Here is a 131,301-nt window from a genome sequence, read left to right as displayed (position 1 = left end):
AGTCGAGCTTGGTTATTACGAGGAAGATGGGACCGACTGAATTTGCTCGTTATATAATATTTTTCGCGCCACGTTCTATTTAAGCATAAAACATAAAAAATCTGAAAACCATCGTAAAAATCCCCGAAACAAGCATGGCATTCATAAACTACAAAAGAAGTTGTTTATTGTAATGAAGTGCTGAGGTAGGTACCTACTAACTTCACAAAGCTTGAATTTTTTAATGCAATTTCAACCATATGCGTGGATACTTTTTCAATGTTGTCGGCGAAAACACCAATTAGGTACTTAGATACTTAACTAGTGTCATAAATGTAATCCGATCCCATCGGCCTAATTAGCTTCCCGGTCGGATTTTATTGCTTAGGGTCGAAAATATTGTTTTTAAACGATCGACACATTAACAGTTTTGCTCGGTATACCCGAGAAGTAGCTCATTATAAAAGTGAACAAATGTATGGAGAAAATCATAAACTAAAATTTCAACGAATTTTTCCTCATTACATCCGATATCTCGCTAGTTCCGTGATCGTAATAACCAAGTTCAACTATATTAATATAAAACAAAATTTAAATTAACAACGCTTATAAAAACAATCACATCAAGAGCAGTGGCGGCCGGTGGTCTTCAGAATAGCATTTTCTGGTAGTGTGCAATGGTTTACCTTCTATACCCAGCATTGGAGCATAGGGCAAGCACAAGTTCGCGCCACTTCCCTCGGTCCAACGCCAACTCTTGCGCCTCCCGCCATGTCAGACCTGCAGCACGTAGGTCGCTTTTGTAGCACCGCTGCAGGGTGATGGAGGGCCGGCCATGGCAACGGAACCCTTGAGGCTGTGCCATAAGGGTACGAAGTGTCACACTCTTTGGCGGCATCAGGAACACTTGTCCTAGCCACGTAAAGGTCGTAAAGCGTCTCTTCATGATTACCTTAATCACCAAAGACTGCCGTGTCAATAAGATAATATCTTAGTGTACAATAATGTCTGTGACGTCGAACTTCTCAGAAGGTAAATTAAATATGTCTTTGTTTATTTATTCTATTTCTTAAAAAAGTTTTTAAACAATTAGAATGATTTAATATCAATAAAGAAAAATAAATGTCACGGTTTATCGCTTTACGCTCCGAACAATGGATGCGTCAGCCAAATATGAACCGTCGTAAAACGGATGACGTACGCTGGGTCACTTTGTTAATAGTGCACAGCAGTATGTTCAGTTTTTAAATCTCATATTATTATTGATTTAAGTGAACTTATAAAATAAACTAACATTGCGTGGGTAATATTTTTATTGTAAATCAGCGTTCCTTCGAACTATTTATTTCTGATGTATTTATGTCAGTAAAAGTATGTTTCTCTTATATTATCGTTCTTATTTATTATTCAGCTACGACCTACTACTCATGTAGTGCTGCTCTGTTTTTTTTTATTATATTGAATGTATTTGGGTGGTTTAGAAATAAATGCGTTAGTTTGTATTTTCGTAAAAGTTTGGTGATTCATTAAATCTTAAATGTGAAATTATTAAAAATTAACTCGCCAACATTGTTATAAAACAGAAACTGGCGTTTTTGTTTCTATAGTCCTAATTTCGTGCGCCGATCATAAAGTGTGTAAAAAATGCTACACAAAACGCTACTACAGGAACATTGGACTACCGTTTAAGAAGTATACAATGTTCTCTTTGTAATCCTGTGCAAACTGAAAATCCATTTGGATCGCAATCACTTTGCGCACATGAACAGAGTATTGTTCATAATACTGCTACATGTTCTACTTCGCGAAGTGAGTGATACACATATGAATAACAATGAAATGTTGAGTGAAGTCTTCAAAAATGCAGGCAGTGCGTAGCACTTGGATGGTATTAGAGGAGCCGCCGCTGATCAAGAGACATGCAAGTATTTTGGTGTATGTGGTCTTTTTGTTTCTATGTTGTATTTTGTACCCTGCCACCATACACGAAGAAGATTATTCACTGATAGCAATGTCTTTTAACTACAGAACGAGGTACCGTGCGTTTTCACATCTCAATCCGCACTGATGCAATCGGCTCTGACTCATACCAAAAGTTCACTAAAGATAGATATCACCTCTCAACCATTTTACACACTGTTAGGAAGTGATATCTGTTCTCTACCCAATGTTACGTAAACATAGCTCTTATAGTTTCCGTCCAGTAAGAATTTCAAATTTGCCACTTTTTGAATATCAGATAATACACGGATAATTGTAAATTCGCCGTAATTCGAAATTTTCGCCAAAAAAAGTCCCTTGAACAGTATTTTCGTATAAAACCATACCTTTACTTCGAATAATGATGTCAGAGTCCTGGCATACAAAAATATTCAATACATCGTAATAAAGTACACTATTTCATGAGCCAGTCTTTGAAAATTGTGAGATTTTTCTTAAAACATCATAAATTACTTATTTTAAGACGGTAATATAGATAATTCTGACATTTTATGACCCATTAACACACACGGAATCGGAAATTTCGAAGGCATCTATCATTGTAAACAAAATTAATGAAAATCAAAAAAAAAAAGATTTTCAAAATTTTAATATTTTTACCCCATACATTTCGTAATTCGAACTGTTTTTCGATTTTCGGTCCTGTGGAATTCGTATTAACGAGGTTTTACTGTAGTTCTTCATCAAAAGGGTAAAAAATTAAAGAAGTTTTAGGATTCACAGATGCCTAAATAATGATTAAGATTTATTGAGAAAACATTGAGCTCTTTATACAAACTTACAAAACTATGTTCTTAAAATGATTACATTTGATTAGGGAATGCCAATTATATTATACATATATATCTCAAATTTAATAACATTAAAATATGTTACATAGCAAATATTTATGTGTGCTTTGGTACCAAAGAGTAATAATTTGTGCTCCTCTGTGAAAAATTCTGTCTGTATCTGAATTTCCTGACAAAAAGGAGAGTATAGTACCTTTACACGAACCTACAAACTTATTTTTGAAAAAATCCGTAATATAAATTTTATTTTTAAAATGCGCATATGTGAATGAGACTAAATTATTTGAAATATTTTCTAAATATTGGGCACCTTACTGTGTGGTAAATAAGGACAAAATGAAGGTTGAAAGTATTGAAAATTAAATACTTACGACTTGACAACACACCATGTCATTATAAAATAAATTACTCTAATATAAGTCTTACATACATGACTTTATGTTATATCTAATGTCTTATTTTAAAATCTTCAGACGTTATTCTAATTAAAATATGTTTATAAAATCTCTCGCCAACTGCGTAGCATAAAATGAATGCATTTCATAGCTGTAAAATTATTTAATGCCGAGATTCATTATTTTGAATTAAAGTTGGTATTGTGTAACTAGAAAAAAATACGACGCCAAAGGCCTAATATTGTTCTACGATTTATACGCATCCTTCAAACATCAGCACCAAACCTATACATCTCCTCTAAAAATTATTATAATTAGTTACTTTGTTACCTAGACAAGCATGCAAACTTAAGTATCGAATCACTATAATTATAATGCCTATCATAACACTGATAGCGCTAATTAGTGAACTAATATTTTATTAAGGGCTAAGAAATATAGGTACATATTTCATGTCTCAAAAGCCCGAGAATTCTATAATAATAGTCTGTAGATACATGTATTACTATAAAATATATACTTTTCAAACTAGAGGCCAAAATCGTATCACTATGAACAAAAGTTTTGGTATTGTAAAATACGCACAATGGAATATTTTTACTGTCGTCAACAATATTTTGAATTTGACTTTTGACATTAAAATAAAATTATGGTGACTATAAATTGCACATCAAACATTAAGTTTTATCGAATATCTGTAAGCGATAAACAAAAAATCATTTCAGCTATTAAGCTAAAATTAAGGTGTAACATTAATTACACCAATATTTGTTTATGACTGCCAATATATTTGCAAATCCAAATGTCGATTTTTTTTTCAATGAGTGTTTGAACAAATTGCAAACAATCATTTCTCGAAAATTTTCTCAGAGGACGGCCAAGATCCACAATGGATTATAGAGCCAATGAAAAAAAATTATATACATACACACGTTTGCGAAGGTAAATTAGTTGTACTTGACAAAAATCAGAACAGTGAAGTAAATTTAAAAAATCCAAATTCAAGGACGATTCTGAATTTTATATTAAAAAATCAACTGAAAGTAGGTAGTATCTACAGCGTGTCTCACAATGCAGGTGGCGCTGGATGTGGCAATAGTCGGAGGAAAGTGGTGTGATCTTGCGCTTGCCATGTGCTCCATTACTGAGGCATTATAGGGTGAAATTAGTTGGTTAAGTCAGTACCAACATTGATTTTTCATGTGCTTATCAACCACGATATAGATGGAGGGAGCGCAGTGACTCTGAACATGCCTCATGACTATGTGCTAGTAGTTTATTTACTATGTATTAATAACTAAAAGCGCTCGTGTAAACTGATCAAGCTACTCGTGAAAAGCACGCTTTTTCACTCAATGTGTATCTGGATCTTAATGGGTATGTTTCAGAATGATATATGATCAAAATGAAAATTAGATAATCGAGATCCTACTGCATTCTATTAAAAAATTACTGATAAATATGTAACGGCTAAGAAAAACATGTTTGTTTTTGGAGTGGTTAAATATAAGTTTTCGTTGATATTACTTTATGTCACCCGGAACATGTTTGTACATAATTGAATAAAAAAATTTCTTTGTGAAACATTTTGTCCTATAATTAAACTGTTTTAACTCTCAACAAGATAACCAATTAAACGTGAAAGTGTTACTATAGTACTTAACATAATATTATGCATGTATATACACATGAGTAGAGGTCAAAACGGTGAACCAACCTTTCTTTTCTTAGCAAGGAAGTCAGTTTTCTGATTTCAGCAACAATCAAACTAATCTATATAACCTTATTAACTATCGTCAATCTCACGAAATGGCTAATGCCCCCAACATATTTGCCACATTTACTAGTTTATTTGGTGTGCTTACATATTATAATCATCAATCTATATACATATATAGAGATACTGAAAAACGCAAAAGAAAGAAAATAAAATAATCTAATGTCTGGTGTTAGTCTATTTAAAAGATTTTTTCAACACAAAATTACCTATGCATAAAATAATTCCATAGATGGCATACATTGGCTCAGTGCATTTTTATAATGATTTAGGACATTTTCAAATAAAAAAATTAACCAAGGTAAAGTGAAAGTAATAAATATCTTATAAATAGGTATTCCACATCATATTACATAGTATTATTCTAACAAACATTTTGACCTCATCTCATACAAGTGATCCTTTAGTGGGCAAGTTAAGAGGATTTCAAATAAATAGCGAAAAATAAAATCTCCCTACTCAATAATTACATTAAATCCGAAGATTTTATATTCAAAGCGCATAATATAATATAATAAATTTGATAATTTTTACTTATACTTGTGTTCTTCCTACATTTAGCAATTGTCATGATATTTGTTCCTCTTAACAAGTGTCCAATTTCCATAGAGATTATACTTAATTATATATCAGCTAGGATAATCAAACGGCAATTTCTTCTTCGGTTACATTAACGTGTCGCTCCCGACTTACTGTGTGCAATCAACCATTGCAGCGTTATATCAATATTATCTTTCTCCTTACAGGAAATAGAATAGCAGCATATTTCACGATCTTGGATAGCTGATAAATTCCTAGGGAGAAAAAGAAAAATGCATTATATATACGACTTTAATGGATAGGCATAAAACAAACATGTATATATTAAACCATAGGGTTTGTAATTAATAATGTTAAGGATATCTCGGCAACGTCAAATGAATATACCCCATTGCATTGCACTCCCGATACATGGGGTGCAAGTTGAAATATCACTCGGATCAAATACACATGTTATTGTTATCATGATGTGGATTTGAATCCTATGGTTCCACAAATAGATAACAGGATTTGCTTCATTTTGTTTACATTACTAAATATTTTTATTTAATGTATAAATGTTGTCACAATTTATGTTAATGATATAACAACTTACTGATAACAAGGGGAACTGAATAAACGTTTATGATAAACAATCATTTGTAATTTACAAATTAGAAAGTGATGGACTTTGCATATGATTTCTATGAAATAATAAAATTGTGTGATGATACCAACATAAGTGATATTAAGTGAACTGGTATTAACGTAGTAGAACTCCATTATAATGGTTACTTACATTCTTTCTATGAGTCCGGTTTCATCAAGTGCCTGGGGCAAGTCTCTTTTGTTGCCAAGAACCAGAACAGGAATGCCGGTTAGCTGTTGTTTATCTAATAAGCTATGCAGCTCATTTCTTGAGGCTTCAATTTTATCAGCATCAGCTGCATCAACCATGTACCTAATTAAATTCAATAAAATAAACAATTGATTATTTTTAAATATATACAAACACTGTTCAAAGTGAAATAAAACAAATATTGGATTAATGAGAAGTTCCTCTACCACTTTTATAGTCACAATATTACCAATTCCAATTGTAATGCTAGTTGTTACTTATATTTCGAATGATGGTAAACGTTTGCAGTAAATGAAAATGTTCCCCACAAGAAAGTAACACAGGAAGTATCAGTCTCCATGTAAAGCACCGTGTCGCAGTCACATCACGAGTATTTATGATGCACTCCTACCACTATACCTCTAAGATTCAATGAAGTTCTGGATTCTAACATTTATAAAATTTATCTATTATTAAAATTAAAATTCAAGACCCTTGATCTTTGGTCAGACACCACGTCTCACGGCCAGCAGAATTACCGGAAATCTGGCCTTCACTTCTTACATAAAGATTTTCATGTAGGTAAGAAATAATAAAAAAAAGATACTCGCTAACTAGGCTGGCATCAATCAACGCAAACCGGTTTGAAACTTAAAAACATACAAAAACCAAACACAACTTCCCATAACCTAAAGATATAAGTAATTACTTTAAAAGTCTATGTTAGGTTTCGCCTTTTTTTAAATTACATATTATGACGTTTACCCTATTAAAAATTCAATTTTCTGGCAGTTGGCAGGTCAATCATCCGTTATCTTGTTGTTATCACTAATTTTATGAATATTGAATATCATTATGGTATAATAATAATAACTAGTAATAAATATTACTAGAAATATTTTCAAAGGTTTGTGCGATACCAAACTGGTTTGCGTCGAGTTAAGAAGTATGTACCAAAAAAATCCTTAAACAAGAACGGCTGAGTCGCAACACCCTTATTCTGAATAGCTGCTTCCATGGTTACAGATAACGATGATGGCATTTAATCGTTAGAAGGTATCCACAGTAGATCGACCACCATCAAAAGAACATTCCCTTGTCGCCAAAAACTGAGGAATAGTGGATGCGGGCAATCACAAAACGAGTCTGTCGTATACGTCATTATAATAAAATGGCTGCCTACTATGAAGTAGTTGTTGGACTGTCTCTCTCTCTGTTGATTCTCTTGAGATGAAGGTGCGGGTACCAAAACTTTATTTACTTTATTTTTATTTTATTTATCAGTATACATATTATTTAATAACGGACATATAGACATGTTTCGTACATTCGCAAATATGTATAGAAGAGCGATTTTCTACCATGTTATATTTCCATTGATACTTGGCAGTAATTAAGACTTGCAAGCAGTGTTCTCTCTAAGCTGTGCGCGTGTGCGCGCGCACCCAACACGCAGAGCGCGCGAACATGCATTACAATAGAGCGCATACGTTACAAATACACAGGCGTTAGGATGTCAGGGTGTTAGGATGAATTCCTAGCACTGAGTGTTTACCCAACAGGCAACACCCAATGTAGAAACGGAAACGTTGAAGTCTCAAAGTAAAATGCGCGTTCAACTGTGTGAAATATTAAATTATGAAGATAACGGACCAGTTTGTTTGTACTGCTGAGATGCAAAAATTAGCGGAGAGTTTTGGGGTGGTGTGTGGAAACTTGATTTCTTGAAACCCCATCTTTCTAGTAGGCCTCAATGAAATGAATGAAATCAATGAAAGTGTTATAAAGCTTAGGAGTAAAAATCCAAATTTTAGGGGAGGATTAACATGTTTCTTCAGAGCCCCGTTGAAAAGGAGAAAAGGTAAACTATTAATGAACGGAAGCGTTCGAAGATCGCAGAGAAAACTGTGAGAACGAGAACTGGTATCGGTATGCTAATTCTGTTATTCTATATATGTATTACATTAAATAGAATTGACTATTTCAATGAATAAATTAATTGACATTATATAGTGTTGTTAATTATTGTCATTATTAAAAATTAGCCGTTTCGTTTAGTAGGTCTAAATACCGTTATGTGGCGCACAAAAATTTTAATTTCATTTTAAAGTTGCACAGCCAAAGTCTATTGCGCACATAACCTTGGGAAAATTAGAGGGAACATTGTTTGCAAGACCGGGAAATCGTTTGATTTGATGATTATGAAATCCACATATTTAAAATGCTAAAACCCCGGGAATTAGCTTTCTTATTAGGTATGTAGTAATCACACTTTTAACTATATTATAGTACATAGGATTTATTTACACAGTGAGAGGCCCAATAAGCATTAGGGAATGTTTTCAAGGGACATTTTTATATTCACCATTCAACTAACAGTAAAAATTACTATTATAATAAATAACTCTTGGAATCTGAATATTTCGCTTATCTCGAGTACATTAATTAAAATTGTTATTTATAACTTTGGACAGATCGTAAGTTTCATTATATTCTTGTTATTAATGACACTAATGTAATGTACTTTTTCTTTCTGTTAAAGTCAGCAGACAACCTTGACGACCGAAGACAAGGATTCATTGTCAACCAATCAAAATGATGCACAACATTATTATAATACTCATCCCCTCACCAATTACCTCGCAACATCCACGATTATCGTTATCACATATTTTTCATCAGTATGTCGATAATTGGACATTAGAGCGAAGATATAAGGCATAAGGTGTAATTATTATAGTATATGTATTATTATAGTACACTTGAAATAGTTTTCTTCAAAAATATTCCTGTTCCATTCTCTTAGTGGGGTTATATCAGGGCATTGCGTGTCATTGGTATACATCATGAGAAATGGTTCTCAGACAATCACTCAACCAATTAGGTTGATGCTTTGGATATCAAACACACAGAAGAAAATAATCAAATGAATTTGCGAGACACGAGATTCAAACCTGTGACCAAAAGCTTCAGAAGGGGACGTTCTGCCACTGATCCACCATGGTCACCTCGATCCATATTCAAGCAAAGAAAACTTCAATATTGAAATCATATTTTGTATATGTAACACGTTATTGTGCTATTTTTTTACTGTTGGCGATGATTCAACCATTTAAAACATGATTTCATGTAAAAACTTCCACTGAGCTCCACTGACCAAAGCACTGCACAATCAAAAGGAATCTGGGCACCTTCTTTGGCTAGCAGTCCAGTTATACTACCATAACCAAAATGTTATGAAATCATGCATTATTATTTGTGACTTTTACATTGCTTTTATGATTCTTCAAAGTATGTTACATTCAATCAAATTATTTTAAGTTTACTAAGACAACTTACACTATTGCATTTACGCCTCTGCAATATCGCTCCCACATTGATCTAAATCGGGGTTGGCCCCCAATGTCCCAAACCTAAAAAGGAAAAGAAAATTTAGTAAGAAATCCTTTAAAGATACATATGTACAAAATCCTGAATACCACACCACATTTTAAATATAAATTAGATAATTAATAAAGTAGGGGGTGAATGGTTCAATAAAATATTCTCAATTGCGGGCTGACATGACCTGTTCCAAATGGAGCCCCCAGCTGTAATAGCATAATCACAATAACATGTTTTCAGTATTTTCTTTATGAAAGGCCATCTTCGGTCGATTGCGTTATAAAATAATTGTCTGGCACTATAGCCACTTGTGTCCTGGCCTACTCCAGAATCCACTTTCAATCCTGTCTTGGGTAGTTTCAATCCAGTTTTCTATTCCCAGTGTCTTGAGGTCACGAAATAGATATTATAATATTATATCTGCATAGTCAAGTTTATAATGTGGATAGGATACGAGGGGTAATTTGATTTGACTAGCATTGTATTGCAGTGGCAACAATTAATAGTAGACAACTTATTATCCAAGACTATCAGACATTCATACCAAATTCAGTGTCTAATGGCCTGAACCATCACGTCACATGCTATCACGTTGAGATAGAGATAGAAACGTTAAGACGTTGAGGCATTTTTTACACAAATAAGCCTGGGATGTTAAGACACTGTTAAAAAGGTACTTTATACAACTAATAACTATAGGGTTTTGATGACAAATTAATTATTAATACCTCAAACTGTGCCATATTTTATGAAACAAAATACCTTGTGGACAATCCATTTGAAATAATGCATTGCTGTTTCACTGATACATTTGAATTCCCACAAGAAATGAAACCGAGCACAATAAATTATGAATACATGCACATACTAAACTAATACTTCAATGGTAGCAAAAATTTGTGTAGTACAAATATTTACAAACTAAGAAGTTTTAAATTAAGACATACCTTTATTGTTACATTGCCCTTGGTAATTTTTCGCATGTTGAATCCGACTGTTGGAATCATATCTTCATTAAATTGACCCGACTGTAAAAATAAAATAGTGTTACAATCTTCGACGTCACTTTTTTACTCTGACGAGTCAATATACCATGGCAATAATGTATTAATACAATATAAGCGCTATCGTCTGTAATATATCGGGGTGGTTTATTGTTTGCAAAATGTTAAATCATGATTCATAAAAGAATGTATAGGTAATATTGTGTTATCTTACAGCTATGACATTAACAAAAGTTGTTTTCCCCGAATACTGTAAGCCGACTAGGGTTAATTCCATTTCCTCCTTCCAAAAAAGGCTTTTAAACCAATCTAAAATTCGATTTATTAACGCCAACATATTGAATAATATGTCTAATAATCCCGGCAACCAAAGTTCTGTATTTATCAACGAAAATTGACACTATTGACAACATGTACTTCGCCACAGCCCGATTGTCAAATTATGTGTTGCTACTACTCCTACTACTCCAATACTCATTGTCAATCAATTATTTACTAGCCTCCACACTCACCGTTCGTGAAATTTGCGATATTATTATCTAGGTAGGTAGAAACCTATGTCGTTTGTCGTAATTATTATACTTCAATAAAAATGAGCAGTAAAATAAAAACAACATACTTACTGGAATTTTTAGCTGACTGTACATTTATATTTGCTTGAATTCTCAGTAAATATCGTCAAAATGTTTTTATCTATTGCACTTTCCATATTAAACTTTTGTATCTGGCAGCACTTTCCTGCGTATAGATTGTCGATTGGCGAATATTTATTTTGTCTATGGATTTATTCCCGATTGTTAAAATTTGAATATATTTAAATTTATAATGATCAATATAAGTTATATAAGGGTATCATAAAGGTTTATCAATAAATATCAATAAATATTGCTATATGTATTATTTTGGAACATTTTTCAAAAGCATTATTATATACATTTATTATACTTAGGTGAATTTTATTAAAATAGCATCCTGCAAAACGCCAAAATAATAAATGGCCCTACAGGCCAAGAGGTAAATTCGAGGATATTCATCTAGATCTAGAATAGCAATCCGACTTAATGAGAAAAAAATTCAATTTATTTAACAAAACGTAGTTTAATAATAATTGCTAATGCTTACCTGTATTGCTATATTGATAAGTGCTGCCAAATACAGATAGGTATAAATCCTCAAGTATATTATCTTAATTCACCATAGTCATCGCTTGGAAGACATAGAAATCAGTTAGATCTCTCTTGAAACTTGCCTTTTAGCATGTCATCATACTGCATAATATTAATCACTTCCAAGGTGTTTCTCGCAACTTCTTATCTCATCGGTCAGCCATTCCGATAGAGCGCATGGTACTTTCAAATGTTAAAAAACTCAAAAATGTAGTATCCATTTTTAGCTTCCGAGCCAGAAGAAGAGGTAGGTCACGGGGTGGTTTCGTTCACGGGCTGTAATTTAAAGAGGCTTGCTCTGGGGCAGACCATTCACAACAAGGGTCTTGGGAAATTCTTCCTGGGATGCTCCACTCGCAATAGGTGATAGTTGATAGCAGTGGCGGCCGGTGATTTTTTGGATTGTAATTTTTGAGGGTGCGGTGGAAACTTACCTTTTTGAAAAATGAAATCAATTCGGCATTGTTTTTGATTTGACAAAACGTTATTGACATTTGGGAAATTACCTGTATATTTTATATTTTTAAAATGATGCGAGTTACTTAAATCTTTATTGGATTAGTTTTAAGAAACGATTGTATCCCTTATAGTAGATAAATACCTCTTACTTTTAACGGAAGCCATCTTATTCTATATAAGTACATTAGGTATCTTTAGCAATTTGTATACTGTATGAATAATGGTTATTATGAAACTGCACTTTATGAAATAGTATTAAGATTTATTATCTTATCACTGGAATTCATGAATTAATAATTTTCTATATTATAAATAAACGACATCATTTCGCGTTTAGTCAACACACAGGATAATGAAATATTAATTTTCCAGAAATGCGGTAGGTAGCAAAATTATTTTTATCTTCACTGATTTAAATTGAAGTACACATAAATCAAAATATCTTACAGACATTGTATTTCTTACCGATTTTTAATTTAGAAAATAATGAATTCTTTTGTTTTTAGTTTTACAGGCATTTTAAATACGAGATTGCTAAATATGATACTAAACATAATTTGACCGTGAACAGTAAACTGCAGCGTCTATACCATGGGTGGCAAACTCGCGGCCCACTGGGTGTCAACTTGTGCCCGTGGAGCAGTGAGAAAATAAAAATAACAATAAATCAAATGCTACCGCTAGATGTGCTAATTTCGCAAATTGGGATCAAATATTGGCTCAAGATTTTAAAAAGCACCGTGTGCTTTTTGCTTCATTTGCAACGCCATTCTCCGTAGACATGAATTTATTACCGGGAAGTTTACAAATGGAACGTTGTGAAATATGTTGCGATGAACAGTTAAAGGAGAAATTCCATCAGGTTGGTTTGGAAGAGTTTTACAAAACATATTTGGACAAGGAGAAATATCCTGCATTTTACAAACATGCTATAATGATGACTTCGCTATTTGGAAATACCTACACGTGTGAAAAGCTTTTTAGTCAAATGTAGCATATCTAATCCCGAGTGAGAACACGAATCACTGATGTGCATTTGGAAAACTGCGCGTAGGAACAACCTCACTCGATATCGATATTGATGCACTTAGTTCTGCCACACAAAATCAAACTTCTCACTAAAATTTATTATTTTTATATTATTTTGTTTATTTTTTATTATTTAAAAAAAGTCTAATCTAATAAATATGTTTGATTCTCATTTATGTTTTATTTTATTAATATATATATTTCTTTTTTGTTTTGTATTATAAAAAAATCGGTTGTGCGGCCCGAAAGTAAGGGAGCGTTCAGACGGAAGACACCCGTATCGCACTTTTTTAAGCCACCTGCGTGGCTGAGATTCTGCATTTACACATAACTAAATGGGAGCGTTCAGACGGAAGACTGCCGTGTTTACGCGAATCGCACACTTTTCCTTTGCCCGCCACAATGTCAAGCCGCTTGAACTCATTATTATTTCCGCAGGGAGGTTTTAATTTGTCGTTGTCCATTGCTTATTCATTCCCTTGGCCGAAACTGCGGCGATCGTAATAATAATAATAATTAATACAAAGGCCGCTTTGATGCGACATGTATGCTATTTTTTATTTGTAAAATTGAATTTATCATTGACACATAATTAATATTAATAGGCATGTATTTTAGCTAAATATGAATTTCATCAGAATAAAATGCATAAATTAAAACAGTTTTTTACACTGATCAAGATTCTGAAAAAAAATTATATTACTTATTCTGTTTTCAATAAAAAAGACTACAATTTACAGATGGTGTTGGTGAGAAAATTTCTTACGATCGATTTGATGAAATTCATTATTGACAATAGTTTATAATCAAATAGATCAGATTGGCCGAGCATCTTCAAAATACCTACTTAAGTAGGTATGTAAAGAAATAAATACTAACAAGATTTTTCTCTCAATGTATTTGCCATACTTCGTCGTGTAATTATTTTTATTGCCGAAGCGAGGTCTAATTACCTATTGTCTATTCATTGAACTCATCGGCGCTACTGGAAGGAGTGCATAATTTATTTTTTAAATTTTAATTTATCATTGACGCATAATTAATATCTGTACCTCAGAGGCAGACGGATCAAGTACCAAATACCAAATCGAGAGCCAAAAAACAATTTTAATTTTAAACGAATATTCATAACTTCTAAGAAAATATACATATAATGATCATTATTTTTTTATTCTAATTCGATTAAAGTACTTCTGGAATATGTAAGAAAGGAATAAAAATATAATACAATTTTATATCTAAAAAAAATTAAATAAAAAATGTAGTGTGGATTTGCATCCTTCTGCCTCTAAAGATATTTTGTTAAATGTGGATTTGTATCTTATTTACCTAGCCAAAATAAAACAAATTATAAGTTAAAAAAATTTATAGGTATAAATATAACAAAGCAAAACATTTTTTTTTTAAATTTTATTATGTAGATATTTATCATCATCACCAGCCTGAATCTATTCACTGCTGGATGAAGGCCTCGCTAACCTCCAAGTTGATTCCACTACTCTCGTCCCTGTGAGTTGCGTTGCCAAGTTTTTCCGCAGAACTTTATCATTTCATCGATCCAGCGGCCTCTAGATCTACCGTGCGGATGTTTTGTACCTCTTGGATACCACTGGATGAATAAATTTGTCCAACGATTGTTCTTTCTTCGACCTATGTGTCCAGCCCATTTCCATTTGAGGTTTTTAGCAAACTCTATCACATCATTAATCCTTGTCTGTTCCCTTATCCACTCATTCTTCTTTTTGTCCGTTTGCGTTATGCCCAGCATGCACTTTTCCATTCCACGTTGTACTACTCTAAGTTTCTGGATCTCTCTTTTACTTAGGGTCCATGTTTCACACGCCTGTGATTACGGGAAGTACACACTGGTTGAACACTTTGCACTTTAGGCACAGTGGGAGGTCATTTTTGAAGAAATTATTCAGGCGGCCAAAAGCACTCCAGCCTAGCTTTACTCTGCGAACAATTTCATCAAATATACATCCATCTATAGACACTTGTTGTGCCAGATAGATGTAGTTTTTCACCTGTTCGAGCTGAATGCCATTGATGAGGATCTCTTTTTGGCCCGCAAAGCAGTTGAACATGACTTTCTTCTTTGACACATTTATTTTCAAGCCTACTTTGTTGCTTACTCCAGCGAGTTCCTGCATTCTGCTTTGGAGGTCTTCTGATTCTTGCAAACTACTATTTATTGTCATCGGGAAAGCGCAGATGACTCACGTATTCTCCATTTATGGGGGCTCGCGTCATTCCAGTCAAATTCTCTAAATAAGTTTTCAAGTGTAGCTGTAAATAGTTTAGGTGAGATTGTATCACCTTGTCGGACTCCTTTGCTGATAGGAAATGCGCGATGGTTTATGGAGATGTTGTTGCGCTACTGTATATATTATTGAAAATATTTATATAGCGCCCGGGGATTCCTTGATTTCTGAGTGCATCGAGTATTGAAAATTTCTTTATGGAATCGAACCCTTTCTCATAGACTATAAAACCCATGGATAGCGGCAGCTTGTATTCCTGTTACCGCTCTGATGTCTCTGATGACTTGGATATGGTCCATAGTGCTGTATCCTCCTCTAAAGCTCGTTCTCCTGGCTGGTTCTCGTCTAGTACATACATATTGCAGACGGTTTGAGAGAATTTTATCTTAGTGGATTATTGGATTTGCATCCTTCTGCCTCTAAGGTAGGTATGGCACTTGCATCTTTATTCTATGCATATCTTGGACTAGGACTTCCATCTCTCTGCCTCTAATAAATAAAGCCTTTAGCATGACGATTCTTTAAAAATATCATTTTCCCCAAAAATGGAGTTGCATCCGTCTGCCTCTGAAGTACAGATATTAATAGGCATGTTTTTCAGCTAAATATGAATTTCATCAAAATAAAATACATAAATGAAAAAAAAAAAAGTACTCATCAAGATTATGAAAAAAAAAAAAAATTTTAACACTCGGTTATTGTAAATGTGGATTATTGTTTATGGTCATTAAATAGTATTTAATATTATTCTGTTTTCATTGAAAAAACTACAATTTGCAGATGGTGTTACTTAGTTTTTTAAATTCGATGAAACCTGCGATAACCATAGCTAATAGTAAAAAAATACTCTAAAAATATCTAAAATTATGCGATTAAATTATAGGTACATAACTTTGGATATTTTATAGATAGGAATATAATTTTTATTATTTGGTTAGGATGGGAATAATGAAGTTTGTATTTATCAAGCGTTGATAACTACAATGAACTATACAACATTTGTCATTGATGGGAACCTTTTTTTTAAACATACGGTAGCTGAATTTTGAACATAGCAAATTTTTCTATGATAAAATTAAGCAATCTCATAATAATCTCTATATATATAAAAATCTCGTGTCACGATGTTTGTGGTCGAACTCCTCCGAAATGGCTCGACCGATTTTTATGATTTTTTTTATGTATATTTGTTAGGTATGAGAATAGGTCAACAAGTATATTTCATACCGCTAGGTGATTAGGGTATCTCTATCCAGAAAATTTTTCTTTTATTTTTTTGACAATTTTTTTTTGTATTGTATTTATTATTTGGCATAAAAAATACATATAACCCCAAATTTTCACCCTCCTACCCCCACTCTCCCATTTTTTAATCGCGATTTTATTATTTTTGTATGAACAAATTTAACCGTCGTTCGTATTTCAAACAGAACGAAATTATTTATGTTGTTGAATGACAGATGGCGCTACGTCCGAGAAGAATTCAAGAGAAGCGTCGCGTCATTTTGACATTTCATTCGGCATACCATAATGCAGTGCGTGCAAAATTGTGTACGATTTATTTTATTTATCTATTTTTATGTGCGTGTATTACAGTGCACAATGCCAGCAAGACGCAAGGGGGGCCATTTGGGCCGTCGAACGAATAAAGCAACAAACATGCGAAATAGTAGAGCAGAAAGAACAGACGAACAAATCCAACAAGATAACAAAAACGTGCGTGTAAGCATGTCACAATTGCGTGCATCTCAATCACAAGAGGCACGAGCTGAACAAAATCAACAACGACAATTAGAACGGAGCCAAGCGCGCCGGTTCGTAGTTAACACACGCAGAGCAAATGACCGACAACGCCAACAAGTACATCGAACATTTACATCCGCTTCGTTCCTTCGTCTCGCATTAGAGTACGAGCCAGATATTTAATATTCCGCTCATCCGAAAGTGCTGATTGGTGCTATGGACAAAGAATGTCCCCATTGTCATGCGCTCAAATTCAAACATGAGTCAGCCGGGATGTGTTGCGCATCAGGAAAAGTGCAACTACCAGAAATTGAGATACCACCAGAACCATTGAACGGCTTGCTCATCGGCACGGTTCCAGATTCAAACCTGTTCCTGAAGTCCATTCGCACATTCAATTCATGCTTCCAAATGACTTCGTCCGGAGCAACAGAAATAGTTCACAATACTGCGGCAAATGGTCAACAATTCCATTCTACGTTCAAAATCAAAGGCCAAGTATACCACAAAGTAGGCCCATTGCTGCCAATGCCAAACGAACCACATACATTTTTACAAATCTACTTCATGGGCGCGGCGATGAGGACATCAATCATGTGGATGCACGTTGCGGCTACAATAGCCTCAATTCGCCTAATGCCAGGCTCATCGTCGGCGAACTGGACGCCCTGTTGAATGAGCACAATGAATTATTGAAATTCTTCAAAACACACATGCACCAATTGCAAAGTGACAATCACGCTATTGTCATCAATCCTGATAAAACACCGGCTGGAGAGCACGTACGTCGATTCAATGCGACTGTTGTTGACGACATTGCTGGAATCATGGTTGGCACATCGACGCGAGAAATCGTGATTCGAAGAAGAAAAAATAATCTGGAGTTCATCGCTGACACACACCGTTCATAGGACGCTCTCCAATATCCGCTAATTTTCTGGAAGGGACAAGACGGATATTGTATAAACATTAAACAACGAGATCCTGTCACAGGTAATTCATTCATTATGAACATCATTACTCATTTTGAATTGAGAAAATGAATGGTTGATGTTTTTTTGTTTTTATCGGCGGTCATCGTCTACAGCGCTCTATTCCTCTTTCTGTCATAGATCCCATCCCCACACACTTACGATACATTCGTTATTTTTTATTTAACAACCAAAATATTCACTAGAAATAATTTATATGGCAGAACAACGTTTGCCGGGTCCGCTAGTTGATATATAATAAGTACAAATATCACCAACAAGTTAGTATTAATTCAAGTAAACAATCGAAACCTATGTTCTCTATAATTGTTTTTTATAATATGTATCTATATTTTTTACTGTTATCCAATTGAAAATTTACGCTAGGATAAAAGCGCTTGTATATCAAAATTATGAAATAAAATGTGGAAAAAGTAGAAAAAATATAAACCTTTAAAGTGTTTTTTTGAATGAAATATGTAGTTAGGTACCTGCCGTTGCATATCATGAATCATGTGTCTTTCCACTTTATATGTATTTAAATCAAATAATAATACCTCAGTAGTGAAGGGTGGAGGTAGGCTGTTAAGATCCGCTATATATAGTGCACCCTAAACTTTATCAGGTATTAGTATTTTTTCATTAAATAACACCACAGTTTACAGATGCTGTTGGTTCGTTTTTTAAATTCAATTAAACCCTGCGAAAACCAAGCCATAATAGATAATAGTCAAAAAATACTCGTATATCTATAAAATATCTAAAATTATGCAATTAAACCATACATAACTTTGAATATTTTATAGATAGAATAATATTTTTTTATCTTTTATAGTTTGGTTTAGACAGGGCTCAATGAATTTAAAAAAAACAACCAACAATATGTATAATGATATTTATTCTTAATCCAACGAAAACAAATAAGTATGAATGAAAAGGTGTGCACAATTTTGTCGTATCACCCAAAATATACCAAAATTATTATGGTTTGGTTTAGGCAGGGTTTAATTGATTTTAAAAAACTAACCAATAATATCTGTAAATTGTTCAATAAAAACAAATACGTATGACTAAAAAAGTTTAATATGCACTATTTATGGCGGATCTTAACAGCCTTCCTTCACCCTTCGCTCCTGTAATACCTAAATACATGATTGAATGGAACGGGCGTGTGTTCTTTTAAAAATGAACGTTAGCCTGCATTTTATCTACTTAAGGGCTTATAACTAATTTAATCACGGTAAGTGGTATAGTGTGGCATTTCGGATTAGTAGCTATAAAATATTTTAAATCTAAATAAATTAACGTTTAGTATATTTTAGTTAGTTATATTATTACTTAAGGTATCTATATATTAGTTGGTATTCTTATGTATCTATATTATTTATAGGTACCTGCAAAAAATCTATTAGATATAATATAATTATTAAACAACGTATTCTATACGCATTGTATAAAATAAATGGTTTGTTATTGCTGCATTGAGCAATGAACATTTTTATTGTCGCTCGTAATTTGTTTGAGATTCACCGCAAAATAATAAGAATATTATTGTATTCGTCGACCAACTTAATGTGTTTTTTAATTATAATATCGTTATGAAATTCGCACCATTGCAACTAAACCGCCATAACCGAAAAATGGTTTTACCTTTCACATTTGTGTACTGTGTTTTCAAAATATATTTAGAAATTGAACGAATTTTTTAACTTATTTTGATGACAGAGATATGAAATTTTCGCTACATGTAGGGGAAGGGTGTACAAAATGGCATACGACATAAATGTTTGTCAAAAAAGAAAAAATATATATTATCACATAAAAATTTCATATTTTGACGTTCAATTTCCACTGGAAAAGTAGTCATAAATCTTCCAAGATGTTTATCTCCGTTTTTATTGTTTTATTTCTATTTAAAAAATGCCTTCTTAAAGTTGTTTGCTTCTGTTCCATTTTCACAGCTAAAACTGCTTGATTCATTTTCGTTGTATCCCATGTCTCTTTCAGAGTTTTACGTAGGTAATTTCGGAACATAATCTTTCAGAAACAATAAAATCATAAATCACATAATATGCCGTTTTAGCCTACCATAATGTATGCCATTTTATCCCAATCAAATGAATTTGGCAAATTCGTTAAAAAAATGCAGTTTACACTAATAACGGCTACTTAAGGGGGGACATGCTCGTCGAAGGTCAAAATTGAGTTTTTATTGTATTTTCAAACCATGACTATGGACACTCCTTAAACGTTGTAGATAATCTATTTATATAATTTTTAAGCCTTATTATCCTTTATAGTTATTTTGAACATTTGATGACTGCATAAAGTATTTTTGTTACATAAAATAGTATTCTTTTAAACCTCTCGCTCTAATGTTTTAGAATATAGTCATATTTCGGTACATAACTGTGCAGCGGTGTTAAAATTTTTTACATTTATTAATTTTTAAACGCATTTATAAAACTATTAGTATAATTTATTACGAGATAATTTTTGTAAAATATTCACGATAAAAAATTATATTGATAATCTCTGTGATCCCAAATTTGACAAGAATTGGGCATTTTATTATTCAAAAAATCGGCAAGATTAACACATTTGAAGATAATTTTAAAGATACTTATTATAAGCTATGTCTTTGACCATTCAAGTGTGATAAACGTCTTATGAATAATGATTGCTTTATAATAATTATTGACCTAAGAATAAGGTAGTGTTTTTTTGAAATACACCATTTCTTTTGTCATTCCCCAGTGGTTAAGCTACAACATACGGCCGTAGCCATAAATTGACAAACTATAATTGAAGTAGGGAGTAAAATGATATTGACGCGCGTGTTTGAACATGTACCGTTTAAAAAAAAATTAAAAAAAATTCAGTTAGGTACATGTGCAAACACGCGCGTTAACATAATTTTACTCTTTACTTTAATTATAGTTTGTCAATTTATGGCTACGGCCGTATGTTGTAGCTTAACCACTAGGGAATGACAAAAGAAATGGCATATTTCAAAAAAACACTACCTTATTCTTAGGTCAATAATTATTATAAAGCAATCATTATTCATAAGATGTTTATCACACTTGAATGATCAAAAACATAGCTTATAATAAATATCTTTAAAATCATCTTCAAATGTGTTAATCTTGCCGATTTTTTGAATAATAAAATGCCTAATTCTTGTCAAATTTGGGATCACAGAGATTATCAATATAATTTTTTATCGTGAATATTTTACAAAAATTATCTGGTAATAAATTATACTAATGGTTTCATAAATGCGTTTAAAAATTAATAAATGTAAAAAATCTTAACACCGCTGCACAGATATGTACCGAAATATGACTATATTCTAAAACATTAGAGCGAGAGGTTTAAAAGAATACTATTTTATGTAACAAAAATACTTTATGCAGTCATCAAATGTTCAAAATAACTATAAAGGATAATAAGGCTTCAAAATTATGTAAATAGATTATCTACAACGTTTAAGAAGTGTCCAGAATCATGGTTTGAAAATACAATAAAAACTCAATTTTGACCTTCGACGAGCATGTCCCCCCTTAAGCTGGTTTATATATATATCAGGGCTTTTTTTTCCATTTAACGCGGTGGAACGGCGTTCCGGCACCTTTTTTCACGGTTTTATTTCAAAATCAATTAAACGAAAAAATATTTGCGCTTAAGTAATTACAATAATAATTCGTTAAAATGATAAAATAAGGTACAGGTGGAAGCCATTTTGAATGTTGGCGTGTTAGTGTTAGTGAAGTAACCGTATAGTTTAAATAGCAAACATGCGTATGTAACTAGCTTCATACGTATGCTGCGTATTATGATTTTGACAGTTTGACGTTTATCGCATGGCAGCATCTGCGTATATTGTTATTTACGTTTGTTTAGTCAGTTTGTGTTACGATTACGTGTTGTGCAACTATTTTATATATTATTTAGTGCAACCCCAAGTTTAAATATGAAAAAAATTTCCTGTTACTTCTCAACCACCGGCAGCGGCGCCGATTCCGCAAATAAAAAGCTCAAAACAGAAACGATGACAGAAGATATGGAAATATCGGTACATGTAGATGTTCCTGAATCATCTCTAGCTGATCTCGGGGATCAAGGTCGAACTCAAAACGATTGGCCAGACTGCTGGTCATTAGATCAAAAAAACGATTTTTGCTCAAAAAACGAATGGTTGAACGTACACAAAATGAAACTTGGCTGCACAATTTGCAGAAACGTTGGAACTCTTGGAACTGAAACGACAATGGGAATGAAAATATCCAAAGAATGGGCCAATAATGAAATCACGTATTCTGGGAAAGAGAGGAAGCTACAATTGGGGTCACTTCGAAAAAAAATTTTCGATCACAGAGGATCTATTGCACACAAAGCAGCGTTAAAAATCATTTCTGAAGCCAAAAAAAAGCAGATTGAAAATACTTTTTTAAAATCGTTATCTCGCGAAAAAGTAATAACAGCAAACATTTTTCGAACTGCATATAAAGTAGCTAAGGAAAATCAATCATTCAATATGTTTGAAAGTGAAATTAATCTCCAAGAACTAAATGGGATCGAAATGGGTCATATTCTCCATTCCACTAACGCATGTGTTAACATTGTAAATCATATATGTGATGAAATGAGAAAAAATGTTTTCAAAGAAATTGTTCAATCGAAAAATATAATTTCTTTGATAATTGATGAGTCTACCACCATAAGCCAAAAAACCACCCTCATTGTGTATGTTCGATGCTGTGTCGAAAGTGTTGGAATGAATTCACCAATTAATTTGTTTTTGGATTTGATTGAACTTAAAGACGTAACGGCAAAAGGAATATTTGAATCATTACTCCAATCTCTTGATTTATATGGGATGACAGAAGAATATTTAAAAAAATATTTAGTTTCGGTTGCATGCGACGGCGCTGCTGTGATGTTAGGTTCTAAAAATGGAGTGAAAAAATTGCTGACAGAAAAATTTCCTTCAATTATAGTTTGGCATTGTACTAATCACAGATTAGAATTATCAGTAAGTGATGTTGTAAAAAAAATTTCAGGGATCAATAGATTCAAATCATTTATTGATAAACTTTATGTTTTATACCACGCGTCGCCGAAAAATAATAGAGAGTTGCATTTATGTGCAGAATCACTAGGCGTTGAGGTACTGAAAATCGGAAGAGTTTTAAGTACCCGATGGGTGGCATCTAGTTTTCGTTCAGTTTCGGCTGTGTGGAATAATTATGAATCCCTTGTGCGTCATTTTGAAGAAGCGATGAATGACCCTACAAGAGATAAAAATGACAAGTGTACTTACAGTGGCTTAAAGAACAAAATAACATCAACAGCATTTTTATTGGATCTAGCATTGATGTGCGACGCTCTCCAAGAATTGTCGGAACTTAGTTTGGACCTACAAAATCGCAATGTGAACCTTTACATTGCAAATCGAAAAATAAATGAACTCGTTCAAGTTTTTGAAGAAAGAAAACAGAATTTTGGACCATATTATAAATGTGCTGCAGCTGCTATAAGCAATCTGCATTTTCGTGGAGTTTTACTTCACGAAAAAGTTTCTAAAAATGATCCTCCTATTGATCCGAAAATATTTTATTCCACGTTGAAAACGTCAATTGAAAAAAGGCTGCTAGATAATAAAGATGTTGAGTTTGCACTTTGGGCTCGCGTACTTGACCAAAAATATTGGCCTGAAGACATTGATAATCGGTTGACATTTGGAGAGATGGAAATTAGAAACATTTCGATCAGGCTACAACTAGATGAACGAGAAATGATTCGTGGATTTCGCGAATACATTCTCGAAAAGACATATTCTGAAAAACTCTTGCGTTTGGTATATGCTCTGAATTCTATTCCCATTTCTTCAAGTGAATGTGAACGGGGGTTTTCGCAAATGAATCTTATTATTACCCCAACAAGAGCTTCGTTAAACACTAAAACAGTTTCGGCACTCTTGTTCATCAAACTCGTGGGACCACCCTTGACACTTTTCGATCCTTTAAAATATGTTGATAGGTGGTTACTTAAAGGAAGACATTCGGCCTTAGACTCTAACACTAAGAAAAGGAATCGAGATGATGTATCAGACGAGAATTGGAAAAAACTTTGGAAATCACTCTAAACTTTTATTCAAGTTCATAAATAAATACATTACATATGTATTTACAATTATATTAATTTTAAAGTTAGTCTTATTTAGTCTTATTTGTACAATATATTTCAAATATAATGTATGTATTTTATTGTTTCTGTAGCTTTGTTTTGACTAAAATAAAAAATTATCGTAAAAATCAACCTTTTTTTGTTCGCTTCGTGGCATATGAGATCCCCGGGGTTCCAGCGGCTAGCTCAGGTGTCCATCGAACCCCGGATTCACAAAAAAAGAGTATATAAACGGTTGGAGTATAAATAAAACACGGTCTTTCGTGCTCGTAACGTGGTCTTCTTATATTTTACATTTTCTTTAAACGTTTACATATTTTGTTTTAACAATAAGTTTCGCAGGTCCTATCCTATCGGAAAGGGGACGCTTACTAACCTCCTTTTTTCTTTCTTTTTTAAATTCCTCGTACCGACGCCATCCAGCAAAAAAGGACTCTCGTGATTGGCCAAATTTTATCGCGTGATCTTTGATTCGGCGAATCACGAGCCTGACCCTGGCGCCGGCGCGCGAGGATTTCACGCACAATGCGCGGCAAAATTTATTATATTTAAATCCTTATATTTAGTCTTAAAATTATCTCTTTCATCCATCATCATTTTTACTTTTTAAATTAAAAAGAAATACTTACGTGGTTGAGCAAGGAATCAGATTAGATGTTTTATGAAGCCGTTTCTAGAGGTCAGGGTTACGTTTCGACTTAAGCTACTAAATGATTATTTTACACCGGGAGAAGCCCGCCTGTAACAGGGGTGTATCATTCGCCCCATCTGGATTAAAGTCGAAAGGTACGCCCTGATCTCATCGGCCACCCATCCAATTCCTTGTTCATCCGTTAAGTACATGGCATGATAAACAGTTTATAAAAGAATTCAACTACAATCTAACTATTCTAACATAAAACTCTATACTTTAGCTCTATTTTTATTATTTTCTATATTTATTTTGGATTATTATTTTCAGCTCAAAGCAATGCTTTCGCGATACTTTTGAATAGGTCAGAGTTTGATTTAATTTCAGTGTAGTACATTTATTTTGTGTTACTTTGTTTTAATTAGGTTTTCTTGTTATTTTATTCGTTTTTATTAGTCAGCGGAGGGGTCGCGAAGCTGCAGTCTTTGACTCTCGCGCTTTCCAACCTTTCTTTTGTATTCCTAGGGGCTACATTTGTAGACGTTTGGCCCTCGTTCGGAATTATTATTTCGTGTTATGTTTTTTTTCTTCTGGTGCAATAGGAGCGTACCTCGTTTGGCGTCGTCTGCCTTTGCAACCAGGGCGTGGTAGTGGCGTTACTATTGAGCCAGGCTCGTTCCGAGCAGCGGATATCTTCCTGTGGAAAGTTTTCCACTGATCTGCTGGTCTCTGGAGTATCACCTCATAGATGGACAGGTACTGTGTCTCCATCTGTTCCTATTACTGCGGGCAAGGCATCGTATAGCGGTACAACGGCCAGGCTCGTTGACGGCGGCACGGCTCTCCCACAGGTAATAGGGTAGATGTTTACAATAAGTATCCTTTTCCCTTTCTTTTTTTTTTATAGATGGTTACACTTCGGAAGTACCTCTTGTTGTTTCACGATATCTTTCAGGCGTCACGTCCCTAGTCTCTCTATGAACCTGCGCGAGAAAGGAGAGTGCGCACTCTCCACACCATCAAGCTTTGGTATCATGAATTTTCGGCTACGCTGCCTTTGGATGCGCTTACTTCGAGAGGTGGCTCCCTTTGTGCTTCCAAATTGTCTTCATCTGTATTTATTCTTTCTCTTTCTTTAGTAATTTATTCGTTCATTAGACTTCCTGTACTTTAAATTTATTCGAGTTTACTTTATTAATTACTCCTACCCCATACATTAAATAGCTACTAATTTTATATAAAATCTTCCCATTGTACTTATGGTACTTACTATCACTTTTAATATTTTACCCTAATACCCATAATTATTTTGCAACATTGTATTGACTGTATAAATCACATTGATATTAAAAATTGAAATATTCCACCCTCTCATTATATTTATTTCTGAATCAGTACACTTAAAACTGTGTAATTAACTTTATTTTTAGTGAAACCCATTTTATTAAAAAAAAAAAATTGTTGTTTCGTTTTACGCGCCCGACATCCTATTCCAAGGCGCGCCGCGCCGATTTGCGGTGCCTCTCACGTTTTGTTATTATTATTGAAACCCCGTTGAGAAATTTACGGCTTATTGACTCATCTTTTTTTTTTTTTATCACAGGCATACAATCTCTACTTTCATCCTCTTATACCTAATTTTAACTTATTAAAATTTAACATAACAACTTTCGTCGAGTGATGCCTTATTATTCCCGTTCCGTTTTCGCTGTGTTAAATTTACGATTGGTAATTTGTAAAGAAATAATAGTGACGGTCGTATACTATTTTCTTCGTTTCTCTTTGGATTCAAATTATTAACACGGCGTAACTTTGAAACAGGTTTCGCGCTACTGTAGAATATCCTCTTTCCCGTTTATAAAATTGTTTGCGATTTTCAATGTTAATGTTTTCGAATTCATTCATATTTACTTTATTTGAACGGAAAGAATTGGCGTCACTTTGCGAAGCGTTATTTTTAGAACTAGAATGTACATTTTTCTTACTAACGAACTTAAGATTATAGGGCTCAGAAAGTGGGTCCTTAATTAACTTTTTATCCGTAATTAGAAGAATTTCCGGATATTTACGATTATTATCTTCACTTTTAACTACACTGTTTACACTGAAACTTCCAACAGCAACTCGGCGTTCACCCTTGACTAGAGGGTTGGCGACTGGTCCTGCTTCATCTCCTCGTGGTCGAGCCTGCGCCCGTACAGCTTCTTCGATTCATCTCAGCTTGCGCGCCTTCTCAGCCCTCTTGTGAGGCTCCCTAGCCTCGCGTTTCCTTTTTCTCTCCTCACCGAACATCCCGTGGTCGACTAGGGTACACGACATGTTAGTGATACCCTAGGAAAATCGGCATTTTGCTCGCCGTTTTTCGTCGTGAGTGGGCCGTGGCCTCTACGAGCCCTCCTCGCTGGATACCGTCGATGATGCGTCTGGTCTCCATAGGTGGGATTTGTGCAGCCATTCGTCGTACTGGAGACGCGCCGGTGCTGCGGTCTCCAGCACGACGCTAGGCGCGGTCAGCTCCGTATGTGGACTGTCTTCGAACACCAGAGGGCTCTCCCGGTTTGATGTTGGAGACAGCACTTCTTCTTCGATAAGGGTTACGTCGGAGTCCACTTCTTAGTTAACCATTTCTTGGTTGTTCCGGCTCCTGGATCATAAACTTTTATTTAGCGTTCGCGGGCGTAAATTTTTTTTCGCGGGTTCGGAAGAATCCATGCGATTCTTCGAGCTTCACGTTGCCAAGGGCGCCATTGAGATCCCCGGGGTTCCAGCGGCTAGCTCAGGTGTCCATCGAACCCCGGATTCACAAAAAAAAGAGTATATAAACGGTTGGAGTATAAATAAAACACGGTCTTTCGTGCTCGTAACGTGGTCTTCTTATATTTTACATTTTCTTTAAACGTTTACATATTTTGTTTTAACAATAAGTTTCGCAGGTCCTATCCTATCGGAAAGGGGACGCTTACTAACCTCCTTTTTTCTTTCTTTTTTAAATTCCTCGTACCGACGCCATCCAGCAAAAAAGGACTCTCGTGATTGGCCAAATTTTATCGCGTGATCTTTGATTCGGCGAATCACGAGCCTGACCCTGGCGCCGGCGCGCGAGGATTTCACGCACAATGCGCGGCAAAATTTATTATATTTAAATCCTTATATTTAGTCTTAAAATTATCTCTTTCATCCATCATCATTTTTACTTTTTAAATTAAAAAGAAATACTTACGTGGTTGAGCAAGGAATCAGATTAGATGTTTTATGAAGCCGTTTCTAGAGGTCAGGGTTACGTTTCGACTTAAGCTACTAAATGATTATTTTACACCGGGAGAAGCCCGCCTGTAACAGGGGTGTATCACATAGCTCCTTTAAATTTCATTTAAGTGACATTTGAATATAATTTTATTTAGTAAAAAGCTTGACATGAAGTGAGTTCCGGCACCTTTTTTTTTAAAAAAAAAGCCCTGTATATATATATATATATATATATACACATCCCGCTATCATTACTGCGTCATCTAATAGGACACTTTCATTCAATCTTGCGTCCAACTGTAATTCGGCGTCCGGTATACGGACGCAGAATTGAATTCATGTAATTTTACGTTTTCTCATCTCCCAACCGCTCATAGAGTCTAAAACCGAAAATAGCCCAGACGCAGTTTTTTTACCTCATAGGAACAAAATATGTATTTGTAGTTTGCAGTTTTGTTGCTGACGGCGCTACTAGCGATGATTGTATTTGTGCCTGTATATCTTGTTTACAATGTGTCGCGTGTCGTACGTCCTACGGTTGGCAACGCTGTATTCCAGCTTTTTATGCCAGCACGTGTGATGCAATAACAATATTAATTATTATTTATTCATGACTCATTCCTATGGTGTGACCTTCGGGACAGACGCGATGTATAGTAAAATTAGTAAATTAGGTAGGTAAGTATTATTATTTTATCGCATTCCCGTTATTGTTTCGGATACTTACTGTTTTGAAATATTGGTAACCTACCTACTTAGTATTAGGTTTTTGTACAGTATTCTTTAATATCTTTATTTTTATTGTTGGTAGGGAAAGATGCTTTATTGAGTTTAGAAAATTTTTGCAAAAGTTTATCACCAGCTATTTTATTGGTACTCGTATGTTTTTATCAACCATCTTAACTTTATTTTGTTACTTATAGGTAATTCTTGTTTTTTCTTTTTGTTAACCTATTTTCCATTATATATAGGGTTTTTTTTCTTATACAATGTCATAATTGTGTTTCTACCAAAAACCTAACTTTATTTAGACATTGTTCTTGTTTTTTTTAATTATTAAATTGTGTAACTATTTTGAAGTACATATTGGGTGCCTATTATTTTTATCAGCTAATGTTTCTACTAACTACCAAATTTAGATATAGTTATTATTTAAAGTAGTAACTATAATACTATAACAGTTATTATAATATGAATTTATTAAAAATAATTTTGTTGCTTATGACTATTTTTCTTTCACCCAGCATCGGATAGATCCTGGACAATGACATTATATAAAATAAATAAATATCTAGTTTTTTTGTGTTTATTCAGATGTACTTATAAGAATGTTATGCTATCAATTTTATATTAAATACGCCCCTTTCTCTTTGCTTATAAAATTTTATGGATCCGCAAAGTATAGTTTTACTTATCACAGTAAAGGGAATCAGAGAATTATGAAACTTAATTACCACCTTCCAGCAGCGAAGTGTGGAGGTAGGCTGTTAAGACCTGCCATAATAATCCACATTAAATTTTGTTAGTCACACGTATTTGTTTTTATTGAACTAAGACTACAATTTACAGATGGTGTTGGTTAGTTTAAAAAATTAATTAAACCCTGCCTAAACGAAACCAAAATAGTTTTGGTATATTTTGGACGATACGACAAAATTGTGTACACTTTTTCATTCATACTTATTTGTTTTCGTTGGATTCAGAATGCATATGACACATACTCTTGGTTAATTGTTAAAATTAATGTTAGTTAAAATTAATGAAGCCCTTCCTAAACCAAATTATAATAGATAAAAAAATATTATTATATCTATAAAATGTCCAAAGTTATGTATGACTTAATTGCATAATTTTAGATATTTTATAGATATACTTACTAGTATTTATTGACTATTATTTATTATGGCTTGGTTTTCGCAGGGCTTAATTGAATTTTAAAAACAAACCAACCGATCTCTAGTCTTATTTCAATGAAAACAAATACGTATGACTGACAAAGTTTAGTGCACACAATTTATGTCGAATCTTACAGCCTACCTCCATCCTTCGATACTGCCACATACTATATAGAAAATATCAAGATCTACGAGACCTAAAAATAAGTATTCCTGCAAAGACGGAAGAAAATTAAGGCGGGAGAATGAACTGAAAAAGGTTGGAAAGTACCTACCCAACAATACATAATATATCTCATATCACTAACCATAATTAAGAGTACCATTCCAATTTTTCTATTCTAAATAATAGTCTCCGAAAACTCATAATAACGCGCCATGATCATAGCGCTCTTTCCAGAACGCTTTAACATTCAATAACAACCTATCTACATACCTATAAAATCTATTAAACAAAACCGTAGAGAAATAGTGGCAACATCGCAAGACGTCCGATTGTTGGGACAATCAAACCAAATATACAAGTGGGACGCACGACATGCTACCCACTATGAAAAAATATATGAAGGACCCCCCAATGTATTAATATGAAAGGAGTTCCGATAAGCGGGTCATTGAAAGGTAGTTTTTTATTTTTGTATATTTTTATATAAACGTTTTTCAAAAATTTAAATACCTCACGCTCGTCAGATGAATGACAAAAAGAATATACTTTGTTCAAATTTACGAAAAATCAAGTCTTTCAGATGGACGCTATACTGTGGGTTCTGTAAAAGGACACAACAATGATAGCTGGATTTATATATATATATATATACATTTAATAATATAAAATACATGTAATATTACCTTTTGTCGACAAGCTGCAAAAATATTCGTTTGGTTCACAAATCTTTCCACTGTATAATCATCTTGTACGGCTGTTTTGAGTGAACTCAATATGGCTGAATATTTAAAAGAAAGGTCATGCATCAGCGCTGACAGCACAGCTGTTGTATCCTCATTTGGTGACCATTAGATATAATTAGCATGTTATTTAAATGTGGTAATTAAATAGTAATTAAATGTTCCGCGCTGAAGCGGTTAAACGAATAATTAACTCAAATCACATAATTTTGCACTTGGCAGTTAAGTTGCGATGTTGCGATATGAATTCAGTGGCTGCCATAGCCACTGCAGTGTAGAGTGGCTGGATTCTTCGGTGGCTCGACACCGGAATCCCGTCTGTGAGAGCTCTAAATCTCTTTTTAGAATCTGGCCCGGCTGCTGAAAAGGTTGGCGACCCATGGTCTATACAAACCATAATTCAAATCAGTAATTGTTCTCTACTTAGACTAATATGATGTCATTTTACCCGGTCGACGACGCACGATATTCTGGACTTTAGCATGGTTTCAGTTGTTTTATAATGGCTTTAGTTCATACTAAGCTTTGGTTTAATTTTAAGTAAACTAAATATATAGGGCGCAAATGATTTCAGTGAGGATGACGTATACCGTGCATAGTGCCTGTATTATCGCCTATTGGCAGTGACGTCCCTAGATAAAATGCCGCCCCTAGGCCCCCTATTATTGAGTCCAATATCTAAGAAATGTGTTGTACATCACTAACAAAATATCAGACTTATTATTCGCTAATCTCCACGTGTCGTTTCTAGTCACCAAAGACGTCGAAGGGCAACAGAAGTAAACTAGATATCGCGAACCCGACAAAACCAGTGAGCTGATTTTTTTAATGGAAAGATATTTTCGTTATTACTAAGTTTAGGTAGCTATTTATATAAATATTCCAAATGATTCTCCTCGATTTGCCGCCCTTCGAGTAACTGCCGCCCCCAAGCGACGCTCAATCTGCCTACCCCCACGAGACGTCACTGCCTATTGGCAATATGGCCACATCGGTTTATGGTTAGCATTACAATAAGTGAGCGATAATAGTAAAAAACCTATGAAGAAAAAATATGATTTACGATGTTTCATAGCGATGCAAGCAGTGCAGTGCATTTGTATGATGTTAGACCAGCCGTCGCTGGTTGAAAGGCATATATTAATACGTCAGCCAAAAAAAATTAAGTAATTCTGTTTTTTCTACTGGCTACTTTTATTATGAAGTAGAATTAACAAAAATAACTTTGTTCCAAAACCATTATAATGAAAAATTGCTAACCGCGTAAACGCCAGTTCAATTAATAAATTAGGTTATCCTGAGATTTTACAAAATGTTTCAAGGGTTCTACCGAATGAAAAGGGTTGGGATTCATTTCTACATTTTTTTTAGACGATTTAACTATTTTATTTGTCATGCCATTATCAAGACGTTAAGAGCTTGCCCAGATGGCGGGTGTCTCGCCGAGTACCATATATGTATTTTGCCCAATTACCGCGTATATTAGACTTCAATTTGCAAAAAAAACAATGTCCATACCAGTGGCGGCCGGTGGTCTTCAGAATAGCATTTTCTGGTAGTGCGCAATGGTTTACCTTCTATAAAGAGAAAATCTTCTTCTTTCACCCTGTCACTACCCAGCATTGGAGCATAGGGCAAGCACAAGTTCGCGCCACTTGCCTTGGTCCATCGCCATGCCAGACCTGCATCACGTAGGTCGCTTTTGTGGCACCGCTGCAGGGTGAGTGAGGGCCGGCCATGGCGACGGAACCCTTGAGGCTGTGCCATAAGGGTACGACGATTGACACTTTTTGGCGGCATCCGGAACACGTATCCCAGCCACGTAAAGCGTCTCTTCGTGATAACGTGGTGACTATTTATAAAAAAAAAATATTTTGTGTAGGAGACTGTTGTAGTTCATGAATCATACAACTTTTAGATAATGTGAGCATATTTAGATATCGAAATAAAAATCTTTCTCCTTTATTATTTACCAAGCTACGTACTAAGAAAAAGAATGATTTATAAGTTTTAGTCATTTTAGACTACACGGGCTAAGTGGTTAACAACATTCTCGTAAAAAAAACTATTAATATAATCTCCACTGTGTGGAGAACATAAGTCTCAGCATTGTATGTATTATAAATTTTGATCGTGTATTTTCGGCCATCTTGAGTTTTTTTAGTTAGCCAATTTATAAAGAACTGTTTATACGGTGATTATTTTAAATGGACAGCATTTTTGTCATTGTAATAATTCAATCCACCACATTATGTCATTTTTCAAATACGACGATTGACACTTTTTGGCGGCATCCGGAGCACGTGTCCTAGCCACGTAAGGTCATAAAGTGTGATTACCTCAATCACCGAAGGCTACCGTGTTCTCTTACCGACTTCTCACAAGGTAAATTAAATATGTCTTTGTTTATTTATACTATTTCTCAAAAAAGATTTGAACAGCAAGAATGATTTAATATCAATAAAGAAATATAAATGTCACAGTTTATGGCTTACGCTCTGAGCGAACAATGCTTTAGCGCGTTAGCCAAATAAATAACCGCTGATGTGTTTTTTTATTATTTTGAATGAATTTGAGTGGTTCAGAAATAAACGCGGCAGGTTTGTATTTTCGTAAAATGTTGGCGATTCATTAAATATGTTAGCTGTAAAAATATTCAAAATTAACTCCCCAACATTGTTATAAAACAGAAACTGGCGTTTCTGTTTCTAGAATCCTTTGTTTCGTGCGCCGATCTTAAAGTGTGTAAAAAATTCTACACAAAACGCCATTACAGGAACATTCGGCCACCGTTTAAGCAATATACAATGACCTCATTGTAATCCTGTGCAAACTGAAAATCTATTTGGACGCAATCGCTTTGCGCTCATGAACGGAGAATTGTTAATAATGCCGGGTCCACACTGGCAACATGTCGCGCGACAACCTCATTAAATTTTACGATAAGTATGATAATTATCGTAAAATTTCTTAAGCCATTATGATAATTATCGTAAAATTTAACGAGGTTGTCGCGCGACATGTTGCCAGTGTGGACCCGGCATAATACTGCTACATGTTCTACTTCGCGAAGTCAGTGATACACGTATGAATAACAATGAAAAGTTGAGCGATGTATTCAAAAATGCAGGCAGTGCGTTGTACTTGCATGGTATTAGAGGAGCCGCCGCTGGTCCATACCCAATTGACCAACAAAACACACTCACGCACGCTGATAAACCGCATAGTTACTTGGTGCAAAAATTGCCACCACACTACCTTGACTCATTTTGCATGCTAGTGGACAGCTCAATAACGTCACCTGTACCTCGAAACTGTGCCATCTGACCAGGCTCTAATTCTAGTTTATATAATGGTATGGCAATCGAAATAGTTAAGAATTTAATAAAACTTATATTATGTATACCTACTGATTGTGAAATATAATTCTACCAAAGAGTTGCTTACTCCATTAGTTAATCTCATAATCATGATTAGATATTTAATATATTTGTAGAAAAGTTTGTACTAAAGTCCTTAGTACATACCTACCAACTCTGCACCATTCAATTGTTATTTACTATGGCATAATTTTTGTAGTATCCATCACAGTGAACGTTTGCAATTTCCTATAGTGTTCATAGACCAACTTTCGTTTATTGCTTGGCACAACTTTTCACAATAACCAAATTAAAAAGGCAATATTTTTTTGCACTCTGTGCATTCTTTTATTTTGTAACAACAAAATATAATATTATAGAAACATACTTTTAAATCGATCGAAATATAAATGTACAAGAGCATCACATTACGTTAACAGCATTACCCTGCAATGCTTTTATGTTGACTACAAAGTTTATTTTATATCTTTACAATTCACAAAACATAAATATTCGTCAAAATCATTTATTTATATACCTAGTAAAAATTAAATATTTTATAAACATAACATACAATATGTTTTTGTAATACATTTCGTAAATAACAATAAAGATTTATATTATCTATGACTTGATGAAGTTCCTTTCCTGTTGTAAATAAGTTGGTAAATTGACCTTCTTTTATTACAGAAATATTCAGTCTTTAACTGTTTGTTGAAAAGATTATAAATATCATCTAATAAACTGTAATTGGTACAACGGAGCAAATTATTTACTGAACTGTACATTGAAAAATATATTTTAAGAATACAAACCTACAATCATTGGCATGGACACGATAACAAATTAGGATTATAGCAGTATGATCGAAAAAAATCAGTACTTAAAGGTATAATTTAGTTACTCTTTAGTTTCACAAGTCACACACACACAAATGATTGCACATTTGACACATTCATTAAGCAATAGCTTCACCCCTGAGTATTATATTATTTCGATTATGAGTCAGTATAAAAATATTATGTTGAAATGACTTTGTGTGAAACACAAAAACTCAAAAATTAACTAAAAGGGAAACAACAGTCTTGAAGAGAAAAGTTAAATCAATTTGTAAATCTTGAAGACTATCGCAATCGTTGACTTCACAGCCACTCTTTCTTTCCTTTATACAATAACATATAGAAATTTACAAACCAAACTGTAGTATATTGAAAAAAGGCAGTTTTGATTACACTATGCAAATCGTCGACAGATTCAATTAAATTTTTTACAATTTATTTACAAAAATAGTCTCACTTTTAATAAAATTATGTATAATAATCTATAAATTGTGGTGACTAGTAAAACACTTACTACAGTATAGCAGTGCCTTGACACTAATCACTTTTAACTTGGTACGTCATAATATACACAACTGTCTTCTGGGCTCTTTGTTTTTATATTACCAACCAAATTATATCTACCTCTACCAAATACCATTTTGTTTAATGGCTTAGTTTAGTGATCTTTGGTTTCAATCATCTCAGAACTATGATTTTCCCATACTACCGTCTGGTTCCAGAACAGTGATATTATAATAATTTATACTAAACAGTATTTTTTTCATATCCTACGGCCTATAATATTATGTACATCAGTCATACAAAACGCTATATTTTGCCAGTTGAATTTCTTTAAACCATTTGTTGTTTATATGTTCATTATGTATTTGTTACAATAAAACTTTGTAAAATAGTAAATGCCATATTTTATACGCATAATATATCCATATTTTAATTACCAACCAAATATTCACATTGTATTGCACTCATGGAAAATAAAAAGAAATTCATGATTTACAGATTAGCATTTCAAAAAAAAGTAGACCGTGTTTTTTAGGAATGGCTGTTAGTCATTCGGTCAACCCATTAGGTGGTCTTTGCTCGGTATCAAGCATGTGTATTTGAGCCATCGGCGGGATTTGACCTCATGATTCCCGGCTTTATATAGATGCTCTCTGCCACTCCCCTAGGTTAGTGAGCGCTGTTTGGATAAACTCATAATAAAATAGCTATAATGTTGTACGAGGTTTTCTCAAAATTAAGTAATGTGTGCCACAACTAGATATTATGTTTTAACCGTTTTTATGAGAAAAGGCATTTCTTAAGGCATTGGAGTTAAATTTGTGGTATTTTATTATTATACTATATATATTATTTTGTTAGACATTTAACATAATTATCGTCTTTTAAGAAACAACACCGCGTAAGGCGGTTTGAGTTTTGAATAACATTCGGTAGGTAAAAAAATCCTACACCGTGTTCCTTCTATGGAAAAATTCTTTTTGAATGAAAAAATGATTTTTTTTAACTAAACACAAAAAAAAATAAGTTAAAAGGTATCAATTTTCAATTTTTTGAGACGTTTTTTGTTTCCCCTGAAAATTTTAATTAATTGACTTCCGCGGTGTTGTTTCTTAAGCGACGATATCCCTACTTCACTTTGCTTTGTACAATAATATATATATGTAGGAAATAATGTAGTCACTAGGCTCAGAAAAGGTTGTATATTGGTGATTTATATGTTGCAGAACGTTTTGAAATCTGCCTTGATATGTTATGCAATGAAATGTTATGTAAAAATTGTATTAAATAATAAATATATCTGTACTTGAGAACCAGCGTATCTTGTCAACAATAAAACACTTTTAAGAGAATGCAATTTAAGATGTTTCAGGCTTATCGTCCTACGGCTTAGTTGGTTTAAGAATGTTAAGTTACAGTTATGAATATAAAAATGATATAAGGTAAAATTGGCTTAGAAAGGTATGATACTTTAGATACAAAATCTGTACCTGCTCTATTTTTTTTTGACAAAATCAGACGTAAGGCACAACATCAGATCTTTCTTTTTCTTCTTTTGACCATGTCCGATCCTAATAAGATCATATGGGCCTCCACAGTGGAGGTTTGTATTAACAGATTTTGTTTTTACGAGAAATGGATGCCAGCCACTTGCTCAACCTATTAGGTCCATACTCTGAGTCATACATAAATTGAAAAACAATATGTGTACTTTACCAGACCCAGGATTAAAACCTGAGATCCACGACGCTATAGGCCGATGCTTAAGCCCGCGGCCATCGTGGGACTGTATCACCACATCAACACCGGCTCTAGGATACAGATATTTACAAAGCGTAAATTTAAATTTCATTACTACAAAGTTATCAGGAAATTTTTAATATAGCTAAATAATACTTCCAATACTATTTCATCATTTCCAATTGTGGAATGCCAAAATAATTATATGCTTATTTTAAAAAAATAGCTCAGCAAAGAAACAGAGATAATAAAATTCATTAATAGTTCAATCCCTGTAAAATATATATATTTTAGGTTTCAATATTTGTGTTTGAACAATACATACAACAATTACATAATATTACAATATAATATGCTATATGAGACTACTGCCAGTCTTTTCGTTCAGATTTTGTCCGAACGATCTGCAGTTGAGGTTTATTATCGAAAAACATTGGTTGAAAGTTGACACTTATGGTGACAGGATGCAACGAGATGCTGGGCTGCAAAGAACTCGCGTCCAGCAAATCGTATGGTCCCAAAAATGGAAGTAAGCTATCATAATCGACATTCATCGGCACATAAAATGATCCTTTGGCGTGAAGCGCAAATATGGGAACTCCGACGCCTGACATTTTTGATGAATAATTCTCACCAAATGTTCCGGGTCTGTCGCACGATTTGACAGCCTTTTTTGTATTTGTCATCGATTGCACAATTTTTATATCGTTTCCCGCACTATTGTTTTTCATATCTGTTTGTAGCAATTTACCCGACCGATAGGCGCAGTTTTGTGAAACACTACTAATATTTTCGCTGGAATTAGTTTCAGAAGAAGACATTTGATCTTTGTATTGATTGTGAGCGTATCCGTTGTTCGTTTTCCGCCGTTTATGGGACGACTTGCCGATGTGATGGAAGTGGTCTCGTCTCGCCGGGACGTGATCCGCTGAACTGAAGCAGGCGTTATTTTGTGCACCGTCGCTGGGACTGGAAGAACGATAGTCGGTAGATTGAGACTGGGACTGCGAAAATCGTTGCTTTATTGTATTCTTAAATTTGTACGAATGAATATTATCAGTGTCCGTTGTGGCGCTGGTCACGCTCAATCCACTATCACCCGGTAACAAAGAATCACACTTTCTTATACAGCGGAGATCGGCATCGGGATGTAATCGGTGTAATGCTTGAAGATATGATGAAGATAACTGAGAATACGTATTGGAAATTAACTGACGATCGTTTTCCGCCTTTTCATTAATGTCGAGCAGAGTCTTGCGTGCAAATGCTGTTCCTCCCCCTTCATCCACGTTACTTTCTGGTAATTTTAGGCCAGTGAAACTCTGGGTGCTGTTCTGTTGTGAGTATACACTTTGTGTCTCGTTTCCGGTACCTCCGGGTGATTCCCCGAGACGACTGCGGTCCATATCCACAATGACGTCAAACGTTTTGTCGCCACCATTAGAGTATATGTTGGAATGTTGATGGAGTCGCTTCTTGGTGTCGGATATATTTCCGGTGCAACTTTGGCCATTGTGAGTCGACTGGTTGGTCATCAGATACGTGCTGGAACTACCGCTAGAGCTGCTACTCTCTGGGTTAGAGCGAGGCTTATTTAAAATATCTCCTGTAACAAAAAAAATAATATTTATAAGATCTGTCATACAAAAGATGCACTAATCAGGTCCTTAAGCAATAATTGGGTATTAGATGCTCTTAATATCAATAGTATAGAAATTTGCTGTAAAGTAACTGCATCATTACTGAAAAGAGAATGATTTTTTTTAACCTAACATCATCAGCAGATTCATATATCTAATTATATAATTAATATGAATCGTAATACATTACAAAATATCAATCTTTATTTTAGGCCCCTATGCACAATAATACTTATTTAAATAAGTTGGCCAATGTATTGGTCAGCTGATTTTTCAAATAAATAAGAAATAAAAACTAACTTATAATGATAAACAGGCAGTGCCCAGTGATAAAATAAAACTTTTGTATGTTATTTATTTATTTCCAACAGATCAAAATATTTACATCAACTGACTAGTGTTCAGTGGTTAAGTGAATAAATCCACTGCGCGTGCATTTATTCACTTAACGACTGATAAAGCAACCATTAAATTATTTAAAGTTTATAAAAACTATTAATTTATATTCAATGCGATCAATTCATATTGTCCAGGTTTTATTCTGTTAATGTTAATCCTGCATCTGGCAAAATTCGCATGTTTTTCAAAGTGTCCAGAGCAAGGATCCAATGGGCTATGCGAAAACGATTCCTTGTAAAAAAAACTGCCAATTTAGCCTCTACCTTGTAGTGGCCCATATTATTTCACTTGGGAGTGAAAATAAGTTAAATTTCAACTATTTTCTATTTCTCTACTAATCAGGGTTTCCCAAAGTAGGTTCCGCCGAACCTGAATAGTATATAACCTGAATTTGGAAATTTTATACACTGCAACACAATTAAAGATCTTCTACTAAGTAGAAGTAAAATAAGTAAAGAATCTACTTCATATAGAAAGGCGAGTGATGATCAATCTCCACTGATGTTTATGACGTCAAGTATCTAGGTATAGGTCCTCCCATCTTTTTTCATTACATTAAATTTTCAAGTAGATGAAGAAGTTTCCAAAGTATTTTTAGAACACATACATAACTTGAAAACAAATCTTTTGCAATATTTTCCGAAAATTAGTAAGTATGATTCATGGGTTCGGAATCCATTTGACGTGACAGCTAAACCCGTAGGCTTAAGCGCAAGTGACTAATCTAATTGATTTAATTAGTCACTCTGATTTGAAACAAAAATACACAGATCAGCCTTTAAATGATTTCTGGGTGAGTTTGTCAGAAGAGTAGGTACCACAGTTTTTCAAAACAAGCTATTATTGTTTTACTTCCGTTTTCTACAACTTTATGCGAAGCGGGATTTTCTTTTTATGCTGCAACAAAGTCAAAGTGTAGGAACAGGCTCGACACCATACCAGATATTACAATGCAACTTACCAATATTGTGCCTGATATCAAGAAGATATGCAATTCAAAGACTCAAAATCATCAAAGTCATTAAGTGCTTTATTTATTCACATTTTTATGTTTATATTATATTATAGTTTTATATTTAAAAATAATTAGGTAGGTACCTACTAAATAAATAATGTGTTTTAATAAAAAATAATTAAATTCTTACTAATAGGAATTACCCAACCTAAAAAATAAGCTAAGTGTTCCGTTAAAATTTCCAGGTTTGTAAAGTGTTCCATTGCAGAAAAAGTTTGGGAAACCCTGCAGTACTTCATTATTAATTGGAAACAATGTGAATTTTTTTTTGAAGAATTGAAACTGAGCAAAAATAGATGTCATTAAAGAAAAATAAGTGTGTAGGTACCTCTCATGACTTTGTCACAGTGTCTCTGCAGGTGATTGATGATGTGCACGCAGATATTTTCCGATGGGAAGTGCCCCTGGCCCTCCACCAGATATCTCATCACTTCCGAAAGGCACTCCTGATATCCCAACTGGAAGTTGTTTGGTGAAATCGGATTGTTCTCTCGCTGGTCCATACCTATCAATATACAAACAAGATATTTTAATTAACTTAATAATGATCTCAACATTTTCTGTAATCGTAGGTTAACTGAATAAAGATATGACCATGTAAAACTAGTAAATTCCATTTTGGTCAAAAATGTTTTTTATTGAATATGCACGCTAGTATTATCAAATATCTACCTTTGTGTAAGACTCTCGCTTTCATAAAAAATATGTATAATCATTTTAAAAAATCCAGACCATATAATGGAAAATTTTTACAAATCATCAATACCCGGAATCATCGTCATATTTTAATATAGTTTGCTCTTTTTAAAAAATTTGAATCTTGATATTCCATTTAGAATAAAGATTAGACAGATTTTGCAGTATACTAAAGAAAATAAAGACCGACAACTATAACTCGAGGTACGGTGGTTTAGAGAACTAATAGGCAAAACTCTAGTAGTAAAACTAGTGTGGGTAGATATTATATTATCATGGGTATACATTGGTATCTCGTTAGATGAACGGGCATTATCCACGCCTCGGCATATAAAATAATATTAAAATGACTTACAGTTAACCCTTTCCTGTAAATACTTCAGATGTCTAATGGCCATTTCGATGATCTCTGTTTTCTCGATCCGCCCTCTTCCCTTCTTGAGGTAATCTGGTGGTATGAGTCGCGACAGATCAGCAAGGCAGTTATTCATTCTGTCCCGCCGACGCTTCTCTATGATCCGATGAGACATTGGATCCTGCTGCAAATAGATAAAAAAAAAACATGGTTGTAATTAAAATTGATGGCATAGACAACAAATAAAAACATACCAATTATATAACATAATCTCTGTGAACATTAAATTTACACACTATGAAATTTATATGAAGATACAATGTTAAAAATATCAAACCTTAACATTACATTTGGGGGTTGTAAGACTAAGTAAGTGACAGTCCTGTGATTAGGAAAAGATAGTGGCTCTCTTACAATTGGTGAATCATATAAGAAATATAAGAAAAGTTATTAAGTAGGTATGTAATCATAACCAATATAGTACATAGTAGTTATTTTGTATGCCAAGTCGAGAAAGGAAGAAGTCCTAGAAATGTCCAAGATGCATGAATGTCCAAGCTACGTAAATTGTGCTTCGAATTGGTTTCTCATCCACCATATTCTCCGGACTTTTTTAGCAAACTTTTCAAAGTACCCTCGTAAGGTTGAATATAATATACATAATAATTCTTGTCTTTGAAGGATTTTAACGTTTTTGCCAACACATACAACAAAACACAAATAAATAATAACATGTATGAAAAAAGGAACTATATGAGTTTTACCTTGAGACTAACTGATATCCAGAATGAAGGAAGCTTTAGTAAAGCTAAACACCTACCGTTTATTTAACTTTACATAATATTTTGGTAAACATTGTATATTTTTTTTGTTAGAATTGGCAACACTGCGTCATATTTTTGCATGAAGGCCTCACCAAACAACGCCTCTAATTTATCTGTCTAATTCTAATCGCTAATTCTATTTCCGGAGGAAGCAGACACATTGGACTGATTTTTAGTTACATCCGATTCGCAGTACGTTTTCGCTTGTATTGGCGCCCTGTCAACAATGTAGTCTTCAAAATAAATCAATAATTGAGGACTACAAACGATCTTCATATAACTATTTAAATTACCAACATGGACTTATAAAGACGGAAGTATGTATGTACGCGTGTATCCAACAAATATTATAGATAATATCTCTAAGCTGAACTTGTATACCACGAATCAAGCAAGAGAAAGATTCGAAGTTAAAATTTCTATACAGAATAACATTTTTTAAGTTCGCTTTTCAAAATACCAGATGAATGAACAATTATTATATCCATCAAAGAATTAGAATTTTGTTTTGTCATCGTAAACGACGTAAACCATAATTTGAAAAGGTACCAATGATGTTATATTTTCTAGTATTTATAATAGTTGGTAATCACCGGTTGTTTCTTGTCAGTAATTTATTAATTAGGCAATTAAAGCCAACACAATCTAATTCCAACAGAAACGAATCGCATCGAAGAACTGATTATCTATACGCACAAACAACGCTATGTGAACCACGTGGGTGAGTTTATGTATTGTTTATGGTGGAAATTTTTACATATTTTTACGTAGTTTTATAACAACATACCTACATATCTCACTGGCAAGTATATTTTTGACGAAACATAAACATGTTGCTCCAGTTAATATTTAAAAGCCTAGTATCACGTGCAATGGAAAATATCAGTGCTAGTACACATTTCCCGTTAATCAATTCTAATAATATTGTCACTAGGTACCTACATATCGTAATAATGTATTTTGTTACTTCACATTCTCCCCGTTTTCTTGTGAATGAAGAATGAATAGATATTACAAAATGATAATATATGTATCGGAGGGTAAGTAATTCTACATAATATCGTGTTTATTAGTCGATAGCTATTTAGCTTGTCACTTCCTTACCAAGTCGACAATAAGGGTTAATATGTATTATATTGAACAATGAATAGACAGGTACAGTATAAAGTAGGTATAGTAAATGTGTCAACGATTTATTAGTTGGTCTACGTTTTATTGTTCATTTGCAGTATAAATAATTTGTGTATGAAATGGTTTTTTTATCGCGAATAATTCTATTTTAAACCTGTGCATCTATAATTAGAAAAAAAATCAGAGAGTCACCAATAAAGAAAAAATATTACATAAAACGCGACTTAAATCAAGAATAAATCCGTTGTTAATTTCAAAATAACACGGCTATAGAATCTGAAGAAACGTTGTGCAACGTTATATAAAAATAAACAATTTCTCGGCATCGCTTTGTGTTCATTTTAATAAAGAACCTCGCCAATTTTAAATTAAACTTTTATAAGGTGGTTATGTTAATTAGTGCTAAAAATAACGATGAAGCCTTAAATAAGAACCCACTCAATCGAGTTTTGGCCGCTCAATGAGACTACTTTTATTTTTGGAATAGATATTATTATATTTTTTTCCAGACACGAGCAAACACGTTTGTTTGGTTTACAAAACAAGCATAATATAATTTATGTAATGGTGAAAATTTGAATAAACACTCCCGACTCACGTGAGAAATAATACAGAATTAGATAGATGCTGTAGTGCTGTACGTTGTACGTCTTATCTCATAAGAAAACATACGAGGTACATAATACGGTTACGAATGTCCATGCCAACGTATTATTAATATTATACTGTGTCATTTGCATAAAATGTAAACTGCTTTGCTATAATATAATGCATTAGACGAGTTTAGGGATGTTACGTTATATTGAAAAAGAAGTGTCGATACTTTGATATCGGTATTGAAACACAATTATTTTTGATAGATAAGCAAAAAATATATAAATAGGTATTAGAAGCACTGAATCGCAATTACTATTAGTGCATAACCACCAGTATAAAATACCGAGCGTAGAGGGCGTTCTGTTATTTCATAATATGTATCAGAACTTAGCTTCATAGTACCTATACATACACATCATGCGTGCCTACTGATAGCATTATATAATATAATCTAAATTCAGACATATTATATTCCTATGTATGATATATGTTCACAAAATATTCAAAAACTAACATAGCTAACATGTATAAACATGACACTTAAAAATACAGAAATAATAAATTACATTAAGAGTATGTACCTATCTACACCGTTTACATAAAAAAGCGTGCATAAAGTAATAAAAAAACTGCGGAAAATATAATGCCCACTTGTTGGTCACTTATTATATTGAGGGGTGCTGACAGAGCTAGGTTTACCACGTGGCTAAAAGAGATATGGTCCATGTCCCCCAAATCGGTAGGTGCCTTCGGGCCTAATTTAAAGAACCCTTCCCAAAGTTCAAATCGGTTTGAGAATCTTTCAATATGGATGCAACCGATTATTGCAAGGCGAAATGTGTCATCTTCCAAATTGCCACGAAGTATACAATATTTACGCTACAACCATTAATGGAAATCGATTAAAATAAATATAGTATCTATTAACTTGTAATACAAACTAAACGAAAGTAAGCTAATAAATGGTGGCGTGGTTCTGTTTTGCCACGTGACGGAATAATATGTAAATAACTAATTGAAGATACTGCTACGGCCTGTCATGCCGCGTCCGCGAGGAAAAGAAAGCGCCGCGGCGACCGAGACGCAGAACGACGCTTGTGGCAAGACACGTGACTGTGGCGATAGGCGTCGGTAAGTTCGACATTGGATGCACACGCAACGCAACAAATTTGTTATTTTAATTTTAATTAAATCCTAGTAATGCTAAGTAAACTGGATTAAATCATTCAAATATAATCACATTCAACTTACACGAAAACATTAAATCTATATCATAGTATATATTTTTATTGTAAAATAAAATTTCTCAATTTCAATTAGTTATTATTATAGGTTGGCAATAAACTTATAAGTTTAACTTATATTAAATATATAAAAGATAATATTCTCCTTTGATTGGCTCTACAATCCGATATGAATCTTGGCCGCTTCACAAACAGGTAAATACGAGAAATGGGTGTCAGCCACTTGCTCATCCTATTAAGTCCATGCTTTGGGCTGTAGTCTACTGTAAAACTGTAGTCTTTGGAAAATGTATAATACATAATATGAACATATGAAGTGTAAGATACAGTTTTACTATTTTTTTAAATTGTCCATAATATAGATTTTCTTGGTCTAGCTAGACTAGGTTTCACGTAGACCGGTTATGATCTATGAATTTACCTAAGAATTAAAAATACCTTTGTAAATAGTGTGTAAATATAATTTACAATATTAGGCGTACTATGTAAAACTTTTAAAAGTGTACTGATTATTTTTCCAGTGTGCTATTGTTAATTTCGGAAGCCATATTAATATGTAAGAAAAAATATATAATTTCAGAATTCATTTTACACTCCAAAATTGGGTTTAAAAAATTGTTCAATGCAGACAATATGATAAATTGTATGTATTACAATAATATGGTTGATTGTAAATCCAGATTGATAGAGTGTTCCATTTTGATACTCACGTTTAGGGATTCCAATCCCGGGATCCTGAGCTATTTTCGATACCTATGAATCCCGGGATTGATTTTTTTATTATTTTTTATGGAAAATAAAATAAAAACGAAAATATAACAGAAAAAATACTTTTAATAACAAATAACTACATTAAAAATAAACTGAGTTTGAATGAAGTTTGATTTATATCCATGTGTAAGTTGTCAATTCATTTTATTTTTTCACATAAATTAGTAAAAATGAGAAAGATTGGATAAAACAATGCTTCGCACTATTAACAAGTAATTCCACCACGATCTCATACGTTTTACGGCAGTTTCATATTTAGCTGAAAAATTAGATTTATGAAGCGGAAAGGCCATAAGTACACCATGATTTGCTTTACTATTTTAAATCTCGCTAACCCATTCATTAAGTCTTTACTATCAGAAACAACAATCTGATATTAAATTCATATTATTATTTTTATTACAATATCATTTACTCCATTAAATTTATGTATTTCCAAGATTGAACGTATACAATATTAACAATAAATGTCTTAAATAGTATAAATTATATTAGATTTATTTTTGACCGATTTTATCAATGTTATTTGTGAATATAAAAAAAATATATTAACAATGGAAAAAAATGACAAATGAAAAAAAATGGGAAAATCCCGGGATCAGAATTTTGGCTCGGGATTGGATTCCCTACTCACGTTCAAAGATTGATTACAAAGATAGAAATTAATACGGCAACGTTGTGAAAATAAGTCAAAGCTGTAACTAGTCCAAACGCGCGGGCAAACATGTGTCTGTGGGCTTATGCCGACAATCACGTTACCTGTCTGCCGGGCAACCTATCCCACACCCACGTGCCTGAATACCTAATTTTAATTCAGCCAGGTGAGCCAGGCGCACGTTGTCTTCCGGCAGAGAGTGTCACGTTGCGCCTACTTAGAGATGGGCCTGAGAAAAACTAGCAGTTGAATACACGAACACAATAAATTAGCGACACTGTAAACTTCGCAATAGAAATAGTAAAACAATGTTGCGTCTCGACTCTCGATTGAGGAAACGTGACTGATTAGTAATAAATGCATCGTGCACTTGTTTGTTTCCAGGGGCGGATCTAACCAGTCGTTGGCCCTACCTGTAAAGACAATTGGGGCACCCATAAAACTATAGGTAGATATTATATATATTCAACTTAAAACTCAACTATACCGTAACCCGCACATTTTAAATACTAATTAATGTATTAGGTGAATAATAAAAACGTCGAAAATTGGTGTAACGTAATGATGGCATTTCCCGGCCTTATTTGACATTTTTGTTTTATTTCTTTGTTAACACCACAACAGGCCGTGAAGCTCAATTACAGTGGCAAAACTCCCAGGCTTGAGGAATTCACATTTTAGGTTTTGTAAATACATTTTGACCTCACCGGGATCGAAACCGGAGCTCCCGGATGTAAGGCCAGCGCTTTACGCACTCCACCACGATAGTCACAAACATCGTTCTACCGGTTTAAAAAAAATATTACTTGGGAACGTATAAGGGCAATAAACATATTTACCTACTAAGCAAAGCATAATCTGCCTACACGCGTGGAACATTATTACCAGTAGGGTTAGTAAATGATCAAATAATATTTCGCAATATTATGAATGCGCTTTCTAGGTTATGAGTTTTACGACATCCACAATGTGAATGACAATGAACCGGCAAACAGAGTAGATTAATCCGCAAGAGGGCGAATAAACAGGCCAAAAATTCGCTTGATCAAACTGAAAAACGGTCACAATGGATAAATAGAGGTGTAGAGAGCTGTTGGAGGAAGCCAGGACACATGCCGGATTATTGCGCTACTGATGTAAATGATAAAATATATTCTACGATTTGGATACACGATGTATCCTAACATGTTTTTAATTTGTACAATTGTATCAATCATTATTTTCGCGGAACACTCGACATTTCTCGGAAAATCCTGATTAGGTATCACTGCCCTAGAGATAGTATAGTAAATGTTTACATAGAGAGGCGCCGTACGACCTTGAGACGGCCCTGTTTGAATTTTTAGTGCAGCGAGTGCAGTCAGTGGCAGTTCGGACTGCTCAACATCAATCGCTGAATCATGGTAATATGATTATTAATAGAGACCGACACACGGAAGAATTACAGTCAGTCAAACACAATGAACTCAATGAAATCACAAAATTCATCATAATCTTTAACACTACACATTTCATCTTATTTTCATAATATTGTAATTATCTTAATATAATTGAATGTATCTGAGCCGTCATCGGAATCGTTACGTATAAATTTCTGTATATACAGTCGAACTTGGTTATTACAATCACGGAAATAGCGAGATCTCCGATGTAATGAGGAAACATTCGTTGACATTTTAGTTAGTACCTAATTGGTATTTTCGCCGACAACATTGAAAAAGTATCCACGCATATGGTTAAAATTGCATGTAAAAAATCCAAGCTTTGTGAAGTCAGTAGGTACCTACCAGCGCCGGCGGCTCAGCGCTTCATTACAATAAACTACTTATTTTGTAGTTTATGAATGCCATGCTTGTTTCGGAGATTTTTACGATGGTTTTCAGATTTTTTATGTTGTATGCTTAAATAGAACGTGGCGCGAAAATTTTTATATAACGATATAACGAGTAATGCTTATATCGAGCAAATTCAGTCGGTCCCATCATCCTCGTAATAAACAAGTTCGACTGTAATTGAATGTATCTGATTTAGACTGAGTTGACGAACCGTCACCGGAATCATTACGTATAAATGTCTGTATATACTTTTATATTGTTTATGATTGTAACAGACCATTGAATGTCAAAGGCCTCTAGCTCTGAGAAGTCCAGGCACTGTACTGATAATGAACGAATACGATTACTGGGCAAACATTAAACATAATAAACAGACTGCCTACTGATAAGAATTACAATATTTTTCGTATAATTATTAATACCAATAACACAAATGATTATTTATGATTATGTAATGCTGGAGCGACCAAACAATTTTTCATCTCAATTTTGTGTTATAGTATGTAGCTTTCTTTAACAGTCGGGACTTGTGAGCCCTCCGTCCAACGCTTTTTAGGAGGGTGGTAGAAATGACAATGTCATATACACCGGATATACACATAATTACATGGATTACAAAATATACAAATTGATGAACCATCAAAGTGTGTTGTTGAATCTAGTATAAATCGAACATATGATTTTCCGTTGGCTGGTCGATAGTCAAACAAACATCTGATAGATCATTATAATACATCCTATAATGTACACTGTAATCGTTAATATATTCCAGAAAATACAGTGATAACGCGTAATAAAATTATTTTACATCTGTAATCACCGACTGCTTAAAATAAAGCAAAAGAAAATAGATATTATATAAAACAAACTTAAACTTAAAAATTACTTCAGTACGTAGTGTTTTTATAAACAAATCAACTTACTATTACCGAAATGAAAACTAACTAATCTATTAAAAACAGAAATAGTCGGTTTTTTATATCTATAATTCGTTAATGTTTTGTATTCGCAAGATAATAATTATTAACATAACGTTTTACGATTTACCAACACACGGGTATTCTGTATAAAAAATCTATATTTGACAATAATTTTAATTATTAAAACAGGTTACGATTGAATAAAATTTATTTTACGACTTACTCGTATGTAGAGGTTTACAATTTTTAGATTAAAATTCTTTAAAAAATATCATCCAAGTATATTTAAAAATAAATTAATTTAGTTTATAAAGCAAATACGTGTATATGTAGGTACGTAGACTTACAGTAATGGAAAGTCATGACTCATGTTATGTTGATCTACGCTTCTACGGCGCGGCGTAGCAGCTAACTTTAAAAATCAAATAATTGTGTACTAGCTACGAATCACGGCGTAGACTATAATATATATTACAATATAAAGTATAAACGGTACTTAGTTTCAACGATTCGTTAATTAAACCGAGATTCAGCTAACACTATCGGTAACACAAAACAGTAATTCTCAGCATCTATTTCATGTTAATTTTCATTGACCATCAGCATTCATGCCGTCTTTCATGATCTACCATCAAACACTCCAATTAATCCACAAATAATACATATAATAGTCACTTAATAACGAACAAGCATTAAAAAAATAAAAGGACAGAGTATCACCTTTTAGCGCCAAATATTAAGTTTACGTGAGAATGTTTCCATGAATTTAAAGTTCTCGTATCCACCGGCATTCTATAAACCCACAATACAATTTTTAGCGTGTGATATATAATTAACAATATTTACATAATTTATTTAGTAAACATTATTTATAGACATAATGATTTTAGTTTGTAAAACAGGGTAGGTAGTTACTTACTGAAAATACAACTGTGATGTACCCAGTGCTTCTTTCTGAGAATACGCCTTATCGCCAGCTCTCTTAATATATATTTTTTTAAATTATTTGACGTTTTAAACGTGCTATTTCAATTAGATATTTAGTTTGTTGCACCAATCTTTGTTGCATATATGAAAAAAGGTTTTTCCTGCAAAGAAATGAGATATAATGGCAACACTTTCCTGTGAGGTGCTTCGTGCATGATCGGAAGATTTTCGTACGTGCAAACCGTTGGTATTCACCACGATTAATGCACACAAATTATTTAGAGATTTTGATACTAAAAACCGGCGTTTGAATTTAAAATACACGTGAATTTGTCAAAAATATTCAGTATACACACATTTTCTTCATGCAATCGATAATTTATGCAACGTATAAAGCTCAGCATATTACATATTATTGGAACTATATATTACATATTATATTTTAAACATATTAAGAATTTTTGTAACTAACTTCTTTTGTTGTGTGAAAACTTTGTCGTTTTTTGGGGAAATCCATGATGCCGTTTTGGCCGCAACTATTACGATTTAGCACTGTTACCATGTCGTTCGTAAAACTGTTGACTTTTAATTAATTATTAAAAAGAGCCAAAGAGAATCAATTGACGGGCTCGAAAGATGTGTAGTTTTAAAAATATTATTACATTTATCTTACCGCATTCAATTAAAAAGTATGTCAAGATTTAAGCAAAGAACAACATGTGCACTAAAATATTATTATCGGTCACTGTCACTGTCACTGGGGTATATTCGTTGTTCGCAAAATATCCGGAGGGAAGTTCTTTCTTCCTAACACAATTGTTAAATTAAACTGAATAGAAAATCACTGTCTATGATCACAGTCGACACGTGATTTATAAATATATATAATATTATAATTACAGAGCCACTAAAAACTTGTTATCAGTACACACGCATCACTATTTACCTCGATAATCAAACAAATTGAAAGTACATGTTGCATTAACGATCAATTATTTAAATTGTAATATTTATCAATCAACAATTATAAATATTCAATGTTTATACGAAGCTTTTTTAAAAAGTTAACTTGGTATATTATATTAACAACAATCGTCGAATTGTGTTGTTAAATGTTTTATAATTTTGTAGATATTCCTGGGAACTTTTTTCCCGAAGCCTACGACACACGAAGAGATGCCAAAAACTTTCAGGTTGATATTCTTCGATCTGTCAGTGAATTAATTTATTATTTTGAATATATCGCGCCAACGTACCGGGCGAGTTTGAGCTGAGCGGGTCGGCGAAGTCGCTTTTAAGCGAATCGGACACGCGGCTTCGCACGAGATCCTCCAAATCCGTCTGCAGATTCTCTCGATCGTCGCACGCACATCCCTCGACTATTAATAAACACAAATGGTCACCCCTACCGTTTACGTAAACATTAATTAAAACGGCGCAATCGCGAGTTGCCTAACTGGACAAATGAAAATACAAAGTTTAAATGTAGAACAATATACTTTTTTTTAGATTGGCATACGATATTTTTAAATGTCAACGTGACGTTATAAATATCATAACTAATTGCAAAAGTACAGCATAAATATACAAACAATAATTAATAATAAATTGTTCCAAAACCAGTTTAAATTGGAGTAAATAAAATGACGAATACCATTATATTCCTACTTACGGTAGGTTCTACATAAACGTTTTACGGAACTATGCAACACAAGTAAATACAAAATACAACATTGACCTAACAAATAGATAAATTATAGATTATAATTTTGAACATAAAAAGTCTTTATACAAATAAGGACTTGTAAATGTATTAATTAATAAGGAATGGCCTTAGTTTTATTCCCTCACCGCTGATGATCGTGACTTATATTGAGATGAGATGCCCGTAGCATCCTTAAAATTTGTTGAAACATTGTTTAGTTTTAGTATGTTAACTCCCTCATTCGCTTGACCAAAGAACTGCAGCACTCGCCAGAGATATATTTTGGAGAAACGGCCCTTTACTTTTGTTTCTTCCAAAAGAAACTTTTGTTGTCCATGGGATCATTAGCATGCACCTCCAATACCGCATATCAAAGTCAGCAATCTAACGTTTTTATTTTGCCTTTATTGCACATGTCGGAACACTACAATAGAAAAAAATCAGTAATCATGCTTCTGCAGTCCATTGACAGTAACTGCATTGCCATTTTCGTTTTCAAAAAATACGGTTCAATTATACCTCCAGACCATAAACCACACCAAACTTAATTTTTGTGGATGTAAAGGTGTTTCAAGAATAAGATGTGGGTACACTTTGATTCACTACATCAATATTTTCAGCAGGACATTTACGTTTTGATAGGTAGGATTCTTAACATCAAAAACATTAAATTTGACGCGAATTTTCCAATTAAATCAGTAGGTCGATTATTTTCACCATAAATTTCACGTAATGCCCGAAAAGTAGCTCGAATAGATCCATTATTGTAATAATAAATTTTAACAATTTGTATACGCTGTACAAATATGTATCTTTCTATGATGATTTGCCAAACAATACTGAACACAATGTCAATTTTGATGAGAATCAGATAAAATGGCTGGTATAACGTTTTAAAAATCTATAATACTAATTTATTATTTTTATTATATATACTATAAATATTATAAATATTATTATAATTGATTATTATACAAATGACAGAAAAATCGGAGGAAATGAGAGACTGCATGGACGTAGGTATATGGAAGTTATCTTGATTATGAAACCTCAAATTTGGAAAACGATCGTCGTTTTGGAGGATCAATGCGACTGGTACAGAACAGGAAGAAAGATATACCTACATATTGTAATTAAGATGGCAGAATTTGATAGGAAACGCCAACGTAACAATGATAAGAAAATAAACAAGTTAAGTATTTCTGATTGGTAAAGCGCATCGGCAGGAATCCGATGGATGCGGGTTCAAAGTGCCCGCGCGGCACCTAGGTATACTTTTGCAAGATATTTTATATTCGGGTTTCCGGATTATGTAAATTCAATAAAGAATATTACATTCTTGAATCTTATGAATAAATTATTCGTTAAAAAAACGGAGCAAATGTTTTTAATAATACTTACTAAATGTGTGGAACACGTGCAGTTTCAAACATGTTAGGTGTATACTGTATACCAGTGGTCTGCAAACTCATTAGTCAAGAGTACAACGATTGCGATTTCTTTGAAGAGCCAAATTTAAGTCTTAGGTAGGTACACTGAAAAAAACTTGATGTCTTACTTAATAATGATATTATTTATTGATAAAAATTAAATTGTAAGTAAGGTATCCAAAAAATTAAATCAATAAAGTATATAAAAGTCTATAGAGATATAAATTACATCAATTATTATCTTTAAATTAACAATTGCCTTCCATCTCCTTGAAAAGTTTGGGTTGGTTGGAAGTTGGGGGGCCAGGATTGTATGATGTTGTTTTTAATTTTAGGCACGATTCCAAGTTTTCATCAATAAGACGACTTCTCAATTTACTCTTACTTGATAAGGTTCATGCTTGCAAAAGATTGTTCGCATGAATATGTAGAACCGGAAAGGGAAAGAACAGCAAACGCTAGTTTTTTCAATTGATCATATTATGAGTCAGGAATACTATTCCAGGTGTTAAAAATCATCATGTCTTCCTTCTCTAGGTCTTTCAAAGTAGACTATTTGTGCTATGAACCATATTCATATTGGTTTTTCTCCAATATGTCCATATCAGTACAGAGACCTTGAAATTTAGAGCTCCATAATTCTTCATCTTTTAAATCCAGCAATTGCATTTCAAAATTTCAAAGTTGCCAATGTCAACATTAAAGGGAGAAAAAATTAATTCTGTTACCGTAGCATTAAGAGGTTTTTTTTAACAAAGACTAACGTCGCTTTGCTGTTTCTGAATTCCTGAAACCTGTTGAGAAGAGCTTCCCTCATATTTAAAATTGTTGTTTTGAAATAGCAAATGTCAATATCAGAATTATTTTCGTACCGACGTTTCAGCAGGCTTTGAAAGTGAATCGAAGATTCTCTTTCGAAATCTTATGCAAAAAGGGATAATTTGTTTTCGAATGAAATAACTTCTTTTAACATCGAGAAAAATGTGTTTCCTTCCCCATGCAGTTTACAATTAAACTGATTTAGATGAGACGTAACGTCTCCCATGAAATTTTTTTTTGGATTAACTGATTGTCCGTTACCTATTTCTGGATAGTGAACACCATTCTAAAGGAGAAATACCTCAATTTCTGTTAATAAGGAAGCAAAACGTTTTAAAATGTTTCCTCTTGATAACCAACGTACCCTGTTATGAAGCAGAAGATCTGCATACTAAACTAACTAAAAAAAATGGCGATGATTAAGAGCTAACTTTGCAAATTTCTTTTGGAAATGTCTGCGCACAAAGCGCTTTTTGACGAATGATGCAATGCGCTTATTTTTTTCTTTCAAAATAGTAACAAACCCTTTCCCTACACCGGTCATACTTTTCGCCCTATCTGTTGAAATTGGCACAATTTTGTCGAGTGGAATATGATGTTTTTCCATGCACTCAATTACAGCATTTGCAATTTCCTCTCCACGTGTTTGACCTTTGAGTGGCAATAATCCTAAAAGTTCTTCCATATTACCTGTAGATGAAATAAATTGTACAAATTTGTCCTGTATCATTTATGTCACAAAACTCGTCAACTACTATTAATAAAGCTGAAACCAATTTAAGATCTTCGATTTGCAAGTTGGTTATATTCGAAGACATTTTGACTGATTTATCTTTCATTGTTTTAGTCCGTACGTGGTCATTTGTGGAAGAGCCACACTCAAGGGGCCAAAGAGCCACGTGTGGCTCGCGAGCCGTGGTTTGCCGACCACTGCTGTATACAAACCGATTGATAAAATTATAAAAATTATTATGAATTCCCATAGAATAAACGCTGAAAATATTGTGAGTATAGTAGGTATGTTTTACACAGTCAAAATAAAATACTCAGCTACTATATAATTTGACTAAATTATAAAAATTAAACCCATATTTTGGTATGTAAAATCAACCGTTTTTTTAGAACATATAAATAATATGTCGTATGCATTCTATAACAGTGGGCATGATTTATTTTTATTTTATTTTTCTGTATAAAATTTTACTTAACTGTGTTCTCTCATGTTGTGTACGTCTTGGATTTAGATTTGTCATGTCCACAATGTTTTGTTTTCTTAAATAAATAAATAAATGATGAACTGCTATATTATTGCTACGGCGATAACATTCGAAACGGCTACGCCAATGGAGGACCTTTCCATTAGGTGCTACGCTTCTACGCCACATGTGGCAGTGAACAGATTAAATCCCAATTTTATCGGTCACTCAAATAATACGTAGCTCTTTGTCGCTAGTTATTTACATGAAACTGTCATCTTTTCTCTTTCCAATAATGCTCTAAAAGTAAGTTCCATTAGCAAAGCATCTGCTTCGAAAGATATATCAAGGAAACACCAAATGAAAACAAATAGTTTGTAAATTGTACATATACAGTTATAAATAAAAATAATAAAATAAAGCTTTTGTAGCTTGTTGTAGCGTAAAGATAACACGTCTTGCAACGATAAAAGGGTCGAAGATTCGAATCCTGTTGACTGAGTGAAATCAACGTTGTGTTTTAATCGATATGAGAGTTTTTTTTATATATAATCAGAGAATTATCCCCTTCTTCCTGCTGTTTCACACCTCTTGAATATGTGCTGATCAGTAATCCCCGTAAAAAAAGTATATTTATATTCATCGTCTCAAACGGAAGTGGTGAAATGATAAATAATGTTAAATAATATAGTAGGTATATTAATATTTTAGTAGGTACTAACGAATATTTTTATCGAGATTTTATTTTTAAGCCCACCGTTATTTTCAAAGACTCGCCATTAAACTGCATTCCCTGCCATATTTGGACAAAATGCATTTTAATAGGATGAAAAAACACGTAATAAAAATTTACATAAGAATTAATAATCAATCTTTTCATTTCACTATTACCGTAATATTATGTTTATTTACTGTGGAACATTACGCATTCTGTAGTCTCGTGAAAACTATTTTTTCATATTTTCCACCTGTGACTGTTTTTTGTGGATATATTATTCCATTTCATATTATTATAACTATATTAAACTGAAATTCTTTGATTTTCAGTAACGAGGTTAATTGAATGTAAATTTCATTTGTGTCACGTAAATATATTACATAAGTACATACATTGTACACATAATGTGCCTATATTATATGAAATTCTACACATATTCGACGGTTTAGAACACCGAGATAAAGATTAAAAATGAATTTTGATATTAAAACTTGCATCATTCACCATCAATGACATTATTAATGGACAACGCACTCAGTGCAGTAGCTAGTAAGTAAATTCGCGCATAGCGACATTCGCACATGCATAGGTAGATGTCACGCAATTTCCATTATGCGATATCACGCATCGGGAATTTATAGCAATATCACCTTTATTGTAATCGCGTTAGAACAGTGTTTCTAGTGTCAATGTTAATTTGAGCGAACCCGTTCGAACCGATCCATTCGGCAAACCCGACAAAAAGCATCGGAAATTTATAGCAATATCACCTTTATTGTAATGGCGTTAGAACAGATTATGCCGTTCGGCAGACCCGACAAAAAAGTGAGTGTCATTTTTTTCCGGATGCTTCGTCCATATTAATGTCATTGTTCACCATAGTCAATTGTCATATCGTAGGGTTACTGCCAAAATTGTAGAAAATTTAGTTAGGTATTTAGAATTAACAACGGATTATATTGTGTCTATATAATGATCTATGTATGTACCTATGTCTATGTATGCTAGAAAAAAATCAAAGTCATCCTATATACAGAACATGAAAATGAAACACAAAGAAATTAGCATTATGCTTGATTTAAGAGGGTACCTATGTCAAACTTAAAATTGAAATTACTCCATAACACGATTTAGAGACTTTTGACAATAACCTCGACGAATTATTTGTATATAATTATTATTTTTACTAACTTTGATTTCTTTCTGTAATTGTGTTATTTTCTTATAATACTTGTATTACTACAAACGAATTGCCTAAACTAAACCGATTTCCAGTTCATATTAGTTTAAGGAGGAGGGGGCAGTTCTATGGATCTTCATAATTATAGAGGTTTAACTTTCAACTATGTTGGAAAAACCCATACTTAACTTGCTTCAGAGCACTAACAAATCTCATTTTTTACAAATAGCAATTAACGCAGAGTTATTTCGTAAAAATATTCAGGTCCTTCGCCCATTACAACTACCTCTGAATCCTCCACGTCTCAGTCGACTGAATCCAGAAATTTTCACCTAAACTGCTACTTCATGCGATGTCTGGTTGCATCTAACCGTCGCAAAAAAAGTTCCACGATTAACATTAAGTCAAAAGTGACTATGGAATGGCGACGATCAACATAAATTTCCAATTATTTTACGATAGGTATTCTGAATATTTTTTTTCGTACCAACGAGCGAAAAGCTTATTTTTTGTAATACTAAATACGAGGGTGGGTCAATAATTCCTTAGAAAAAAGCATTAAAACAGTTTTTATTTTTGTATTTTTTTTTATTTCTCAACATAATCTCCTTGGAGCTCAATACACTTGGTTAGACGTTTCTCAATTTTTTTTAAACCGTCAGAAAAATAAGTTTTCGGAAGGTCCTCAAAATAAGCATTTGTCCGATCGATGACTTCTTCATTTGAAAAAAAACGTTGTCCACTTAGCCATTTTTTTAAGTTTGGGAAAAGGAAAAAGTCACTGGGGGCTAAATCTGGCGAATACGGTGGGTGGTCGACCAATTCGAACTTCAATTCTTCAATTTTAGCCATTGATCGTAAACATGTGTGAACACGGGCATTGTCCTGATGAAAGAGGATTTTTTTCCTGTTTAAATGAGGCCGTTTTTCTTCAATTTTGTTTTTTAGCTGGTCCAATAAAGATGCATAATAATCCCCTGTTATTGTTTTTCCTTTTTCCAAATAGTCAACGAAAATAATTTCACGTGCATCCCAAAATACAGTAGCCATAACCTTACCAGCTGATTTTACGGTTTTCGCCTTCTTTGGACATGGTTTGCCTTCGCAATCCACTGCTTTGACTGTTCTTTCGTCTCGGGAGTATGTTTCATCTACAGTCCATGTTTCATCTACAGTCACAAAGCGACGAAAAAATTCATCCGGATTGCGTTGCATGAGCGACAACAGGGCTTTAGAGGCCACCACCCTATTGCGTTTATTGTCGACTGTGAGCAAACGCGGCACCCATCTTGCAGAAATATTTTTCATGCCCAATTTGTCATGTAAAATAGAAATGACGCTACCTTTTGAGATCCCTGTAACCTCAATTATCTCACTCAACTTTAATCTTCGGTCACTTAACACCATATCGTGGATTTTATTGATCATTTCTGGTGTAGTCACCCCTACAGGACGTCCTGAGCGTGGTTCATCCTTTGTTGATGTACGACCACGTATAAATTCATTTAACCAGTTATAAATAGTTGCAAGTGAAGGAGCAGATATGCCGTGAACTAAATCCAACTCATTTTTTATTTCCTTTGCTGTTAACCCTTTTATATTAAAATGTTTAATAACAGCTCTAAACTCAATTTTCTCCATTTTCCATTTTCCACAAGCAAAATTTTTTTTAAATGTACGAGAAACACACAACAACCCGACCAATCTGATTGAAACTTCGCAGCATACTGAATCGGTAGTGCCGCTGCATGAAAACAAACCGCTTACAGTACTAGTCGCGCCACCTGTCGGCTTTTCTAAGGACTTATTGACCCACCCTCGTACCATAATACCAGGCATGTCCATCTTCGAGTGTGCTGTAATCGACTACCCAGCATCAAAACTGGGAGTGATCTACCACACTATCCCATTGTCATTATCATTCTTCAACTTAAACACACGTATTATATTTGTCGGATGACACTGAGGCGTTACAAATTAAACAACACTCAATTTCCCATCCGTAAGTTTTTTCTCTTCTTTTTGGGCACTCATTGGTTATCGTCAAACTATTCTTCTATTCTGCAAAGAGCCTACCGCGCGATGGTAAAAGGAAACTACGCTTCAGTTTAAAGTGCTGGGATTGACATCTTCGCTTTCTCTTATCCTGCGGTGCTTAGAGTGATGTAATACAAATATAAGTGATACTACGATGTCACGCGGGCTTTCTCGTGGTTAATTTGAAAATGACTTTCACGTAAGATGGTTAAGAAAATAAAAAATGAATGGTTAATGCTCCCCTTTCAAAATCTCAAAGACATCATATTTTATCACTTCTCGTATCCTCAAAATACCTATTGTTCTGGGCCTCGTATTTGTTCTGACAAGAGTATGTTGGTATATATATTTATTTTGGCAACCTTTCGACTATTCGGTATCAAACAAAGTAGTTAATTTGATATTTTCTATTTGGATAGCTGGGATAACTTATATTGTTATATAAAAATATAATTTTGTTTCTGCGTTAGTCATTCATTTATTGTCACGTTAAAGGCAACGCTGGCCACATAGCCCGTGGCGTGGGTGGTTGCGATGCTCAGCAAAAGCATCGATTCATCTTACTCCAAGCCACGTGAATTGGACCAACTACGTAGGTAGGGTGTTTAGCCAAATTCTATCATAATAATACTAGGTATATTATATATATTATATAATAACGATTTAACGGATAACGAAGGTCCTAGACGTTTTTTTGTAATATGAGAAGTTTGCTAGTCACCATTAAACTATTATGGCACGATAAAAACCAAAGATGTTAAAGATAACATTATGCAATGTCGATGGAGCCTAAATATATGAGATGAAAACAAATAGACCTCTGATATACTGATTAGGTTAGTTACAGTTGACTTCAGTGACGTCCCGTGGGGGTAGGCAGATTGAGCGACGCTTGGGGGCGGCTGTTACCCGTAGGGCGGCAAATCGAGGAGAATCATTATTCATATAGCAATAGCTACCTAAACTTAGTAATAGCGAAAATATCCTTCCATTAAAAAGTCCTTGGTGAACAGCAATAACACGTGCAGATTTGCAAATAATATTTGAATTATTGGTAGGTACATAGTTACACGCGAGTTTTGGAAGTTGTCAGGCGTATTTTTAAATGTAGACATTGTCTATTGAAGCAGATATGGCATTTAAATTAGATTTAGTTGTATATACTTATCATGTTAGTAATGTATCTACCATATAACACATTTCTTAGATATTGGAGTCATGAAAGGATGATAAAAAGTACTGTACCTAACTATAAAAAAATGTGGCGACATTTTGGCACTGTCTAGGGGCGGCATTTTGTCTAGGGACGTCACTGGTTGACTTCGAAATGCGGGTTCATTTAAAAACAACTTACTTTAACTATGATACTTGTCTGCCAATTTAATTTGCAGGGGGTATGAAATTTCAATCTGTCACGATGAGTATAATTTATATAAGCAGCCAATAATAACATTTCGGCACTATTATTTAGTTGAAAATCTAATAAAATCTCGTATATTATATACTACTGTATGGAATAAGTAAACAGTACAAAAACAATAAATATCAAAAACTGACAGCCATTAGTTGAGTTAGAAAATATGAAATGACAACTTGGCGATGTTAATAATATCTATGTATGCTGTTTACCAACATAATCAGACTTCATTCGTTCAATAAATGCGTCTAAATGTCATAATAGGTGCATAAAACTTATTCAATATATCTAGTAAAAAATCTTTTGTAACAACACTTTTGAGCCCCGGGCGGAGTATGTCATTAGCGAAGGGTAGGGGTAGGCTGTTAGGATCCGACATAAATAGTGCACATTAAACTTTGTCAGTCAAACGCATTTGCTTTCATTGAACTAAGACTACAGTGTGTAGCTCTAGATAGTGTATGTTAGTTTTTTTTTAAATTCAATTAAACCCTGCCTGATCCAAGCCATAGTAGATAATAGGCAAAAAATTAATCCTTTATCTATAAAAAAATCTAAAATGATGTGTGGTGTAATAGCATAACTAGAAGAGTATTTTGTATCGATTGCGGTTTGGTAAGGTAGGGCATAATGGATTTAAAAAAACTAAGCAACACCATGATATTATGTAATACGTATTCTTAATTCAACGGAAACAAATAAGTATGACTGTAAAAGTGTGCACTATTATTGTCGGGTCGCCCATAGCATACCTAAACTATTATGGTTTGGTTTTGGCAGGGTTTAATTGAATTTTAAAAACTATCCAGCACCATCTGCAAATAATTGTATTCTTAGTTCAATGAAAACAAATAAATATGACTGACAAAGTTTAGTAAGCACTATTAATGCCGAATCTTAACAGCGTACCTCACCCCTCGCTAATGGAGTTTGTATATAGCGAAAGTAGGGAGTTTACATTGAATATGTTAGGTTATGTTTTCATTCTTGAATTCATGAATTTTGCCAAAATCAGCTATGAAAATTGAATTAATGTTCATATTGAATCGAATAAAATTGGAGACCGTATAGTATACGGTCATCTCTTTCCGATAAGAAAGCTCACGGCGAACTGTGCTACGGTTAAATGTTTTACGTACAATTTACATGTAACCTATCACATGACGTAGTCTTACCTGCCTCCTTAACCGTTGGTTTCCTTTGCGGTTATTCCCCGTTATGTACAACTTTTCCATGCCACGTTGCAAAATCAATTAAAAAATAATACATACACCTGAGAACACCGTAGATATGTATTCATAACAAGGAAAATAATTAATCAATAGTAGAATAAAAATAATATCAATATTATTGTATGTACCTACTTATGAGAAGGAAATTTTCCTAGTTAATACATAACAATATGAAACGAAGTGGCTCTACACGTGTTCATGAATTATTGTGCAATTTATCGATACACGTGTTTTTTCTTACAAAGTAATAGACACATTTGTAAGTAGGTGGTTTATATTTATATCATTTTTCGTTTTTTAACCATACGCATTCGTAATCAGGCGTCGGCGATAATTCTGGTAATCTGTCCCGGTATCTATGTATGTTGTTGTTCTGATTTGGGGGATGGCGTTATTCTTCACCCAGGACCTCGCTTGGAGGATATCTTCCCTTGGATAATAAGATGCTAAAAATGATTTCCAGTTTGAATTTCTTTCCTAAGAACCCAAAATTTCTTAGCTTTTCTGTCGTTACGAAATCTAAAAAAAACAATCATGATTAAGGGCAGGATAAAACAAATCCAATTGGTGATTCTAATCGGTTGCAATTGGAATCAAATAAGACCCTGCGTCGACGCTCGTCTACGCACGTTCACTGCAATACCGTGTGTCTGCAGCCTTACTATTATTACTTCTGGTAGGTAGATACTTTCCAATATAAACTAGGAATGAGCTACTAGAAAAGATAACTACTATAGGGATGAGCAATTAGAAAAAGACACAAGATTTATTTTCTCTTTTACGCCAACTGCAACGCTGCGGCATAAGAGAAAGGCTTTAGATTCCTTTGACTCGGTCAGATTACCCTCGAGTGCACAGATGATTTCTTTGATAAACAGTTTACATTGACAGTTGCCGCTCGGACGGCATCCAACTTTAAATGCTGTATGACAAGTAGCTTCGTTTTGAATTTTAATAGAATCAATGAATACCAAACGACGTACAGATGAGTATCCGTGTATCTATAATATTTTTATAATTTGTCTCTGCGAACATAGATCACGAGTCTCCACTGTTAGAAAATAGCATGTCTCTACTTTTTTTCATTTGTTTTAATTAGATTAATATCTGACTTATCTTTTAATAAATAATTATAAATTATTTAGACAACAGTGTTTTCTCTACATCTGTAGTACTACATCATGTACATATTTAGATCACACTCGGTGCCCTAATTACTAATATATACCTACACTTACAAGACTTTCTTATTTAACATATTATTTAACATTCTGTTGATATCCATTTTATAATATATCCTATAGATTCAAGTTTCACTAATAGTCAAATCCACGTGACAGCGCGATAACACGCCCCGTCAATTAATTAATCTAGCTTTACCGTTGAGCATTGCCAAACTTTTCAACATCTCACTTTTAATGCCTGAAATTTCTTTTATTTTTTTATTATATTACCAATGTAAACTTGCAACTTTAATATTACACGGTTCAATATAAATTTAACTAGTTGGAGAAAGAGTCTTGTGAAATTACTATACCTAAGTATATTTCAAGGCGTATTACCTATCATGAAAAACTATAGTCCAGAAATCATATTTCTACCAAAAATCTAAAAATATACGTTGGATATTTTATTATTCATATTTTAACAAGTGTAAGTTATAACTAATAATTTGCAGAGATCCTGACACCGGTTAGTATTTATTAAGGAAATTAATACTTTGATTTAAAATACAAAAGCCGATGTCAAAAAATAACGCAATTTAAAAAGCGCTTCAGAATTGTAAAAACTACTTAATAAGTTAATTTAGTCGCAATTAGATAGGACGCACATAGCTTAGTTCGAAGAGCACGTGGGCACGAATCCCATGGAGGTGGATTCGAACCCGCTGGGCGTAGAAAATAGTGTTTGATTGAGACGAAACACATTCTTACAAGATCACCAGTGTCTTTTTTTTTTTTTTTGTATTTTACATTTGTTAAATATAACAATATATGTCTTGATATGACGGATAACTAACTGGTTCTTAGAGTTCTCGGATAAACATTAGCTAGGGTAGATTAACTGAATACACTAACGAGCAATTTTCACAATATAATTAGGTAGTTACGTAGGTAGATGGGTCGCAGCTACAGACCTGCTTAGTAGGTAATAAAAATTATAAAAATAAGTATGTTATTGATGATTTATTTATAAAGTAATTATTTATAGAGGCGATTCAGCCAAAAACATAATTATTATGTAAACTTGCTCTTTACAAAAAAAGACAATAAGCACCCAACAATTAAATAACAAAATCTACCGAAATATAACCACAACGTAACGATGCTGTTTTTAGATTAATTAACGTTACGTCTGGAATGTTATTTTTGCTCCTAAATTAAACGCGAAAATTTATTTTCGTCGCTTTTCTGTCATCTTTAATTGGCTTTCGAAGTTTTTTTTAATTACCGCAAAAAATCACGTAATTGAAAAAAGGAAAATAAAGAAAAACGATTCAAGTTATAAATCAAAATAGAAGTACTATAATAATTTTCTTTACAAATTGTTTTCAGAGAAAATGAAATGTTACGTCGTTACGCGTGCTTCTGGCGGTGGAACCTTTTTACGGTCAGGTGCCTTTTTTAAATATTATTTTGTAACAATGGGTGGCGTGCCAAAAAATGTTACCTCCGACCTTTTTTTTTTAATTCTTACGGCCAAAAACTATCATCCGGAAATTGAACGAATTCCGTCCAGAATCAAAGTTGAGAGTTTTTTTTAGGTCTTCTGGACCAAATTTTTCACCTGTATTATCAAGGAATTCAATCCAGAATCAAAGCTGAGAGAGAGCTTTCTTGTAAGTCTTCCGGGCGAATCTTTTCACTCGAAAATTCAAAGAATCCATCTAAATACATAAACTCATTGTTTTTTTTGTATTACGTCAAATTTACAAATTGTAACAAGTATAGTTTTCCTTTCATTTCCTGTTCGGCAAGCAATATTGTTCCTTCCAAACACTACGGCACTACACATATACAATAAGGTCGGCTTTTCGGAAACAAATACAATTGCATCCTAGGTCAAACTCGACTGCATTTCTAAAAACGGACTTTGCGAATCTATGATATACATGCAATAGGTTCGCGAATGTTGCCTTCATTAAAGTATATAAAATTACCTGTAGGCGATACGAGAAAAGGGTGAGAAGTGAGTAAGTAGGTACTCATTTATTGGGTATGTGTACCTACTTAAAATACTTATTCGTTAACATGCAACACACGTTTAGAAAGAAAAAAAAACACATTAAGTAGGTACTTAATCAAAATTAGTTTAAGAAACATGTTTTATGGCTATTCTCCTGATATTAACACAGTATCTGCCAAAATTAATTCACAGACCTCGCCATACCACATTCCACTGCATATTCTGATGGAGGTATCAGTAGGTGCACAACTCATTACCGCGAATTAGTTAAAATCCATAATTGAATAAGTATAATTATTAACATTCCAGTTTGGTTGACTTACCCTCTGTGGTTTTCCCCTTCTCAAGCTGTCGTCAGCGCCGGGAGACGATGAAAAGTTTAGACTTGTTTCGCAAAGCCTAAATACAACCTCCTCTTCAGATCCACTAAGAAAGAAAGAAAAACACTTAGTCACATAATATCAACCGCAATTTTCCGACATAGTTTCATATTCTAGTTAGGTCACCATGAACGTGTTTAAAGATAACGAAGTCTACCTTGACTGTAAAACAGTAGTGGTGTATTTATGTTGCGTTTAATACAACGTCTCAGTCGGTATTTTATGAAATATAAAAAAAGTATTAGTGCTTCCAATTAAGTACATATATCTCATATTTTCTTTTAATAATTAATTTTCATTAGAATTATTTGATTTGTAAATCCCCATTGCCGTCGCAGGCTGTTCGTAAAATTAATAATTCCAAACATTCGTAATGCAATGTACTGATGCACGGTCACAGTGTTATAATAACATTATAATTACGCAATCACAGATTTAAGGGGTCCGTTTGAGTAAAAATTGCATTATATGCGTCTTTTTATTGTCTACATAATATATCACTACCTGAAAGCAACGGTGAGATAAAGTGAAGAAATTCGATTTTGAGATAAGTGTGCCAATCGATAGTTGAAAGTTATACCTACTTAACAGTGGCGAAGGGCAGAGGTAGGTTGTTAAGATCCGCCATAAATAGTGCAAACTAAACTTTGTCAGGCATACGTATTTGTATTCATTGAAATAAGGCTATAATTTACACATGGTGTTGGTTAGTTTTTAAAATTCAATTAAACCCTGCGAAACCAAGCCATAACAGATAATAGTCAAAAAATACTCGTCTATTACCTATAAAATATCTAAAAGTATCATCAATATTAATTAAATCATACATAACTTTGGATATTTTATAGATATAATTATATTTTGTATCTATTAAAGTTTGGTTTAGACGGGGCTTAATGAATTTAAAAAATGAACCAACAATATGTGTAGGTACTTAATATTATAATGTATTCTTAATCCAACGAAAACAAATAATTATGCATGAAAAAGTGTGCACAATTTTGTCGTACCTATCGCCCAAAGTATAACAAAACTATTATGGTTTGGTTTAGACATGGCTTAATTGATTTACTTCACTAACTAACACCATCCGTAAATTGTAGTCTTAGTTCAATAAAAAACAAATACGTATGACTAACTAAGCTAAATGTGGACTATTTATGGGGGATTTTAACAGCCTACCTCCACCTTTCGCTACTGCTACATAATGCATCACTGAGTTTTTTTAATGTCTAATCTAATAAGTACCTACCCCATTTTAAAAGGAAAATGCCAATGTTGCAATTATTAAAATTGTCCTGTAACTTTAAAGCAGCAGGGGGATAACTGATATAACCCACTGTTTATAATGGTACCTATACAACAAATCCTACCCTTACCACGTAGTATAAACCGCAGAAAAACACAAACATTAAAGTTCAATTATCCCGAAACTAATATTTTTGACTTAACCCACTGTTGCTTTCAGGTAGCGACATAAAAATCAAAAGTAAATTACATCTTTCTGTAGATACCCTGCATTTTTACAACGTTTTTCTTAGGTCGTATTCTTATTTGTCCGGTGGTTGTTTGTCCGGTACAAATCTTGCAATCGATGTTTAACTAACTTCCCGACTAGCTAGACATTTGAAACTTTTAGAATATATCAGAACACGATGCCAATGCATTTTTTTAATAGTTTTAGCCATCTTTAAGTAGAATTGAATTCATTTTCAGTTAATTCTGTTTTGTATGAAAAGTTATTTCGACACCATTATTGGTTGCTAGAGGTCTGGCGTCCTAGCAACTAAATTATTAATATATACGTGCGTTACTATGGAAATCAATATAAAATGACATTTCATTATTCAGTATTTTTTGATCGTTTAAGCTAGTCTAGTCAAGTTTATATGATTCAACAGAAAATTTAAAAACGTTGTATATAAAAAGTTCTTTTTATCTTGTAATTATTATGGCGTTATCTTTTCGCATTCTTCTATCAATCTATCAGATCTAAAGTGACGCGGTGCTTTGCCTAATAAGTCATCTGTATGATGATGATGATGATGGTTATAACAAAAATAAAAAATGCCATGATAGTTATCGGGTGCGGAAAATTACAAACAAACCAGCTCCTAGTTGTGACGGGGAGGGGACACGTAGCGTAGCACGAGCTACGGTGAATGACGTCACGCAGCAACAACTCAAAATGGCAGTATCACATTGTGCCAAACGTGACCGACCCGAGACATAACAAAAAAGTATGTGTGAGTGAGAACAGATTTAGTTAATTCTGTTCTGATTTTAGAATGAAAACAAATATTAATAATAGCTAGGTCATTTGCATGATTACGCGTATGAGGTATACATTTAATATAATATACTTGCTGGGAGGATTAATGTGTAAAAATATCCTTTTAATTCACAGAACATAATTATTCTATGTTCCCTGTTTTAATTACATATTTTTATAATTATTATTATTATTGGTAGGTACATATACTAAATCCGCTCTGAAAAAAAGGGTTATGCTGAAATGGAAGTAATTTTTGGTGAATCGAAAATCTTAAAATTAGTTAATAACGATGCCTGATGCCGGATTCCCTGAATTTATAGGATACATTTATATAGATAAGAAAAAATATAGGTAATAAATAAGCAATTCAGTAGTGCCACATGCTACATTTTTCAACGTGTTAGCCGGCTCGCACATCACAACTCACCTCGTGTGCCTGACCGCCATAAATCAAAACTTCCGAGAACGGGCGGCAAGTTTTTCATGACACAACCTCGCACATCTATCTAGCGACAGTCGCGCGTAGCCTTCGAAACGTGTGGATATTTCAATGCGGTGATCGGCGAGCTGGTATAGGAATGACCAATTCGTAGGTATTTCTTTGTGACTTCGACCCTCCGACTCGGAGCCCGAGAAGGATGCAACATGTCGAATGCAACAGCCAGATGTTTTTTTCAGACGAAACAGTTGCATTCGATCTATCTGCGAAGCTCCATTTGGCAACATGTGTTATGTTGTTTTGTTAAATAACGATGACGTCACATCGACGTATTCGACACGTTTTTAGGCGAGACGAGTTCCAATGTGCGAGCCGACTTAGTGGGCTCGCACATCAGAACTCGCCGCATGCGTCTTACGACGAATTCGTCGATGTGACGTCATCGTAAACCAAGAAACAAACGTTATCAAATGGAGCTTCGCAGATTGGCCGATGCAACTGCGACTCTGCGACATGCGTCGAGTTGTGTTGGCCAAAGCCTGCATGTCGATGTCCGGCCAATATCGACTCCGCGCATGCACACAGTTGCACAATCGGCCATTTCTCTCCAGACTGTCGCCGCGTTTGGCAGAGCTAGATCTAGCAGCGCTAGGCAGATGTGCGAGGTTGTGATCATGCAACATTCGCCGGCAGTCTCGGAAGTTTTGATTTATGGCCGTCAGGCACACAAGGCGAGTTGTGATGTACGATCCGGCTTAGGGCCAAAGCACACAATAACGCGGAGTCAATCCATCCAATTAAAATGTCTTGCTTGATTCCAATTGTATGGTCATAGAGCGCGATGCTCAATCGTCTGTCATAATTACAACAAAATTACAACAAAACACTATCCAGAAAGCCTTTCATAGTTATGATCGAGTTGTCTATGGTCCACCAGATCTGCAATAGCTTCGTTCTGTTTTTCTATTGAAAATAATACCATATATAAAAATTCTCTTTTTCATAATTTAGGTAAATTATTTTGTAATTGTTAAACGATGACAAAAATATGAAAAATATACAAAATAAATTCAATAACTATAAATACACAATTAATATTTAATTAAAATGATTAAATGTCTCCGCAATTAGTGAATAATATAAGTTATTTTTTGACCCATGTTTTTCCCGATACGGTAACACTTGCCGTTGAAATGTCAGATTTTGTCATTTACAATTATTACAAATATGCCATGATATGAATAATTATATAGAGTGATTAAAACTAATATTACCATGTTGGTGTGTAGGTAACTAAGTACTTATATATTTTAACTACCTATCTATTGGTTTAATATTACATAAATATCTACATCCGAATAAGAAAAGTTAATTCATAATTCATTGTCACTGACATTTCAATTCGATAATCGGTTTTACTAAATTAAGACATGTACAGAATCAACGAAAGTAAAGGAAATATGTCGTATTAAATGTCACGGATATTTAATAATTGTTCAATACCCATATTGAGATCAATTGTTAAATGAATTTGAGTGTATGGGCTGTTTATAGACACGTACATTTATTTTGACAGCAGCTGTCAGTGGTAATTGGTAATACAGAAGGGGGCGAGTTTATAACAAAAGTAGTCTATGGTTAAGGATTCCTTTGGGTCTATTCTATACTTATCGAACACTAAATTGATAAATAGTATCAAACTTAGGGTAGGTTTGTATCAAAATATTAGCACTTATTGTAACAATTACACGAAGCCGGTTTTTATTGTTGCAATAAGTGCGATATTTTAACAGCAGCAAGATAGGTGCTGTTAAAATATAGCACTTATTGCAACAATAAAAACCGGCTTCGTGTAATTGTTACAATAAGTGCTAATATTTTGATACAAACCTACCCTAAGTTTGATAATATTTTTCACTTTATCACTTTAGCGGTCGATAAGCATAGAATAGACCCACTTATCTCTATAATCTATAGTTAAGGGGGATGTCATCAAAAGTTTCGTTTTTATAGAGCCATCTATTCCCCGAATTACAAAGCATATAGGTCAAAATTATATCAGAATCTAATTCCAATTACAATCCAATTTGAATGAATCTTCGAGGCATCTTATCTAGATGTCACTGTAATTATATATTAATAAAAAATCTAAAAACAGGTGATATAATTACAGTTATTATTTAAACAATGGTATATATATTTTTTGCATTTTATTTCAATCGGACTTTTTTATATTTTGTCAGATTATTATAAAAATATACGTGGACCATCGACCTGGTAGTACCTTATAATAATTACTTATGTGAGTTTAATTGGAATGGATTGGATTGTATTAGAATTTGGATTTTATAGTAATATTAAAAAAATATATACATATTATAATAATATTGTGTAATGATATTTATATGTGATAACAATCTGTGAATTATTGACATTCTCATAGTAATGAAGATAATTAATTAGGTATGGAATCATTAGACCATACACACGATCTCCATAAAAATGGCGTCATAGACTATTTTACAACACATTTTTAGAAAACAATGATTAGGTTACCTAAGTAAAAATATAAATATTATCAATACATTATTAGAACAATCCGAAGATGACAGCCGGTTTGGTGATTTGAAAATAATTAAATATACCCAAAACATTGACAATAATAATTTATTCTCATCATAAGAAAATATACCTAACATCTGAATAGAATAGACCGGACTCAAAACAGTACGTCGAATGTGTTGATAATTTATTTTTTCTGGCATTCACAAAACGTAGGTAATAATAATAAATGTAGGCAGGCACACTGCAGGGTTTATTTGGAAAGCATCTGTCAGTCGTGCAGGTACCTACCTAGTAATATATCAATGCTAGCTGCCATCAATGCTGGCTGAATTGGCTGGACAGGGAACTCAGAAATATTTTTTTTTCTTTTCTGTGGTCTCGGACCATCGCAAAAAAGCAACGTTGCGCCAGTTTTGATTTGTGACTAGGTATAAATATGCCAGTCGAGATTATTTTTGGTAGGTAAATACTTCTGATTACTTATACAAATATTGGAAACTGGTTAAGTGAAACCAAATAAGGACTGATCTAATTATTTAAATCTGAATAGGTATATCCCAAATTAATTTTATAATTAATTTTGACATTGTTTAGTTTGCAGATATTTTATAAGTAATGTTTTTTTTTTATGTAGCTACTTACAAACATTGTATCAATTTTATTTTCGATGAATATATATTAAGTAGGTATGTTAATTACTTTAAACATTGACTGCTGATTAGATAATTGCTTTTTAATTACCACTTTTAAATAGTATGCTAATTATGTCGATTGGCCACCTAATCGTTACGCACTAGGTACGTCTTTAGTGTCCAAGTCGATATGCCCTGGATCGAGGGGCCCTGGCATCCCCCAAACATGAAAATTATCAGAATGGTTTTAAACATTGAAATTGAAAGCCAATAAACTATACCTTTGGGCTTAGACAAATAAAAACACGGCAAAAAAATGATTTGTAATAATTCTCCAGCACCCTTTTTAGAAAAATTTCTTAGATTTTAATTTCTAACACAAAAATTTTGAAAAAAACGAAAAAAACAAACAAAATTTTAGAAACCCAATCCCTAATGAACTGTCAAAAAATTCTCGGTGTCCAACTTAATTCAGGAGTGGTGTTGGTCATGGCTGGGGAGGGCTGACAGGGCTCTAGTCTGGGGGCCCGGGTTGTGGGGGGCCCGGCGTGTCGGGTTGACCAGATAAGTGAGATAAACACACATCATAAAGTAGCTTTAATAGTAGAAAAAGTCGCCTGCGGCGCTATTACACTTCATGGCCATGAACATTTTCAATTACTTATATAATTGTGCAATATATTTTTTGATTATTACGTGTCGATACTCGACAGCTCCATTATTAAAGTAGATGTATTAAAAATCGTCAATAATTCACTGTATAAGTACCCTTAATTTGAACTAAAACACAATTTGAAAAACGTTAATGTAGTGTTTCACACTGCCTTTAATCTTAGCGGTAGGTAGGGGGCCCGCCAAATATCCTAGCCTGAGGGCCCCATTCAGGATGTGGGGACCATGGTCTAGGTACACCGAGTGCAATAGACAAAAGACCGATAAACGATAAATTAGGCTGTGAAGAAGAAAAAGAGCCTATGGGACTAATTTACATTCTCCTCCTTTGCCCCCCCCCCCCCCCCAATATTAAATCCTGGGTGCGCCACTGCTTATTGGGGTAATAATTAGATTCATTTGCGAAAATTCAATAGAATATAGATAGTATATATATATAATAATAGATAATAGAATTATTCGAATTATGCGAAAATTCAATAGAATATAGATAGTATGTATATAATAATAGATAATAGAATTCAATGCATATAATATATCAAACGCGATAGTTTTTCAGGATATGTATGTCTTTTCATATAAGATGATTCAGGAAAATTAACTTGTACCTACCTACTACGTAAGCGCGAACATTATTTCGTCTAATTGCTTTTTTATAACTGAGAATGTCTCAGGAGCAGTTACCCAAACTGAGGTTGCCATGCACTCAAGTGTGCTTTAACCGAATTTATATGACTAGTCAAGAGTGGCCATGAAAGAAAGGAACACATAAGCAAAATTAAAAAATTTGGTAGCTCATACAAAGCTGATAATTATGAATTATCTAAGGAAGTAAAAACATCTTCACGTTGACAGTATGACGCCGCAAATTTTCTAAATGCAACAAATTGGCTTTTGTATCGGGCGTTTTACTTTTTTTCTTTATTTCCTATTTTTTTATTTAAGTAGGTACTTCAAAAATTATCGTTGTTAGTGTTATTATTATATAAAATCGCTGAAATTAATAAATAGATACCTACCTTAACAATATAAGTTTTAATGAAAAATTGTATGTGTTTGTTTGTGGGGGGGGGGGTGTAAATTTACCACACCGGCTGACGGGTGACACCAACCCTATTTACGCCACTGCTCAAATGCGTGAATTGATGATCCGCACACACACAATAGAAAAATTAGAGGGAACGTTGCTAGCAGTGTATTGAAATTGACTGATGAATGTTTGCTTTATTTTATCAATATACAAGTAAACAAATGAGAAGACGGCTTAATATAAATGCTAACATAAATTTCTCAAATTGTTTCAGACCATTCGTAATAAAATATATTACCATGTGCATGCATACTAACCGCACGTATCTACATACGAGATAGGTATTTAATTTGAAATTAGTAAATAACATAATAAATATAAATTAAAATATTACGTTAAATATATCTAAAAAGTAAGAAAAATATATTGAACAGGCCCACGTTTTCGCTTGATGCAATTATTGAAAATTGAATATTTTTATTTTTCGTAAAAATCGATTGATTTTAGATTGAAAAAAAAACATTAAAACTATAATTAATTGACAAGAGAGATTCACTAGTTCCAAGAAAACTTATTAAACAACATTAAATCGATAATTTTGTTTCAAGAAATTACTTGGAACAATAAATATTTATTTTAGTAAAACCCTTATTTTTAGCCATTTTTTCAAATTTGTCGCTTTCTCTTTGAAATAAAAAAATATATTTTATTTTTCCCATTGTATTTAGATAGGTATCGATCGATTAAAATATGTTTAAAGCTTTAATTTGATAATGAATTTCTATGCCTCTCCCCCTTAACAGATGGATTTCGGCTATTTACCAATTTTACTGTAAGTTTGTGGTCAGTATGAATTGAGCATTACGCCCTTAGCCCTTAGTCGGAAGCAAAGAAAAAGACAGTCAATTGAAAATTTCATGAGCTCTTAAGTTTCTATTTTTTTAAGCAGACGGGTCCTGCATGTCGGATAAAAGGTCAGAGAAATGTGGATAAAAATAACACTTGCCTCAGACCTGCCCCAATATACGTGGTTTATTATTCAGCTATTCGGTGGCTGCTAAAACGCTTTTTCGATATGAAAAAAGAAGTGGGTAGCAGAATTTCTATGTCAAAAGCACAATGGGACATAGTTATGCAGAAAGTAGCCAGTCCACAAAAAATAAAAAAAATGAGATGATATAGATCAGATGCGAGAAGGTTTTCTCTACGTTCTGCTGAAAATAGCCAAGCCACAAAAAATATTCTTGAAATAAAATACTATTTACAATTTTACATTTTGCATTTTACATACATTTTTAATCATCATGTTGTTGTTAAAGTGCCATTATCTCAGCTCGACATTATTGTGGACTGGCTACATTTTGCATAACTACGTTATTATTGATCTCCTTGAGTTACGCGATATTAATAAAATTGGTTATGTGACCTGGCATTCTTGGTTGACATTACTGGAATTCTCAATGAGTTGAATATAATAAACTCCAAAAAACAATGCTTTTATTTCCGATCTCTTTAACTACGCGAAGGCTTCAGAGCGAAAGATTCGATCTATTCAAAAAGCATGTCGGACTACTTTGAATGAATCTACTGAGGCTTCCAGTATTCTGCGATCAGAAAAATACTCCAGGATCATTCAATGTGTGTTTGATGATTTTTCTAAGCGCTTCTTGGATTTTAAGAAACATCAAATGAATTTTAATATTTTTCAAGGTCCCTTTTCATGTAACCCGGACGCTGTTCCCGTAAATATGCAGTTTGAATTAATAGATTTGCAAGAGAACGTGGCAGCAAAAGCATCTTATCGTGATAAGCAGTGACGTCCCGTGGGGGTAGGCAGATTGAGCATCGCTTGGGGGCGGCAGTTACTCGAAGGGCGGCAAATCGAGGAGAATCATTTGGATTCTAGAGAAATAGTAATAACGAAAATATCTTTCCATTAAAAAAAAACTCAATAGTTCTACAATTCCAACTCAACAAATAATAAACAAAAACAAATACAACTCAACAAAATGACGTATTAATTAATATAAAAGGTTTAACAAGACTGCATTTTTTGTCGGGTTAGCGACGTCTAGTTTACATCCGTCGCCCTTCGACGTCCATTGTAAACATAAACGACACGGATGATAAAAAACACTCTATAAAAATTGGGTGGCATTTTGGCGCTGCCCAGGGGCGGCATTTTGTCTAGGGACACCAGTGGTGATAAGAATTTAATTGAATTCTACAAAGGACTTTCACTTAAGGTATATCATATATCCAAATATAGTTAAACACGCTCATCAAATGGCTTCTTTATTTGGATGTGCCTACCTATATTTATGAAAAACTTTTTCCACAATGAGCATTAATAAACCAAACATGAACAACCATATCGCACCTGTTTTGCGTATTCACACCACAAATTTTGAGCCTAGATTGTAGGATTTAGTTTCAAACAAGCAACATTTGCATAAATTACACGGTGAAAAAAAAAATATTTTTTAGTATATTAATAAGGTAGGTAATAATCATGTAAGTATATTAATTTAGTTAAAAATATAAGTTTACGTTTACACAATGAAATATTTTTTTTTTATTTTGTTGCCTTATGTTTTTTAAAAACAGAAAATATTTACAAAAGAAAGGGTGGCCCGCCAAATATTTTTGATTTCAAAATTGTTCCTTTGACGAAAAAGTTTGTGAACCCGCGGTTTAAAGCGTCGCTGTCATTGCTGGGAGCCAAACTACAGGGATTTCTGTAATTTTATTGTAAAACATTTTTTTAATAAACATACATACGTCATAGATAATGAGTATCGACAAAATAATAGGTATTTACACATCAGGATATCGGAATAAAATACAGAAAAGTGCTAATTATTATTGAGACTAATTTTACAAAAACAAAATAATGTTCATATTTTCAGTTTTACCCAAAGAATTTTGACTATACTCGTAAATAGAAGGAATCTTATACGCACTTTCCGTTTTCAAATTATTTTGTAAGCGCGTGAAGCATGGTTAAGTTGGTAAGCCCCCCCAAATATTAAAATCGTTCTTGTACGCGAACTCTATTTTTCCCCAAATACTATAATTTTGAAGACTACTATAATAATTCCACTTTGAAAAGATGGCAACACTGAAGTACATAAACATTATTACGCTGTGTACTTTGAAAATATGGCAACACTGGTGTAGGTAAGGTGCATTGGGGTAATTCCGAATATGGGTATATTCCGAAAGTTCAAAAATTCTACCAATCGAAGTGATATTTTCCTATTGGCAACATTTATTCTAGACGCCATGTTCATTGTGCTCGCCTCGTCAGTCGTCGCTAGTCGCTAGTGTCAACAATGCGTGCATACCATCAAGTTTTTTTCGGAGAAGTGTTTTTCGCGCCATTTTTGCTGATTCGTAATTACCCCAACTTACATATCTCGGAATTCTGGTAAGTTATTTGAATAAGTGATTGCTTCTACGATAGATTATCGGTTTTTACGAATTTGTGAGAGGGACACAACGTCCTAGCTGTGTTTTAAATTTTTTTTCGGAAATACCCCTTTGGGGTTATTCCGATATATATTCATTCCGCAATAGCCCACTTAACTTTTCCATAGTAATTGGCAGTGATTCTCAATCTGTAAAGAAACTAAAATTATATATAATTTAGATGTACATAATATACTTAATTAAATTAATATTAAAGTAAGTAAATTTAGCGTCATCCTAATAAGAAGCTATCGCACGTCATATTATAATCTTGGGTAAGTGCGGTAACGCCAGCCTTCACTTAACAGCATAATTAGTGTATCCGACATCATGAGCGAATATAACGATTCTGATATTGTAGATTATCTTGATTTTGAAGAATTGATGGATAAATACTTTGAAGATGATTTTAAAATATACAAGGAAGAACCAAGGTCACAAAAAAACAAAAGATGTGAAATATGGTGAAAGTTTAACTGACGAAAAGATACTCACCAACAACGATTCAAATTCTCTCTGTACTAAGAGTAAAGGTATTGGCAAAAAAAGTAAAGGTAAAGAAAATCAAGCGGATAAAACAGACAAAAAAAACGAAGAGAAAAGACACATTGAAAGAGATGACAAAGACAACGTTGATGTTTTTATTAAAGGAAAAAATATGACAACTAGAGAAGACTCAAAAGAAAAAGACAAAAATGAACAACTGCTACTAAAACTGAAAAATAAAGATATAGTATACAAAACTCAAGAAAAGGACCCTGCCATGAAGGAAAATTACAAATTAAATGATCCAGTGCTTGTCAGATATTCAATCAGAAAAAATGGAGGTACTATATTGTTTTTCATAGAAGAATAATAAAGCATGAGGAAACATACTTCTCTATCAACTTCTTAAAAACTATGAGACCACAGCAGCAGCTAACCTTTATTACGACCAAAAGAAAAGATAGTGACAACGTTCCATTCCGTTCCGTTCCAACGAGTCATTAATAGTGTAGAAGATAGATATACAAAAAAGTGCTGATGGAAAAGAATATTACTTATGTAATGATAAAGATAGAATTTATTTTGACTGATTGCGTACCAAACTTCATTATTATGTATATGTGAGGCTTTCAGACCATGTCTTAAGCAATTCTGTTATATTTTTTTAACAGTGTAGCCCGCATTTTAGTTTTAGGTTTGCTAGCAGGAATAAATTATAAGTTTATGCCATAAAAGTAGATGAAAATGATTAAAAAGACAAGTTCCGACTTTGATTTAACATTTTTAATGTTGACTAATTTCATTGTATGGGTATGAAGAAAGTTTATTTTGCTATGCAAAAAGCAGTAAGTAAACAAAAGATATCTTTATAAAAAATATTTTTCTATCAAGGTAGTCAAATAATAATGTAGACTCAAATAAAAATTGATTTTTAAAATCATCACTTTCTTTGATTTTCCTCGTCTTTATTTTATTGATTTAAGGTGGTAGGTACTTGTGTCATATTGGGATATTTTTTCTCACTATTTGTCACCGGTGGGAACAAAACTGGTAGTGACAACCGGGAATAAACCTGCTCTGCTCCATCCTGTTCCGCAATCCCTACAATCCTAAGTACTTAACTGAAATGTTGAGAACCACTATCTTTTTTTGGGGTAATTCCGAACTAATAGTATCAAAAGTTAGGGATTATGGATACTATTAACAAAATTAATGATATTTTGTGTTAGGAGTAATTACGGTCGAAAAAGAAAGGTAAACTTCGGTCAAAGTGCGATAAAATCAACTTTTCAATAATTTCGGAATTACCCCAAGATAGTTCGTAATTTCCCCAATGCCAAAAAAAAATGACTCAATATTTCAAATTCTCAATTTAAAGAACCCAACTATATATTCAAGAATTTAATATATATTTATCATACATCTTTTCTTTAAGTATACAGAGGTAAAACAATAATGGCAGTAAATATAAAACACTTTGAATAATTAACCGAAATATATAACCTCTAGTCATCTCATAGAAATTCCTGTCGGAATTACTCCAATGCACCTTACATAAATTACCTATTCGATGTATATGTAGGTACATACCTGCAGCGAATGAAAATAAATGTGGTATATAATACACAGTACATAATGAACAGTGTGGTTGTGGTACTTACGTACCAATGGAATATCGTTTAATGTAATAAAATGCTATTTATTATACGACCGGTTATTGGCGATAGCGCGATCTAAAAATAACCAAAAATGTGTGATTAATGATTACAATTGCGATCGAGAGCGGATAACCTATAATAGCTTAATAATAAATAAAATCAACTCACTTTTCACACTTGACGGTTTCCTGCAAACTATCTTCCCAGAATTCCTGTGAATCCATCATAGTATTCCTTCTCCACAAAATATGACGTTCCTCATTTCATTATAACATCAATAAAATAGGTATTTAAACTGAATGGAAATCACCACTGATCGATTTATTATTTTTATATAATTACAACGTATAGGTCAATATTGTCAATGGATTTACGCAAGCTTCAACGGATATTATACCGAATGTGTCAAAAATAGAACACGTTCAGTTAAACTCTGATTCACATCAAAATATCCGATTATATTGTGTGTATCCTCGTCTTGTAAAACTTGTCAAACGGAATTGCGTATTCCCCGTGGATAATTTTAGCAACCGAGTATAGGAAAGTTACGCGCTTTATAAATCGGTTAATGACAAAAATAAATTACACTTGTCTTCATGTCGCTAATAGTCACTCCGCCGTCAAAACACAGGAGTCGGGGAAACAAAATACCTAACTAAAGTACGACGCCGTACTAGTGTTCGTGACACTGCGAGTGTGTTGAATTGAATTGAATTGAACACGCTCGTCAGCACGTGAGCCCCCCCCCCTCCCATTTCAATCGCGGTCGCCGTCTGCCGCCGTGGAGCGTTCGCTCGTCGAGTGGTCACGTTTTTATCTTGCTCGGTGGATGTAAACCAGCAACTTACGAACCCACAAAAATGTCGTTTTAGTTTTTCGCCGTAATAATATTATATAAATTATGATCCATACAAACAAATCCCAAGATAGTTATCCCAATAGATTACATTGACATCCATCCCCTCAACACCAGTGGCGTAGATACCTAATCACAAAGTATAAAAAGCATTGGGGCACAGCCGAACAAAGGATCCTATACCTCAGGGCGTTAGTTGTTATACCTGGTGGAACCATTTAACCATGAATTTGCACAGTATTATAGGCATGGCTCCCACATCCTGAAGCGGGCCCCCCAACTTATCGCTAAGGTTCAGGGCAGTGTAATGTTCGGGTCTTTTTACTGGTTCTCCGCCACCGCTCTGTTCCCCAAATGTTATTCAGTGGAACTCCAGGTTCCGTGTAAAACAAAGGGTACCTATTCCATGTTTTATTAGCGATTTTTGGTATTTTTAAATAAATTCACTTGAATTATTGTCGGCACTGGGCATCATTTATTATGAAGCACTGATCGCGACCCCTTTTTGTGATGGCCAAGTAACATGCGACCCTTCGCCATATTAGATGAATACCGTCAAATCCTCCAACATTGCCAATGGGCGATAACTTTGCCCAACGAACAAAATTATCTATAATCGCTTATAAACAAAAAATGGCACAAGTATGAAAAATATAAAAAAATTGGGAAAAACATTATGATTTTTCTGACAATACTCAGAGTTTGGCCTGTTAGTAGATTCACTCAGTTGCAAGTTGTATCCCATCGGAGTTGACGGGTATTTGAGTGGTGCCAAGAATAATAAAGTTCTAATTGTTGCTACTGGGTTTACACATAATCCACGTAAGTTATTCTTGTAACATATTATTGATTGCTATTTAACAAACATTTATTTTAGGGTGTTATTCAATTATCTCGTCAGAAACGCGAACAAATCACCTGGGCAATGTTACCGACACATTCTCAGCGTATTGTCTGTCAACATTGCCCACCTCTAGGGTTATCACTTTTGCAGTATATATATATTTATAAGATAATTTATTTTAGTTACTTTTTGTTGCGTGCTTTAACATTTTTGTTGTTTCTAGGATGAACAATACTGGAAGAGCCAAACCTCGTATTAAGAAACGAAATAGCAGACGCCAAATAGGTGCCCGAATGTACAAAAAATATTCAAAAGAAATGTTGGAAATGGCAGTTGAGCTGGTTAGAAAGAAAACGATTACATCAAGAGATACAGAAAAACAGTTAAGCATACCCAGAAGAACAATTTTAAACAGAGTCAACATGTGCCACGCAAAAGATGTTGGATGTCCGAAAAAACTCTCATTAGAAGAGGAGCGAAAGCTTGTTAAAGTTCTCATAGCTGTTGCAGACTTCGGAAGTCCATTAACAAAACTGGACCTTAGGTTATTGGTTTTTGACTATTTAAAGAAAAATTCACGTGAAGATATTTTTAACGGGAAACCACCCGGAAAAGCTTGGGTTGCAAATTTTTTGACAAGACATGCTGCAGAACTAACTGTCAGATCTACGCAGAACATTAAAAAGGTTCGGGCTGAAAAAGGATTAGATGATTTAATGGAGTATTTTAATAATTTAAAGGAAGTTTTAAAAAACATACCTTCAATGAATATAATGAATTTCGACGAAACAAACCTATCAGACGGCCCAGGGGCAACGAAATGTATATTTCGAAGAGGTATTAAATACCCAGAAAGGATCGCTAATTCAACAAAAGGCTCCATATCCATAATGTTCTCAGCTACAGCTAATGGTACATGCTTGCCAACTTATGTTGTGTACAAAGCTCAAAATTTGTACACAGAATGGCTAAATGGTGGCTCATCTGATGCCAGATATAATTCTACTAAATCCGGGTGGTTTGACTCACTTGTATTTGAAGACTATTTCAAAACAATTATACTTAATTGGGCTGAAAATCTGTCAGGTCCGAAGGTCGTAATTTGTGACAATCTATCCAGCCACCTGAATGTCGATGTCGAAAGAAAAAAATATAAAATTCGTATTTCTGCCACGCACCATGCACCTCACGCAGCCGTTGGATGTAGCCTTCTTTGAATCTTCAAAAAAAGAGTGGAGGAAAATTTTGTTCAAATATAAAATAGAGAATCCGCAACAGACGTCTCTAAATAAAAAACACTTTCCAAGATTACTAAAGAGTTTGATTGAAAATATTCAGTTGAATGAAAGCAATAAGGCTCTATCAATACTGTACACAGTGACAAATTCTCTATCTAAATCAATTTTAAGATACTTATACTACCCTACTGATAGTCTATATACTGACGTCCCAATTAATAAAAGTTATTACTTATTATGCATGTTCTATTTTATAAACTTTCTTTCCATTCTCTTATACTAGGTACCTGTTTTTTTCTCTTGTCTCATTTTTTAACTTCTCCCCTCTACTGTATTTATGCGATTTTAAATAACAGTACCTATTAATGGTTGGTTTAATCAGGGGGGGCAAACTGCGGCCCGCCGGGTATTTTTTTGCGGCCCGCCATCATTAATTGTATTTCTGATTACGAATAACTTTTTTATAATTTTTTAAAAATATTGACAATAGATTAAAATTTGAAGAATTTGTTATTTTGTAAATGTATTATCTCAGTACGTCTTCCTTGCGTCTCGTCTCACACTATGTAACCACTATTTTCTACGTTGAGCATCGATTTCAATAGATATTGATAGTATGCCGACAGAGCTACAACTTGAGATTATTGATCTGCAGTGTGACACTGACTTAAGAGAATTACATCGTCGTGAAGAAATCTCCAAATTATACAATGCCCTTTTCAGACAAATTCGACCAACTTAAAGATTATTCAAGAAAAATGTTCGTTATTTTTGGATCAACCTATATAATGTGAACAAACATTTTCGATCATGAACCTTCTTTACGATCAAATATCTCCGATGCCCATTTACAAGCAGTTTTGAGAATATCAACTACAAAATTAACACCTGAATTTTAAAAAAATGTTCAAACATGTACAACAGTTTCATTCTTCTCATTATTTTTTTTGTAATGTTTATTTTTTGTAATAATAAATAGTGTATATCTAAAAATGGTATTTTACTTGCGGCCCGCCGCTCATTTTTAATTCTTAAATTTGGCCCTCCATCCAAAAAGTTTGCCCCCCCCTGGTTTAAATAATGCTTTATGTGTCCATTTATTGTTGGGATTTGGGACCATCACTTATTCATGTATTTTATATTCACCTTAACTCTGATTGATTGACCTTAATAAATAAAAAAAACACTAAAAAGGATTTTTTTTTAAACATACATAGCTAACTATATATTTTTATTCCTTACCTAGATGTTCTGTGATAACCCTGTATTAATGCTAATATTTGTATGAAAAAATCCATAAAGGGGCTGGTTACATTGCCCAAAGATGTATTCTACAAAGTATTGTTTATTATGCCTCAAACTTTATGGGATCGGTAAGTTTAGCCAGTTCGACATAATAGTTCATAAGGATGTAAGAGTAATGACTATTATTCAATGTACAAGTCAATGGGCAATGTTGACAGAAATGGCTGATAATTTTGCCCGCTACAAAAAATTCAAATATTTCCTAAAATAATTGCTTGTTTTGTATTTTAAACAGTTTTTCAAACTTATAATGATATTAGTGATCATTTTTAAATAAAAACGCCAGCGCACCATTTTTTTTTGGTAAAAAGCTACGAGTACATTTAAAAAATGGGCAATGTTGGATGATTTGACGGTAGTCATTTTAATTAATCATGAAACACGCTAACGATAATTATAAAATTAAAATCCACTTGTATAATAGCGCCTACTATTAGAGGAAATTTGTGGTGTGTTTATCTCACTTAACTGGTCGACCCGCCACGCTGGGCCCGCAGGCTAGAGGCCTAATGTTATTATTATTACAGTTACTATAGTTGCTATTGATTGAATCATATTCTCTCGCTCCCCGCGCCCCCTCCCACAATATCTTTTATCAAGCCAAAACTATCAAACCTCATGGGTATGTGGTAATGGTATTTTCTATACAGTTTTAAAAAATATATATTTTATAAATAAATCCGGAAAAAAGCTTTTGACATTATTTTTGGACAGAAAACATTAGATCAGCGAAAATTTTGGAAAGAAGTTCTAAAAACGCCATCGACTTTTTTTAGAAGGTAGAATTAAACAAAAAGTCCTTGACATTGATTTTGGACAGAAAAAAATGGATAGAAAAACCGATTAGATCATAGATTTTTTTGAGGAAAATCTAAAAGTCAAATATCTTTGATTTTGTAAATCTTCTCTAATTGTTCTATTCTTGTCAAATTTCTAGCTATGCCACTGCTCAGTATGTTATCAGTACCTCTATTCCATTTTTCCCACCGCGAGAGGAATGTATCGCGACGGGATTATTAAGTTATTACATTGGCCAAGAGTAATCAATCCCATCACAATAAATTGCACTCGCAGTACAATCATGGCCCCCACAAAGGGGGGCCGACAGGGCTCTAGCCTGGGGTCCCGGGGTTAAAGGGGGGCGGCTTGGCGGGTCGACCAGTTAAGTGAAAAAAACACACCCTAGTTTTTCTCTAATAGTAAAAAAAATAATGACATAATTAACATTTTTAAATATGTGGCTGTGTGATGTAATTTGATGTGATATGATGATTTATATAATTAAATGATAATTTACGTGTGGAATTTTATTTTATAATTACTTAATTTAAGTATGTCTCCTGACTTACAAAATGGCTTTTTACCCAATATGGCGAAGGGTTGCATGTTACTTAGTTACCACAAAATGAAGGTCACAAACAGTGATTCATAACATTATGCTAAGTGGTGACAACTCAATAAATCAACTGGATTTATTTAAAAATCGCTAAAAATACCCATAACCCTGGGGTTCCGTGGAAACTACTTGGGTTATATACTACTGTAGAGAATCACACTGCCTTTAACCTTAGCGATAGGTAGGGGGCCCGCTTCAGGATGTGGGGGTCATGGGTACAATAGAATAAAGGTGCTGGAATCTAAAGGGGAAGTATGAAACGCACAATAAATTGGATTATCCCGCTTTAGGAAAATTGACAATATTCTCAATATGTGCTCCCATTAGTGTACGTCCTGAGTGGCAGCGTTCGGCGCAGCTTTGAGCGTTTTGCGCAACTCAAATGTATAACCGTGTGTGAAAATGTTCATTGACAATGTCTTTTTTTTGGTTATACATTTATACGGTTATACGTTTGAGTTGCGCAGAACGCGCAACGCTAGCATTGAGGCCTCACACTTACTGTCTTACCCATGCAAGCCTGCTAATTCATGACAAGTAGGTACCTATATAAAGATATACATATAGAACTTTTATTATTTTCTATAAAAAAAGAACAATCCACTGGCTTCAGGTCCAGTACAAAAATATTGTCTATGGATACTCACGAAATCCATTAAAAAATGTCCTCAAGCAAATGTAGGTCCTATGCCAGAGGCAATTTGACATATTTTAAAGAAATATCTACGTAGGTGAAGTTAGGAATCACTCAATGACTGTTTCATACAACCTACCAGTTTACGTTAGGGCTGCCAAAACCTAAAGCATTATAGTATCATTTTTATGTATTGATTTAGATAGTACATTTTTAATAAAGGAAATATGAGAAAAAATGGTAACTGGTATTGATTTAGATAGTAACGCATGTAACCAAATTAGTTGGTAGGATCCCTTCTGCTTCTTCGGCCATATCCGTCCCTTAGTTGGAGAATATGGACACCACGAGGTGCCTCCAAGAATCCCTGTCGCTCGCCAGTCAGAAATATCAAGTTGATCTTTAATTAATTTTTCAACTATGTCCGTAGCTAGGCCGTGACCTGTTCTTTCATGACTATCAATGAAATCAACAAAACTTTCTTCTATTGAACACAAGCCTTCGTGTATTCTAATATAGCAAATATTTGACTCAATCATTTAAAGCTGCTTTTCCTATGCCAAGAAGCGCATAAAAATTAAACAAACAAACATCTTCTTCTTATTGTGCCATCCCCTAGCGGAGGTCGGCCACCATCAAGGCGATCTTGGATTTGTTGTCTGCTACCCTGAACAGTTCAGTGGAGCTGCACTCGTACCAATCACGGAGGTTCTTAAGCCACTAAATGCGGTGGCGTCCTCCGCTACGCTTACCATTGATCTTTCCTTGAATGACAAGTTGGGGACTGCTTTTGTCCTCTCATAATGTGGCCGAGGTACTGTAGTTTCCTGGTTTTAATACTACATAGAACTTCTCGGTCCTTTCCCATTCGATTGAGAACTTCAACATTTGTCACCCGGTCAATCCAAGGAATTTTGAGGATGCATCTATACAGCCACATCTCGAAAGCTTCAAATCTCCGTGACATCTCTTGGTTTAGCGTCCATACTTCATTTGGAAACAAACATTATACAAATAAACAACTAAAGTTGTAAAAACATCATATTATATTTGAATAAAAGTATATAGTGATTTCCATGACCCCCACATCCTGAAGCGGGCCCCCATTCCAGGATCTTTGGCAAACCCCCTACCTATCACTAAGGTTAAAGGCAGTGTGACGTTCTATAATACTGTTTTTTAAATGGTGTTCGAGGTAAAATTAAGGGTATTCAGTGTATCGACAAAAGTTTACCAAAAAATGCAATTACTCAACCACATAGTTTAAAATGTTAATATGCCTGAAGGAAATTAGCGCCGCAGGTGACTTTTTTTATGATTAGAGCAAATTTGTGATGTGCATTTATCTCACTTATCTGGTCAATTCCCAGGCTAGAGCCCTGTCAGTCCCCCCTTTGTGGGGGCCATGGTGATTTCAAAAGTTCAGTCCAAAAGAGTTTGATGAATAAAAGTCCCGAAACTGTTTTGGTCTTATTAAGGCTTATAAAGCTCTTATTGGGGTAATAATTAGATTCATTTGCGAAAATTCACGTTCACATTCACTTGAAGAAATGGTAATAGAATTCAATGCATATATCAAACGCGATAGTTTTTCAGATACCTTTATCTTTTCGTAAGAGATGATTCAGAAAAATTAACTTGTAGGTACCATGCAAATTGTTCAGTAAGGAGAAAAACTTATACATAATTTAACCATCGAGCGGAATTTAACAATTCTAAAAATAAACTTTGAAATTTTTTTTTTTTCAAATAAGCTGCGCTATGAAATAAAACACTATTTTAGCTTCCCTTTTATACATAAAAAGCTGAGTTAGTTAATTTAACATATTGGAAATTTGGCACTTACAGTTGGGCGTTTTGTGCGAAAAACAATAACTCATTTATTTATAGGTTTAGGGGTTTGAAATTTCTTGTGAGCATAGAAAACATGCTTTATAACAAAATGCCATCAAAATCTCATTTTTGGTCAAAAGTGCAGTTAGCTGGCTTGCAGATTAAGCAGTCAATATAGCTTGCCAGCGGTTATTAATAGCCACTGCTCATACAGGTCACCTTGGAGTTAAAAAAAAAGGGTATGAGATCCTTAGTAGTCGAGTGGCAATAGTTGTGCATGATTATCAAAATCAAGCAGATAAATTGAGATTTTTATGCCAAATATTGGCCCTTTGGGATGCAGTGATTATACATATTAAATAAATTATATTATATATTTATTTTTTTAGTTTAGTTTTAGAAGTAGGTATTCAAATAATAAATAGATATGACAAAAATGAATATTTTATTTTTCCACTGGCCAGTGGCACACCCAGGGGGGGGGGCCAGGGGGCCTTGCCCCCCCCCAAAATATGAAAATCATCAGAATGATTTTACACATTGAAATCGAAAGCCAATAAACTATACCTTAGGCTTAGACAAACAACACGGCAAAAAATGATTTGTAATTCTCCAGCACCCTTTTTAGTAAAATTTCTTAGATTTTAATTTCTAACACAAAAATTTCTAAACACTGATGTCAGGTTTTTTTAGAAACCCGTTCCCTAATGAAATTCTCGGTGTCCACCCGAATTCTGGAGTGTTATAGGTGATGGCTGGGAGGGTTGACAGGGCTCTAGCCTGGGGGCCCGGGCTGTGGGGGGCCGGCGTGTCGGGTTGACCAGATAAGTGAGATAAACACACATCATAAATTATCTTTAATAGTAAAAAAAGTTGCCTGCGGCGCTATTACATTTCATGACTATGAACATTTTAAATTATATAATTGTCCAATATATTTTCAGAATATTATGTGTCGATACTCGACAGCTCCATTATTAAAGCAGATGTATTGAAAATTGCCAATAATTCACTGTATAAGTACCCTCATTTTGAACTAAAACACAATTTGAAAAACGTTAATGTAGTGTTTCACACTGTCTTTAAGCTAAGCGGTGGATAGGGGGCCCGTCAAATACCCTAGCCCAGTGGTCGGCAAACTCATTAGTCAATAGAGCCAAATATCAACAGTACAACGATTGAGATTTCTTTTGAGAGCCAAATTTCTTAAACTGAAATTATATGCGTAGGTAGTAAGTAGGTACACTGCTAATTTACTTAATAAACTTTAGTTGAAGTTTTAAGTCCTAATTAAATTATAGGTAGGTACACTGAATAAAACTGAATATCATACGTAACAACGATCTTATTTATTAATAAAAATTAAATTGTATGTCAGGTATCCATAAAATTGAATCATAACAATGACTGACAAACTCAATGTGAATAATGGCCTTGCATCTCCTTGTAAAGTTTGGGTAAGTCAGGTTCGTATGTTGTTGATTTAATTTTAAGCACGATTCCTGGTTCTCATCAATAAATCGATTTCTCAATATTTATTCTTGATTTCCTCTCTTGGAAATCTTTTTACTAACCACAAAACTTGCAATATTAACATTGTTGAAAGATTTTATTCAGTACCTATTTAAATACAGAACTTTATTTTTCTTGACTCTTCTCCTCAGCTGCTTTCTTCCTTGCATCATCGACAGAATATTTAGCCCAAAATTACGAGTTTTTAGTTGTTGTATCTCTCTAAATTTGAATGCGCTAATTTTTCTCGAAACATAAATAAAGGTCGGTAAGCCATTTAAGCTTTGAATAAACGCGAAGTCTCGGTCTATTCAACATTACATTTACGGTTATCCTCTTCCATTTTCTTTGCTTCTTCTTTGTAGCCATGTCAAATATGGCAGAGAGCATCTGTGGCAGAGCCGCACTCAAGGGCCAAAGAGCCGCAGTTTGCCGACCACTGCCCTAGCCTGAGGCCCGTTTCAGGATGTGGGGGCCATGGTGTAGGTACACCGAGTGCAATAGACAAAAGACCGATAAACGAGATATTAGGCTGTGTTGTATTGAGTAGGTTGTGTATAATTTAAAAGCAATAATACTTTTTTTTGTCCATTTTTAATTAATATGTTGAAACCCCAATATTAAAAAACCAAAAATCTGCGATAAACATTCGGCGAAAAGAACGACTACACCCACTACGGTGGTGGTGTAAATCAAAAGAACATTTTTTCGGTGGAATTCGGCATAAATATTGTAGTTCTCTAGACCAGTATTCCCCAAACTCTGTGTACCCCTTCTATAATTTTCGTAACACTGAGTTCTTTCGACCATGTCCGATCCTAATAGGATCATATGGGCCTCCACAGAGTAGAGGTTTGTATTAACAGATTTTGTTTTTTACGAGAAATGGATGTCAGCCACTTGCTCAACCTATTAGGTCCAAACCCTGACTCACACACAAACTGAAAAACAATATGTGTACTTGCCAGACCCAGGATTCGAACCTGAGACCCACAGCGTGATAGTCCAACGCTTATGCCGCTCGGCCACCGTGGGTGTGAACACTGAGTACTCCTCGTCAAAGAAAAATGCATATAAGTACTTAAATAACAATCAAAATATATTCCTTTAGTAGTACATAAACAAAATAATAATAAACGAAAAATAAAATTCATTCATAATAAAATATAAATAAAAGTTATATTATAAAAAAAACAATCATTATAAACCATGAGAAGGATGAAATTATTTATGTTAAAACGACAGATCATCATAATTTGGTTCCCTGGTTATTAATTTTAATCTGAGATGCGGTTTGACACCCAAAGGCTGTTCCTTTTTTTGACTTAATGTCTACAAATGCTGAAAAAGCAACTTCACATAGATATGAAGTTGAAAAAGGCAATGTATTTCAGGAATTTCTCTGTTAAAACTCGATACACATGTTGCATTTGCAACCTAAATGATGTTTAAGTACACTCCTTATATTTATTTTGCAAGGATCCGTCTGAAGCTAATAATTCCAACAATTGCTCTTCTTCCGCATGCGATAAACCTTCTAGCATGGATGTTGTATTAATGCTTGTTGCACCAGGCGTAGCGCGTACCCCCACCAAACTCTTCCCGTACCCCAGGGGGTATGCGTACCACACTTTGGGAAACACTGCTCTAGACCAAGCGGGTAGCACAGCCGATATTATTTAAGTAATGTTTAAGCATACTAGGTACACATGTCCAGCATGGTCGCTGTTCACTTCCAATCCGCCAGTCGCTGATGACACGCTCAACGGTTACCGCCACTATGCCTCCAATTTAATAGAAACTAGGAGAAACTGTACAAATATATCGCCGTGTATTGTGAAATTATGTAAAAAAATATATATATATATATATATATTGACCGGTTACCGTTGATTATAACATATAGGTATATGGTGCTAAGTGAAAAAAGCGTTTAGGGTTCTCTATTCACTTGTTTCGAGATAAATACTTTAGATTTTATGAACAATCTGCTGCAACCTGGTATATTATTTTTGCAAACAATCATAATATAGGAAAGAGGTTTCATAACAAATTCTGCTTTAAAATGGATGTTGGCCATTTGCTCAACATAATAATTATTAGATCCATGCTCCGAGTCCAAACACACATTGAAAAAATGACATGTGATTTTGCCTAATCTAGGATTTGAAACTGAGACCCACATCTTTATAAGTAGAGTTGGTGCCATTCAGCTATCGTGGATGCATAATATAATTGAACAAAATATCTAATGATAATTTATAATAAAATATGATAATTTCGAAACATTTCTATTAATTTTCTGCCTATATCATGTGAAAATAAAACTCAGTGAATAATTCAGTTTCAACGCTAGACTGCCATGCAAAATTCACCATGTTTTGTGTCGGCTGAGGTGTAATACTGATGTTCAATGTTGAACATTCAACTCTGCTAAAATGTTGTGTAGACATAGACATGGATATTATGTGCTCATTCATGACACTATTCCGGCTGACAGAATTCGTATACTTATCTTTGTGTTCTTTTGAAATGAAACTGTTACATAGCTGAGTAGATAGCTACTTTTATTTATATACAGTAGTAATTAATACACACAATAAAAGCAATAAAACTTCAAAAAGAACTATTTTTTTATTAATTAGAATAAAATATATTTAAACACTTATTTTTGACATATAATGTGATGAATATTCCATTTTATACACAATAAAACCTTCTATCCTTACCTATTTCTTAAAATTATTTCACATATTTATAAACTTTTAATTAGATTGTTCATAAATTATCATACATGTGAGGAAAAAATACCTTTTTGCAAAATGTACAAAATATTTTTGTGTTTAGCTGCGTGGTTTTAATGAAGACATATTCTACAAAATAATACATATTATGTATATAAATAGTAGGCCATTATTTTAATTATTATTTTTAAAAATGCTCTCTTTATAATGGCAACCACAACCAAATATTGTATTATGTATGCGTTATCCTTAATTATTAAAGAAAACATCGCCACTCACTGGCAACAGGCGTCAACTTTAAAATGCCAATCGAAAATCACATGTTTTCAAACTATACATATATATATTTATTAATCATCATTGAGTCTAATACAAAAATGTTTGCAGGCTACCATTATTTAAATGTATCATTGTATCATTAGCTAGCTGGTAATATTTCTTACATCTAATTATAAAATTACCAATAATACTCTTATTTTATACACAGGGATATTTTCATATTTTCAAAGTTTGTACATGAATTGGAGAATTTGTTTCGTTCGGGCAGCAGACCAAACTAAAATGCATACAAATATTTCTAGACCGGACCGATCGCTTTCTTTAAGTCATCTATCGCTACCTGTTCCATCTGAATCTTTACTCTGCATCAGGAATAAAAACTAAAAATAGGCAAGACTTACATCTTCAATAACAAGCTATAAAACTGAATATGGCACTTAGCATAGAAAAAAAAACATCAAAATTTCTTAGCTGCGTGCAAAAATTATATAAACACCAGCGGACAGGTTTTACACTGCACCGCTGACAAATAATGTTAATTTATAAATAAAGAAAATATTATACTATAAATAGGTACTCTACTCTAAAAAGATACTAATGATCAATTGCACTGTTGGATTATGATTAATTATGTTAAATTATTCTTATGTTTATTCCAGATATACAAAGCCTTTCAGACAAGTTTAAAAAAAATAATATTTTCAGCTAAAATGAATAATTATTTGAGGAATGTATAACTACCGGTGTCCACGAGTGATTATTCAAGTGAAGACAAAAATCTACTGTTCGCCGATATAATAAACCGACAAAACCTTTTTATTGCTCACGAAGTCCCAATATCTCCATCGTGTTCCAACGCATGCACCTCGGTGCGGGATCTCATGCGCGTGCGACCCCATAAACCAAAAAGATTCACATCATTGCGCACATCAAGTATGGCTGCGTTTTTCGCGTACTTAAATAGAACACATATTATGTCAATTAAGGCAATAGTGAAATTGGCATTTTATTCCGTTCATAAACGTTGAAAATAAAAAATGATTATTGCTGTCATCATAGAAAGCTTTATTGAGCTTAGAACTGATTTTTATTTATGATAGGATACAATATTACCCTACAAAAGAAAATCAACTTCAAAATATAAATTTGACGGCTTCTAACTATACAATTCTCCACTCTAAATCACAATTATATTATAAGTATATAAATAGTACGATATCAATGACCTCCACTGTATACAGTTTATACACAACAGTTAAAACTGGTTACATTAACCATTCAATATCATATAGACGCAGGAAATTTCAATTACCGGCAGGTAAGCAATTTTTTAAAAAAATATTGTATTTCTTATCAAACTGATAATACTTCAAATTACGCAAAAATATATAAATAAATTATTCTGAATATTTTAATTAAAGCACATGCACATGCTGCTTTGTGTATTCAACAAATTTTATGATTTTACATTAAAAAATGAACGATTGTGGAAATGCATCATACATATGATTATGTGGTGAATATGTAATTAAATCTAATTCCAATCATGGTTCACAATATGTATACTTCATGCAGAGAATCTATTGGACAAATTGTTTTATTTCGTCTACCATTATGAAGAAACTTCACCCTTGTGGTATTACAGCAACTGAAATTCCCAATGTCGATACTAAAATGTGAACAGGATTATTTTTTTGATAAATAAATAAAATATCAACCTCACAGCGTCCTAAAACTATTTAAGAGTATATAATATAATGGGTAGATTACAAACTTCATCAAAACTCATTGTAGTTATATTACTATGTTGTCACTGACAAATAAAAATCACCATTAAGGCTTATCCATCAAACTCTTCATTTTCACATACAAAACCTTTCTTCTGTAATATTAATTAGTACAGCAACATTTTCAAAATCGTATTTGACAACCAAGACAATGAAAATATCATTTAGACTATTTAGATTTAGGCAATGACGGTGATTACTTTTTACTTTCGACCAGCACAAGTCCTCAGTTAAATTTTGAAATATGTGAAAACATTAAGGCCGTACATCAGTTGAGGCACGGTCTAAAAAGATCGTTGCTAGGCAATGCGCGGATTGCAGGTCGCGGGTGAAAATGACGCCTGTCAAACGAAATATTATTTGTCATATAAATCCAACATACATCCATTTTATGTTCTGTTTATTGTTCTATTAGTAACAATAATAATATATTCATTGACATGTTTTCTTTTTAAGGTAAATGGGTAACGTTTTAGTCATCTTTACACGATTTAAGAATTAATTGGCCCGTCGCCATCACGAAGCAAAGTGACGTGTTTCTAGCTCGACGTTCTCTCACTGAATGCGAGCGAGTCCAAAATTTCGTCGCGCCTACAGTTGAAAATCATTTGCCGTTTCACTCATGCGTCACCTTAAGCATTGTGTTATGGTCAGGCAAAAATTAAATTGATTCATTCTTGATTGGATATTACGTTACAGCCCCTATACACCGTTAACACTGTTTTATATATACAATAGTTGGGTAATTGAAAATGAAAAAAAATTTCAGAAATACATTGCATTTAAATGTAAAGTAAAGAAAAGTAACCCCCCCCCCCTCCCACTTGATTCGCGACTTTTCTTTTATTCAATATGAAGCATTTTAATATGGAAATCTGTATCTAAATAAATTATAGTTTATAAAGCTACCGGTATAAGTAGACTGCTAACTGGAGACAATGCGCCATAAACATTCTACAATGCCTATATTTTTTTTATAGTGGTGATCTTATTTAGAAATTCAACCGACAGCTAAACTTATTGGTACATGTTTGAAAGAAAAGGTTCAAATTAGAAATAACCAATCTTAGGACAGCCCTTTTCACAAGGAATTAAATATCGTATCTGTTCTGGTAGAACACACTAACTGGAGAATACTAGTTTTGAGTAATTTTACTTTGAAATTGTTAAAATGTTTGAAATGGTCTATCATGTGAGTTTATTAAGTAATCATAAAAAGGATGACTTTAAAATAAAGACTGTTTATTTATTAAGAAGGTTTCCAGACGGTAAAGTTTGAAATAAGGAACATTTTGGTATAACTAACACAATGTCATTTTTTCGAATTAGTGTCTTCTGCCAGAACAGTGACCGATATATTGTCAATATGTTTTCATCTTTTTTCACTGAAAAACTTAATACATGACTCGAATTTATTATTACTTGGCCATGCACAATTATGTATTTTATAAGAATTTATGAGTAGATTAATACTCGCGCTAGACTGTCAAATGTAGAAGTATGTAATAAATGTAGAGGTAGGTTTAATAAATATACACAGTGCCTCAGTTTCCATAATATCTGAAACCTTTCCAAATTCAATTATATGTAAATTTCATATAATATTGTAAATTATTAGTGCAAAAAGAACAATAAAAATATGAGATGAGAAATTACTGAACAAATATTGTCAACTCATTAAGGGGGGACATGCTCAGCGTAGGTCAAAATGGAGCTTTTGTTCTATTTTCAAAGCATGATCCTGGACATACCTTAAACGTTGTAGATAATTTATTTATATGATTTTGAAGCCTTATTATCCTTTATATTTATTTTAAACATTTGATGACTGCATAAAGTATTTTTATCACATAAAATAGTATTCTTTTAAACCTCTCGCTCTAATGTTTTAGAGCTAACTAACTTTCTAACCTAACCGAAAAAAAATCTTTTTTTTTAACCCTTAAATGCATGGTGTATTCATACGAATACACAGCATAATATGGCATCTATTGTCTAAATCTTCCAAAATTTAGTGTTGACGTAATACTTTTAATCATTATCAAAGTCTATGCTTCCATTTAGTTTCACGTTTTGACAACCAGACACAAATTTATTTTTTATTACGCTTTAACCACACCAATCTGACATTTCACCGAATTGTAACGTTTCTCCATGTTTGCAGTGTTATATCTATGAAATAATAGATCTTCCAGTACTAAAAAAAATCATTTTATACTGAATGAAGGTCAGTCAAGCAAAGTTTTATAAAATATTTCAGATTTTTTTGTATATTTCTAGAATAAAGTGATATTTACGTCTGTATTCATTCGAATACACCATGCATTAACGGGTAATATTTACCACATAGAAAGCTAATTTTTGTGAACATATTTTGGCCTTTTTAGATCAACTATGGCTTGCCGATACTATTTATCTGACAAGGAACTTGAAGAGTGTGCTAACAACTTATCTGACAGTGAGGATGGAATGGACTTCAGTGACGATGACAGTATTGGGGATCCAGAATTTCGGCCAGAGATAGATGGAGGATGCAAGATGACGAAGTGGAAGTTTCCACTTATGATCCAAATGACGACCCACCATTGCAAATGGATGAGTCCTATGATCAACCAATACCTTCAACTTCAAGACTTCCACCTTCAAAAATTAATCCCCTAAAACTATTATGGAAAAGGAAAAATATAACACTGGATGAAGCCTGCTTATCTTTTTTAGGCAGAACACCACTTCTTCAAGAAACATTAGAGCTCAAAACACCTTAACAATTCTTCAATTATTTTTTTACCGATGGTATAGTTGAAGAAATAGTTGCTCAAACGAATTTGTTTTCCATTGAAAAAGACCCGAGTAAGCCCGTGGGAGTTTCTTGTATTGACATAAGGCAGTATATAGGTATAATTATTTTCGTGTCTGTCTTTCGATATCGTGGCACTCATTGATATTGGTCAGATGTATATCCGTTTTAACCAATAAAATCAACAATGCCTATAAATAAATTTGAAAAGATTTGTCACTTTCTGCTGAACCAAAATGCAACGCTTCTTCCCAGAACTGAATCTAACCACGATAGGCTACATAAATTAATTAGGCCTATTTATGGTAAATTAAATCAAATGTTCTATAAAATTCCTATGGAGCAGAGGTTGTGTGTAGATGAGCTAATGTGTTCGTCAAAAATTGGGCATTACATGAAGCAGCACATGCCTAAAAAGCCAAATAAATGGGGCTTCAAATTGTTTGTACTGTGTGATGTGTCAGGCTTTGCCTACCAATTTGAGATATACTCTGGACAAGAAAATGAGGCAAAAAACAGACTTCCGTCTGAACCAGGCCTGGGAGCAAGTGGGAATACTGTCATCAGATTATTAATAAATGCTTCAAAAAATATTAATCATATCGTGTATTTTGATAACTATTATATAGGACAATCTAGAGCAGGGGTTCCCAACCCCGTGCCCGCGGGCACCATGGCGCCCGCGGAACGATTCGTATGTGCCCGCCACTATTCGACAGAGACAGAATTTTCACGCTAGCCTGACACACGCAGAAAACCCGAAGTGAACGAACGCCAGGAACTGAGCCGATGAACGCTGAAGCACATGACAGTAGTATTTTTGAAAAAAGCGGCATATAAAATTGAATCATTTTTCGGTTCGATATATTTATGCGAATCATTGTTTTCAAACATGAACTTAATAAAATCAAGATATAGATCTCGACTCACCGATGAGCATCTTTATGATTGTTTGCTAACAGGATTATCGTCATACTCTCCTAATTATGAGGCACTGGCCAATGATATGCAATGCCAAAGATCACACTGACATATTGATATTCTATTTTTTTATAAAATGTTTTCTTTGTATTTGTGTTTTTTGTTTACGTTTTGTAAATACATTTCTCTGTGTGTATGCAATTTGAATAATAGTTTTATTATTTTGAAACATTTTTGTTTATTATTTATTAATAAATTATGAATATAAGAAAATAAATTATGGGAAAATGAGAAGTTATGGAAGGAGTTTGTCGATTAAAAATAGGTGGTGCCCGCCACCCTACCGATATTTTAGAATGTGCTCTAGAGTACAAAAAGGTTGGGAACCCCTGATCTAGAGTATATTGTGAGAAATGTGGAATCGTATTGTGCTTTAATCAAGCAAAAATTTGTTTTAAATTATTCCATAATGTATTATAAATTGTTTTGTTAGTAATTATAAGAATTTGATTTATAATTATAAGGTTTTAATTAAGTTTTTCAATTTGTCCATTTTATGTTGTAAACTTTCACTTTTATGAGCTAAATGCATGGTGTATTCATATGAATACAAATGGTTTTTATATTAAAATTTGTCCAAAAAATAATTTTTTTTTTTTATTTTTTTTCCCATGTAGTAGACAATCAACCACATATGAATATATTTTTTTTTAATCAAAATCGGAAAAATCATGCATTTAAGGGTTAAACGGTACATGTTCAAACACGCACGTTAACATCATTTTACTCCCTACTTCAATTATAGTTTGTCAATTTATGGCTACGGCCGTATGTTGTAGCTTAACCACTGGAGAATGCCAAAAGAAATGGCGTATTTCAAAAAATCACTACCTTATTCTTAGGTCAATAATTATTATAAAGCAATCATTATTCGTAGGATGTTTATCACATTTGAATGATCAAAGACATAGCTTATAATGAGTATCTTTAGAATTATCTTCAAATGTGTTAATCCTGCCCATTTTTTGAATAATAAAATGCCTAATTCTTGTCAAATTTGGGATCACAGAGATTATCAATATAATTTTTTATCATAAATATTTTACTAAAATTATCTTGTCATAAATTATACTAATGGTTTTATAAATGCGTTTAAAAATTAATAAATGTAAAAAACCTTAACACCACTGCACAGTTATGTACCGAAATATGACTATATTCTAAAACATTAGAGCGAGAGGTTTAAAAGAATACTATTTTATGTAATAAAAATACTTTATGCAGTCATCAAATGTTTAAAATAAATATAAAGGATTATAAGGCTTCAAAATTATACAAATAGATTATCTACAAGGTTTAAGGTATGTCCAGGATCATGCTTTGAAAATAGAAAAAAAGCTCCATTTTGACCCACTCTGAGCACGTCCACCCTTAATAATATATACTTAACAAGATATTTCTTTCTTTCGAAGACTTCTGATATGAAAGACATAAATAATTTTTGTAAATTGAATCTTGCCCCAATCAGTCACAATGTCGGTTGATACATGAATTTTCTAATAGTACCCATTGAAAGAATATTAGATCTTAATAATTTGTACATGTTTAGCATTTTTTTTCATAATTATTATAAAAACACTCATTCGCACTTCTTTGATCGATAGAATCTTACATTGTACTAATTTGTGAGAATTTTTTTCAAAAATATACAATTTAATAATACACAGATCTGTTAGAGTAGTGTTCGAGCACTCGATTGATAATACAAAACAATAGGACGGATGTCCTCTTCATTTCTATCACAAAGGAGAAGTCACAGGTATTCAGCACTATGTAACATGCAGACAAACGTTAACTAATGCCGTATGACAAAGGAAGCATCCAATTTAAGTTGTTATTATTATGAAGTGATCGACGATATTATTACCTGCTACGTAATCTAGTCATTTCTAATCTTACTATTTGACAGGTGATACTACCATAGATATTTTATTGTTGTCTAACAAATTGCTAAAATGAGGAATGGATGTCAGCATTCTAAGACTATTTTAATTAACTACAATGCGAAAACTTCACTTTATCAAGGATATTGACTATAGATTGATTCATTATTCTAGTTGATTTCAATCACTGGAGATGTAAAATGGTCCGCATTGAGGGATTTATTTATACCTGTTCACCAACAACTAATGTGGAGAGCCTACACATTGTTGTGAGTGGCGTAACCGCTGTGCAATACTCTTTTAATAAAGACTTCTCTTACGGCATAAGTAAATTAGGAAATGACCTTATTGGCATCCTTTTCTTCTATCATCTCAATCCAACAAATCATCACTCCGGTTCTACCTTACCTTTAGCTAATATAATTTTTCACTATTTGACCATAGGTCTAAAAAAAGTTATTGTTTGCAAAAAACAGACCACCTCAATAATAACTGTTGTATTTTGATGTTTCCTGGAGAAATTAAAATTTACCAGACAAGAATTTAGTGGTGTCGTCAATACATATTGACACATTAAAACAGAAAAATTCTAGAATGATTAAATATCAAGTCAATATTTAATGTTAACTATTTTGCACTATAAAAGTTTCTACAAAATATAAAAATATATACTCGTATAATATATTATGTATATCGTTAAACAATTTTTCTAAAGTAATGTCAACTTAATGAAACTAACTTTGATTTCGATGATTATTTACATAAAATTCATTAGATTAAAAATACTCAATCGATAACATTATGTTTCAACATGGATTGCGAATTTGATTATCCACCGCATTGTCTAGACCAGTGACCTTTTTCCACAGGTTAGTCAAGTGTATTTGAAAACTCTAAATATAAAGAGAGAAAAAATTTCCAATAACACATTCTAATCTATTTTTATTTTTGTGTTTGATCCTAAGACCATATGGACATCCTAAGATTGGAGGTTGTATTAACAGGTTTTTCTCACTTTAGCCACTTGCTCAACCTATTACGTCCATACTCGGGGTCCAAATTAACATATTATTTTTTTTTTGCCAGACCCCTTCCATGACATTATAGGCTGACACATCACCGCTCGGCCACCGTGGGTGTTTTAATCTATATCACTATATTAACAATAAACTTTATTTCAATGAAAATAAAATAATAATTTTATTATAAACGAAAAAAACTTTTCATCTAATGGGATATTTGACGTTTATTTGAAAAGGGTCAACCAATGCTGGTCTAAACAATCTAATATATTAAAATCATAATCACATTTGTTTATGTTTTCATTATAACAATTTCAAAGTGTATCATAGTCAATGTTTCACTATGAAAATGCTTTCATTTGATATTTGTTTTAATGAAAAGTAGGAAAACCATATTAAAACTGAACTACGTATGCTCAATCACCGCCTTTAACCGGTCCCCGCCATTACATTAGCCTTAAGACTAAGTCTGTCCCATTCCAAACACTTTATTCATACTATATATTTTTTGATTAAAAATAAAATATTGCTATTGAAAATAGGACATTCTCCCATCTTTATTTTGATGTCACTCAAGTATAATGAGATTAGAGATTCTTGCGAATTTTAATAATAATGTGACTTACCAAAATTATACATAAATTAAATATTGTACATCTGTAAACGTATTGTACACTGCATTGTTTTCGAAAAGAAGTGGTAATGTTTGCAGTCATTTTGAGGTTGAGGACGGGTGAGAGTCAAGCAAATAGATTTACAGGGGACACACTCACCGACAGATAATTGACTGACAGACTAATAGAACAGGCCTGTGCAAACTACAGCCCGCAGGCCGCATGTGGCCCGCCATGTATTTCTGTGGGGCCCGAGAACTTTAATCATAATTCTGAAAAAAAAATCATTTTTTTCTACATGCCTTCAAACGCCTTTTTAAAAATAAAAGTTGAATATATATGAATTGCACCATCGAGAATAAATCTGCAAATTTTACAACACCTCTTGGACAAATTCAAACAACTTAAATATTCTGCTCGTAAAATGTTGGTTATTTTTGGATCAACCTCCATAATTATTATGTGATCAAACATTTTCAATTATGAATATCAATAAAAACTCTGCGAGAATCTCAACCACAAAATTGACGCTTGAAATTAAAAAAATATAAAACAGCTTCATTATTCTCATTTAACTGTTGGCTCTTAGAGAATCATTTTTTTTATGTTGAAATTCTAATGTAACATGATAATAAATAATGTATGTTTAAAAATATTATTTCACTTGCGGCAGCCCGCTGTTCATTTTATATTCCTAATGTGGCCCTTTTTTCAAAAAGTTTGCCCAGGCCCGTAATAGAATAACAATGCGTTTCGTGCACCATGCCATCCTTTGAAACAATGCATGAAAAAAAATCAGATTACTGATATATTCGCAGTAGTCTCTCAGTGTGAAAATTTAAATTGACTATTTCCTTGAGATTTCAAGCCATATAAAATTCATCATATAGGGTAAAAACACAGTTGGGCAATGGCTGACCCCATACCCCATGCATGCCGTCGGAAAAGGGTGACAGACAGCAGCGATCATGCTATATGCAAGAAATTACACATCATAATGAAAGATCGACAGAATACCATTTTAATTTGCATATTTTCAACGGTAGAAACATTACCAGCTATATAACATTATAGAGTACGGGTCGGCACAGCTCCTAGTAGTCGATTGCCCTTCAATTGACACCGAAAACGAACAAGAGGGCGGGCTGCGACTCCTCGGAAACAAAATGGATCACTGCACTACCTCGACTAGAGTGATGCCATTCTCTCTTTAAATTATTGACAGTTAAAACACCGACTTAAACATATATAAAACTTAACTTTTAAATGGATAGTCACATAACCTACTGTTATTTATGTAAAACTTATATACATTATGTACAAAATGAAAAAAAATAAAGTTTGTACTTGCAGAAATATAAAAAGCTGATTATTATTACAGAATATATTTATATTCTTTTTACATATTATTACTTATGTCCATAAAAGTTACCCTCGCCGAAAATGCGGAAGTTTCCGATGAGCAAAGAAAATTGTCCACTTTCACAGTTTGAATGAGATCCCGATTCTTCCTTTGCCCGGCACTGGGAAAATATCACTATTTTACCTGTCCAATCTGAGAGGTCGCATCTCAGCGGAGGGGGAAGGGGAGAGAGATGGAGGTGGGGTGGGTGAGGGCGAAGGGAGGGGGCTTCCGTCGTCAGACTCTCGCTGAAGGGAAGCCACCGGTCGCGTCGCTTCTCCCGTCCCATTACTCACGTTCAAAGGGATTCCTGTAAATGATCGTCATAATTATTCCTTTTGTAGCCACAAATGCTATCCGTGATCCAAAACCCCCAGGTATATTTTTTCAAGGCCACACTGATGGCAATATTAGGAGGAAAATTCAGTGACAAAAAATTGCAGAGTTTCTGGACACTTTTTCATAACACAGTAGGCGCTCGATAATCCGGCGTTCAGCAATCCGGCACGTCCAATAGTCCGGCATTTTGCAACTCAGCTCTCTTGCTCTATAATTCGGCAGGTTTCTCATTAAACTGCCAGATTACAGAGCGGAGAGCCGTTCGCTCGGCAGTTTGGTGTCCGACCTTGACAGATAAACACGCATTTCCTATAGAAATCCAATAATCCGGCATTTCCGACAATACGGCATAAGTGAAAAAATATGGGTGCCAGATAACCGAGCGCCTACTGTAGTATCTTAAGAATAAAACAAAATAATACCAATTTCCAAAATATTTTTTTATAAATCATCTCAAACAAATCAAAATATCGAAGACATAAAAATGAGAATCAGTCAACAATTCCCAATAAACTAAAAGTTAAAAACATTCCTGATTTACCACAGAAAACCAACCGTACAAACAGCTGCCCTGAGAATTGATGTTTTTAGACTTATCAACATATTCACGGGTATATTTGAATGCATAATGGGGTTTTACCCATCAGAGGAACTTCGCCTCCTGGGCGCCTTTGGCTTTTCGGGACTACTGGATACCCGTAACGCAGAGTGGCTAGTACGACACTTACCAGTGAGAGGAGTCGACTCTTCTTCAGCGAGGGTCAATCCAAATTCTCTGCGAAGCCTCTCGCTCAACTTGTCACGCTCTCTCTCTTTTCGAGGGGATGGCGGTTCCTCTGAACCTGATGAGGCAATTTTAATTATCAGTAAAATTGATGAAAACAGTAAGCAGAAAAAAAACTGGATTAGAGTTTGTGATTTCCAAACATTTTTCAATTCTTGAGAAGTCAAGATTAGTTTTTTGATTTTTTGAGAATTCTTCAGAGAGAATCTCAAGAAACAGAAGGTCAAGGCAAAATATAAAATTTTTATAATACAATTTTACAAATTATTATTAATATAACTATTTATAGTTTTTTTTTTTGAATTTCGTTTTGGGAAATAGTAAACCATGAAAGTTTAATTTCAGGAGATTTCACTCATGAGGACTCACTATTGAGATAGAAAAATTCGATTTACTCAATAATACCCCACCCCTATGATTTTATATATCGACCCTTTAGAGCAGTGATGCACAAATCGCAGCGCGTAGGCCGCATGTAGCCCAAAATAACAAGTACTTCATCACCAAATTTTTCATTGAATACAGCAGAGTTTCCCAAACTATGTTCCGCGGGACACCAGAGTTCCGCCGAACCTGAATAGGTGTTCCGCGACAATTTGGAAAGGTTTTATACACTGCAACACATTTAAAGATCTTCTACTAAGCAGAAGTAAAATAAGTAAAACCAAAATAAGTAAAGAATCTACTTCATATTGAAAGGCGAGTGATGATTAATCTCCACTGACGTTTATGGTGTCAAGTATCTAGGTACAGGCGGAGGACCATCTTTTCTCACACCGTGCGCATGAAAGAGATGGGGTATATTGTTTTTACCTGACCGGCTGACAAGTCTTGTCACTTTAATGACAGTTGCCAAGATTGACAGAACGGTTAGCCGCGCTAATAAATATTGTTCATAAACCTGATAAAAAACAGCTTGAAAATACATAGTGACTCTGATTTGAAACAAAAATACAAAAAGCCTTTAAATGATTTCTTGGCGAGTTTGTCAGAAGAGTAGTACCCCAATTTTTCAAAACAAGCTATTATTGTTTTACTACCGTTTTCTACAACCTATTTATGCGAAGCGGGATTTTCTTTTTATGCTGCAACGAAGTCAAAGTGCAGGAACAAGCTCGACGCCACACCAAATATTAGAATGGAACTTACCAATATTGTGCCTGATATCAAGAAGATATGCAATTCTAGGACTCAAAATCATCAAAGTCATTAAGTGCTTTATTTATTCATATTTTTATGTTTATATTACATTATTGTTTTATATTTAAAAATAATTACTATATAAATGTGTTTTAATAACATTTTTTTTAAATTTTACTAGTAGGAGTACCCAACCTAAAAAATAAGCTAAGTGTTCCGTTAAAATTTCCGGGTTTGCGAAGTGTTCAATTGCAGAAAAAGTTTGGGAAACCCTGCTCTAGAGACATGTGTATAAAATAAGAATAGAGCTTTTCAAACAAGATCTCACTGTTGTAGTATAGCAGGCCTTCCTTGGCATCGTCTGCAGTGGGTCGGGATGAAAGCGGAGTTATGGTCGCATTGGTCGAGAGAGACAAAGACAGCACTGGGCTACCTCTCCCCTCGTCACCACCGCCCCCTATGTCGCCAGCGTCACCCTCTCCAGTGTTGATGTTGTGTCTTTTACGATACTCAGTGATAGAGAGCTGCGCAAAAAAATCCTTACTAAATTTTTCTTTTATTATTCAATACTGAATATACAAAAGACTAAAGAATGTTAATTCTTATTATTGGAAATACATAGTTTTGAAAAACCTCAAACATTCCTATTAGAAAAAATCATAGATAAAATCATCGTAGATATCATAGATAGATAAAATCATCATAGATAAGATCATAGAAAAAGTTAAACCAAGTGGACTGTTTTCTTTTGTGGCAGTTAGCGTAGTAATGATAGTCATAGAAAAAGCTTAAAGAATAATAGAACTCAATCGGACAGTGAATGATGCGAATTCAAATTGCAGAACAGATTAAAGATAGAAATGTGAAAGCCAGTTTTTGAAGTCTGGCTATTTTTATTATTTTATGACCCAACACAAAGCAAGCTGACTGTACTCAAATATTGAATGCGCATATTGTTTACGTGACAAACTTCAATGCATATTATTATGATATAGACAAGTGGTTGGCAACCTACTACCCGCAGGTAATTGAATTACCCACTACAACATTTTGAGTTACCCGCCAAGAAAATATGATCATGTTTTTTTCAACTTATTATTTTTATAAAATAATTTATTTATTGAAAACGGAATTTGAAGCGAGATTCGAGGATTTAAAGACACATGGTCCAATGTTTAGCTTTATTATAAAACTGGATGACATGGATTTAATCGAGCTTAAGCTTAAATATTATAGAATTAGACATTGAATTCAAATGTTCAGTTCTATGGACAAATAAATTTAAAAATCTTCGCCAGCATCTTGAAAACACAGAACACGATCACATGAATGCATTATCATCATGCTGGGCGTCATTATAGTGCGAAAACATCTTCTTGGCTACGTGTTAAAACTGTGAACTAACATGCTCCTCCCATTTTTAGCCGCACTTCCATTATAAACTAACAAGCTCCTCCCATTTAGTTGCCAACAGCGCTTCCTTACGTAGCCAAGAAGATGTTTTCGCACAGTACCACAAAATTTGTCATGTTTAAAAAAAATTGCATCTGCTCCATTATCAGCATTTAGGTTAGATACTAGGCAACGCAATGCACAGGACCGAGAGAAGTGGAAGCAGCTTGAAGAGGCCTTCATCCAGCAGTGGATAGATTCAGGCTGATGATGATGATGATGAGGTTCAACTAGTCCTGTGAGCAAACATTTTCTCATAATACTCTGCGAAATCGATTAACACCAAAGAATCTTGATTCCTGTGTTCGACTTAAAATATTGCCAAGTGTTGAAAAACTTCAAAACCTAGGAAGCCACTAATAAAAATATTATATTATATTTATATTTTTATAAAATAAATTTGTATTTACACATACATATTTTGTAAAAAATTGGCGGGAGCAGTTGCTAAGTATTAATAATAAAGATTTTATTCAAAAAAAGAGCAATCACCTTTCTCCTAACGGGTTTGGGTCGGTCGGCGACGGGCGCAGGGTTGAGGCGCGGGTCATTGGAGCGGGCGTGGAAGGCCTTGGCGGGAGGCGTGGTGCGTGTTAGCGAGTGGGGCGGAGCATCACGAAGCACCTCCGACAGCACCAGACTGCTGCTTGAGTCCATGCGGCTCACCCGGTTGAGGATTTCGCGCACATTCACATACTCGTCTGTGGCGCCTGTCTCCAGATTAGTGGTTAAATCGATGGCGTTCTTGATGGCATCTACGTCTACCAGTGTCTCAGAGAGGTCTCTTTGGAACCCATCTGAAGAGAAGAGGCCGGCGGAAGGGAACTGGGGTGGAGTTGGTTCAGGACGGGGCGGGGTCCGCGGTGAGGGTGGTGCCCCATCCGAGCCATTTCTAGGTGGCGTCCCCTGAGGGGAAGTGGGGAGAGGAAGCACAACATCGGACACATCTTCTGTGATGGGAGGCGGCGGCGTCTGAGCCATGTCTCCTTCAGCCTCGTCTTTCAGCTTGACGCCCACCGTCTGATCATCCAACACGCACAGATCGAAGTTAAGATTGACCTTTTTGCGTTTCTCTTTGGGTGGCTTCTTATTCCTTATTTTGAGGATCTGAATGTTTTCCGTGTGAAATGAGTGTATTTTTTTCTGTATGTCGTCCATCTCATCGAGCGAAGGGGAGGACCCCCCACTGGTCTCAGCGGAGGGAGCGTCGCCAGCATCTGTGGGCGAGACGCCGTTCCTGTCCGAAGGCGATATCTCTCTCAGGGCCTCCGGACAGGGGAGGGTAGATTTGGGATCTGGTTCAGTTTCACTGATTTCCGGTTTCAGATCATCACACGCAGGGGCCGAGACTTCCGAGGGCGGCAGGGGTTCCTGCATCTCCGAATTCCCTGTTTCGCAACCGAGATGATCAAGATCACTATCACCGATTACGAAGGATTCTTCCTGACGATCGGCAGTGGGCAGATGACAGAGTATGTCGTCCGACTCCAATGGAGGTCTCACACGACAAAAATTGTCACCCGAAATTTCGACAGGGGGATCGCATGCGATGGTGGGTTTGTCAAAGATCAAGGAAGGCAACGTTACGTTAGGTGTGGCACAATTTCCAACAAAGAATTCTCCTACGGACGTTCCCCCAGATTGGGCGTCGTCACCCTGTAACAGTACAATAACATGTTTATGAGAACCGCTTGAAATGTCTTCTGAACCAGACTTTATCAAGACGCCTTTCAATGCAAATATTAGATGTGCGACGTTCATTTATGACTGATTGAAACTGCATGAATCAGAGCCTGCCATTTTTCAGTCATACATAACGTGACCATACAAGACGCCTTACAGTGCAAATATTATTTATATATTTTGTCTACCTGACACTAATGCACCGGTAGAAAGGGTCTTCTCATGAATAAGATGTGGACAAGCGAAAAAACACAGTTGCAGTTCTTAAAGCAATGTTAATTACCAAGGTAAATTTTAAGAAGTCTTGCCAAGAATTTCATTCTTATTTGAAATCAAAACTAAATAGGTATACCTGAGCAAACAGGTGTTCATACCTGTTCTTTTTATGAATAAATAAAAACTATTAAGAAATATGCGTTTTCTTGAATACTCTATTTACCTACAAATTAGTAATGTCCCGTTTTGAGGAAAAAAATAAATGATCACATTAGTCATACACCATCTTCTATGCGCATGCGTTCAAGATGACTCATGACGTCATGGCTTAAAAGCTATGTCTCCTGATAGCTTCTGGCGGCTATGTGAATTTAATAATTTATGATCGTTATGATACACATACAACAGCTGAACATTCAGTTGAAAATGTCCCGACAGGACAGGACAAAGAGGCGGACGAAACCGGTCCAGATATAATTAATAAAAGTGGAAAAAGTACCATAAAAAATTACATTTTACTAAATTAATAATACAATGCATTTCCACCATGAATTGACAGTTAACACAATAAAAGTACATTTCTTATTTAAAAGGAAGAGCTTTTTTTAATTGTCGATTTTCTTTTGTATATTTTATTTACAAGTTACGCTGGTAGAACTATACTCACACAAGTGATTATAAATAGAATAGGTATATACATTTAATTATTGTGCGAACGGTGATAGTAAAAACATTTATAAATCATAAAATTCTATTTAAAAGTGATTTGAATTATAGCGTCCTATTCTTTACGGCCGTACAATGTGCTGTCATACAATCCGTCGAGGGAAAGTGACAAACTATGTTGTGAGAACTATCACTATAATAGTGCTTCATAGACTGTTGCTATGTATATTGGATAAATTAAAAATGAAATACTAACCTGCGTGGGAGGTTCCAGCGAGAGGGATTCTCTGGCCAGCCTTCTCTTCTTGAGCGGAGTCACCATTTCATTAGGGGGAGATTCTGCATAAAAATCATACATGTACACACAGAGAAATATAATTTAACAGGTTATTAAAAAATCAGTCATTTTGAATTAAAAGATGTAAGTGAAATATCCCTATATTATTAATTGAACCGGCGTTTAGATGGAAGAACTCCAGTATAATGACTTGAAAAGTCATTTTCTATCAGTTAATTTTACTATGTTTGAGTTATTCTGTTTCAGGCCATGAACTGATTAAAGATAGCTGTTATCGTTGAGAATGACTTTATAGGCCGAAACAGCTGTCTACAGAAACATAAATAATTGAAATATTGTAGAATTAACAAAAAAAACTTTCTTTCAAAACCATGAAATATTTCCTTGGGAAATGTGAATTGCAGTAGCGTATGTACTAAAATTAATACATTCGTCTGCTTTGTCCAATTTATTGAAAATATTAACTTTTGTAGAACAATTTCAAATTGTAGGTAAAATGGAGGCAGAGGACTTTTGTTAATAAATATCGTCTTTGTTCTGGCAAAACACACTAACTGGAGAATACTAGTTTTGAGTAATTTGACTTTTAAGTTGTTAAAAAGTTTGAAATAATGGTCTATCATGTGAGTTTATTAAGTAATCGTAAAAAGGATGACTTTAAAATAAAGACTGTTTATTTATTAACCCGATCGCCGCGGTTGGGACATCTGTTGTCTTATACATAAGCTCTTATACTGGGCGGATGTCGCACCAGTTGAGATTGAAAATTGAAACGTCGATAAAGTAGGAAATACTTCGCGCATAGTATTGATTTTTGTATTGAAAAATGCTCTGATTCGTGTTCGTACTGCCATCTCGATAGGTTTGTCAAAAATAATTTGTAAAGTTCATACACACCATTTCTTTGAACCCCTTCGAACTATCGCAAAACACCGCCCGACTGAACTCAATTTAAATATGAGCGCCTTTATATTACGCAAGCGCAGTAGCCAACTCCGCGTCAACACGAACGGACTTTGCGCCGATAGCGTTTATTTTTCGATCTTTATGATTGAAGTTTTGATACACTGTTTTTCGAGTGAAACTTATAATAACTATTACGATTTTGAACTGTGAAATTAAAAACTGACTATTGTGTGCGTTTAATTATTTGTGGCCGAGTCTAGCGTTTATCGGTAAAAAAAAACTTCTCTTTGATTCGATTTTACATGTATTACGATCATTATGTACGATTGTAAATTGTGAAATTAAAAACTGACTATAGTGTGTGCGTTAATTATTTGTGTTTGACTTGCGTTTATAGTTAAGTTCTGTATAAAAACTTTTTAAAACTGTTTATGCGTTTTTTTTAAATAATATTCGTGGAAAAACTTTACAATGGCGGAAGTGAATATTGGTCCGGGGGAAATCATGAATGAGGAATTGGACTCTGACTATGATATGTCTGAAGAGGAATTGGACCAAATCGAAAGTGATCATGACTCGGATACGGACTCAGTCGAGCCAATTGCATTTTTACGTACTTGGAGAACCGGGCCACATATACCAATAGTTCATGAATTCGATAACTTTCAATCCGGCGTAACATCAAACGTTCTCAGTGAAACCTCTTCTGAATGCCATTTTTTTGAACATTTTCTTAATAATAATATAATGTCGGAGATAGTGACACAAACGAACAATTTTTTTACACATGTTTACACTACAACTGACCTGGGACCGAAATCGCGGTCACATAACTGGACCGATACATCAGTGCCGGAACTATACACATTTTTTGCTGTCTCTTTGCTGATGACCAGAAATAAACATACTACGATCGAGGAGCATTGGAGCACCGATCCGTACCTCCATGCTGATATTTTTGGTAAAATTATGCCAAGAGATCGGTACCAAATAATCCTGCAGATGCTCCATTTTTGTGATTCGAATGTGACCACCACAGATAGGCTGGTTAAAATACGTTTACTTCTGGAGCACACCCGCAAAATTTTTAGAGAGACAATGCTCCCGCACCAAAACTTGTGTATTGACGAAAGCATCATTGTTTTTAAGGGCAGGCTCATATTTAAACAATTTATCCCGTCAAAACGGCATCGTTTTGGGATAAAAATGTTTGTATTGTGCGATGTCATGACCGGCAATATAATTGATTTTATTATATATTGTGGCGATGGCACAGATATAGTGGACGACCAAAATTTGGGTATATCTGGTGCAGTGGTAACGACGCTATTAAATGACTATATCGGAAAAGGCCACACCTTATGGTGTGATAATTGGTATTCCAGTCCAGCTCTTTTTAAATTCCTCCACGCTAATAAAACTAATGCTTGTGGCACGGTTAGGAAGAACCGGAAGGAGATGCCAAGCTTTAAAAGTTTAAAAAAGGGAGAAACGGAAGCCAAATCAAAAAGCCCATTATTGGCCCTTAAATGGCACGATAGGAGGGATGTCCATATGTTAACCACGCTTCATGATGACTCGTTTGGACCAACGGGAAAAACTAATTTTAGGACAGGGGACCCCATCATGAAGCCTAAGTGTGTGTTGGACTACAACAAAAATATGGGGACGGTGGACAAAGTGGATATGATGCTCAGTAGTCTTTCGTGCATGAGAAAGTCTATTAAGTGGTACAAGAAGGTGGCTTTCCACATAATTGACTTATATTTATTAAATGCTTATTATTTATTCAAATTTGTAACAGGTAGCAAAAAATCATTGGCCGAATATCAATTATGTGTGATTAAACAACTTGTGGAAAAATTTGGTGTAAAAACTGTAGATCCCCATAAGCCCACGGCATCAACTAGTGACAATCCGGTACGTTTATTACCAAAATCCGCTACAGACCATTACCCAGTGCACATTCCTCCAACACCCAAAAATGACAAGCCGCGCAGGAGATGCCATGTGTGTGGCAATTCAAAAAAGGCAAAAAAACTATACAAATTATCCCGTTTTATGTGTTCAACGTGCCAAGTCACGTTATATTTAGATCCATGTTATAAAATTTACCATAGTTCAAAAAATTTTTAATTTCGTGTTATCCTTTATTTTTTAAATGCAGTTAAGTTTTAAGTATTATTTTTAAAGTGTCACGGTATTGAATAATTAATGTGTTTTCTAATGGCAAAGGTTAAAATAAGTGACAGATTTACGAGTGTGAAGTTGTAACGCGATACCAAAAGAGGGTCGGCGCAGTGGTCCCGGCCGATTAGCTTCGGACAAAATGGTGGATTTGCGTATCGGTAAGTTTTTTGTACGAGTTTATATGATTGCACAAGGCCTTTATTGTTATTCTTAAGTGTCTCGACGCAAACTTAATGGATTTGGGGGTAATAAAAGTCAGACCGATAATTTTTAACTGATGTATTTATTACGGTACGGGTAATATTAACATTACGAAAATACGCACGCAGACCGAAACTATTTTTTGTTGGTGACGCTACGCGGGGATCGGGTTAAGAAGGTTTCCAGACGGTAAAGTTTGAAATAAGGAACATTTTGGTACTCAATGTGTCATTTTTTCGAATTAGTGTCTTCTGCCAGAACAGTGACGATATATAGGTATGTAATATACATATACACACGATTCTGCTTAATTGGCCCAGTAAATTTAATAATCCAAAATAAAAAATAAAAGTAATCCAAAAACAAAACAGCGACAAACAATTTAATATGACGTGGTCTCATATTATAACTTCAATTACATGTGTTGTTTTTAATCAGATATCAATAATGTTTATTATCGGGTCAGTGTGGCCCCACACCGGTCATTACCTGTTGTAGGAGTCTACCACTATCACTACTCGTCAGCTGGAAGTCTAGGTCTAGGTGGAAATCCCATCCAAGGATGTGCGAAAACATTCTTTACCAATAATAAAATTGAAGTCTCTCTGCCTGTTTGTTCAATTATAACTCAAAAACTACTAGACCAATATTGATGAAACTTGCACAGCTTAGACTTTAGACTACTTTGTTAGTACATATCAATTTAGCTGACTTTTAATAGACTTCTCATCCTGATTCTCGATAATTAAATTTGAAAAAATGCACTTGCAGCATGAGATGAGGCACAAAAAATTTATAATATGAATCAGTTTATTCCTTATTACGATGGGACAAGTATAATAATAGAATATGAAGAGGGAAAGCACCTGCACCTGCGGTGGGGGAGTCACTCTCCTCACTGATGGCCTGACGCAGCCACCTCTTCTTGGCGCTGTGCTGCGGGGGCCGGGGAGCTGGGGTGCACGCCTCCGCATTGCCCATCCCTTTGGGCACAGCCTCCGCTGCGGTCTCCGTCTCTGGCGGTGCGGGGTCCTCGTCTGGCCTTCCAGGAGCCGTCCCGCTACGTAGGGACCTTTTATGAGGACTTGGCCGGTCATCGGGGCCCGTCTTGAAGCCTCTGCGGCACTTTTTCGGTGTTCTGATCCTGGAATCAGTGACCGGGGTGACCATATCCCGAAAGGTGTCCCGTAGGGGTCGGCGGAGACCTCTGAGGGGGGACGCCGGAGGTGAGGGGGGAGAGGCAGAGTCGACACCCTCGTCCAGAGAGACAATCATGTCATTGGCTACCCGCACCAAGTTTTCGATGGAGCGACCGCCAGGGGAGGGGCGATGGTCAGCAAATGATCTGACATCGTCGCTGACGCTCTGGTGGTGGTCGCGAGCCTCACCGAACCACTCGCTAATGATTGTCTTCTTTGTTTTGGGAAATTTGAAAGCATTGTCAAAGGGGGCCACAGCCGCCTCCACCAGAAGGCAGGCGGAGCTCAGGCCAACACCAATCCGCTGAAAAGTTAATTTGTACCCCTATTATAGTTCCCTTTCTTTCAGTCATTAATTTATATCATTTGTACTCTTAATCATTATTTCTACATTGAATTTGTGAACCATTTTTTTCAGAAGTAGAAATTCTATAGCTTGCAACACACGCAGATACAAATTTACTGCTTCAATATTGCAACATAGAAAAAATATTCTCAAATACATTATCATGGGGATTAATCGAATGAACAGGAGAGATTAAAACCGGTTTGCAATATGTAATCAATTCCGTGTCGCATGAAATGGGAGACAGGTTGTCTTTATTCAGAATTCGAATTTCACTAAATGAAATTTACCTGAACAGTCCGCTCCAGATCGAGTCGGGTCTCGGATAGAGTCATCTCTCGGTAAGGTGAAGTGAGAGGGGGTGGCACAGAGGTAGGCGGAGATAGAAGAGGACGAACAGAAGGAGGGGGCGAGAGGAGAGGAAGAGGCAGACTCTCGTCTCCCGACGTGACCATGTCACTATCGGCGGAATCTGGTCGGGTTCCGCTGCGGCTGTCACTCACGGTCCTGCCTTTTCGTCTGAAACCCCATGCATCAATTTGTTATTTTAATAATAAATATTTTTTGTTGAGGAAAGAAAAAATGTTTGACGAGTTAAACCTACACCTCCACCTCCTTTCAAGATTTGAATAATCAGAAACCTCAAGAGTAGATAATTTATGTAACAAATTTGAACACCCCACTGCCCATAAGAACACGTTTGGTTAAGATTTTGAAATACATAATATGAAGTATCATGAAGTATGACTTCATAATTACATTTTCAAAATTGTGGAAAAGTACCAAGTTAGAAAAGCTATTTATTTTAATGCTATATCTCTGGCTGTGATTAATTCTTTAAAAAGATGTTAGATAAAAGATGCTGTACGATGGTCGAACATTATGAATTCGTAGTATCTTTGCAAGCTATGCTTGAATAATCTGTAGACCTTGTAGGATCGTTATAATTCCATATCTTTTCTCATCTTAGAATTCAACATTTCATGATCTCGTGAAACATTAACACCATAAAACGGTATTATCATTAACATCATTGTGCTAAAATTGAGTTGTAAGTTAATTTCAAAGATTAGAAAAGATAAGGAATCATGATGCCATACACATTATTTCCTATAAAGTCTACAGTACAACATTTATGGCAAGTTTGCAAAGATACCTCCAAATTCTTAATTTTTTATATTCACACAGTACTTTACCCCTTACACTTACAAGAATGTGAAAAAGATATTCTACGAGAAGCTCCTCCGAATGTGAATATAGTGATCTCAAAATGTTCCACTAAATTCAAATGGAACGTGCATAATTTGAGATGAACTGTTACAATTCAAAACGATTTAACAAGGTTTTGAAATGAGGGAAATTAACTAGAAGATAATTAATTACCTGCGCCTCCGTCGCACGGGACTGAGATGGGAGAAGTCGTCGGGAGGGTCCCCGCCTCCCTCCTCCCCCGCGGCTCCAGGGGAGCCAGTACCGGTGGCAATAACGGCACACACAGAAACGGACTCTCTCCTCTTGGTTTGACGGTCACGGTTTTCCTGTTTCCGCTGCTCCGCTTTCTCCATCCGATCGATGGCTTTCATTATCGCTTCGAGTTTTCGCTCTTCACGCGTCTAAAAAATCAAAAAGAATTCAATCACCCAATTGATTTTACAGCATATCTGCAATTTTAGATTTGGTGATACTACCTAAAGCGGGCGTTTATAACACACTCATTTGAATGCGATTCCATGATACTCTGGATACCTAGACCTACCACTGTTATAAATCAAGCTTTGATTTGCAATGATATCAATTTGGATGTTTCGATAGATTGTGAATATTATTATGATTGCAGATCTTTATTTGCGTATATCACCCAATAGTTAAATAGTATTCTCAGTTTGAATTTGTAGGAAAGTGCAGTTCACATGCTTGCAACATTTACATCAAGAGAACTCACCATTTTCTTTTTATCTTTGGCGGAAAGCGACGGAGGCGCTGAGTCTCCTTGACTGTCACTCTTCTCGTCGGCGGAGGGAGGGTCAGCGGCGGGACGGGAAGCAGCAGAGAGCGATGCACGGGTAGCTCGACATGACACCCCGGAGAGACGCCGTCCTGGCACGCAAGTGTCAGAGCGCTCTTCTTTCGGCGATACCATAGGCGAAGGGATATCTCCAGGAGAGGCGACATCGGAAACCTCCGCCGTGACAGGAATGCCAGGATCGACTGAAAATGATTCCGGCTCGACTTTCACTTGCTGTGACAGGACAAGCCGGAGAACCTTCTCGGGGGAAGGTTCCACTTCCGTCTCTATCTCTTCTTTGATGAAAATTGGCATTTTGAGATCGGAAAATTTAATGTCATCCTTGGGCTCCTCTTCGACAAGTTCCTCTTTCAGAGGGCACTCAACAGGCTCTAATTTGATGAGGGGCTTTTTTTCAGGTGAAAGCGGTGCCTCAGGCTCCACTTTTTCTTCTTTCACAGGTAATATCACAGGAACCTCGACCTCTCCAAAGAAAAGACGTTTCGGTGATTCCGGTTCGGCACATTGCCGCTTTTCAGCCTCAGGTTCAGCCGGTCGCTCTCGGGAGAGCTCAGCTGGAGGATTACGAAGTCCTGAAAGAGGCGAGCGACGGGCGCGGCCTCTCCGTTCTCTGAATGCACCCCGTGCAGGGTCACGGCGCCCGAGGCCGCGGGAGGCGGGACCAGAGGGCGGACCGCGCTCACAGCGCTCCGGGTTCCCGCAAGCACAGGCCTGCCGGCTGCCGGCCGCTGACTCATGTCGGATGCTGATCTCTGTGTTGGAGCGGACGGGAGCCACAGTCGCCAGATAGACATGCAGGGCACCCTTCACGATGCAGTGCTGTAATTCAGCATTGGGTTTGCAGGAGCGCCTGACAAAGCGCGCCTCGTTGCCATAGGTCCTAGTGTCGATGCAGACCTGTGCAGAGTCTCTGGGCAGACGGTAAAAGAAAAGGAAGGGGCCAGGGCGCTGACCGCCAGCGCGCCCGGATGGCTGCGGTCGGGGCCTATGCCGCGCCGACAACATATATTTGCCGCGCAACTCGACGATGGGTGTGTTCTCCCGCAGATCTTTGGTGGCAATGAGAATCTTACCTCCAGCATGCGGGACAGTGGTACAATGGCGGGCAGCAAGAGCACCTGCAGGGCCTGACGCAGATGCCCCCGCTTTTGCACAGTAGCGAGCAACCCGAGCCCTCAGCTCTGGACTGTAATGATTGGTCGCGGCTGACTCATACCCATCGCTCCGCCGCCCTGTAGGGCCGGGGGGTGCAGGAGCCGGCGGACGATCGCCACGGGGGAGAATCGCTGTTGGATCGTTCCCTTTCCTCTTCCCTCTTTTTTCAGCTGGCTTTCTCTTCGGACCTTTTCTCCCAGCATCCGTACGGCGAGGCCGCTTTGGACCTCGCTTCCCAACAGGGAGAGGGGCAGTGGACACAGCAGGTAGCGGACGGACACCGGGAACAGCGCGGCTAACGCCGCCTACAGTGTTGCTGTAGGTGGTGACTGTAAGTGGGCGTCTGCGAGGCGGCGTGAGGGGTGAGGCGGCGTCAGGCGGGCGGTGGCGTCGGTGTCGCACAGGTGAACCTGCCGAAGAGTCACTGCCGGAGGAGCAGAAGCCCGGTAGCTCCTCCCGCTTCCTAGTCTGGATAGCTCGCGCCCGCTTGCGGTCCACAGGCCTTGGCTGGCAGCGATCACACATATAATCATCAGGGATGTTCTGCCGGTCGATACCCATGCAGTCCACGTGCTGCCACTCACCACAACGGTCACAGCAAATCATGTAACCATCATCGTGGGCATAGTCACACACGCAACGCGTCTTGCCCTCCTCTTCCCCCTCGGGAGCTGTCTCTGTGTCGCTGTCATGTCGGCCGTCCGTCCTCTCGGGCCTTCTTCCTTCCACCGAAGAGACCGCAGATGCAGCATCATCATCCGGCCGGCCCTCATCAAACCGGTCCAAAACACGGTGTATATTGTCAGATGGAGGGGGTGAGTGACGGAGGCGAGCAGGCGAGGCGGATGGCACGCCTCCGAGGGGAAGCTGGGGCGGCGGCGGTGCAACTCCATCAGGACCCCTCTCAGCGTCTGCACTTCCACTGGAGGCAGCCACAGCATACGTGTGATCAAGCATGACAGTCTGGAGGGCACGATAGTGATAAGGGAGGGCATCATCGGAGGCAGCCGGACGCTCTTCTGTGCCCACCGTGTCGTCTGCACCGAGGACAGATGACGGATCACCGCTAAAAATAAAACAAACTTATGTCAAGTAACTAATAACTATTTGGTGTAGTAAAATTCGCTATTTACAAAAAATAGAAATTAGTTGTCAGTTTTCACTGTCAAGTTACTGTATCACTCCAGAACTGATTTATCTTTGATTGATGAATTGATTTACTGATGGATACCGCATTTGAAGAATAACAGGGCCCCCATAAAAAATCCTGGTTCTGGTTCTTCCTGAACTGAAGGATACTGATGAATGCGGTTGAAAAAATATACACTGCTTATATATTTCATTGCTACCATGTAAAGCTTGATAGAGTTAGCAGTAGACTATATGGAATAAGGTATATGAGTGAAAATGGCTCGGGTACAAGGCCTGAACAAAAACGATGCATAAGTTAAGTGCGAGTGAGAAAGTATTCGGTACCCTTATAATCTCTGCGACACGCGCTAGAATAAGATAAAAGGTTTACAGATCTGGGAGATGGTTTGCTACGATGTAGCCGGCAAATCTTAGCTTATTGCATAACTAAGCGTCGATAACCGTGTTGCTAAAATTGCTATTTTTTGTGTTAAACATAAAGTCAGTGGCATTGACATACTACTAGATGAGCAGTTCCCATACAAGTGTCATTTTAAAAATGTACCACAAAAGATATAACGAATATCGTCTTATAATATTTCCTTGTAGGTATAATGCGTTAAGACCGTTAACATGGATTCCCGAATTTCATCCGTATTGCCCTGGCTGTAAAACTAAATTTGCGTTCTTGGAATAGTGAACCTAAGGGTGCTGCAACGCAAAACAGACAGAGCAAGTCGTCATGCGCTGACTATTAGTTAGAGTAAGATGCAAGCTAGACCGGGCTTACTCAGTAAGTTTTAACAAAGGCCGACTCGCTGAAAATCGGGCGTCATTTTAAGAAGCATATATAAGAAGAAGATTCATCCAGTAGTATATCAATGGTCAGTGGTAAATATTTTTAGTTACTTAAGTAGAAAAGATGGTTCTGTGTGTTGTATTAAAATATGGTAGCCATGCTGATAAGCAAGAAGATGGTATTACGTTTCATAGGTAAGTTGATAATGTTCGTGATAATTTATTTGTATATTATTATATATTTTAATATCAGTGACCAAGTGTTTCTTTAAAATAACTTAAATTATGGATATCTTTATCTAATGGTTGCATTTCGACCGCTTAAAAATACTATATAACGTAAAAAAATAGAAAATTATATTTTAATTCTGAGCGTCTAGTGCGAGCACTTTGGGCGAGCACTAGCGAAATGGTCTATGGTCTCGAACATTTGTAGACGAATGCGTTCGCTCGCCCACAAACCAAACGCACATTTAGCAATGCAACGGGTGGCGTCTAGATGTATCTATAGTCTATGCTCGGGTACCTTTTACATAAATCAAATTTACATTTTGATTAGTGATTTTATAAAATACTGTCGAACTTGGTTATTACAAGGAAGATGGGACCGACTGAATTTGCTCGTTATAAGCATTACTCGTTATATCAGAGAATAGGTATTTTTAAATAAGCGGTCACATAACACAAAAAGTCGCCATTCAAACAAAAATAGAAGTAGAACATAAAACATCTGAAAACTATCATAAAGATTTTTTACATGAAATTTCAACCAAATGCATGGATACTTTTTCAATGTTGTCGGCGAAAACACCAATTAGGTACTTAGACACTTAACTAGTGTCATAAACGTAATCCGATCCCGGCGGCAACGGTCTAGTCGGATTTTATTGCTTAGGGTCGAAAATGTTTTTAAACGATCCGACACATTAACAGTTTAAGAAAGTTTTTGGCGATATTTTTGCTCGGTATATCTGATAAATAGCTCGTTATAAAAGTGAATAAATGTATGGAGAAAATCATAAACTAAAATGTCAACGAATATTTCCTTATTACATCCAAGACTTTCCCTCACCTCAAAAAGTTTGATATTTCGCTGAATAGTCACTAACGATTTGTAAGTTGTTACTGAGTCATTTAGCTATTCGGGAATTCGGCCAAATGGTATTCCGGCCTTCAGAATGTCGTTCAACACCACCGCAGGCTGCTAGGCCTAGGAGAATAGAACCTGGTGGTAATCACCTTTTGCTACCACTAACATTTTGATACAATCTATTTGTAGATATATAAATCTTTCATTAAAACATGTCCATTTAAATATAATAAATTATACAGACATATTCTAATTATTGTATTTTACAACATTTTTCTTAGGTCGTATTCTTATTTGTCCGGTACAAAACTTCCAATCGATTTTTAACTAACTTCCCGACTAGCTAGACATTTGAAACTTTTAGAATAAATCAGAACACGATACCAATGCATTTTTTTAATACTTTTAGCCATCTTTGAGTAGAATTGAATTAATTTTTAGTTAATTCTGTTTTGTATGAAAAGTTATTTCGATACCATTACTGGTTGCTAGGGGGTCCTAGCAACTAAATTATTAAATATATACGTGCGTTACTATGGAAATCAATATGAAATGACATTTCATTATTCAGTATTTCTATAAAGTACAAATTTTTTTGATTGTTTAAGCTAGTCAAGTCAAGTTTATATGATTCAATAGTAAATTTAAAAACATTGTATATGTTACGCCGATTGTGCGAAATTGAATATTACATGAAATGGGCAAAATTTTGCCTAAATCATGAAAAATGCAAGCCCGTTACCTTATTCATGAATTAGACAAAATATCTGGAGAGTGCGTGAATTCCGCAGTAATTTTTCTGTCTAGTTCATGTCTTGGACAAATTAGATAGTAGCGCTACGGTGGTATTTTTTGCAACTAAACTAAATGTATCAAAATGCTCGTGCATTGGTCAAAATGTACATATATTATCTATGGTCAAAATAGATGATCGCGCTCCGGTGGTATTTTTTGCAACTAATCAAACTAAACAAATGTCATTGATTATAATATAAAAATATACCAATCAATATGTAACTGCAATGACTTTCATATCTATTTACTATGCGCAAAGAAATCTAGAACTATAATATGATAACGGAAGAATTTTATTGAAAAGTATTTTCGTGATTTGATTCGTGCTTGGTCGATTGAATGTTCGTGATAGTTTGTTGACACTTGATAGCTAACCTCAAAATGGACATTCAGTTGAATACTTTAATTCAGAATTACAAAACCAAACCTAACCTAACCTAATAATAATAATATTATATTATGTCCAATTATAACTAATAAAACCATCCGTATTAAATTTACTTTTTCTTCTGTCATGTTGACAGTTCAAGAATTCCATACCCTGGCGAATTCATGTACCCAGCAGAAAATTTACCTAATTCATGAATAAGGCAACAGGCTTGACTGTTACATGAATTAGCCAAAATTTTGGCCATTTCATGTAATAGTCAATTTCGCACATTCGGTGTAACATATATAAAAAGTTCTTTTTATCTTGTAATTATTTCAAATAATCTTATTATTTATGGCGGTGAATACAGCTAGTCCATACGGATTTTAAAAACGGTTATATTTGACACGATAACCATTAAAAGATCAAATTTTATGGTGGGGGAGAGAACCAAGTAATATTTTGATACATGGTTTAAAATTTTCGAATGCCCATATCTCCGAATTATGCATAATTATGTGGAGTAGATGATAAAATTTTCTTTAATGTTGGCAATAAATATCATCCCGCGTAAGGCGCAGTGCTGCCCTTATATAATATTGTTCTACTTACTGAACATGGCGTCTATGACGGTGGAAGTGATATCCTCGATGATCGTCAGACTCTGTCCTGAAGGAATCAGAAACAGCCCCGACAGAGAAAGAGCCGCCCTGAGATGGAAATGATAGCTCAGGCCTGGAGAGAGACTGCAATATCTGGGCAGTGAGATTCCGATTAGAGGAGGCTGTCGAGAAGTGCACGCTCTCGGATGACGGGTGACTACGGACACCCTTTCCAGTCGTGTCTGACTCGGGCGATCGATAATACTGAGAGTGGATCCTGTTATTAGGACGAGCGGAGGTCGAGACGACGATCCGCCCCGAATTCTGCTGCGGCAGGGTCTCCACAATGCTCTTGGCGCAGGGAGAGCTTCGCCGCTGAGCCAAAACCCGATCAGGATCCGAACTCCGGGCAGGGACGCGGACTTTTCCAGGGCGGCCGCCGGTGATCTCCATTGCCGGTCGGACAACAGAGGGATCGAGTGCTGCGGGTGCAGTTTGCCGGGGTGCCGTCTTGGCTTGAGTCGCTGGTTGCGCTTTTCGCGCGCGGATCACATTCGAGACGAGATCATACTTTTCTTGAAACCGTCTCTCAGCCCGATCCCGGTCAGCACCTTTTGGACCTCCGCCAGCCGAGTGGAAAGTCATCTCGAGGCGCGGGCCGCGGTGTGCTTCCGCTTCGAACGGGGCCCGGATCCCGACAGGACGGACACCCCCCACCGGCGGGCCACCGTTCCCTGCATCAACGATCACGGTGGCGGATCCGGGCGGAGATGTCGTCGCGTGCTCTGTGTCATAGACGATATTTCGATTTAAATATTCAGCACGAACTGGACCCCTCACGCCACCGAGCCCACGCCTGGGGAGCGGTGAAGCGGCCCCTCGGTGAGGAATTGTGACGCTGCTGAGGATCTGCACTTTAGGAGGGCGCTTCCCAGACGAACGGTCTGCAAACCGCCGTGTGGCCCCGGCGAATACGTACTCCGGAACTGAGGATGGAGAGGCCCCTCCGTCTTCACCCGGGCGGGTGGCGGCGGCAATGACGGCCGGCAGCCACAGGGTGCGGCTGCCGGCAACACTTCGCACGACATTCCGAATGGCGGCCAAGTCACCCGCCCCGCAGTCGGCGGCCGAGAAGTCAGCCGCACTCCGGACGGCGGTCATCGGGAGGGCGGCGTCTGCGGGCAGAGAGGGTCCGCCAGGCGAAGTCCGGAAGGCGAGGCCGTCGTCCCCTCCGCCGACGCTAGAATCGGGCTCGGTGTCGGCGGACGACGCGGACATTCCGTTCGTTAATGGCCGATCCGCAGAGAGAGCGCCGCCCGTGGCCCCGGAGGAGGCCGGCCCGCAGTCCTGCAAACCGAACATCAGATAAATTGGTCTCTTCAAATTTCAAAGAAATCAAAGCAAAAAACACCTGCAGTTAAATAATCCAGAAAAAATATTTTTAAGATAACATGTGAAATAGAAGAGTCTCTCACCAGCAGGGCCTCGGAATCGTACTCTCCTTTTTGAGCGAACATTCTGTCGTCACTATCATTTTGCAGGTTAGACCGCTCGCCGAGCCGGAGTTCACTCCCTTCAGCGCGGTGCGTGAAAATTTTGAGTGCCAGCACTGGAACCTGAAGACAACATAATCGTGCTATCATTACTTGATTTTTTTGTAAATCCATTTATCAAATTTATACCACAATATTTGTAATGTGTATTTGTAAATAGTACTCAGGGTATTTTGTCATATTGAAAATTTAATATTTGTAACTTACACATGAGTTCGAAAGCTTTTAATACCCGCTGAAATTAAACCTTCACACTACATTTTTATCCTATTTCCATCTGAGACACGAAATATAAATACAAAAATATTAATTTGTAAAATTGTACAGGTAACCCTCGTTCACGCGACCCCGGCGAGTGCGGATTCGTTATATCGCGATCTTTTTTAAAACTGGAAATTGTGAAAAGGGGAAATTATCCACCAAATTTAATTTGTGATGAGGATGAGACGGGACTCTATTGGAAACAAATGCCAACACGCACGTTTATTTCCATAGAGAAGACTGCTTCTGGATTTAAAGAATCCAAGGATCGCCTAACTCTTCTCTCAACTCATTGAAGAAACTGAGGGATGTGATAGAGATGCCATGCGGGTTTGGTGGAAACAATTTAATATTATCAACGACGAAACGTGGAATGAAGTCACCCAGTCGTGTATGAAGGGCGTTTGGAAAAGGTTGTTCAGTGAAATTGTTGAAGTTCACCGCAATTATGAAAATGACATTCAAAACAAAATATCATCGAAAAGATTACCCTTAACCCTTAACTAATGAAGAGCTGCAGGAAACGAACTGCCATACGTCCCTAGAAAATGATGTCTCCGAACCTGCTCCTGTGTGAAAGTTAAGTGTTATAACTGTGGAAAAATGGAGTTGTTTGAAGAGAACGACAAAAATTATGAGCGAGTGAGTGCTGTAAAACGTGGCTGTAATGCATTACTTGACAGTATGTATTCGCAAATTTTGCACAATAAATGTAGAGGCCAAACAAGGGAATCCCCTGTTGATGGCGAAATTTCGGTTATCGCGACCATGTCCAGAACGTATCCCATTACCTGTATTATAAAAATTATTATAATAAATGCCTGGAAGGAAATTCTGAAGAATTGAAAGTCGAGAAATCACATTTGTCGCTCACCTTCTTTCGCCAACATGTCAGTATAATTGCAGGTGCCACATTGTGATGGTGTTTTATTACTTATTAAACCTAGGTATATAAAATATATATGTACTGAACAAAATTATGAAATCGAAAGAAACCTCTTCAGGAGGTGAACAAGATTCATATTGGATTGTAGAGCTGATATTAAAAAATATAGGTACTTAATTATTAAAATTATGAAAAAAAATGCGCAGAGGAAATTTAATTGAAAATATAAAAATTGTCCATAACAAAAAAACCAACTGCAGTGGACTATATCAAAATGTCAAAGATCACGCAGCGTATAATCAGCCTTCGTTATAAGAACAATATTCAATTTGGATGACAATATAATGCGACTTTACCCACACCTACACATAATAATCAATAGACGGAACTATTAAACATTTTGCATGTCGTAATAAACAGACAATAAAATTATTGACATTATTATAATCTAAGTAGCGTTTGTACCCGACTTCGCTTAGAGGTTTTCCTTGGTGTTAGTGTATTTTTAATGGTCCATATTACTAAAAAAAACAAAATAACAAATGTTTTGTGACACAGTTCTCTTGTCCAAAGTGTCAAGGTTTTATAGGTTCTGATTATGAATTTGCTTGGTTAGATTACATTCTTTTCCCCAAAAGATAATCTTTCAGGCATTAACATAGACAATAGAGATGGGAAAACTGGTCGATTTTGAAGACTAAGTATACTTACTACCAGTATAAAAAAATACATAGAATCGAAACTTGTTCCAAAATACTTACTAGTATTTGGGATATTATATAGAGCGTTTGGCGTCACGCGAAGTTGTCACCATTTCTGTCCTTCACTATAACAAATTTAAAACTGGGGAGAAAGAGAGAGCAATGACGCCAATGACAGTTGAGTGTATCACGGCTCGACATACGTGTATTATGCTATCTCGCTCGCGCGCATTTAATGTCAATAGTATTGAAAGTCTACTAACACCAACCAACGAGTCGCGATGATCTCATCGTATGCGTTTGGACAAGTTTGTTGGGCCACACATACTGGGTATGGGTAGTTTCATGCCGAGACTTGAGTACACAAACTGGTGACAATATTTCCAACTCACTTCTAGTAGACAATCTATTTTTGAAATTATTATCCAGTACGTTTTTGGATTATCCGCTTATTCTCATTTTCGATAAATACCATCAGGTATGTTTCCATTGATTGGCATGCTCTAAATCAATGCTGTTCATCTGTTGTAAATGACTCAAATTTAGGATATATCAGGCTTCATCTCGAGAACTTTTGCTGATACAAAAATAACAGCTACCAAGCAGTTTTCTTCTGATGACGCTGTAGGTACCATTCTTATGAATCAACTCTTATGAGTAACTTTAACTTAACATCTTCAACATTTTTCGGAAAGATATCCGTGTTTTGAAATTAAATGTAGGTATTACCTATATATGAAAGTGAACCTATTTAAACAGTCAATACACCATCTAAAAATAATGAGACATTATCAGGTGCCTAAGAGTGAATATTATTTTTTAATACATCTAAAGCTCACCGATCTCATTGATTAGAAAATATCAACGAAGTGTACACCGTATGATGGTTTTCTTGTTGTTGAGGCAGAATCCAGATTCTAAATACTACTGGACCTAACGTGACCGGCAAATATAACTGCCACTCCATGGCCGGTCATCTCTTCTCCTTTCCAATTGGTAAACCCTTCCTAATCATTTAACATAATACCAAAACAATTTGGGAATATGTTGAATCATTAACAAGTTTCTGGGCGAAATGAGATAACTCGATGCATACTTTAATCATGTCAATCATGTCGTCCCCTTATTGCAGAACTAGCCCAACTGATTTTTTGTGATTTTTTTTTTATTGTACTGAAAAATTCCTTTTTTGATTCTCTATTTGGGGTCAAAACAGGCCTATCTGAATTATCAATATAAAAAAAGTTATCAGCTTAGATCATTCCAACCCTAAATTCAATCTTAAAAATATTTTCGAACTAAATTAACCTAACTGACATTAAGCTAGTTCTGCACGCAAATGCACACCTACACGTTGGAAACATCGCCTCTTTCTATTGCAGTTAGGATTTATTTGTACTAGTTCGCTGTCAACGTCAACTGCCAACGTAATTATGCTGACGCTGTAATTACCGACAAGTATTGCAATCATTCTATGGACCATCTAGTGGCTCCTTCCACATCTAATTCGGTTGAAGATGATGAGATACTTAACACATTTTCTACCGAAATCAGTAGCATGACTGGAGTTCAATTAACTCCAAATCGATTGATCCCTCTGACTCCAAATAACAAAGGAGAAAACAGTGCCACAATGGCCTAAGATTGTTACCTCTTAAGCCGCGTTGACACGGTCCAAGTACGATTCAAGTCTACTTGGATAGGAATAATTAGTATGAAGATATCTCATCCAAGTGACAGCTTCATACTATTTATTCCTATCCAAGTAAACTTGGATGTGACATCTTCACACTAATTATTCATATCCAAGCTACTTGGACCGCGTCCTACTCATCCAAGTTAACTTGGATAGGAATAAATAGTAAGGAGCTGTCACTTGGATAGGAATAAATAGTATGAAACTGTCACTTGGATGAGACATCTTCATACTAATTATTCCTATCCAAGTCTACTTGGATCGTACTTGGACCGTGTCAACGCGGCTTTAGACTGAATGGCAAAATTTTGACGAAAATCACCAGCACGGATAACAATCAGGCCGATCATAATATTTATTATATTATTATTATCACTTTCTCTATACCAGAAAAACGCCTTACATTGTTCAAGATTTTAGCTTTTCTAATTTATTTGATCATAGAATGAGACAGATTCTTGAAATTTCATCCATTGCAAAATTGTAGATACTATCGGTGAATCCTGAATTTAACATTCTTTCATTATCATATTTCCAATGTGAACGAATATTATGTTCATGAAGGCATAGAAGCAAACGTACTGTATATTTGTATATGGTAAATATTTGTTAACTGAAGTAACAGCCAACAATTCGAGTAATCAAAGGACTATATTAGCACAACTACCTGTATTTGGGTAATCTAAAATATACAAAAATAAAGAGAAAATACAAAACATTAGAATTGTGCAATCGGATGCGTTACTCAGTTTTGATAATCGAACACAAACAAAAATTGCATAATTATAGTAATATAAGCAGTGTTGGTATTATGTTTTAAAGTAAGAAAAACACGACGCCAACAGGAGTCGATGTAAAAAGGGGTTATGAAAAACTCCATTTTTAAAACAACAACAACATTTTGCTAGATGGCCAAAGACTGCTGGTAGTTTATGAATACATTAAGATAAACGATAACTGAACACTTTAATTACTAGTGAGATGCGCAAACACTGAAACATCAAAATTATTGAATAAAACTAGAAAAAAGTCGCACTTATAAAAATCAGATACCTTTGAGAAAGTAATGACAATACTATGTTACAAAAATTATGCAGATACAACATATCATCGCAAACCATAAAAACATTACAATTGACTCGAAAGAAACCAAATATTAGTAAATATAGAACCCTTTACCTATTAATTGACAGCAACACAACAAAAAAATTCTAACATGGATGTAAACATAGTGAATTCACAAGTATACTCGAGTTCCACGTCCAATTAAAAAATCTTCATAATATTTCACACTGTTTTTCTATTTCGAGAGTCACATTGATCAACGTTCATGAATATAACCAACAATTGGCTTGAATGTTTTTATCAACGTCGAAAAACATACATCTAAACTAAAGATGGCGGCCATAGTTCTTCTATGAACAAAACAAGGGGTCTACGTTAACAGTCAATTTTTAGCCTCGAACGCACAAATCTATATTTTCCGGTTTCCGGTTTTTCGTTTTTTACATACTATAAACCTAAATATCTCGTTTCTCATTGGTGGAATGGTATTATTCACCATAGAGACGACTTTGGAGGATATTACATTTATTATAAAAAGAAAAATCCACAATGTTATCCAAATCCATAGAGAACAATACAAAATTAGGTGTATTCAAATATTATTTTCTTCAAAACAATCGATTAGAAACTAGGTAGTTCCTAGCACAATAATAATTATGAACTATTTACTAAACTAGGTATAGTTACGCAATAATAATTATCATAAATGAGATAAACTATAATTATTCATGTTAACCATGCTTTGTTTTAAAAAGTAATATTTAATAAACGATTTAAATATTATTTTAATGCTAATTATATCGATAAATGTATAATATTGCATTTTTTTCGAACCGTGGAATCTTCTCCAGCGCTCCATTGGCGAGCCAAAAGTCCGGGAACAATAAATCGTCCGATTTGTATATGCTCTGCTACTGATCAACGAACGAATAAAAAAGTCGAGCTGTCAAAAGTCAAAAGTTGCGATTATCGTAATGTCTTCCGATAATCCTATAATTTTGTGATATTTATATGTAGACTTGCATAAAATAATATAGCAGTGACAACAACACAAGTTTTACGTTTTATTTTATGAATTTCATAAATACAAATAAAATAAATAATAGATCAATCTCTCATTTTCTAATGTGTAAAATAACGAATTAATCAATGAAAATGTTTAAAACAATTACAGATTTTTTCGGTCCAAATTATCGCGTATTACTTAGGCCATCCTCCCACGGCGCAATTGAAGTCCGACGGAACTGAAACTGAATCTCTCAGCTTCAAAACGGTCGCGAAGAGACACGACATGCTAGTCGCGCGGTCTCTGATGTTTCCAGTCACCGTAAAACAGTGGTACCAACATCATTAGATTCGGTGAAAAATCATATTTCTTATCAAAATTGGCCGCACTGCGAACATGTGTCATGCTATAAAAATCATTAACAACCCAAAACGTAAAAAGTACAAGATAAGCAAAATTGAAATAATTTAATTCTATTCGAATAAACGCAGCAGCGTGCGTGTTGTCGGTTTTTGTACAAAACAGCTGATGGTTCAGTTTGACAGTTTGAGGTTATGTGATTATTATTTCAAGTGGTTTCAGTAGCGCCGTGTGCGAAGCATCACATTGGCCAGTTTATGAGTTCCTTCACAAACCAGTTCTGTCAGATTTCAGTTGCGCCGTAGGAGAAGGGCCTTAATGTCAAATAGAATTTGTATAGTGATCGACGGACGAGGTCTGGCAACTACGAGGGTAAAATATCAAACATGTTTGAAATCCAAAGAGCCTGGTTTGCGGAAGAGTCTGAAAACTGTAAGGCCTACCGCGCATGAACGATTTACTATCGTACGGTCAACAATCGAGGAGTTGTAACCATCGTATTGCAATGCTATCCCGCGCATGGACGATCGAGCGAACGGCCGAGTTGAAAATCTGTGTTCAGACACAAAATTTTACACCGATGCAAACCGGCCGGGGCCCCATTGGCTTGCCTTTTTTAATGCTTTTAAATGAGAGCCCGCGCATGACGCGTCATAGCCGGCCGAGAGTGCACTCACACAAGCACGCACAAGTGACGCGGTCGTGTGGAGCGCACGCATACATTGAACCATTACGACATCCACGTTTGACAGTTCATCGATGCGTACCTATTGGCTTTGCATGCGCGTACCAGTCCCATTTTTTCAGTTTCTTTCTTTATAAATTAATAATATATACACCCACGTTTTAAAACAGTTTGATAATTTATACAAAACCTATATATAAGCTCTACAAAATCAATTTTGACGTTTCTTATCATATCGCGTGCGTCATTTTTCGGTGCGGACGCATATCTTCAGTGCGCGCGCATTGCCTCCGAAGTATATCAAGCCATGTGCGCTCAAACATACTGGCCGGTAATAAATTGGATCATGCGCGAGCAAACCAATGATTGTCCGAATGCTACCGGCCGGTTATGTAATCGTCCATGCGCGGTAGGCCTAAATCGTCTGACTTGTGTGCCAATAGAGCGCCGGCATTAGTGTACGTCCTGAGTGGCAGCGTTCGGCGCAGCGTTGAGCGTTTTGCGCAACTCAAACGTATAACCGTATGTGCAAATGTTCGTAGACAATGTCTTATTTGGTTATACATTTATACGGTTATACGTTTGAGTTACGCAAAACTCTCAACGCTGCGCCGAACGCTGGCACTGTGGCGTCACACTTACCCGTGACCAACAGCTTCAGAAATTATCATTTTACCAAAGAGATTGGACGGTTCAATCGTTAACCGTAGTAACTTTGATTAAAATGAGGGGTTTAAACGTCGACTTGTATTCTGCATTCATGAATTTTTCTAATAACTATTGTCGTTATAAATTATTAAAAAAATATTATCGCTCCTCTGTTAGGTAATTTACTTATTACAGTCCTATATCAGTAATGGAAAATGGAGCGCTTCGGCACTTCTTCAGATAGTTTTCCTCAATATTATACAATATTGTTATCCACCAGTAAATTAGACCTAAAATGTGAGAAAAGCGATTAGTCAGTTCAATTCATAAGTGAGTATGTGAAAATATAATATTGATATTATATTGTGGCATAATGTCGCTTCGATTTTTTGTGTGCCCGCTGACGGTAAACCACAAACGCAACGTAGGTATGATGTAAATGTAAAGGCCAGTCTGGGAGTGGGAGTGTGCATACGCGGGATTCCTCTCCGAATGGCCTACGTTTTCTATAGCGGTAGGGCCAGGTGAGGGGGGGTGTTATATGCTGCGTTTGTGGTTCATCTAATAATATGTACCTACTCCCTTCACAATGGCACACGCTTACACAAGCATGGCGAAAATTAGCACTGTTTGATGGGTGTTGAAGCACCGACACTATAGTCTATGTCAGTGGTTTCCAAACCTTATGTTACTACGCTTCCCTTAAAAAAAAAGTAATCTTGGCGCCTCCCCCCCCCTTTATTTCATTAAATAATAC

At 35.0% G+C, this 131,301-nt stretch overlaps 3 protein-coding genes across 5 annotated transcripts; all 3 read right to left on the bottom strand.

The window, feature by feature from the left end:
- Positions 1-2,692: 2,692 nt before the first annotated feature.
- On the bottom strand, positions 2,693-11,154 carry Arl8 (ADP-ribosylation factor-like protein 8). Its single transcript, XM_085952342.1, has 5 exons — positions 10,903-11,154; positions 10,632-10,712; positions 9,640-9,713; positions 6,262-6,423; positions 2,693-5,737 (listed from the first exon to the last, which is right to left on the bottom strand). Exons 1-5 carry the CDS (start codon positions 11,023-11,025, stop codon positions 5,614-5,616), a joined length of 564 nt encoding a protein of 187 aa, XP_085808468.1. The 5' UTR covers positions 11,026-11,154; the 3' UTR covers positions 2,693-5,613.
- A 25,808-nt stretch (positions 11,155-36,962) lies between these two features.
- On the bottom strand, positions 36,963-79,867 carry cwo (transcription factor cwo). Of its 2 annotated transcripts, XM_085952335.1 has the most exons (5): positions 79,338-79,867; positions 65,885-65,987; positions 41,738-41,921; positions 41,015-41,191; positions 36,963-39,238 (listed from the first exon to the last, which is right to left on the bottom strand). In XM_085952335.1, the coding sequence occupies exons 1-5, from the start codon at positions 79,394-79,396 to the stop codon at positions 37,998-38,000; spliced, it is 1,764 nt and encodes a 587-aa protein (XP_085808461.1). In that variant the 5' UTR covers positions 79,397-79,867; the 3' UTR covers positions 36,963-37,997. The 2 variants fall into 2 exon arrangements, with proteins under 2 accessions (XP_085808461.1, XP_085808462.1); XM_085952336.1 differs by lacking the exon at positions 65,885-65,987 and having other exon boundaries at positions 37,450-39,238.
- A 21,472-nt stretch (positions 79,868-101,339) lies between these two features.
- On the bottom strand, positions 101,340-128,216 carry LOC147067753 (uncharacterized). Of its 2 annotated transcripts, none has more exons than XM_085952056.1 (12): positions 127,960-128,216; positions 123,159-123,299; positions 121,694-123,030; positions 115,659-117,963; positions 115,100-115,329; positions 114,007-114,235; positions 113,038-113,674; positions 108,833-108,915; positions 106,504-107,667; positions 104,888-105,083; positions 103,364-103,477; positions 101,340-102,606 (listed from the first exon to the last, which is right to left on the bottom strand). In XM_085952056.1, exons 2-12 carry the CDS (start codon positions 123,198-123,200, stop codon positions 102,437-102,439), a joined length of 6,507 nt encoding a protein of 2,168 aa, XP_085808182.1. In that variant the 5' UTR covers positions 123,201-123,299; positions 127,960-128,216; the 3' UTR covers positions 101,340-102,436. The 2 variants fall into 2 exon arrangements, with proteins under 2 accessions (XP_085808182.1, XP_085808183.1); XM_085952057.1 differs by having other exon boundaries at positions 113,044-113,674.
- Positions 128,217-131,301: the final 3,085 nt, after the last annotated feature.

Source organism: Rhyacophila brunnea, unplaced genomic scaffold (assembly GCF_057557595.1).
Source record: "Rhyacophila brunnea isolate RB1 unplaced genomic scaffold, BYU_Rbru_1.0 scaffold_3, whole genome shotgun sequence".
Classification (NCBI taxonomy): Eukaryota; Metazoa; Arthropoda; class Insecta; order Trichoptera; family Rhyacophilidae; genus Rhyacophila; species Rhyacophila brunnea.
This window is presented reverse-complemented; position numbering and strand designations above follow the sequence as displayed.

Coding starts and splice junctions, on each gene's coding strand:
- Arl8 (XM_085952342.1), bottom strand. CDS start 11,025: ATGTTGGCGTTAATAAATCGAATTTTAGATTGGTTTAAAAGCCTTTTT. Junction 9,714..10,631: donor AGGGCAATGTAACAATAAAG/GTATGTCTTAAT, acceptor TTTCCTTTTTAG/GTTTGGGACATTGGGGGCCA. Junction 6,424..9,639: donor AGAGGCGTAAATGCAATAGT/GTAAGTTGTCTT, acceptor GAATTTAATTAG/GTACATGGTTGATGCAGCTG.
- cwo (XM_085952335.1), bottom strand. CDS start 79,396: ATGATGGATTCACAGGAATTCTGGGAAGATAGTTTGCAGGAAACCGTC. Junction 41,192..41,737: donor TTTACAGGAAAGGGTTAACT/GTAAGTCATTTT, acceptor GTATATTGATAG/GTATGGACCAGCGAGAGAAC. Junction 39,239..41,014: donor CTGTGACAAAGTCATGAGAG/GTACCTACACAC, acceptor TTTTTGTTACAG/GAGATATTTTAAATAAGCCT.
- LOC147067753 (XM_085952056.1), bottom strand. CDS start 123,200: ATGTTCGCTCAAAAAGGAGAGTACGATTCCGAGGCCCTGCTG. Junction 123,031..123,158: donor ACGATTCCGAGGCCCTGCTG/GTGAGAGACTCT, acceptor TTCGGTTTGCAG/GACTGCGGGCCGGCCTCCTC. Junction 113,675..114,006: donor ATCTGGAGCGGACTGTTCAG/GTAAATTTCATT, acceptor TTAACTTTTCAG/CGGATTGGTGTTGGCCTGAG.